The sequence below is a fragment of the Anthonomus grandis genome, chromosome 8 (assembly GCF_022605725.1).
Source record: "Anthonomus grandis grandis chromosome 8, icAntGran1.3, whole genome shotgun sequence".
Taxonomy (NCBI): Eukaryota; Metazoa; Arthropoda; class Insecta; order Coleoptera; family Curculionidae; genus Anthonomus; species Anthonomus grandis.
In genome coordinates this window covers 20,885,551-21,029,729 of record NC_065553.1, presented here as the reverse complement: position 1 = coordinate 21,029,729, position 144,179 = coordinate 20,885,551, and the positions used below count along the sequence as shown (strand labels likewise).

General features: G+C 33.5%; 4 protein-coding genes and 1 long non-coding RNA gene across 5 annotated transcripts; 2 read left to right on the top strand and 3 right to left on the bottom strand.

Annotated features, from left to right (window-relative positions):
• Positions 1 to 2,855: 2,855 nt before the first annotated feature.
• LOC126739683 (lysosome-associated membrane glycoprotein 1-like) lies at positions 2,856 to 37,850 on the bottom strand. The gene is made up of 6 exons (XM_050445477.1): positions 37,609 to 37,850; positions 23,833 to 24,203; positions 18,341 to 18,503; positions 18,090 to 18,281; positions 13,321 to 13,459; positions 2,856 to 3,531 (listed from the first exon to the last, which is right to left on the bottom strand). The coding sequence occupies exons 1-6, from the start codon at positions 37,664 to 37,666 to the stop codon at positions 3,468 to 3,470; spliced, it is 987 nt and encodes a 328-aa protein (XP_050301434.1). The 5' UTR covers positions 37,667 to 37,850; the 3' UTR covers positions 2,856 to 3,467.
• On the bottom strand, positions 33,107 to 37,589 carry LOC126739691 (uncharacterized). Its single transcript, XR_007661679.1, has 2 exons — positions 36,421 to 37,589; positions 33,107 to 34,041 (listed from the first exon to the last, which is right to left on the bottom strand). It is a non-coding gene; the product is annotated as an uncharacterized LOC126739691 (long non-coding RNA).
• A 17,500-nt stretch (positions 37,851 to 55,350) lies between the features above and the next one.
• LOC126739690 (LITAF domain-containing protein-like) lies at positions 55,351 to 82,109 on the top strand. Its single transcript, XM_050445485.1, has 3 exons — positions 55,351 to 55,737; positions 72,624 to 72,783; positions 79,610 to 82,109. The coding sequence occupies exons 1-3, from the start codon at positions 55,620 to 55,622 to the stop codon at positions 79,713 to 79,715; spliced, it is 384 nt and encodes a 127-aa protein (XP_050301442.1). The 5' UTR covers positions 55,351 to 55,619; the 3' UTR covers positions 79,716 to 82,109.
• A 3,571-nt stretch (positions 82,110 to 85,680) lies between these two features.
• On the bottom strand, positions 85,681 to 115,775 carry LOC126739669 (ubiquitin carboxyl-terminal hydrolase 38). The gene is made up of 6 exons (XM_050445447.1): positions 115,581 to 115,775; positions 114,798 to 115,165; positions 111,127 to 111,672; positions 110,744 to 111,073; positions 110,413 to 110,667; positions 85,681 to 98,364 (listed from the first exon to the last, which is right to left on the bottom strand). Exons 2-6 carry the CDS (start codon positions 115,156 to 115,158, stop codon positions 97,808 to 97,810), a joined length of 2,049 nt encoding a protein of 682 aa, XP_050301404.1. The 5' UTR covers positions 115,159 to 115,165; positions 115,581 to 115,775; the 3' UTR covers positions 85,681 to 97,807.
• A 225-nt stretch (positions 115,776 to 116,000) lies between these two features.
• Positions 116,001 to 143,895, top strand: LOC126739672 (T-complex protein 1 subunit gamma). The gene is made up of 11 exons (XM_050445452.1): positions 116,001 to 116,179; positions 116,241 to 116,302; positions 116,515 to 116,691; positions 124,050 to 124,247; positions 124,307 to 124,543; positions 124,598 to 124,681; positions 124,743 to 124,878; positions 124,948 to 125,135; positions 131,393 to 131,597; positions 137,898 to 138,056; positions 143,573 to 143,895. The coding sequence occupies exons 1-11, from the start codon at positions 116,143 to 116,145 to the stop codon at positions 143,734 to 143,736; spliced, it is 1,647 nt and encodes a 548-aa protein (XP_050301409.1). The 5' UTR covers positions 116,001 to 116,142; the 3' UTR covers positions 143,737 to 143,895.
• Positions 143,896 to 144,179: the final 284 nt, after the last annotated feature.

Here is a 144,179-nt window from a genome sequence, read left to right as displayed (position 1 = left end):
CTCTCACATCTTTCAATTTAAAGGTTTTATTATTTCTAGCCACAAATCCTTTTACTTGAGCCCAAATTACCTCTATAGGATTAATTCTTAATGGTAAGGTGGCAAACGAAGTACAGTTATATTGTGTTGTTTTGCCATTTCCTCAACAACGTGTCTTTTATATTTTGATTTATTTTCTGTAACTATTGTCAGAAGCTCTGCTTTTACCGCGTCATCTCCAAAAGGTATTTCTTTTTCGGTAAGCCAGTTTTTTATTTCCCCTTTTCGCCAGCAGGATGATGATAATTTTTCTATTAATCTTGAATGGTAGCTGGCATTGTCCATAACAATAATTGAATTTTCGGGAATTGACTTGATCATTTCGGAAAAATAATCTTCAAAAACATCATCGTTCATTTCTTCGTGGTAATCCTTAGTTGACTTCGATTCGAATTCAAACAGACCGCCATTTAAAAATCCTTTATAGCTTCCAATATGTGTAATTATTAATCTGTGGCCCTTACCAAAAGGAGACTTTAAGCCAGTCGATAAACCTTCTAAAAAAGCTTGACGGGAGCTTCCAACATTTTTATCCTGCCAGCACTTGCTCACGGTGTGTCCTTCGTTAAGCCAGGTTTCATAAATGTTTCTTCCTTCCTTTCGATACTCCTTAATTTGTCTTAAATACTTTCTTCTCCAACAGACTATTTCTTCTTTATCTATTAAAATAGATTTTCTATTTTGCTTTTGCCAAGAAAAATGTAATTCGTGTAAAATTTTCCATAATTTTTTTCTTCCCATTTCTGGTACATTTTCGTCTTCTTTTATAAGTGTCAAAATTTTGTTGATAGTTGGGATTTCATTCTTAAAATAAAATGAATGTACCTCCTGATGATATGCTTTACTGTCTCATCAACTGCTATCGGCTTCCTACCGGCAGTTTTCTTTACACTCTTCTTAGGCAAGTTCTCACGGTTTTCACTTTTTCTGTCACTAAGAAGTCTGTAAATGTTTGCTTTACTTATGCCTGTCATATTGGCACATGTAGAAACTAGATTTCTGACAGTACTAAGAGGCATTTGATGCACAAGTGCATCATGTACGTTTAGTACTATAGTCCTTGCTTTAAAATCTAAAACACCTTTACACACTACGGGGCTAAACTTTGACATTCTTACAACAAATGTGCAACAATACTGACAAATAAATTAAGTTGTTAGGATATATCTACATTATATACCATAAAATATAACTACCTGTTTGCATTTAAGATTGCACAATTTAGGTACCTATAATACTTATACCTCCATATTCACCTACCTAGATAATATCTACTTATAAGGGTTAAAAATAACTTGTTCATTAGGTACTTAAGTAATTCAAAGAATTTATGGCTAAAATTGGCCTATTTCTTGCACTATTAAATAAACCCAACAAATGAAAACATTCAGGTATTAATGTACTTGAAAAGTGGGACGCCAATGGACGACCGTTTTATGGCTATCGACCCTTTCGTGTGCTCCTACCTCCTACGGATTTAGAAATGGACTATAGCGATCATAAAACACTATTGCTCCATACTGAAGTGAGATGGTTGTCTCGGGGTATAACTTTGACAAGGCTTTTTGAATTAAGAACAGAATTAGAAGCTTTTCTTACAGATGTTCCTTTTAATTTAAAAGACCGTTTGTCCGATAAAAGCTGGTTATTTAGACTAGCATTTTTAGCAGACATGTTTGGAAAACTTAACGAATTAAAGCTAAGAAAAACAGACAATAGTTTTCAATGCTAACAACCTTAGAACATTGAAAGGCTTTCAATGTTCTAAGCTAACAACAAAACAGCTGCCTTTAAAAGAAAATTAGATTTTTGGATTATTTGTTTTGGTATTTATATATATATTATTTATTTGATTATTTAGAGAAATCGAAAGCTTTTCATTGCTAAGTGAGTTCCTTAATCACCATAGTCTTAGCGATACAGAAATATTTTAAAATTAAATATTTGTTGAATTGGTGCAATATCTCAATGATCTGCAAGGGACTTTTGAATCTTACTTCCCTGAAAAACAGAATACAAAACTGAAAATAAACTCATGGATTCAAAACCCTTTTTCATCTAAATTGCAGAAGCCTGAAAATATCAAATCAGATCTATGAATCATTTCTAGAAATGACATCGGATACAAGCATGGAATCATTGTCAAAACAATTTCACTAAATGATTTTTGGTGCAGGGTTCGTGATGAATATCCACAACTTGCCACAGAAGCTTTGAATGTTCTTTTGTCGTTCCCAACAACGTATTTGTGTGAAACGGGATTTTCAGCATATACAGGTACAAAAACAAAATACCGCAATAGACTGGATGCCGAACCAGACATGAGAATTCAAGTTTCTTCTATCAAGCCTGACATTACCTAGTTGATGAGGAATAAAAAACAATTACATGCCTCGCATTAAATAAACTTAGTATTATCATTTGCTTACTAACTCACTACTTACTGTATCTATCTTTTTTTGTATGATTATTAATAAACAATTCACTTATAACTGCTTTTGCTTTTAGTTTAGAGTTTAGGGTGCCGTTAAAAATTTAGTTTTTTAAAAGAGTTCCGTCACGAAAAAAGTTGGAGTAACACTGGTTTAATACATGAGTTTGTTGTACCTGTAAAGCTTGCTGGGTTAGAGGTAATTTTGGTAACCAACAGCCACTAAAGTTTTTGGAACATAATCGCAACATCAATTTTTTTTTATTGGCTTGTGGATATTTTGGGTCATTACTCATAATTTCTTCACATCACTGTAGAGGAGTTCCTGAGGCTTGATGGATTTAGGCAGTTTATTCACAACTGAAATAAATGAAACCACAAGACCTTTAATAATTATTCGATGTCTTTATTTCAATCTTAACAAGTTAAAAGAGGCACCATATTTAATAACTATTACTAATAATAATATTTCACAAAGCAGCAACATCTCCATAAAATGCACTTTATGTAAATTTAAAAAAAAACTTATAATAATATTGTAATATTATAATAGAATATATATTGTACCTACTTGTTATAACCGACATATCATTTTTGTTCAGTCATTTCCATTAAAGGATCAATATTATAATGGCTATATAAGTCGATCCTATTCGAAAACCTATCTTCCTAATATCACATCATATATATATTTTTAGTATATTCATCAGAAATAATATAATAAGGATATTAGAAGTAAACTTAAATTAATAGGGAAAAAGTCGAATCAATATTCTTTGGCTTAATAATAAGCAGCATTGCAGGCCTAACTAAGGAGATTAAAAAATAATCGATATTGAAGTACATACATTTTGTGTAAGTAGAAAAGTTTCACTATATGCTAAATCCTACTTAATACATCCTTTCGGTAAAGCAGCTGAAGAAAATCTATTACATCTATTGAAATGGGATGGGTGCACGTTAGGAGATAATATAAGTGAAAAAGGGTCAAATATTGTTACTTAAAGCAAGATAAGGTCTTCATTGGTATGTAGTCTCTTTCGCTCCTCTCCTGAGCAAACCTAAAAGACAGTTAACATACAGTTTATTATTAGTTTTAATAATCAAAATATAGCATTGAAATAGAGTTAACTATTGTGGTGATATGATAGATAGATAGTAAGCAACTCAACATGTTTTCAATATAATTTTGTCAAAGAAGATGAACCTGAAAAAAAACAGAATTTTCCAGGTAATCAAAAAAATGGTCTGGACGAGTTGCAAAATTAGTTCAATTTCCTGAAAGTAACTTTAATTTGCAAGAAATTAAAGTAAATTAGGGGAGACTGGGGTCAATTGAACCATTTTGTACAAATATTTTTCTTCTGGCTAGATAAATACTATAATATGATCAAAAAATAGGTAACATATAGCTGGGAACTTGACATACTTGACCTAGTAGTTAAATTTGACTACAGATAAGCGAAAAAAAATATGCAAATAAAAATAAGTGGTGGAGCATAATGTTTCAAACGACCCCGATCAAGGGTCAATTGAAACACATTATGGGGATAGTTGTAACAAAAGCAATATAGATTAAATAAAAAACACATTTCTTTTTATTTTCTTTTATTATTCAAAAAAGACTCAAAATCATATAGAAACTGTAAAAAATGCCTCATAACAACAACAAAAAAATAACAGAAGCTAATATTCTGCTTATGAGGAGGAACATTAAACAGAAACGTAGGAACATAAAATAAAACTTAGGAAAAAGTTTAAAAACAAAAAACAACAACTGGTGGTTCTTATAATATAGATGTGTAACACTTAACTTTCAATTTTTGTTCAGTCACTTCTCAATTATGGCAAACATAATATGTGAGCTCTTGTGGTGTGCATGCTTCATGCGACCACATTTTGCAGTTAGTACATCGAATCCACTGTTCACCTGGCTTACTTTTATTAAATGGTTCAACACACACCCAAACAAAAACATTCACTTTCGTCGTCGGTAGAATTATCAGATGACTTCTTTCTTGTTCTCACGGGCGCTTTTTTGGGATTTTATTTGGACCCTTCTTTTCGGTTTCCAGATTCCGTTTGACCTTTTGTGTTTTCTTATTAGCTTCTCTCTCTATTTCCACCTTTTCCGGTGTATCGGTGTACACGGTTGACTTCCTCTTTTTCTTTCCTCTTGCGTTTATTTTTCTTGGTGAAGCTTTTCCGAAAGGCCTAACAACTTCTGGTGAAAACGTGTTATTTTGGGTGTTTTCGGAAATTTTACAATTTTTTAGGCCCCGAGAAGTTGATGGCGTTGGGTTTTGAAACTCATCTTCTAAGGTTGGTACAGTCAGATTGTTTCCTGGATTTGAACTAGGATGATCATTTGGAGGTTCGGTTGAAGGCAACCTATTGGTAACAGACGTAGATGAGCTAGGATTATCAAATGTATCTTCCAAAGTAGGATCTGTCAGATTCAGATTGTTGCCTGGATCTAAAGCAGGTGAAACTGAAGGTTCGATTGGAGGCAACCTATCTGTGACAAAAGATGGCGAGAAATCTGTCTCCGTAAAAATATCTCTGTTAAAAGGATATATCCCGTACACTTAAATCCGGCTTGGATATTGCTTTGTGTAAGAGGTAAGGGCTATGATGTTGCGACAATTCCGGGTAAATCATATATAGACATCGGTTTACCAGGGTGACTACGAATCCAACCATCACAAGCAGAGTTTATTGCTTTCTTAAGAGGACCGAAAACTGTTCTATCGAAGGGCTGACATTTATGCGAGCAGTGGGGTGGGAAAGAAATCATTACTATTCCATGAGTATATTACAATAGTCTAGAGCTTCTATACTAATATGGGATGAGTGGTTATCTAGCGTGAGTAGAACTTTATGAGCTTGTGAAGAATTTGTGTGCTTTTGAAAGTGTTTTAAGAACAAGACGAACTCTTTTTCTTGCATCCATCCTGACCCGTTTCCAGCCCCAATACACCCTGGTGGACAATGATCCTGAAACCGCAGTCGAGGAAAAATACACATGGGCGGAATCGAATTGCCTAGTGCGTTTATTGCCACCGTAACTGTTACGAGTGTATCACGTTCTTGTGCGGTAATTGCACCCACTTGTTTCATGCCTCTTTTTGCTACAATTCGATTTGGTTTCTGGACTGTTGTCACACCAGTTTCGTCTACGTTGTAAATATCCTTTGCTTCCAATTTGTCTCGATCCAAAACTTTGGCAAGATTATACAAAAATACGGAAACATTTGCACAATTGAAGCTGGTTGCTCTGGCTAAGCTGGTTGCTTGTGGTGCTCTTATTGATAAGTCACGGTGTCTTGACATAAAACCGGAAAACCAGTCTTCTCCTGCCATGCCGTTTTTAATCCAAGTGTCCGGTTTATCTATATCGTATTTAATGGTTAATTCTAACGCAAGTGTCCAAATATCTTTGGTTGACAGACCTTGATAAATGTCTGCAGCTTTTTTTATGTACTTTACTATTTCGGTTTCTTGAAGTGTCTACAGTTTTTTTTCAAAAACTTATTATAAAAAAAATGAATGGTATGAGAGTTTATATTAATTAATAAAATTGTTTGGAATGACAGCTATTTTTTAATTTTCATGCAGTGGGAGAAAACCCATAATCCAGAACAGGTAATATGACTGACACCATAACGACCGCAGCCTCACCACTGCAATTTTAGTCAACATGGATGCAATACAGATAATGCTAATAGCGACATGTATATTTCGATAATACCTTTGCGTTTTATTACAAGCGTGAGATTTATCATCATCATCATTTTATTGACTACGATTTGCAAATAGGTTCAATTGTAGCAAGTCATAAAAGGAAAAGTTTAAAAATATAAATTACACAATTCACAAAATTTCTCAGCACTATATATACGGTCATTTTTTGTTAGTGACTCTTTTGTTAGTATCTTGCTTAAATTTATTATTAGAGAGATTTTTCACATTGACGGGAAGTTTAATGTAAATATCCAGTCTTGGAATTTTTTATAGATTTTTCTAGCCTTTTAAAATTCGGTCTTATTAAATTTGCTGATCTTATGCTATACTTGTGAAAATTTGAGTTTATGTTAAAAGTATTTTTGTTTTTATATATTTCTGCTAGCTGATAGAGTATGTAGAGAGCCGGTAACGTTTATATTTTAAGTTTAATAAAGTACCGTAAAACGGGGCTACTTTGTGTAGGTTTTGAGGCATTTTTGATTCTAAGCGCTGCATTTATAATCGAATCAACTTGAAAAAAATCAAGAGTAACAATACGGGTCATACTTATAACCTGCCTTAAAATAGGGTTTTTACAATAAACCGTTTTCGAAAAAAAATTTAAAAAGATGGGTGCCAAAGTAGCCTCGTGTTTGGGGTTACATTGGCACCCAAACGGAAATGTGAATAAACATAATGTAGGCCCATCCTGGGGTTACTTTGTCACCACATTAGGCTTTTTTTTTAGTTTTTAAATAAAACATTCAATATTTTTAATGAAATTTCTATATTCTTAAACAAAACACTTAAAAACTAACAAAAAATATTTTTCTAATATTTGGCACAGTAAAAGAAAGGAACTAAATCAAAATAACATAAATACTAATCATCTTCACATGCCTCCCAGGTATAATATTTTTCTTTGGATCCCTCGTTACAAATACCACAGATCCATTTAAAACAACCATTGCATAGAATCCAGTCTGGTGCAGTATAACCAGACCAATAAGCAGCACAAATTCGGCATTCGTCTTCATTGTGGGTACTTGAGGATGATGGTAGATTGACATCTTTTAATGTCGATTTTTTAAAAATTTTTGCTTTTCCTTTGCCTTTCCCTTTTCCCGCAATCTTCTTTTTCTCATTATTTTCATTTTCAATTAGTTTTTCCTTGTCTTGCTCCTCTTCGTCCCCGCTTTCGTTTAGGGTTAGTGCTTGATTGTCCACGTGTCTCCTGAAGAAACTCTAATAAACTATCATTCAAAATATCACTCGTAGATGCATCAATTGGAGTTTTTGGCAATTTGGATTAAGGCTGCTGCGGATCATATGGACAAATTCCGGTGGCACGAAATCCGGATTTTAGATTGTCTTCTACTCTTTCCTGTAGAGATCTCCACAAGCGATTCAGAAGATTCGGAAAGTGTTCTTTAGGCAGAGTGCCTTTTACGCGACTGGTCTTTCTCCAATCGTCTAAAATAGCCCTCCATTTCTTTTTCATGGAAGCAAAGAAAGCCACGTCCAAAGGCTGCATAAAGTGAGTTAAATTGGGGGGTAAAGGAGCCATATAAATATTATTTTCTTTAGCAGCCTTTACCACGGTTGGAGAAATATATGAGGCTAGGTTATCACCTAAAAGAACAACTGATTCACCATTACAATTTTCTTTGACGTGGGGCAGCAACAGTTTAAAAAACCATACCTCAAAGAGATTCATATCGAACCATCCACTGCTGCTGTTATCATAAACTGCCCCTAGAGGGCCACCAACAGTCCAATTTTCGTAAATGTTGTTAGCTTTATAGACTACCATTGGTGGTAGTAGGATTCCATTTGCGCTTCCGCAGACCATTACACTTATTGCTGAACGCGAATGTTCTTGAATCCTTTCAACCCTTTTAATACCCCTACGAACTAAAACTTTTTTGGCCCCGGGATCGTCTGTGAAATTAGTCTCATCATAGTTAAATACTTGTTTCGCAGAAATGGTGTCCAGAACAGGTTTAATGTTATCGAAAAACTCCATTATATCGGCGCGCCCAACCGAAGCACTTGCACGCTTAATATTAGATGCCAATCGAATGCTAATATTATTTCTGGTAATAAATTTTTCAATAAAGTCGGGTCCTGGTCTATTGTTGGGCCATCCAGGAATATTTCTGCCTTGTTTTGTAACATATTTTTGCACGATTTCTCTGGCGTCACTAACAGTAACGGGAAAACCCCAATCTGCTACCTGGTTGATGGTCTCTGAAATTAGCCTCTCCTCCTGTTGGGTAAGGATGGTGGGGTGACCTAGACGACCCTCATGTTTCGCAAACAGCTTATTCTGAAGAGTGCCTCTAGGTATTTTCCATGTTTTGGAAGCTCGTACTTGTGACATCCTCCCTTCCCTAACAGCTTGCAATGCATTCGCTAAATTTTGTTCTGTGTAATTTTTATAGGGCCTCGATCCAGGCAACCTACTATAATTTCGCACCATATTTCGCGCCGCGGAACATACCGACCTGTCTGAACAACTCTCGGACACTGAATATTAAAACTAGACAAACAAGCCTAATATAAACAAAGGCGCGCATGCTCTGCCAAAGTAGCCCCGTTTTACTGTAAGGTTTACAGTGGTCCCTGCAGCCAATATTAGAGATAACCCTAATTACTTTTTTCTGTAAACGAAAAATGTCAATTGAATATAGGGGAGTTTCCCCATAACGCAACGCTGTATGAAATATGTGAGTGAAATAGAGAGTAATATGAATCCATTAAGGATTTATCAATAATACATTTTAGTTTACGAATTAGATACACCACTGAAGAAAGTTCTTTTTAGTGTATCTATGTGAGGTGTCCAGCTAAGGTTAATGTCCAGTGTGATACCCAGTAGCTTAAAACTCTTAGATTCAAATTCGGAGTTAAGTTTGCTTGAAAAAATAATGTTTTGCGTTTTTTCACGGTTTAATTTAAGACAGTTTTGAGTAAATTTTTCTGCGTTACCCATGGCTTGGTAGCTTAAATTTTTTAGTAAATTTAACTACACTACATTATACCTAACACACTGTTTTTGCGAGAAAAGATGATTTGACCAACTGAAGAGAAATGCCTCTTATGCCGTATCGATTAAGTATTTCTATAAAGACTATGGGAGACACAGTCGAAGGCCTTAGAGACATCACATAACATTAAGTTTATATGCTCACCCTCCTCAAGGCCCTCGACTTTGTCCTCCACAATCATTCTTACTGCCTGGATTGTAGAACGGCCTTTACGAAAACCAAACTGTGACGTATCCAGTAAATTATTTTGTTCAAAAAAATCGAATATTTAGTTTTCATTAGGATTTCGAAGATTTTACTTAAGTTGGTACTATAGAATAGATATAGGCCTATAGTCCGACTCCGAATTTAGGTCACCTTTTTTAAAAATAGGAACCATCCTGGACAACTTTAAAAAATCTGAAAACTTAGCCTCGTCTACTTACTTATTAAATAAATGTGTAAGGGGGTGTATAATTTCGTGAGCAATATTTTTAAGGATTATGCTATTCATATCGGAGATATCATAGGAGGATAAATTGTTAAGTAAGATAATAGCATTCCAAACTTCTTATTCGTCGATCGGTAAAAACATAAACATTTTTTGATTAAAAGGAATTTTTTCAATAATGTCATTATGCAAACTTTTATCAATGACCAGGTCCCTGCATGATTTTTGGCGTTACTGTTAAAAAATAATTATTAAATTCAGAAGCTGCAATATCTGATAAATTGCCCGATCCACAGTTCTGGTTTTGTTCGTAATTGATTACTTTTCAGGCGCTTTTAGCTTTGTTTTTTGAACTGTTAACATATTTACTAAATGCTGATTTTTTGGAAGCGTTTATGGCTTTTGTATAATTTTGGTTATACAAAAGTTAGTGCTTGATAATATGTTTTATAGTTAGGATCATCTATGCAGGTATCGACTATGCATTTCACGGCTTCAATTTGTAACCTCTACTATTCTTTAAGTGAGTTATTATACCACTTAATCGGTGGTCTATCACCCTTATAATAAGTAGTCGTAAAGGTAAACATTTATGAATTAAATATTGTAAGTTTTTTACTAACTAAAAGTTCTGACTGACATTCAGTGTTTTCAAAGTAGAAGTAATTGGACCAGTTTAAGTTCACAAATTCATTTTTTATATGCTGTATAGACTTATTTGTTATCTTACAACATTGAGAGCTTATTTGACTTGACGGAAAAACCATTTAGATTAAATTTTATATATATACCGTAATGATCTGAAAGATCCGATTTTATTACCCCCGATTTAAATTTATTAATATTTTCAATGCATGTGGCCGACGATTTTGTGACTCTCGTAGGCTCACAGATCGTCGGCCGTAAACCATTGCAATTGAGAAACAACATTAGGTCAGTCAACTTAGCAGATTTACAGCAAAAGTCAATATATTAAAGTCGACAAATATAATTATACGATTATATTTTTTGTGGGCGCTATAGAGAAACTCCTCCAGTATATTAAAAAAATTTTTTGCCAGGCCTGCAGGTGACCTGTAATGTAATTCAAAATTAAAGTTTTACTAATTTCTATAGCACATACCTCAGCAACTAGTTCTCGAGATATAGAATTTACACTGGATATTATTTATTATTTTTGCAAAATAATTATATTATTATTTTTGTAAAAATACAAACACCCCCACGAGTGGAGAATTTCCCTGCAGAAAGCTGATACAAGTCTAAAATATTTTGGGTAAGTTCCGTAACTTAACTAGTTCCTCCGGTTGTGCCGTTTACCGTTCCATAACCTTACAATTTCTGAAATTTGGTTCGATTACGAAACGCGGTTCCAGAAAAATTGGTTGCAAATGTCAACCGAAAGGACCGATCATTTTTTTCGGTACCTTCGGTTATTCCTACGGATATCGTAGATTAAACGTATTTATATTCTGAGTTTAATCTAAGACATCCGGAAATCTAGTGTTTGTAGCTTATGTTATGAAGTTTTGGTTTCATTCAATTCATCGCATTCAATATACTTGACTTTAATTCAAATCCAGGACTTGATCTTGATATAATGGAGGTATGTATTTATATATTTTTTTAAAAAGGTACAAACCTCAATTTTTGAAAAAACACTTACGCACAGGACCCATTTCTTCATCATCGCTACTACTAGAGTTTCCATCACTGCTTAGGAGCAGGAGCTCAAATATACCAACAGCATTTGCATTAATATAGGTATTATCTATATATATAAAAGAGTTTGTCCTGACTGACTCATCATCGCAGAGCCCAAACTACAATAGCTATAAACGTTAAATTTTGCCAACGGGTTCCTTTTATAATGTAGGCACCGAATAAGAACGGATTTTTCGAAATTCCACCGATAAGGGGTAAAAAATGAGAAAATTGTTTCCCGTGACCTCGAGAACTCAGGGGGCGTGGCTTCGGAGTTTGAACGGAGACTGCCCGCACCAACGAGTCGCAGGCATCAACTTAAGAAAAAAAAGTTAACTGCAACAATGTTTTTTTATAATGTAGGCCCCGGATACGAACGAACTTTTTGAAATTCCACCGATAAGGGGTGTTAGCGATATGATAAATATCGCATAGCGGCATAAAACTGATTAATAAATACGATTGAAAAAGTGCCTCTGTATTATTTATATTTTGGTAGACATAACAACAAGGCGGGTCCATGCGAGACTGATACCCGAGAGGTGACTCGACTCAGTCTTACCGCTCGCTCTGCATCTAACGAATCATTTTTAAGATTATTTGTGTCTTGGTTTTATAATAATCATATTATATTAATCGCGCTTCTTGACCTCAAGAAAAACGGCGTGGCAATTGTGGGTTGCATGTACTATCAATGAGGCGAGGCTTCGGATTTTATTTTTGTGTATTGTGGGTTGCATTTACTATTGCATTTAGTATTGGAGGCCTTCTTCGACTTTTCTTTTATTTTCACGCGAGCAACGCCGCGGGCATTCAGCTAGTAAATAATAATAGTATAACTCAAAAATGGAACTTGTAATATCAACAAACGAAAACAAGACCAACCTACCAACAAGAAACCAGAGCGTTCCATTTCAAACCGATATTTTCAGGAACCGTAAAAATACCGCTTCTAACCGACGATTCACCAAGGTTAGGTCACGGAACTTACCCTTTGTGTGCACCAAGGTTCGCTTATACAAAGGATGTCGAACTCTTATATAAAAAGTTCATCAGATTTACTGGTAAGACATTGAATATTTATGTGAAATATTCTGAACTTAAAGGATTTATAAATATCATATTCAGATATTACTTTAACGTTTTATTAGAGGCTAATAAAATGTTAGAAGAGTAATAATTTATAAGAGCCATGTCAATAGGAATGGCCATTATATTCTTCTAATGGCGATTTTACTTACCTGATTTAAAAACTTTAGTTTTATTTTAAGTAGATTATTGGAAAAAGGGCGCAACTATTAATTCGAATAACAAAAAAAGGTGTGCTAAAAAATACCAATAATTTGTGCATAAAACAATAAAAGCATGACAAAAGTTACACCCCTAACCTTTCCAATTATCTACCAATAGGGAGAGGACGTGGAAAAACAAAATAAAAGCACAAATTAAATTTTACGGGACCTTTATTTAGTTTAACTGCAAAATTTCTTTAGCTTTCACAGCCGAATGTTTATATAAAAACCGAAATAACATTTAACTAAAGCTACATAATCGCTATCGCGGACTAAACACCCCTCTATATCACAAGGGGGGTATTTAATAGACGCATACAATACTACTACTGCTAATAATAAACTACAGGCTTAGGCCTACATTTTTTTTTTTTTGGATAAGATAACTACAATACGTTTTAAACAAAAACTTCTTAAATAATAAACGTGATTGATCGAGAACATCACACGAGATTTCACCACTTAATTTAAAAAAAACCCTCTTCCCCGAAGAAACAAAAAAAAATTCCACCAGTTCTCCCTATCAGCATAAATAGGCCCATACTAAACGAAACACCCTAGATAAAATAATTTGAAACCGTATTCGTTTAGGAAGGGTTGTGAGAGGCTTAGGAGTGTACCTTGTGCGTCCGGACGGTTCAGACTCACATAGAGAGGTAGCCCCTGGCTTGGCAGCGGCGTCGTCCGAAGAGGTACGCGATCAAGATGAGAACCACCATTATGGCCAGCACACACCCGACTACCACTGGTACTACGTCTGAGGTGTTTGCTCCCTCGCAGTCCCATACTGAAAAATTAATTTAATTATCAAAAGTCAAATATCGTTTCTTTTTTTTTTAAACACATAAATACATAGTATTATTATGAAAAGGAATTAGATATTCTGTTGTTAATAAATAAATAATGTTAATTTTTTTTACATGTTTAATTTAATATATTTAATTTACACAGTAATTATTATACAGGGCGTTACTTAAGTACGTGGCCAAACTCCGGTAGGTGATTCTATGAGTAATTTCAAGATGAAAAGTTCACATAAACATAGGTCCAGAAATGCTTCATTTTCAAGATACAGGGTGTCAAACTTTTTTAAATAATCGGTTTTTCCTAAATATCTTAATAAGCTTTCAGTCGATTTTGCTCAAATTAAAAAAAAAACGATTGTTAGATCTCCATTAAACTTTTATTTCAATAAAAAAAATTAACGATACATAACACCAGACTTGTAATAGTTGCTGAAAATGCCCTTCTTCAACCTCGATGCAAACATTAGCTTACCTCAACATTGATTGTCGAACTCGTTGAAATATTCCCGGCGTATGTCATATAATTATGATCACATGAATCCCGTATCCGTTCGGTTAACCCTTAAATGAATTTTGTTGCAAAAGTGCTACATACTTATTTTACCTATCTTAAACTGCTAACGAAATATTTTATTTTGAGTGCATATCGTTGCATATTTACAACAGTAGTATTCAGTCAAAAACTGTTATATTTTTGTGCAGATGCAAAAAAAAAAGTTTTGTGGACGTTGCATGTATGCAACATTGTGCATTTAGCGCTTAGTTTATATTTTTGTTTTGTTGCGTATTTCCAACATTACCCAATCTAGTAAATATAGAAAATTTTTATATTTTCAGAGTTTGGCACATAAAATGAGCTGAAATCGATCTCTTAGTGAAGAAGTTGCAATCCATATGGGAAAACTGGTCAGATAGTGAAGATGGAATTGATTTTTTGGAACAGCGAAGCAGCCCCAAATTACATTTTGAGTGATTCAGATGAGGACGATGAGGATCAAGGAGACCTAAGGGTATTTGAGGAGGAATTAGGTGATGAAGTGCAAATAAAGGCAATGATGACGACTGGGTTGGAATTAAAGGGTGTCAGGTCGGGCCATCTAATAAAGTAAAGAATGATTCCTACAGGTACAAAAAAAATCCGTAAAAAGAAACGTAACTTGGAAGCAGCGTAAATATTGTGCTGCTTCCAAGCTTGAACAATCTTCAATTAGCATTTCTTGGCGATGAAGTCCTTTCTCGGGAAGTAATGGCGTTGGAGACTCTATCCAGTTTTTTAAAATATTTTTTAAACGATGAACTAATCGATAAAATCGTCAACGAAACCAATTTGTATTGCGTTTAAAAGAACCCCAAACGATCAAGTTAGCTTTTCTGCCACTGACAAGGAAATTTATTGGAATTTATTATTACAAGTACATAGTAAACTTGCCAAATGTACGATCATACTGGAATACGAATATAGGTTGCGACCCTGTTCGAAATGACATGCCTATAAATAAATTTGAAAAAACAATGTTAAACGTTACATTCATTTAAACGACAATAATAAGCATTTACTTAAAGACGATAATAACCATGATAGACTTCACAAGTTGCGAACATGCACTTATTGAGCACCTAAAAAAATTTTTTTTACCCCAAACAAAAAAGTTATGCATTTAAGGGTTAATTATTCTTCAATGTTGACTGGAGTTTTGTAAACGAGGGCTTTAAATGCGCCCCCCCCCCCCCCCAAGAAAAAAAAATCTAGCGGATTTAAATCCGGTGATCTGGGCGGCCATGACTGTGGATCTGCGCGCCAGATCCAGTTTTCCCAAAAATTTGCATCCAAAAATTGACGAGATACTATGCTGAAATGAGGTGGAACCACATTGCTCCTCTTACTTCCAGCGGTACATTTTCTAATAGTCCAGTTAAAATAAGTTCCAAAAAATTTCGATATTCTTGACCATTTAATCTCGGGGGTAAAAAATGAGGTCCAATGAGATAACCATCTACAATACCAACCCAAACATTCACGGAAAACTGTTGCTGAAAATTAACTTCTGTAACCGCATGGGGATTTTCTTCAGCCCAGATATGATTATTGTGAAAGTTCATAATTGAATTTCGGAAAAAAAATACGTTTCACGCAAATAAAATACGGGATAGAAATCATGGAAACGCTACCTGTTGTTGCACAAGCCAAGTACAGTAAACAACTCGTTGGGGAAAAGCGGCAGGTAATAACGCTTGAACACGCTGTATGTGATAAGGAGTTGATATTCTCTTAAAATCTGCCATACAGTAAAGTGAGAAATATTTAATTGTTCTGCAATTTTGCGTGTACTTATCGGGGCTACGCTCAACTTCATGTAAAACCGCTTCCTCAATCTCCACTGTTCTTATTGTGGCAGGTCTCCCAATTACAGCAGACGACCTTTAAAATGTGCCTAATTGTCACAGCCTTTGATGTTTTCTCACAAATGTTTGTCTATTTGGTATAATACGATGAGGGTATTCTTGATAAATGCGTCTAGCCGCTCGAGAATTGCCTTCAGTCATTCCATAAACAAAATGCATATCGGCCATTTATGTGTTTGTAAATTGAAGCATTTTCCCATATTAGTAATTTTATTAGCTTAATACTCTTCGAAACAATTCAAATAATTGCAATCGTACGCACTGTTTTAAGTAAGTTATGTCAAAGTCAAATTTGTTTGAATAGTATTTGTTTTTCCTTCCATGACACTCTTATTTTTTGTTACTTTTAAAACATTGCTGTTATAAATTAATACGTTATGGGATTATTTTATGTTAATTTGTCTTAAATTAGTTAGAAAGTTTATTAGTTTCTTAAATTAGTTAGAAATTAGTTTTGATCTGTGCGAAAACATTCAAGCGTCGACTTTCGTATAATTTTTATTGCTTAATTAGTTTGGTGGTTCTAAAATTTTATTATGTTATTTTCCAGGGGACAAAGAGAGATATGTAAGAAACTCAAGAGCCAAAAAGTTGTATTTTTAGCTACTTAATTCGAAACAAATAAAAGCACTGAAAGAAAGTTTGTGGCGCATAATTTTTTTGCCAAAAATATTCGTTAGGGTGCCTTACGAACAGACGTCGTAAGACATTACTCGACATTCTTACGTCGGGACGCCACTGGACATAATAATTTTTATCTAATTGGGGCTAAATTATCCTCTTACTGCCCTTAATGCCACTGTTAAATTTGAATAAAATCGATTGAAAGCTTAATAAGATATTTAGGAAAAACCGATTTTTAAAAAAAGTTTGACGCCCTGTATCTTAAAGCATTTCTAGACCTATGTTTATGTGATCTTTTCATCTTGAAATTACTCCCTGTTTATAAAATGTAAAACAAAACACTCACAACTTGATAAAACGGTAAACAAAAAAAATAATACTGAAAAGAAGAAAATTAACAGAACAAAAATAAAAGTAAACCTTTGACCGTTTAACACTCAATAATTACCGAAAAATTATTACCAGCGCCGCCGCCAGAAAAAAATGTAGGGGGGGCCACAGTGGCGGCTCGCGGCTGATAAATGTGGAGGTCTTGCAAAAGCCCGCCGCAGGCGCAACCGGAGTCGGAAATTTTTTTTCAAACCCAACCCAAGTTGAACCCAAAATTCATTAAACCTAACTCTATTTAGATGACAATTTTAAAATTACATTACTTAATTTACTGTATCTCTCATCTAAAAATATGTTTAAAAAATTTACATTTAAAAGTAAACCTTCATACTTAAAGTAAAACATCACACCATAAAGAAATAAAAATAAGAGAGGGTTTAAAAGGATACCCATCTTTGACACAGTAATTTTGATATATTTGACATTTATCATTAGTTGAAGAACTTAGTTTCGAGGGCGCTACCAGGTGACAGTTCACAGATGATTGACTTGACATTAGCAAAAGTGGTGAAGGGAGGGCGAGGGAAATTAAGGAAAAATGGAAAGAACAAAGAAAAATGTAAATTTCAGTGGCGGAGTTTTCTTGCATTTCGCGTTTTAATTCAGATGTGATTTTAAACTTTGTTCAGTGTTCTGTTTAAGATTGTTTTGTTTATTAACTTGTTAGTTATAGAGTAAATTCGTTTTTCTTTAAATTTAAACATTAATTTAATTACCTATTTTTAAAATTAAAAGTTAAATTATTATTTGAAAATTGCATATACGCTAATGGGCATTCAATGAATGTTTTATTTACTACTGCGTTTCCAAACCCATGCCGCGTAGCCAGAGCTCCGTCTGTCATATACAGACTGTAGATAGTTATATACCTACGCCACCTTTTGCCGGTTTTTAGAACAATTTTCGATTTCCGCGGTTTTGAGAGCATTTTTGCATCGCTCGTATTTATATAAGTATATTATATTTTTATAAAATTTCAAAATTTCGTTTAAATTTTTGATAATATTGTTAACACTGTTTTATATTTGAATAGCCGGCGTCCCTGATTATTACTAAGCGGAAATGTTATATTACATTTATGTTTTGTCAAGAGACTCTAGTTGTTTCCCTCACGTTGTTTCAAAAGACTTTGAAATGAATTTGGCAGTTATAAGAAATCTTAAAAATAAACAATTTAAAAAGAAAATTACTTACCAGCGGAATATTCCGGTTCAGTGGTATTCATAAAGGCCTGATACTGCAAATGGCTCAAATGCAATCGGGCAACAGAGGCATTCTTACTGTCAGTTAAGTTCAACGCTTGGTCTTTCACGCACAAATATGACTGCTTGGTGGACACCTGGAATTCCGGTTTTGTATGCCACAGTAGAGTGGACGAGTTGTCACCTAAATACCACCCAAAAAAAATTAACTTGTATACAAATAAATCTTAAGTGATGGCTTACCGGGTAAAACAATGTTCGCGGTGACGTTCTGTATTTCATATGATGTCTTATTCTTTAAAAAGTTAAAAGTGATGTTGTTAGACTCCCACTTTATGGTAAGGGTTTCAAAATCGTTGGCTGGACAGATAATTTCGTTTTGAGGCTGCTTAGGAATGTTCATCACCTAAAAAGAAAATAACCATAGTTTAAATTCAGGGCATAAACATTTGATTTTAAAAGTATAAAATTATTAAATGCAAAACAAAATAAAAACACAAAATCAAAGTTATAGACAAAGAGGTGTATTTGTTAATTTTTTATAGTTTCACAATATATACACCTTAAGATAATTTTACATACAAAGCCTCTCTTAGTTTGTGGCATGACCCCACTCTGTGTGTTCTGTGGTTCTGTAATATTTAGGTTTGTTCAATTGTTCTTACTTTATAGTATTTACATTAATTATATTATTAAAGTATTTCGTTCATCAAAATCAGGTGCTTTATTTTGCCCCATTATACCCATCATTAAAAGTATTAAATTGATTACACATGTTTCGCCCTGTATTAGCATCATTAGATCTCCTAATAAAAATACATTATAAGTAAAACATAATGTAAAGTAATAATAATATAATAATAAAAAATTAATTAAAAAATAAACAAAACAAGAGTTGTCGTTAACGGGGGTTGAACCCAGAATCCTTAGATCCAATATCGTAGCTAAAAATTAAAAGCGTCATTGACACAGGATACCATCAGGCTTTTTTGGCTTTAGTAATTTCCGTTTACTCCAATAAATTAAGCTTAATACACTTGGGGCAGTCACCCAACACTTATGTACATGTATAAAGTAATATAGAGTTAGAGGCAATTTTGTGAACCAAGGTCCAAGAGCCCTCACATTTGATACCCATATTGCAACGCCAGGATTTTTATATTTGGCAGACAAAACTTAGGAATGGTTTCTTTAAATGGATATAGAGGGGTCCCTAAGAATGTATTTGAGGGTAAAAAATTGATTCTGAGTTAAGACTTTTTTTAGTTAGGGTAGTTTTGTTTCAGGCATTTTTTTGACAAGTTTTTAAGAAATAAAGAATAAAAGAAACAGTTTTTTAGATATCGATCGCAAACGTCAAGAATCAAGACTGTTGTTTTAAGCAAAAATATTATATTTATTTTACATATCGAACCTCACTTCTATCCCTTTTACTCTTTGGGCAGAAGCATATAAATGGCAGTTTTCAATCTTGCTTCTTCTGTCTTGATGATTTTGAGGAGGGAAACTACAGCATAGCTCAGTTTTTTGATCTTAGTAAGACTTTTGACTGTGTCTCACATGAAATCTTATTCGAAAAGCTTTTATATTATAAATTCTCTGAGCCGAGCATTGTCCTACTACAATCATGTATGGTAAAACTGCTACAAATAGTCAGAGTAGGTAGTGCATTGTCTGGGGAGAGAGTTTGAAATTATGGAGTCCCCCAGGATTCAATCTTGGGACCAGTTCTGTTTCTGGTATATGTTAATGACCTGCCAACCTGTGATCTATTGCCAAATTTGGCCAATATGCAGATGATACATGTACCAGAAATTGCAGCCGCGGCCTCGATGCAGCCGAGGGGATGGCGTGTTGTGTGCATGTTTAATACTAACAACTTGTCACTCAATGTGGATAAAACCAAAAAAATTACTTTTTCTCTTTAAGCTAATAAATCTTTGTTTTAAACACAAATACTTTTCCTGAAGTTCTTAAAGTGGCAATTGTGGTACCAATTTTTAAAAAGAGTGACCCTTTATTGCCAGAAAATTACAGGCCAATATCACTTTTGTCTATAATATCTAAAATAGTGCATGGCCATTAAAATTGTTGGGTTTTTTGAGACCAATATTGTCTTCTCCCGGTGCCAGTTTGGGTTTACAGAGCATAGGAATTTTTTCCAGTACAATTCAGCATTGCTGTGTGATCTGAGCAAGGCCTTTGACTGTGTCGATTGTGGCATCCTTCTTTAAAAACTTGAATACTATAAATTCCATAATAATACTATAAAACTCGTCGAGTAGATTTCAGGTGGTGGGGGTCGCGGGTGTGACGTCAGCAAAGAGGGTTATGAGCAATGGAGTGCCTCAAAGATCAGTTCTGGGCCCATCCTTTTCTTAATATACAGGGTGTTTCAGAACTATGGGATCAAACTTCTAGGGGTTGTTCAGTGCAACAGTAGAATCCATTTGAGTATAGAAACTCATGTCTGGAAATGTGTCACTACGCCACTAAGACGCGTTTAAATTTAGAAAAAATATTAATTACCTAAATAGGATCTGATGCATTTATGTTTACCTTTTGTATATGATACCATCACAACAATTGTTCAAAATGTCTTCCTCCAACCTCAATACACCGATTTAAACGCCGCACATGATTTCGGCGGACTACACTAAAAATTTGATCCTCGTTTTGAATGATTTCAAATGCTGCTTTTATTCGTCCAATTAAGTCTAGCTCTGATTCTACTGGAGTTTCGTAGACTAAAGACTTTACATGTCCCCACAAGAAAAAATCGAGCAACGTTAAATCGGGTGACCTAGGAGGCCAAGAAACTGCTCCACCTCTGGCAATCCAACGGTGCCCAAACCGCTGAGCCAAATGCTCGCGTACTTGTACAGCAAAGTGAGCCGGCGCTCCATCATACTGAAACCACATTTGCTGTCTAACGTTTAGTAGAACATTTTCAAGGAGTTCTGGGAGAACTTCCTTCAAGAAACGCAGATAAATAGGTCCTGTTAACCATTCCGGTAGAAGGTATGGCCCAATTAAATAATCATCAACAATGCCTGCCCATACGTTGACAGACCAACGATTCTGATGTTTTCTTGGAAAAATTGCATAAAGATTTTCGTCCCAAACATGGCTATTCCTACTATTAAAAATACCGTCTCTTGTGAAAGAGGCTTCATCGGTCCACAAAACATATCGTAAAAAATTTGGTTGTGCAATGATGTGATCCAGAAGCCATCGACAAAATTGAACTCTAGGATGATAATCGGCTGCAGTCATACCTTGAACTTTCTGGAAGTGGTATAAGGATGGAGTTGTTGCTCGTGTAGTACCCGCCAGACAGAAGCGTTACTCGTATTCATATTCTTAGCGACGTCACGTGTGCTATTTGATGGTTCATCGGCAACTCGCTGAAGCACCTCTTCTTCAAATTCGACCGTTCTTACGGTTCGAGCCACACCAGTATCATGCATCTTGGTCTTAAACATGCCTGTCTCAGCGAGCCGCCGATGAACCGCAATAAACTTTTTGTATCCAGGATGCTGTCATTCGGGATAACGTTTATGATACAACCGCGATGCTGCTCGTGCATTGCAGTTTGTTGCTTTTTCATTAGCAATTTTTAAAGTTTTCCATTAGCAATAAATGTTTAAAAATTGTAAAATTTTTAAACATGACATTGAGAATTGACATTAATAAGCGTTGATTTTAAACAATTGTTGTTATGGTATCATGTACAAAAGGTAAAAATAAATGCAGCAGATCCTATTTAGGTAATTAATGTTTTTTAGAAATTTTAACGCGTCTTAGGGCCGTAATGGCGTAGTGACGCATTTCCGGACATGGGTTCCTATACTCAACTTGATTTTCTGTTGCACTGAACAACCCCCAGAAGTTTGATCCCATAGTTCTGAAACACCCTGTATATAAATGACCTTCCTGGAGGAGAAACTCACTCTCTTTGCAAAATTCACTATCTTTGCTGATGACACAACTGCTTCTTATGCTGCAGATTTATATGGAGAATCACTACTTAAATCTCTGGCGGCACAGGCGAGGGTTGAAAATTGGTTTTGCGCAAACAGACTGCTTTTAAACAGTAATAAAGAGACATCGGGTTACATTCTCTATGAGAGATCTGTCAAATGTAAAAAATGCATCAGAGGTTAGTTTTCTGGGAGTCATTTTGGACCCAAAGCTGCAATGGGGTAATTGATGGTCTTGTTCTGAAACTGATCGTGCACAGAAACCTCTGCAATTGTATCTCTGCTGATATGTTAAGAACAGCATACTTTGCCATCTATCATTCCCATCTTTCATATGCAATTCTTGCCTGGGGACATGCAGCAGAGGTAGGCAGGGTTTTTGACTTGCAGAAAATGGCGGTAAAGGTCATATCTTGGTCTCTTGACTGTGCCTTGTTTGTATATGCTAAAGTGTCTGCTGTCAGTGTGAGAGTCAGTTTCAAACTCACAGGGATGTCCATGACTACAACACTCGTGCAAGAAATAATTTGATACCTGCTTATTGGCGTCTGGAGCGGTGTCAGGATGGTCCAATGTACTGGGCTATTAAGTTTTTTAATGTATTCATGTAATGTGCTATGTCAAGTTTCTAGCAGTCCATCTAGACACAAAACTCAAATGGGACATTCATGTTGATTTTATTTGCAAAAGGCTAAGAGGCACAGTATTTCTGTTTCAGGGCATCAATTCTCTTGGCTTAATACCATGCTCTTTTCCATTCAACTATTTCTTATGGCGCTTTGGCTTGGGACAGAGCTAGTTCTGCATCAAGCATATATACAGTACAAAGAAGGGAAATAAGAATTATAGCAGGATTAGATTATAGGGAAAACTGTAGACAAGACTTTTCCGTCCGTTTACATCTGAGTGCCTCACCTATGTCAGGGAAAATTTGGATCTCTTCAAAAGCCACCATGATACCCATAACTAAACAACGCGAAACATGGAAATGATTTGAGGGTGCCCTTCTGTTGCCTCTCTCAATCTCAATCTAGGCCAGACTTCCTAGCAATAAATTTTTTTAATAGGCAACCTGTCAGTATTAGAGTGCTTCCACCAAATTCTTTAAAAAACCAAGTAAAAAAATTTTATTAAACAATGTATTTTATTCTGAGCAAGAGTTTCTTGAGTGTAATCCTATGTGTTTTTTAAATGTATGATTTTTATTTCATTGTTCTATTAAATCCTGTCTTAATTTTTTTTTTTGAGCAATTATGGGCATGTTGTTGTAAAATGCCGTCCTTTTTAATTACTTTAATATGTGTCATTGCAGATCTTAATGTTTTTTTTTTACAATAATTTTATAGTGAAGTAGTATTCTTCTAGTTTTTAAGTTTTATTCATATGTTTCTTTATTGGGTTATGTACAAATTGCATTGTAATTTTGTAATTTTTGAACATTAATAAATTGTCTTAAACTGTGTGAACCAAATACGATTTTTTTGATTTCATGAATATAGAGGATAATCTAAGATAATCCTAAGGATCAATTCAAGAGTAAAAACACATTCCTGGGTTAAAAAGATTTTGATAGTTTGGTAGCGGCATTTCTTTGTCAATTTTGTTAACATATTTTTAAAATACTTGATAATTGGATGTTCTTAAAAGAGTTTTACTAAAATAAAGATAATTTTCATATATAAAAATTTTTTATAACTTAAAAGCCTTACGAGTTATAGACAACTTTTTGAACCACAGTCCAAATTTACTTACCACAGTGTTATTTTTATCCACATTAATCTCCACTTGTATAGCCATTTGGGCCATTAAGCATATGTATGATTTCCCAGTGTAGTTGCCAATAAACTTATTAACTTCCGGCTTGCCCGGCTTTGGTGTTGGAGTGGGTTTAGCAGTGGTGGTGCTTGAAGTGGTCGGTTTAGTTGTAGAGCTGGTAGTACTTGCAGGGGTGGTACTTGTAGTAGTTGTGGTGGCAGAAGTAGTTGATTTCGTAGTGGTACTAGCAGTAGTTGGCTTAGTGGTGGGTGGTGCAGTAGTGGGTTTTGGGGTGGGTTCAGTTGATGGGGTTGGTGGTCCAAAGGTAATACCAGTTGGTTGTATAGGTAGATCCTCTATTTGCGAATCTGCGAAAAAAGATAATAAACAATATATATGTAGATATATTAGTTAAAGGATGTGAGTTATATTATCTTGACCTCGCAAATAATCCTAATTTAAGAACTTAAGGAGTATTTCATGTCAAGCTTGTGATAATTTTTTGAATAATGAATATTCATGGTTTTTTATTTACCAAGACATTTCGACATATAACCTAGAGAAAATATTGTCTTATATTTGAAATAGAAATATAGAGGAGTTCTTAAAGTAGGATTTGAGGGAAAAACATTGTGGATTAAAAATTTAGGTAATAGGGCGTTTTCACTGTTTTCTGAGGAATATTTCTATGTAATATTATTGAAATACATACTGGAACCTTTACATTTGAGAACATGTCCTAGAGTTTCATATAATTTACCTTATATGCAAATTCACTGATAGAGAAAGTATAGTGTTACAAAACCATTACTTGGCAAGTTTCATATAACATTCATTTAGTGATAAGCATAATCAGTAATAAAAAAGTTGGGTTTATAATTTATGTTAATGAATGGATTATTATTTTATAAATTGTGATTATAGTTATAACTATGACCCTGAATATAATTATGACTGATAAATTCTTATATTAGCGAGGCATAGAGACCAACGGACATGTATTTCCAAGGGAGATAAGTAAGAGGTATAGGGAACTATACACCAATATTTATTGTGACAATATTTGGAAAAAAAATTGAGCTAGTATATGAATCTCAGATTAATGGTTACATTGAGAAACATAACTTGAATACTACATACATACTTGAAACATAACTGAAATACCTAGATCACCAGCTATTACAGAGACTACGTTAAGATACCATAAAATATACTTGTAAAATTGTAAATGTTGTCCTAAAATGCATGACAATCATTCTCTGATTGAGTCTGAAGAAAACATTTAAAACTGGCGGCAAATAATAATCCCTTTGCATTTTTAATATTGCAATTCAAACCATTGATAGCAGCCTAAAATTTAAATATGTGGAACCTTTAATTGTTGCATACTGAAACCTACAACCGACTAAATGACTGAAATAACTGACCACTATGACTAAATTAGGCAAGTACAAGTCTGAAAATGATTTTAAAATTGTACAATGTCTCACTCTATCACATGCTTTCTCTTTATCCATATAGATAACATCAACCTGTAATTTTTCATTGCTTCTTGGACATATTAACAGAATGAGCTAGATTTCTAAAAAATTATTTTTTTGGCAAGAACTCATATTGACATGAAGTAATGCGACCAGATATTTTATCAAACAGGAGCTCAAAAATAATGAGTTCAAAGATTTTAGACACAAAGCCAGATTTGTAGATATGAATTATTTGGGTCATTTTCCACCTATCTGGATAAGTTTTCAGAACAATAATAACAAGATATCCTAATGGCTTCAACAAATGATCATGACAACCCTTTCACAAAGGACCAAAACATTTGGGGATTGGTTCATAACCCAGATTCCTTGTCTCTTAGGTAGTTGGTGTAGGCAGTATTGATTTTAGAAATTCTTGTGAAATGGTATCGAGATCTTCAGTAATGCTCAATAAATTTAGTTTATATAGAAAGCCTTAGTGACTATATTAACATCTGTAGATACTTTCAGATTTTCTCATATTCTATGGGAGATATAGAAATCATACATCAGTAAAAAGGCAGCCCTCTTAAAGTTGAATCTGGTATTGAGATACCTTGCAATGTCTAGGACATTCTTTACCTAAACACAAATGATAAGAATAAATGGGAACCAAAGAATCCTCAACTTCATCAACTCTAACATCATAAAAGATGCCATAACAAGATCCAGAAGTACATCATTGTTTCTGATTCAGTTTATCTGGAGTAAATTATTAAAAGAAATAAATGGCACAAGCGTATATAAACATTTGCTACCAAACATAAGGCTTTGATAACTAAGAATATATTAAAGTCACCTATAATAGTAATTCCTGAAATTTGTTTACCTACAAGGTTTGCCTGAATTTTCTTAAAAAAAAACTTTCTTATAAACTACTACCACTGTTAGGGACAAAATAAACTACAATGGCATACAATTAGGAAATAGCACCAAGTGCAATTCTAATAGATAATGCTTCCTGATCACTAACAAATTGTTTAACTTCAGTTCAATTGCTCCTCTCTGAGATTTATATGTTCTTATGTTTTTACTTCTATTTCTTTTTAAAAATAAGTCAGTCGTTGCTAAACTTTGCACTAAACTAATGGAGTCATTTAACCATGTATCCGATAGGGCAACTAAGTCAAAGTCATTAAGCAGTAAATTACATTTAAGTTGGTTTAATTTTGTTGTTATGCCTCTACAATTTTGATAATATATTGAAAAATCATAAACTAGCTGGCGGCTAGTTCCTCATGAAAATTTACACTAAAAGAATTATTTAGATTTTTGCTAATGGAAACTGCAGAAAAAGATAAGTAAAAAACTGTTATTCATTGTCAGTTGGTTTACTAGACTGTCAGTTGGTTAGTTAGAGTGTTGATATTGTATTATGATTTAGTTATGTATTATTAAGGTTCAGCTAAGGTTTTTATTTTGGGGATAATCAATAATTTAGCAGTGACAATAATCTAAGGTTTGACTGATTCTTCTGAAACAAAATTTGAAAAGACCTATTACTCTGTTGAAGAATTGTTTAATGATTGTCGCTTTCTTGACCAAATACAATATGATATCCCCTAATCAGCATGATATCAGTCATCTAAGGGTACACAGGATGCCATGATTTCAGGGTGGTCCCTGAAAATGGCATCCTGTGAAATGGGAGCAGAACTTTAAAACTCTGTTAGGGATTCCATCAAGGCTTTTTCTATTGATCAGATCTATGGAGTTTAATACCTTTTCTACTTCAAGGGCATTTATGTTTATTACATGAAGACTGTCATGCATACTTAATTGATGATTCACATAAGAATCTGGATCGAAATTAGGATGATTGTTGGCTATATCAAAACTCTGTTCAGCCATATCATCTTTAAAATGCATAACCTGTGACACAGTACTACAATTAGATTTAGACCTTACAAAATTCCAAGAGCTTTTAGGATTACTATTTACAGAATTTTCACTTTTATGTGTAAACAGTTCAAAGCAATGTTTTGCTAACTGATGAAATTGTTTTTTCAGTTTGCTAAAGTGGTTATAGTCTGCCTCACTATTGGTCTGTATTTTTTATGTAATATATTTTTTTGATAAATTAAATTCTTGAGTTCCTTGAAAAACCGCTGTATGGCTTTATGAGATGCTTTAAAATTTTTAAAATTATAATAAAGGCATTCATTTGGTTTTAGATTAGGTACTAGAGCTATTGCTATAAAATAATATGTCCAGAGGTGAAAGAAGACTTTGAATGTTTACCAAACCAACACTCTTCACTATGGAGCTAAGATCAAAGTTAGCGAAACAAAGATCTAGAATCTGATTTTTACAGTTAACTATACCATTAAATTGCGTTAAAACCTAAAGATGAAAAAGTGTCAAAGAATAAAGTGTCTTTCACGTAACTAACATTTGTAGGCAAGAATCCCAGAATATTGTCAGAATTGCACCACACAATGGTTGGAAGGTTACAGAGGCGATAGAGAAGTCAGCATGTGGGCTTCATAAACTGCTACATCCATATAAGGGGGAGTATAAACATAACCAATACAGTATATACAATTTCCAATTCTCACAGATACCCATATTTTTTCGACCGGGGAATTACTAAATCCCAAAAGCTTTGATTTAAAAGAGCTATTTACAGCAATTAGTGCATCTCAACTTTGCATATTCAGCAAGTTCATTGCTTCATAATAACAATGGTCATTAGGAACTGGAATGTGAAGTTTATAAAGGCAAAATCATAAAAAATTATTTTGAACTCTTTCCAGTGCCATACAATAATTCATGTAAAGAGACCAAATTATTGATCCATACTCCAACAAAGAGACAACAAGTGATATGTACAACCTTTGCAAGTTTTAACCAACTGGTCTTAACAATTGCGCAGGACAAAACCAAGGCCCTTAGATGCTTTAGTTATAGTAGTATTCACATGGGTATTAAAATTCAATTCCTTTACTACTTCAGTGTACCTAAGATTAACATTATCAATAGTATAGGAGGAAATTACCCATTTGTTTCTTTTGTAGAAACTATATAATGTAACTGCATTTATCCACATTCAAAGCCAAACTATTACCAACACACCATTCACACAATCTTTTCAGATCATCTTGCAAGAGAACCATGTCTTGTTCTGAACTGATCACCCAATAAAACTTTAAATCGTCGGCAAATAACAAAAAATTACTATTTTCAAAGTAAACCAAAATATCATTAATGAAAATATTGAACAACAGGGAAGAACAATGACCCCAGAGGTCACACTGATAAGGTGTGACCTAGCATCACCAATTTGTACCTGCTGAATTCTGTCAGAAAGAAAACTTGCAAACCAGGCCACCAAACAATCTGAAAAGCCAAAAAGTCTAAATTTTTCTAGTAATAAGTTATGGTTGACACTGTCAAATGCCTTGGAAAAGTCTGTATATATTACATCCACTTGTTCACCCCTCTCCAAAGCATTCAACAGAGCACCCTGATACAACAACAAGTTTGTAATAGAGAACTTGCCACAACTAAAGCCATGCTGTTCACTTAACAGAAGTTCTTTGCAATAAAAATGAATTTGGTCATAAATAAGTCCTGAAGTTGGAATGGCAGACTGTACTCCTGTAATTGACATTTCATTAGCAGCACCACATATAAATATAGGCCTAATAAAACTGAGTTTCCACTAGAATGGAAAACCTGTCAAGTCCAATTACCTACTGAATAAAATAAAGAGGGGATAAGAGAGGACACATACACATTTTCTCAAAAAATAATTGGGTATACCATCAGGGACAGCACTAAGTTTAAGAGGTAATTGAAAGATATCAAAAATTAATCCAACAGATAATTTAGGATTTGGAATAGTCATGTTTACACCAGTCTGCCGAGAAGGTAAGACATTATAAGAAAGAAAGAAAGAAAGAAAGAAAGAAAGAAAGAAAGAAAGAAAGAAAGAAAATGTGCTATATTATGTAAGACAACAAAATCTTGTGTACAAGCATCCTAAAAACTAAAAAATTCCAAATTCACTTTAAATTTCAAACAAACATAACTTCTAAAACACTTTACCATAAAATTTACACACATTACCAAAATTAATCATAACAAAACAGATTGAGAAAAAAAAGCATCTTTTTGATAAATTTCATTAAAAAATAAGTAAAGCTGTCAATAAAACAGAATTTAGAAGAAGTAAATTACATTATTTAACAGGAAACAAAACTAAAACACTAAAATGATGTCAGAGCACAGGTTAAAAGGTATCATTAAAAAAATCGTCAAGGCTATAATATGCCCTGGATAATAAAAGTGATTTTAATTCCTTTTTGAATCTCTTAACTTCTAAAATTTGTCTGATACATAGAGGAACATGGTTGTAAATTTTTTTGCTGAGGTATCTTAGTGAGGGAGGATGTAGGGATTGGTAAGGGAAAATTGTTAACCTGGCGAGTCATATGACCAGTGTTAGAGGGAGGTTTAGGACATTTATGAATAAGAGTAGCTGTTTCTAAGATAAAAAGAGAAAAAAGAGTTAGGATTTTTTGAGATATAAAGAGAGGTTTACAAGATTCTCTTAACCCAGCGGAACATAGGTATCTAACTGCCTTTTTTTGAATCCCAAAAATTATGTTTAATAATCCCTTGTTGCTTAAACCCCAAAAAGGCAAGCCATAACGAAGGTGGGACTCAATAAGAGAAAAGTACACTGAACGTGCAACTACCGATACTATAGATCTAGAATTTGATTTTTATAGTTAACTATACCATTATATTGCATTAAACCTAAAAATGAAAGTGTCCAAGAATAAGGTGTCTTTCACATAACTAACATTTGCAGGTATGAATAGCAGAATATTTTCAGAATTGCATCACACAATGGTTGGAAGGTTACAGAGGAGTTAGAGAAGTCAGCATGTGCGCTTCATAAACTGCTACATCCATATAAGGAGGTGTATAAACATAACCAATACAGTATATACAATTTCCAATTCTCACAGATAATCATATTTCTTCTACAGAGGAGTTACTAAATCTCAAAAGCATTGATTTAAAAGATCTATTTACAGCAATTAGTACTCCTCCATCATGGTTTTTAGTACTAGTAGTAGAATTCCTGTCCATTCTATATAAGTCTCAGTTAAGATTATTACAAGATGTGACTCAACTTAAGCAGATTCTAGGGTTCTATTGATTGAGATGTATTGTAGGTCATTGCTGAAAATTTTGTGACATAGGCATGTTATGTCCTACTGGAAAAGGAAGATGTTGTTGAAACTCCTTAACGGCAGTGGCTTCAGGGCACAGTCATTATTCAGGTTCAAGCCAGCATTTTAAAAGAGATTCACTTATGCAGAGGCTATTTTGCACATACTTAACATTGTCTCCTTTCACTGGCACTTAGATTAATAATATTGAGGCCAGTGCCAATAACCAACTGTTCGTCTTGCTTTCTAGCATGGACTGGAGTGGAAACACTTGCAGGTTTATTTGGGATAGATTGATTAACTTGAAAATTCATCCATTTTCCCAAAGATGCTGGTCATATGTTTTTATAAAAGGCAAAAACACAAAATCTACATCATCACCGAAAGATTTAATGAAATGAAGAAGGTTACATGTTTCGTCCGACTATGATTGCCTGAGTGACTTGCAAGCTGTTTATTTTTATTCATATTTGATGTTGATTGATGGACATTGATGCTATGAAGAGAAACTTGTTGCCTGTCCATAGTGGGCAAATTTGATGGAGGTTTAGAGACTAAGCCTCTTAGAGCTTTTATTTCATCTTCTAACTTTTGATTGTATCGATAAGGTTTTTATTTGTTGATCCAAGCTCACCTATTTATTTTTCATGGTTTAGAGTTTCTATAGTAGGATTAGTTGTTTGAGGATTGTCATCCTTCCCTAAAATTGACCTTTTGTTGCCTCACTGTTGATCAATGAAAATTAAGTAGATATATTAAATATTTTTATTAAATTTTTTTAGTTGATCATGTAAGAATGAAATAAATGATGCCAGTAAATCAACCAGTGCCTGCTTCTATATAATAATTTATTTATTTATTTATTTATTTACCAAACATTGTCCAACAGGAAGTTACTAATAATAAGACAACAAATACTTAACAGATGAAAAGTAATTATACAAACCAATAAACTGAAAAAACCAAAAACTAAATACTTTAGGCATCCTAGGTAAACAGCATATAAAACTTAATAGGTAATTTACAAAAATTGATTTGACTCAAAAAAAGTCAAAATTTAAAGCTCTCAACTTCAGAATATACAGGCAAGAGAGAATTAAATGGAGAATTTAAATATATAGAAATATTTTATGGTTATAAGGTCATGATCATTACACCAATTTTGCTTTTGCATGTAGATACTACAGTGCCATTAAACAGGTCAATATCATTATTGCTGTGTAAAATATTAAACCATGAGCAAGCTCGTTATAGAGGTGCAGTTCTTGCTAAGTTAGTAGGTCTATTTTCAAAATAAAAGTGAAGGTATTTTTTAGTAATAATAGGAGCAAAAAAGTTTAAATTAATTAAAAGATGAGGTGCCTTAATTTTATAGCTGCATTGTTTAAATGAAAAAAAGCTGGCTGCTCAGAATGGTGCAGTGCCTCAGAGATAAAAAATTAAATCTTTGTAGAAGTAATTTATGATAATACCCCCTTGGAGGGTATACCTATTCCATCATTTTGAAGCACAGATACTTCAAAAACCTGTGCTGCACATATTCTAGTCTGCCTATATGGACATTAGAGTTGGGGAATCCTACCATTGCTGCATAAAGTAATTCAGAATTAATTAGGCCATTCAAGGAAAAAAACACTTGCAATTTTTAATATCCAGAGGTAATTTATTTATTGTACACCAGTGTGTTAAAGCATCAATGTCTCTATATAGATCACAACCCTCTTTAGATTATATTATGCAAAATATTTTTATAATAATATGTATGTGTGAATCAGCAGCTAGGCTTATTTTAAATAGTAGTTCCTAGTGTAATCTAACCTAAGTAAAGATCTTTACTGATTTTATGGCCCGTTTTCACGCTCATGCAATTTGCGCCAATTGACTTGTGCATGCCCAATTTGCGCAAGTAAACTGTTGCATGAAAACCAAAATCGTTCACTTGCACAAGCCAACAAGCTTGACTTGAGTGAATCTAGCGCGATCAGATATTTTGCATGTGGTTGGCGCAAATGCATGAGCGTATAAACGACACTCCAACTTTTTAAACACAGTTTTCGATCGCGCGCATGCACTTGGACGCCGTTTTCTTGTTTTGACAGGTTTCCGCCGGGTTTAAATTTTCGGTATTGTTTTATTATTTTTGCTCTGTGTTTTCGCTGGGGTTTTCGGATATTTTGGGTAAATTTATGATGTCAACTAAAGAGAGAGAGTTTATGGGGGAGTTTATTGAGCTTTATAAATCGTTTCCATGTCTTTGGAAAGTAAAATCAAAAGAATACAGTGATAGAAATGCAAAATCACAGGCATATGAAATTCTTGTTGAAAAAATGCAAACGGTTGATAGAAAGGCAACCAGGGATACGGTAGTTAAGAAAATGAATTCAATGAGAACCACATATAGAAAAGAACTAAAAAAGGTTCTTGAATCTGAGAGGTCCGGTGCCGGAACAGAAGAAATATATGTTCCACATTTATGGTACTACGAGTTATTGAGCTTCCTACAGGACCAGGAAACTCCAAGAGGCACTTTATCAAATATGGATGAAGAAAATGAAACTCAGGTAAAAACACATTCATTTATTAACTTTTTTAACCGTTTTTTTTAAGAACATTTACAATTTATTGTTAGTTATAGTATACTCGTATAAGTATATAGGGCTGCTGTATTTAGCTATATAATATGTACTTATACCTATACCTAGTTAATTTGCGTTATTATTTTGATTATATATCATTTTATGTTGTCACGATACACTACCATAACTACTATTAAAATAGTTTTTAAAACTTGTCCTCACATCTTTTGCTTCGGCACTGTGATGGCGACTGTGACTGCCCGCGAGATTTAATAAATTCTCAGGTTGTGTCCGCAGTCCAGGGGTAGTGGTACCAGTTGAAATATCTTCAAAGTCAAATACGTCATTAGGTGTATATGAGTTAGCCGAATTTCTCCTTAAAAAATTGTGAAGAGCACAACATGCCAGAACAACTTTGTCGATATTATCCAGTTTCAAATTAATGGATGTATGGAATATTCTAAAACGGTTAGCCAAAATTCCAAAGGTGTTTTCTATAATGCGTCTAGCTCTAGATAAACGGTAGTTGAATATTCTTTTTACATTGTTAAGCTCTGTTTGATTATATGGCTTCAAAAAGTCGGGTCTCATTGCAAAAGCTTCGTCTCCCACAAAAACATAATATAAAGGAGGTTGACCTGGTACAACTACTTCTAAAGCCGGTAAATTTAGTTTACTTCCTCCGTCAGATACTCTGCCGTTTGATCCTATATCGTAGTATATGAATTCTTAGTTAGCATTTGCAATGCCCATCAAAACAATACTAAAAGTTTTTTTATAATTAAAGTAATATGAGCCACTTTCAGGGGGCACTGTAATTTGTACGTGCTTTCCGTCTACAGCACCTAAACAATGTGGAAAATTCCATTTCTCTTGAAAGTCCAACACAATATTCTTCCATTCAGCTGTAGTTTTAGGAAACTACAAAAAAGAGCATAATATAATTTATAATGTTGCGTGCTTCTAACTATAACGTAATGAAACAAGTTACAAACTAGTATAATAATTATTATAATATACATATAGGTAATCTGTACTTTTTTTGGTTTTAGGTTTCTAAAATACATGAAACTCAACAGGACTTTATTGATGATCATCTATCCGAACCACACACGCCCATGCCAGTATCTGAATATTCTGAACCAAGTACACCTCGTCCAGCATCAAAAGCATCATCATCAAGAGCAGCAAAAAGGCACAACCAAAAATATGATGATGTTTTGGATACCATTCAGAAACATTTTGCAGTGCCTTCAAATATTGATGATAAGTTCAATCATATTGGATTGGCATGGGCATCAAAATTAAAAGAACTTTCTCATGAGCAAAGCATTCACGCGGAGAAATTAATTAATGATGTTTTTTATGAGGCTCAGTTAGGAACTCTAAATCGCCACTGTGCCATAAATACACAACTGCAACAACAACCACAGGTGTCAAGACAATATTTTCACCAAATGCAACCTGCATCATCATATCAGCCACCTTCACCAGTGACATGGCATCATCAGCAACAAATTTCTAAAACCCATTTTTAAATCTGGTAGTAGAAATGAAATTTCCAATTATCGGGCTGTGTGTAACCAATCTGAGTTGCCAAAGCTGCTTGACTGCCTGGTCAGTCATAGGATTGCCTGGAGTTTTAAATCTTTATTTAATCCTGAGCAATTTGGATTTATAAAAGGCAGATCTACTGATGCTAATTTGGTGCTGTATGTCAACTACCTCTACCGCTGCTTGGAGAAGGGACTTCAGGTTGACTCAATATATACAGATTTTTCCAAGGCTTTTGATCGAGTTAACCATGGGGTACTCTTGCAGAAGCTTAGGGCTTTAGGTATTGTGGGGCCTCTTCTTCAGTGGATCTCGGGATTCATCAGAGGTAGAACCCAGATTGTTAATCTTGGAGGGACATGTTCCTCTGAAATTTTGGTACCATCTGGGGTGCCACAGGGCTCTCACTCGGGCCCTGTTTTGTTTTGCCTCTTTTTGATTGATTTAGTTTGGAAACTTGAAAATTGTCGTGTGTTAATGTTTGCTGATGATGTGAAGCTATTTAGGCTTATCACATCCCTTTCTGATGCTGTGCTCCTGCAAAAAGACCTCAATTTATTCTTTGATTGGTGCCACTTGAATAGAATGTCCCTTAATATCAATAAGTGCCATAAGATTACTTTTTCTAAGCAAAGAAACCCTATTGCTTTTCTTTATAAAATAAATAATGTAGCAATTGGTGTCAAAACAGAGGTTTCTGACTTAGGAATATTTATTGACTCCAGGTTGTCTTTTAAAAGTCACATCAATCAGGTGACTGGTAGGGCAATGAAAATGCTGGGTTTTATCCAACGGTCTACAACTGATTTGTCTTTGTTTACTTTTAGATTACTTTATTGCTCTCTTGTTAGGCCCATCTTGGAGTATGGCTCAATTGTGTGGTCCCCGTCATATAACTGCTACATTGAGCAGATTGAAAAAACTCAAAATAAATTTTTAAGGGTGGCGGCTTTTAGATGTGGTTACAGGAGACAGGAGTATTACTATCAGTGGGTCAGGGATAACCTGAACTTACCCACATTGGAGTCACGAAGAACATTACTCGACTTATGTTTTATGCATAAGGTTTTAAATGCTACTATAGATTGTCCCGAGTTATTGTCTCTTTTTAAACTTAGGGTGCCTTCCAGATTGAATAGACAATCAGAAATATTTTCAGTCCCATTCCACCATACCAATTATGGTATTAATGAGCCAATTACACGAATGGCTCGAAGTGCTAATAGTCTGTCAGGACAGATAAACTTTTTTGACTCTAGGATAACATCTTTTAGGGGGCAGTTAAAGAATATTATTTCATAGGGGCTTTAATTAATTAACTCATCTACATCTTACACTAATTTATAGATAGTTTTGTATATAATGTTTCTGAATATATATGTTTGTATGGGTATGCTATGTAATACTTTTGTAAATGGATTCCGTTAATAAATAAATAAATAAATAAATAAATAAATAAATAAATTCCACAACCAGTGTTTCATCAGAATCAAACACCTTATTAACTAGAATATCATCAAAATCAAATTTCTCCACACCCACAAACAGGATTTAATTATCGTCAGCAACCTACACAAACAGGATCTAATTGTCAGCAACCTAAAGCTCCAAGAAATTCTGAATTACCTCCTCCTGAACAAGACGAAGACAGTGAATTGCAAACTGCTGCACAATTTTTAGCGAATTTTACTAATTCTAGCATACAGTAGATATAATAATAATATATTAATAATAAGTTTTACATACCTTTAAATATTCTTGTTTTAATACTGTGTAAATGGCATTGCACGTCTCAGGAATTATCTTGCTGAGGGCGGATTCAGAAATACATGTAGAAAACTTGAGATCCTCATAGGTTCTACCAGTTGCCTTAAAACATTAAAGTCGCCGTTAATCTTTCATGTGGCGTGATAGAACTTATCATAACAGTATCAGTTTTTTGTATTATTGGTGTAACTAAATGTAATAAATTTCGATAAGTCGTCTCGTCCATGCGCAGGTAATCACGAAAATCGTCTGGCTGATTAACTAATTCTCGAATTAAATTAATATGAGAGTAAGTTTCTCTCTTTTCAATCCAAGATTTATTTGATCTCCACTTTTTTGGCTCTCTCAACTTCTTGATTATTAAAATGGCAGCTACTGCAAGTACTTCTTCTTCCCGATTCATAGCTTTACTTTATTTTTATGTTTCTATGCTCACAAACTCACACCCTAATCACTGGTCATTACACATCAGAATACAACTGTTGTAACTACTTGTGCAATTTAAAATGAACAAAAGTGACCAAATGAACAAATTTGCACGTGCAAATCTAGTTTGCGCAAGTGGCATGAACGTGCCGAAAACGGACCATTATATGAATAACAATAAAAAAAATAAATCAATTTAAGTTTTTAGACAGCTTTGGCAAAAAAAGTTTGGTTTATAATTTAAGTTAATGCTTCAATTGTTATTTTATAAATTGTGATTATGAAGTTACAACTTTAATGCCCATCAAAAACCATAATCATATAAATAAATTTCCATGTTTGATTCATCAAATTCTAGGCTATGAAAGAATTTAATTTCATTTCCCCTTATCAACATTGGTGAACCCCGCACTTCAAAAGGAATTAAATGAATTTGTTTTATTGAGCAATAAATTATAAACAAAACTTTAGACTATACAGAACAAAGAAACAATATGATATTAGATTAGAAAATTAATGTGTTTGCCACTGAAATTCCAGGAAATGTGGATAAATTCTCAGCATGTTTTTCTAATCAGTTCTATTTTTAAACTACATAAAACAAATAAGAATACAACCCATAGGTAGCAAGAAAATACAATATTTATTGACCATATCCATTTTATTGTGCAACAATACAAGAGAAAAACGCCTCCTAGTGGCTGCATGAAATGCAAAATAAAGACTATTTATATCACTTACCGGTGGCCAGGGTGCTCCCGATGCAAAGCAACAATATTATCCGACAAGCCAAATGCATATTTACGGACCCGTATCGATCAAACGGTGTCAAATTAATGAAAGATCCCGAGAATGGTGAATTTCAAAATAAAACCCACACAACAACAAATACACTATTCGAAATTACAAAAACTGTACGATTGAAGGTCGAATCCAGTTAACGTTGGCTTCGAAAGAGAAACGATTGAATAAAAATGTACACAAAGGAATTATGACATTTTGACGATTGACACTTGGCAATGACAGACACAAAGATAATTAAGGCAGCTTTTGAGTATTTTCATGCAATGAACTAGCGTGTAAGACCAGCATTGCCAATAATCGGACATTTTCTCTGTTCAGTGAAATTTTAGCCAAATGTTCTCTTACTCGTTCACGGTACAAAAATGATATAATTGGTACTACAAGACGCCGTAAATTAAATTCATTCATTTTCAAACCTTAGAACATTGAAACGCTAGAATTAGTAAACAACAACTTTGCTTGAGTTCAACATGTGGACAGGGGCAAGGTGGGTGTTTTGTTTACAAACATATTCATCGAATCCTCTGTTGTCAAGTTTACACGCATTTTTAAAAGAGGAAATTTTCAGCTACATATTAACACATCATAATGTTAGTTAAAAACAAAAAGTAGATATATGTTATTCTAAGCGCAAAAACAACACCTTCAAAGCAAAAACAAAATTATTAACATACTTTTTTTTTTTTTTTTTTTTATTATTTGGAGGGATCAGTACACCCTGACTCCCTGCCACATTTATTTACAGTAATTTTATAAAAAGAAAAATTATGTACGAACAAAAAATATATATATATATATATATATTATTACACTGTATCTATCTTAAATTAACGCCTAGGTGTTCATAACACACCTGTGTGCGCTGTTGTTTCAAAAGAAAGTTGGTTTTATTTTCCGAATTATAATAAACTTGCTTAACTAACCTTAAAACTATTGTGATAAATCCTGCTCTCGATTTTATATTTTTTGTCCTAGTTTTAAATGAAATATTTTTGTCCTTTTAGTCCTAAACACCTACGTCTCTCAACAATTGCATAACACTTGTTATTACATATTATATACAAGTATAAAAACTAACTATCCTACATTAGAAAACAGTGGCAAAATCTTGGTAATGGTTATGAACATACTTATTGCATTCCTTGCTAAATTTTGATTTATTTTTTAATTTTTTTAATGTGCAAGGCAGAAGATTATAGGTTTTTGGTGCTAAGTATACAAAGAATTTTAAATTTATATTTTTTAAACTGCTAGGAATGTATAAATCACCTCTAGCCCTTGATCTTGTATTATGGATATGAATTATATGGTTTCTTATGTGAGTTTTAAAATGAATATATGTACATATTGTTGTAATGTATAATGTCCTTATATTAGTTGCTTGTTCTGTAAAAAGTTGATTTGTAGGGAAAAGCCTTGATTTGTTGAAAATAGTATTCAAGATATATTTATGGACAATAGTTAATTTATATAAAGCATTGTTATATAATCCTCCCCATACTAAAATACCATATCTTAAAATTGACTCAGTGAGTGATTTATAAATTATAATAAGTTCCTTAATATTTAGAAACGTTCTAAGTATATAAAATTTATAAGTCAATTTTTTTAGTTTATTTGCCAGATAATCTGCATGTACATGCCATTTAAGATTCTGATCCACATATATCCCGAGATACTTAGTATGAGCTGTTTCCTTGATCTGATTATATCTATCAATAGAAAACTGAGAAAAATTGGGTCTATTTGCTGCAGTTAGTGAAAAGGCAATGTAGTTGGTTTTGGTGACATTTAGACTTAGCTTAAATGTTTCCAGCCAATTTTTTACTTGATTAAGGCCTTCTATGGCATACTGCTTTGTTTGATCCCAGTCTGTACCATTAAAAAGTAATGCTGTGTCGTCTGCGTATGAAATAATTTCTCCATTATTAAGTTTTGTTTTAAGGAGAGAGTTTAAGTAAATTATAAACAGAACCGGGCCTAACACTGTGCCTTGCGGGACTCCTATCTGTATTACCTCTTCTTTGCTTAAAGTATTATTTACTTTAACAACTTGTCGTCTATTTTTTAAGTAATTCTTCATTAGAGTTATTGCAGTTCCTCTTACCCCATAATGTTCCAAAACTTCAAACAGTTTGTTATGTGGAACAGTATCAAATGCCTTAGCGAGATCTATGAAAACACCAAGGCACTTTCTGCTCTGGTTAAGATGATTAGTGACTGCTGAAGTGAGTTTGTGTAATGCATCGGAAGTACTACAACCTGGTAAAAACCCATATTGATTTTCAGCCAAAATGTTATTAGTGACAAAGAAGCTCAATAATCTGTCTTTCAGACTTTTTTCAAATATTTTTGCGAAGCAAGTTATTAAGCTTATCGGCCGGTAATTACTGACAACATTTTTGGGTCCTGATTTATGAATCGGAGTGACAACTATTAATTTAAAGCTTGAAGGTATATGTCCAGTCTTATAGATTTGATTTATGATGTGAATAAGTGGCTCTAGAATTTCTATGTGTGTTTGTTTAATCAGATTAGCCGATATACCATCAAAACCTGGGGAACTTTTATTTTTAAGGTTGTTAATGTGTTTTATTAGTTCATTATGGGTAATAGGTGTCAAATATATAGATTGTGTAATAGGGTTCTCCAGGCTATGTGGGTTGTGAGGTTGTGGGAGTTTTTCTGCCATCTGAATACCAATATTTGTGTAATATTGATTACAAAAGTCAGCCATTTGATGTTCATCTTGGAAGTTTTCCCCATTTTCATTTTTTATTTTAATGTGAAGTTTTTCTGTCTGTTTTTGATTCGTTGCATCTCTTATTACTTCATACATTTTCTTCATAATAATTTCTTTTTTGAATTGATATAATTTTATTTAAATGGTTTCTATAATTTTTATATTCATTTTCTAGTTCTACATTATAATTTTTTAATTTTTCTGTATTTCTTGTAATATAAAGAGTGGCTTTCGGAGCTTTTTATATGCTTTGTATAGATTTCAAAAAAAGTGCTCATTGCTTGGTCAGGATTGTCTATTTCTTTTATTAACGTCCAGTCTTGTTCATTTAACAGTCTTTTAAGTTTATGTATGTCTATTGATTTTTTATTAGATTCTGTTTTTTGGGTGACAGCTCGGAAACTTTTACCTTTAAAGGCAACATTTATCATTACTGGAAAATGATCTGTTAGACAGCTATCTAAAACACATGATTTAAACTCTGCGGAAGAAATATTTTTACATTTCAAGAAAATGTGATCTAAATTAGTTTTGGTGTCTGGTCGTGTAATTGAATTTATATAAGATAAATAGCCCGATTGTGACATTACAGTTGAATACTTAATAACATTATTATCTTCAAGATTTAATAGATCTATATTAACGTCCCCAGTAAATATTTCTAGTTGTTGATTATTGTTATTTAAACTTAAGAATTCTTCCAAATCCTGAATAAAAAGATCTTTTGAAATAGGAGGTGGCTTATACACGGCTGTAACTCCCACAGTAATATCCTTGATATGACATACTACTCTAGCCAAAGTGACTTGAGATTTCGGCAATATTACTGTGGAGAACACCGGGTCCAATTCAGGTTTTATCAGAATTATGATTCCATCATTGTTATTGTATTTGCCTTCATTATAGAATGTTTCATAACCCCTTATATTAAAGTCATCCTTCGAGGATACTTGAAAAGTTTCACTTAATACAATTATGTCTGTAAAGCCTAAATTAAAATTTTCTAACAATAGAATTAAATTGTCGAAATTTTTTCTTACACTTCTAATATTTACATGTACCAAATTAAAAATACTTGCATTTACATTTACTTCATTATGCAACATACTGCTATCCACCGTCTTAGTTAAGATATTGTCATCCTCATCCATTTTGTTCAGAAGGTCTTCTTGATTAATTACAACCATTATTCTCCATAGTCAATCTTTTTCTTTGTGCTTTCAAGAAAATATTTTGTTGATGGACAATTGCTATCTAGGGCTGTATGTTCAACATTGTGGTTTAAATTATATTTTCTGTTTGCTGAGATGCAGTTATAACATTTGTGTTGAACACTTTTACATGTTTTTGTTTCGTGCTCACCCGCGCAGGTTCCACATGCTTTATTATTATTACAAACATTGCTTTTGTGATTGTATCCTTGGCATTTATAACATCTTGTAAATGGAACATCGTCATACACAGCACAACGATTCCATCCAATACAAGCCATTCCTGAGCCAATAAACTTCCAGTAGGCCTCCGGTTCACACTCCAGAAATTTAATATGAAACTTATAATGCATCAATTAAAAGTTGGTCACTTGAATGTGCGTTCTCTTTCGACGGGCTTCAATGAATTACGAAATATGGTTAGCGGAAATAAATTCGATATTTTTGCAGTGACGGAAACTTGGCTAAATGGAAATATTCCCACTGCAATGGTTTCTTTAGCCAATTATAAATTTTATAGGCTGGATCGTGAGGGAAGGGGTGGTGGTGTGGGTGTATATGTTCGCATGGATTTGCAGGTGAAGGTGGTTCTTAGCGATTATCCCAGAATCAAGGAGGTCGAATTGATTTTTCTGGAATTACAAGTGGGTAGGCTAAAACTTTGTTGTGGTTGTTTTTATAGGGTACCTTCGGGAAACCTGCAGGTATGTGTGGAATACTGGGATAGTCTATTGTCATATGTACTACTCTATATGGTCCAGTAGTTTTTCTTGGCGATAGCAATATTGACCACAATGTAACAAATATTTTTTATGACTATTTTATATCAGAACTTTATTTCAAATTTGGACCAGTTACTTTATACAAACCCCAAAAGTTTTTGGTATAAGTTTAATACGAGGAGAGCAACGAATAGGCTTCCTGATTTGATGACCTATAATGATGGGGAGTTTGCAGGTTGTGAACAAATTGCAGAGGGGTTTGCCAGGTTTTTTTCTACTGTCTATAATGGAGATAATAATGTCTTACCTTCTCGGCAGGCTGGTGTAAACATGACTATTCCAAATCCTAAATTATCTATTGGATTAATTTTTGATAAGATCTTTCGATTACCCCTTAAACTTAGTGCTGGCCCTGATGGTATACCCAATTATTTTTTGAGAAAATGTGTATGTGCCCTCTCTTATCCCCTCTTTATTTTATTCAGTAGGTCTTTAGACTTGACAGTTTTTCCATCCGAGTGGAAACTCAGTTTTATTACGCCTATATTTAAATGTGGTGCTGCTAATGAAATGATCAATTACAGGAGTGTGTGTGTACAGTCTGCCATCCCAAAACTTCTAGACAGTCTTATTTATGACTAAATTAATTTTGATTGCAAAGAACTTCTGTTAAATGAACAGCATGGCTTCAGTCGTGGCAAGTCTGCTATTACAAACTTGTTGCTATATCAGGGTGCTCTGTTAAGTGCTTTGGAGAGGGGTGAACAGGTGGATGTAATATATACAGACTTTTCCAAGGCATTTGACAGTGTCAACCATAGCTTATTATTAGAAAAATTGAGACTTTTTGGTTTTTCAGATTGTTTGGTGGCCTGGTTTGCAAGTTTTCTTTCTGACAGATTTCAGCAGGTACAAATTGGGGATGCTAGGTCGCATCTTATCAGTGTGACCTCTGGGGTTCCACAGGGTGGTCATTGTTCTCCTCTGTTGTTCAATATTTTCATTAATGATATTTTGGTTTGCTTTAAAACAGCGCCGTAGCTACAATGGTTCCACGGGTTCGGTGGAACCAGGCCCGCTACTCTCAAGGGCCCGTAGCCAGCTAATAAACATAATAATAAATAGATAAACAAAGAATTTAAATTACTGAAACTCAATAATATATTGTGAACTTATATAATATAACAAACCACATAAAAATCGAAAACTCAGCTAAAATTCTTACATCGATGTGCCTATCTGCAGCCGAAGCAAATCTTTTCTAGCCTTTAGCACAGATTTAAATGCATCAAAACTTGACAGCATCAAAACTTTTACAAAATGAGCAGCAAGATATACAAAAATCGAGTAAACTCCTAAAAAACGTTACAAATGACATATTTAATCTTCGAAATGAGTTTCTAAATGTAAAAGAAGAAGCTCAAGCCACGGCGAGTAAATGGGGTATAAGTCCAGAGTTTGGCCAAAAACGAATTTCTAAACGTAGACGTTTTTTTGATGAATCTGCAAATGACTTTGTTTTTCAAACTGCGGAAGATATCTTTAGAGTTGAAGTTTTTTATAAAATGCTGGACATTATTATTAGTCAGTTACAATGTAGAACAGTTAGTTTACAACAAATATCTACTAACTTCAATATTTTGGATACAGAAGTTCTATTAAATTCTAGTGACACCGTAATATACCAAATGGCTGAAAATATTCGTGAAATATATCAAGATGATATATCAGATATACTTTCTAATCAATTATTAGCATTTCGAACATGTTTTTCTGAAGAACTTAAAAATATTAGGTCAGTTAAAGATTTGCTTAAATTTATCCTGGTTGACAATTATTCGTCTAGTAGTAGCTTTACTGAAATAATAACATTATGCTTCCTATATCTGACAATTCCTGTAACGGTTGCATCGGCAGAACGATTGTTCTCAAAATTAAAATTAATCAAAACATATCAAAATCTTCTTTGGCAATGCTGTCCATTGAAAATAAAGTTGCTCGCTCTATAGATTTAAAGGAAATTATTAAATCATTTGCGACTGCTAAATCTCGAAAAGTAACTTTTTAATGGGTGTATTTCTTCTATATTAACTTTGTATTTGTATCCTTTTGTAAATGTTTTTTATAATTATGTACATATGTTTTTAATATTTTTATATTTTTCCATTAGTGTTATAATAGTAATAACGTAAATATCCTGTTATTAGTATTTTTGTCTAAATATTATTTTCATAAAAGTTTAGTTAACATGTTTCCTTAAGCCGTCGATTTAGGGAGAGACGAAGGTTAGTATCTCTTTAGTCTAGAACCCAGGCCCGTTATGTTGTTGCTACGGCGCTGCTTTAAAAATAGTAATTTTTTGTTATTTGCCGATGATTTAAAGTTTTATAAGGTGATTAGTTCAGAACAAGACATGGTTCTCTTGCAAGATGATCTGAATAGATTGTGTGAATGGTGTGTTGGTAATAGTGTGGCTCTGAATGTGGGTAAATGCAGTTACATTAGTTTCTACAAAAGAAACAAACGGGTAACTTCCTCCTATACTATTGATAATGTTAATCTTAGGTACACTGAAGTAGTAAAGGACCTTGGTATCTTTTTTGATGAACAATTGAATTTTAATACTCACTGGAGAGGGTTCAAAATAAATTTCTACGATTCTGCCTTTATAAACTTCGCATTCCAGTTTCTAATGACCATTGTTATGATGAAGCAATGAACTTGCTGAATATGCGGAGTTTACTTAAGAGACGCACTGAGAATGATTTGGTGTTTATTTATAAACTTTTGAATGGCCTTGTGATTTGTCCCGAACTACTTAATAGGATTTCATTTAATATTCCATACCGTAATCTGAGGGCAAATCGATTGTTTTCTTTGCCTTATCATCGTACCAACTATGCTATGCACTCGCCTGTCGAAAGGACCTTGAGGCTGGTAAACTCTACTGGAATTGAAGTTTTGGGAATTTCCTTATTGCATTTTAGGAGTCTTATTAAGAGTTTGTAGGATTTTGTTTTTTTAATTAATTTTGCTCCATGATTAATAATTTGAAATACATTTGATCATTGTCATTGATAATCATATATTTTGTTTTTTCTTAGCTAATTTTGCATTGTTAATTGTTCTGATTTTGAGAGAATATTGTTACTACTTGTTAAACGGTTTAATTATCCTTGGTATTAAGATTAAGTCTGATAATTATTGTTAATTAGTAATTAGTGGTTAGGTAGTATAGCTTTTATTTCTTTTTCAGAAATATATATATTTTTTGTAATGGGGTTGATCCCGTGTATAAATAAATAAATAAATATCTTACGATTTTAGACAAACTATCGACAAATCAACAAGAATCACTGCTAACACAGAAAAAATTAAAGACGTGATCTACACAAATAACTTTCATTATGTAATTTCTTCTGGAATACTTTTACCTGACCTAATATCGGATCATATGGCTATCTACACCACGTTTGCCTACGGGCTGCAAAAGCATCCGCCCAGGGTGGTAACTTATCGCGATTTTGGGAAGTTTAATGGTGATCTTTTTTCTGAGGATCTGGGAAGAGTGTGTTGGGATCGGATATTCTATATGCCTGATATTGAACAAAAAATCAATTATTTAAACTATCAAATATTAAAACTATTTGATCGGCACGCTCCCCTTAGGACCTCAAGAATTACAAAAAAGAGTTGTCCTTGGTTAACGGATACAATAAAGGCAGTTATGAAAGATAGAGACAAATTTCTAAAAAAATATAAAAAGGATAAAAATCTAATTGACTTTAACACATACAAACAACTCCGTAATTCATTTGTATCGCTATTAAGGCGTGAAAAAAAGGAATTTTTGGAATATTGCGAGACTAACAAATATATAAAACAGCTTTGGAAAACTCTTAAAAGTATGGATATTCAAATTAAAAATAAAAATGAAATTCCTATCAATTTAAAAAAACCTAATGATATAAATCAATATTTCTCCTCAGTCTTTAGTAACTCTCAAAACTGTACAGAGCATGCCTCGTTTTTTAGGACTAATAAATTAAATGAAAATTGCACTTTTCACTTTCAACTTACGTCGTTTGACGAAATTGTTAAAATAGTCAGCAATCTTAAGAGTATAACGCTGTTGGTTGTAATAACATAAACGCAAAAATGCTTAAATACTGTCTTCCTGCTATATATAAGCATATAACCCATATTATTAACTGCTGTTTGGAAAGTGGTTACTTTCCAGAATTGTGGAAAATCTCGCATATAACTCCTTTACCTAAGATCAATAACCCCGAATCATATTCGGATTTAAGACCCATTAGTATACTTCCTACAATTTCCAAAATACTGGAAAGGGTAGTATACATTCAGCTTTACGAATATGCCTCCAAAAATGTTCTAAGCCCTCTGCAGTCTGGCTTTCGGAAAGGATATAGTACAACGTCCATATTATTAAATGTAATAGACGATATTTATAGGTCTCGCGATGTAAACAAAGCTACAGTCTTAATTCTTTTGGATTTTTCGAAGGCTTTTTACTATGGCCTTGATCCGACTTGCATTAAGTTTTTTATTAATTATTTGAGTGACCGAATCAGCGAGTCGTGATTGGGGATATGGTGTCGGATTTGGTGCGCATTACTTCTGGAGTGCCACAAGGATCCATACTTGGACCGCTATTATTTTTAGTATACACTTCAGACATTTTTGGTTGGATTGTATATTGCAGTATGTATTATTTTGCTGATGATACCCAAATGCGATATTCATTCGACCTTTCATCCATTGCAGAGGCTTTTTATAGAATAAATAAAGATCTTGAACAAATATATCAATATTCAAAGAGAAATAACCTTGTGCTTAATGCAAAAAAATGCTTAGCTTTAACTTTTTGTCATCCAAAGCATCGAGAAATGATAGAGAGCATTACTAATCTAAACATAAATTCTGAAAAACTTCCATATGTGAGCAGTGCTAAAAATCTTGGGCTTATGGTTGATAATAACCTAAATTTTCGCGAACATGTCTCTTTTGTTACTAAAAGATGCTATGCCATTTTAAGACCACTATATAGTAATATTCACACAATTAACCATAAGTTAAGAAAAAAGTTCTGCGAAAGTCTTGTCTTTCCCATCATTGATTACTGCTATTTAGTATATTATGCCTCTTTAGATTTACTTACTAAAAATAGATTGCAGAAAATTGATTGAAGCTTAAAGTTGATAAATTGCATATTTATGGTTATGCCTATTCAATTTTTATATACCGACTAATTCTTTCCACATCACCCCAATGTCTCTATGATAAACTTGAATATCGCTATAATGCCCACAAGGTTGCCTTAAGATACAGTCATACCTTGTTTTCGTCACGCATTTTTTAAGAATAGTTTCTTATACATCGCTCCGTCTATCTATAACTCGCTAAATGACAACTTTAAGAATATGAGCCTATTGAAGTTCAAGAAGTCGATTAAATCCTTTCTTCTATCTAGTGAATAGTTACTACCTGCTATGTATGTTGTATTTCTTCTTATAATTGGTTGTTTTAGATATGTGACCCACGAATATCGGTCACGTTTAGCTAAAAATATTATTTACCTGCTTAATAATATTTTATTTTATAAGTGTTGTTGCATGTTAGATTTAAAATAATTTTAATCTTTCGCTTTTTTTTATCATGTTTCTCTATGCTAGACTTAGTTAATGGTTAAGTAGAGTAGCTATGTAAAGCTGAACTTCGCCTTTTTTTGTCAAACATATATGTTTCTAAGAATAAAGACATTTATTATTATTATTATTATTCCTAAAACCGCTTCTAAAAAATTTGAAATAGCAACACCGCAGGCAAAAGCCGATGTCATCGTGACTTGAACGACTTTTTTTTTACGGCATGCTTACATTCGGCATTTGTGAAGTTCTGTCTTGTTTTTTTAGTTTTTGGTTGAAAAAAGACTCATTTGAGTGTTACAATAGTAAAAACATGTGCTGTTTGTGCCGCACCATGGGAAAAAGGCGATTTAAGTCGATCTTTTCACAAGTAAATACCTTAGAACATTGAATGCCTAGAATAAGCCTAGCTATAAACCATAGGCCAGGTTGTTTGAGTTCATCATCTCTCAGACAATGATGTCAAATCGACTTTCCAATTTTTCATTCAATATATAATTTTCTTAAGCCACTACATATTTTTTTAATGTGTTGTATTTTTTGTAACAGGTAAAAAATGTACTTTTTAAAAATTTCGTTTATTTGCTGACTAATAATATATACTTTAAGAGTAATAACAATTACTCGAAACGGAAGACCTACTTCTTAACAAAAATTTGCAAACTAAACTTCTTACTACAAAATAAAAATGTTACTACTACAAAAATAAACAAGTAAAATTAGGAAAAGGCCTAAGTGCCATAACTCATTTTGAGTATAGAAATATTCATAAAATACATTTTACTTCTTTTTTTGTTCTAAACCATTGTCTTCAATCTGAATTAGCTGTTTATAAAAACGTTAGTGTTCTGGATTTTGAAGATAAGGAATCATGCTTCGAAGAGATACCTTTTTATTTGCCGACACCTTGCTTTCTGATGGCAGCTTTATTATATTAGTTATATAGCCTGTCTGAGTCCAGCTATAAAGTTTTCCCTTTCTTTAAAACATTAACTTGCATCCCTTCTTCAAAATCAGAAAATAAAGTTTTTATCTTAATAAGCGTAGGATTCGTAGCTTCGATCGTTATTACTGTAGCTTTACTGATATTTAACTTGGTAGTGTTAATATACTCATCCGCCGCTTGTTTTAGGTCCCAAAAGCCGCGTGGAGTCATGTCAATTTTAGAGCTAGATATTTTTTATTTTTACATAAGTTAATTGTGCATAAAAAATAAAGTCTAATTTTCTCATACGTTTTGGGCAAAATTACGTTGGAAAATACTAAATTGTATTTACTTAAAAATATAAAAAAATATTATTAATTAAATGTTAATTCCAATTCCACTTTTTTCCATTGTCACGGTAAATGATTTTCTTCCATAAAATATTTGGCGTATGTGCGTCTTACTTCCTCTGCGGAATTTTTGTAATTATTACTTCCCAAATGACCAACCGATGAAAGATTATCCACGTGGTTTCTCCATTGCCCAAAAGTAATATTTCCCGTGTTCAAATCCTCTCTATCCACAGCATTTTCAGGAACATAAGTATCAGGGCTGCTTTTTCTCAGCCAGTTGTGGATACTACATGCTGCCAAAATAACATCGTCAATTGTTGCTTCTTTTAATTGAATTGGCCTTGAAAAGATTCTGAAGCGCCACATAAGAATACCAAATGCATTTTCTGATACTCGTCTTGCTCGAGAGAGTCGGTAGTTGAATATTCTTTCAGTATTATTAAGCTGTGACTTACTGTACGGCTTCATTAAGTTGGTTCTTAATGGAAAGGCATCGTCCCCCACAATGACCGAATTTTTAGACATATTAAGAGTGTTATTTTCCATAGCGATGTTTAAAGTACTATCTCTAAATATTGCACTCGCTCACTAGCTCGGCCGTTTGCTCCAATATCAATGTAAGCAAAGCAATAATCTGCGTGCACCATTGCAAATAACACTATACTATAGGTTTTTTTGTAATTAAAGTACACTGACCCAGACCTGGGAGGTTTTTTAATCAGAACGTGCTTGCCATCAATCGCTCCACAACATCTCGGAAAATTCCAACGAAGAAGAAAATTGCTTTGTATTTTTTTCATTCATTGCCTGTTGTAGGCATCTGGAAGAAAAATATTAAATATTTTAGAAAATTTGTTTACTTCCTAAATCAAACAAAAGGTAAACACATTTTTTATAGATTTGTTCTAATTTTTTTCAGACTCTACCCAGCACACAGAATATATCTGAGGAAGTCTCAAACTCTCAAATTGAACAGCCTGATGATGAAGAACCCGATACACCGCCCAAGGAACAAAATGTAAAACTCTTACAGGCGATGACTGAAAAAAGGGTGAAAAAACAAGCAGATCCAGAAATTACTGATGCAGTCGGTCAGTTAAATAGAATTGCTGAAAATGTATCACAGGTAAAACTGTACGACGAATTTGGGAAGTATGTAGCTGCAGAGCTACGTCAATTGCCGCAACGTCAGGCTATTTTATTGCAGCAAGAAATCCAGAATTCTATTACACGTGTAAAGCTAATCTGTTTAGAAAACAATAACCAAATAAATATTTACTACGGGGAACCCCTTCAACTGCAAACTTCTCCACCGTTATCCTCCCCAAGTGATCCCAGCCCTGCCTCAACCACATATGAAACACATACCCAAATCCAAAATAACGAAGATAATGGATATGGTCACGATGTTCTTCATCAAGCACTTAAAAAATACATTTTCGGCACAATTTTAATTCTTAATGAATAAATAATATTTTTTTTATAAATAAGTAACTTGTTTCATAAACAGTGTGTGAAAAATAAATCGATTATTAAGTTATGCCTACCTTTATATATGGCTTTAGAACCTGACAAATTGCTGCAAGTACTTCGTGTACAAACAGTGACATTGTACATTCAGGCACTCGGAATAAATATTCTAGTGATTTAAACGAATCACCAGTTGCAAAAAGTGCAGGGTTATTTCTAGTTTTGTAGCAGTTGGTATCGCCATCCTCATTTTTGCGGATTGTTTCGTCAACCATTTGCAATAAATTATTAACTGTTCATTGCTCATTCTCAAAACATTCCTGTACGCCACAGGATCCTCATCCTTTAATTGTTTCAATAAAATATTAGAAGCCCCATATGTGTCCCGTTTTGAAATCCAATTCCTGACCCGCAGCCGTCTTGCTTTTCCTTTATTTCTGGTTTAACTTTTCTTGATGTTTTTTTCCGAATTAAAAGGCTCACAACAATAATTCCTGCACGCACTATATCCGCCATTTTATCCAACTAGTACTAGTCCTGTTTTAAATTACACATAACGTTTTCACTCGCCAGAGAGAGAAATCGCGAGCGAGTAGCGAGAAAATTAAGCGAGGTTCTCACGAGGCGAGTTAGTTGATCAAATTTTAATTGATCAAGAAAAAACGCAAGCGATTTACGTTCTCATGGTTGAAACCGAAATCGCTTCATACGGCAGTTGTTTTAAAATGGCGCCGAGGAAAATTGTGCAATCGTGTATTCGTGAAATTAAAAAAGTTTTACTTGACGAATTGAGAATTATTTTGAAGAAAGAAATATTCAAAAAAAGACGTAAATGTTGGGTGAGAGAGCTTGGATCTTAAGAAGAGAGCAATTAGGAGCATCGCAGTCACTTCTGAAAGAGCTAGCAATCGAGGACAAGGCTGAGTACAGGAACCATCTCCGTATGAACGAGGCTATGTTTAATGAATTTCTTGCTAGAATCCGGCCATACATTTCAAAACAGGATACCAACATGCGAGAAGTCAATCCAGCAGAACTTAAATTACAAATCACTCTAAGATATTTAGCAACAGGAGATTCGTATTCCAGCCTTGCCTACCTCTACTCTACAGAGTTCCAAAAAATACAATTTCTAATTTTATGAAAAATGTTTTAGATAAAAAATATACAGGGCCTTGGAAGAGTTTATCAAGGTAAGCAATAAAAAAAAATTTATTTACCATATTATTTATAATACATATACCTACATACATAATGTGTTGTATTCAAATATTTGCAAAAGCCTTTCGAATCATATCAGAGGGATTAATGTTATCTTCATTATCTACATTACTCGGTACCATAGGTTCAAACGTCCTTCCGCTGTATACTGGCTCAGATATCAATGATGGTGGAGAGTTTATTATTGATTCCTCTGATGGAGATAGTATCCATAAATATTAAAAAGATGACGAACTCGCCGAAGGATTTCTAATAATTTAAATGCGTTGCTTTCTAATAACATCTTCTATTTTTTCCTCGCACAATAAATCGTCCAGTTCTAGCATTTTTCTTAGTTGGGCGGCAACTAATTTTCCAAAGTGATGAAATTCATCCTCCGTTGGAACATTACCTGATCCTACAGCATTTAGCCTGTCAATAGTTTCATTGATATCAGCCAATTTACGTTTACGGGAAATTTGTGACGATTGTTTCGAAATCACTTGAGGTGGACGCGAGGGTGGACGGTTTTCTGGAGTCGAAACTGACGGAGCTGATGGAACTAAAAACTGGGTATTCGTCGCTGCGGGTGTTCCTTCATTTTCCACAGATGTAACATTTGTGTGTCCGCTCAATTCATTGTCGCCATACTCATCTCCATCTTCAGCCGTTGCTGTACTCTGAAAAATTTTTTTTGTTTCAGATACCACAAACAGACGGAGAATGGAAGAAGATACAAGAAGATTTTAACTGCCGTTGGAATTTTCCTAATTGCTGCGGTGCTCTTGACGGTAAACACGTTGTTATTAAAAAAGTTCCAAATTCCGGATCCGACTTTTTTAATTATAAAGGAACGTTTAGTGTTATATTGTTCGCGAGTGTCGATGCAAATTATTGTTTTCGCTATATTGATGTCGGAACTAATAAACGAGCAAATGATGCAGCTGTTTTTGCCAAGTCATCTTTGAATGATTCGTTGCAGAGAAACATGTTACATTTTCCAGAAAATGGGGTATTTGTAGCAGACGATGCGTTTCCTTTAACAACAAAAATTGTCAAACCATTTGCAAGAAACGCACAACTGACAAAAAACAAAAAAATTTTAATTACCGGTTGTCAAGAGCACGTCGCATTATAGAAAATGCTTTCGGAATTTTGGTGACAAGGTTTAGGGTATTTGATAAACCTTTAGCGTTAAACATTGACAAGATCAATGATATCATTAAAGCTTGCTGTGCACTCCAGATACAAGTTCATATACTGTTATACCCGGTACGTGGCGAAACAAATCAAAAAAAGCATTAAAAAACATAGGGCGAATTGGAAGTAATAATTTTTGTGTGAAAATTATGCTGATTATTTCTGTGGTGATGGAGCTGTATCTTGGCAGAAAAATATGATTCATTGACAAATATAAGTTTATTAACCACAATACTTCTTTTATTTTTTAATTTCTTCAAAAAATGTAGTTTGTATTATAAAATTAACAATTTTTAAAATGTTTTCAATTTCCTCAAATAACAAAAGAAAAAGAGATAAATATATGCTTATAAATAATTAATAATTAATAATTAATAACTGCTCGTCAAAATAGGGGAGACACCTACGTTTTTGGATCAGATTCAGATGCATGTAACTTAAAAAAAATATATTTTTTTTTAAATTTGGTTTTCAACACTTAATAGGTATATTTATCCTTAATTTACGCCACAAAAAAATTTGTGATCATTTGCCACCTTCAAAAACTTAAGGCATTTTTTCTTTACTTGATTTAACCCCCTGTATAATTTAGAATAACGAAGATTTTTAAAATTTTAATAAGTTTTTAAGTTAATGGCATCTGAATTTGACCCAAAAACGTAGTTGTCCTCCCTATTTTGACGAGCAGTTTATATACTTACTAAGTTGGAAGTGCTGTCTCTAGTAGTGGACACACTTCTCAGAAAAGCATCTGCTCTTTCGAACCAAACTAGTTTGGGTTTATAAATGTCGCTTGTCCCAGCTTCACTCTTTACTGATTTCAGCACCAAGTTCAGTTCTTTTTTGTACATAGTGCGTACAGATTTTATTTTATTTTTTATGTCTTCACATGTTAACTGGGAACATTCCATATCCACAGTTATTGCTTGGATAGCGGTCTCTCTAGCATCCTTGTTTTTATATACATTAAGGGTTTGGTTCCACAGACATTGTTGCTATTGATACAAGTCCAAAAATTTAAAATTTAACGCGTCATTCCATCTAAAACACTTTGACGTCATCTTCATTGGCCGTACACGATCTATACCACAAAACAAACAATAAATCGCTTTCGACTTAAAATTAATCTGTTCCCACGTTCAACAAGTTTCAACTCGCTTGCAATTTTCGTCGACTCGGCTCAAAAAGTTGACGGACAGGCAACTTTTTGTGATTCAATAAAAAATGAACGATTTTTATTGAAAACATGTTCTCATGGAACGATTGTCATTTCAACTCGAGAGCGATTTTAAATTGACTGACAAAAATCGCCTCGTGAGAACCTCGCTTTAGGCCAGTGTTTAACTTTACTCGCTGGGAAAAAGCGAGCCGCGAGTTTACTAGCAGCCGCGATTACATCTGGCGACTTTTATAGCAGCAAGTAAATTCGCCAGCGACTGGCTAGTAATCTCGCCCTGTGTAATAGATGGTTAAGCGATAGCCTTAACCGTGACGTCACTTGACATTTTTGACAGTAACCGTTGGTTCTTATCAGACTAACGCTTGGACAGGCTACTAGTAAAACTACAAATCATCAAAACTACAATCATAGGTGATGGACCATAATTCATATAGTCAATCAAGCCTAGACCCATCAAGGTTTGTCACAGTTTTGCAGATAAAACAACTGACAAAAAAGTCTTCCTTTTCAAATAATACAAAATATTATAATATAATTAACTTAATATAGGAAAAATTTAAATAATTGACAACTATGGTACAACTCGATTTTCTAGCTTCTCATCATGTTATTTACCTTAAACAAGTCAAGCTGAAAAACCGTAAGCAGCCATTTTTTGGTGACAAACGTTGGTGTGCGTACACAAAGTAAATTTTTTTTAAACACTAATCTTTACTTTAATTTCAGGGATTATACTCAAATTCTTGATAATCTTGTATTGCAATTATATAACATTCTGGATAGTCCATATGGTGAAAAATAATTTTTTCAAATAAACAAACACAAACACTTTAATACCCGTGGCAATTTATAATTCGTTTATTAATAGAACGCTTAGTCACCGCTCCTCAAGAAAAGTAAAAGGCCATAGTAGCTAGCTAGCAGCCAGTGGTCGGCGCCCATAAAACACATTTGACGACAAGACTGTTGTTGTTTTGTTTTCTCTCCTCATCATCGTTCGATCGGGCTCGACGGCACGGAAAAACGTGACCTCGGTCGGACCAGATTTAGAACGTGAGCGTGAAAACGGGGGCCCCGCGATCCGCGATCGCGAGATCATTAAAATATGACCATTAGTTCGAAATAGCGAGCGCCGCGACGGCATTGTAAACTTCCCGCGTCCACCCGTCACTAGTTTATTTTTACCGCGAAAAAAAATATAAAAAAGGACGTGCGTCGTTTCGCAACCGTCTTTTTTTAATCTAGAACGACCAAAAAAATTTTCCGTGAGTAGATATGAGCAAAGGTAGTGAAATGCCTCCCCCTTACGGACCTCCACCCGCCGCACCACCCAGTTATGCCCAAGCTGTCGGAGGAGTACCGCCTTCAGCACCATATATTCCCACTTACCACAGTAAGTTTTCAATGGTTATTTACATTCTATACAGTACTATACATGTACTATACTATACATGAAAGGAACATCATTAAAAATTAAGTTATTTTTTCTTCCTTTATTATTCGGACACGTTAATTAGCATTGTCTTTTGCGCGTTTTTCGCAATATGGCGTCAACGTTAATTTGTTTAAAATAGAACACCCTTTATATCATGACATTTTATAATTCTATGATATATTCTGAATACTTTTGGTATAGCATACCATACGCCTAAATTCAAATTTGACATAATAGACATACAACAATTCAAATCAAAACAATTCAATAATGAAACATACAACATTAAAAAATATTTTTTTTTAATATTACAATAAAATTACATATTGCAACTCACGGTCAATTTGTTCTTCATTTACTTCAATGCATTTTTAAAGTCGATAAATAACTTCCAACGTTGATTGAAAGAGTTCAAACTCTTTCAGTCAACGCTTCCAATTACACTTTTTCAATCACTTGCGGATCGATAAGTCTAATTTCTTGTCGAATTTTTTGCTTTAAATCATCAATATTATTTGGTCTATTCACATGAACTTTAGACTCCAAATCCTCTATTGAGCCTCTTGGGGATCAGGAAAAATGTTATAAAAAAAGCCTTATTGTGTCTAATAAAATATAATAATACTACAATTAAAAAAGTGTAGGGAAAGGTGTCCTAAAATGAGAAAGGTGTCCTAGAATGTAGAAATTTTGCATGTGCTGTTTTGAAAGTCTGTTTTTATTACGAAATTGTGCTGATTTTAAAGTAAAACCAAGGTTAGTATTTAAATGTAAGTGTATACTTCAGATTCACGTGCGCGGAAATGTCGTTTAATATGAAATAAGATTATTCTGCATTAACAAAGGACTATCTATTACTGCGGGTAAAACGACACAGATAGGCATGAAGGTAAAATGGCATACTATGTCATTTAACAAACATCAAATTAATTTAAATTTAAGGAATATTGTATTTTTTGTTTATTTTTAGCTACATTATGGTGGGAAAACGTGAAAGAACATCAACTAGACAATCGTGGGATGAACAAGCAATGCTAAGTGCAATTAACGCTGTAAAAGGTGGCCAAATGGGGTGGCTGAAAGCATCGAAATTGTTCAATGTCCCCCAAGCCACATTAAGGCGAAGAGCAAATGATACTAACAAAAGAGCTAAGGGCTGTCAGAAAGTTTTGGGTCGGTTTCCAACCACATTTAATGAAGACGAAGAGAGTTAGTTGAGTTGAGAATATACTATTACTTGAGTCTAGATTGTTCGGAATAACAACAACAGATATAAAGAAACTTGCGTATGAGTTTGCCACTAAAAATGGCATTCCAAATAGATTTAAAGATCGTAGCGCTGGACGAGAGTGGCTGAGAGGATTTCGTATGCGACATCCTGAAATATCTCTAAGGCAGCCTGAAGCCGTGTCTGCGGCTAGAGCCATGGCATTTAATAGGCCACAAGTGCAAAATTTTTTTAATAGGTTGGAAAATACCCTAAAAAAATTAAAAATTGACGTGCATCGGATTTACAATATGGACGAAAGTGGTTTGTCCACAGCAAAGGCCTTCAAAAATTTTTGCCAAAACTGGAAGAAAACAAGTAGGATCATTAACCAGTGCTGAAAGAGGTCAGCATGTAACATCTGTTTGCTGCATGAATAGTGTAGGTAATTTTGTGCCATCTGCTTTGATTTTCCCTAGGAAAAATAGAAAGGAGGAACTTTTAGATGCTTTACCTCCAGGTTCTTCGGGATTATTTAACGAGACTGGATGGATGACATCTGATTCCTTTGCTTTGTGGTTAAAGCATTTTCAGACTTTTGTTAAAGCTTCTCCCGACTCAAAAGTTTTATTACTTCTGAATGGGCACACTAGCCACAAATCATTAAATGCCTTGACGTTTGCCAGAAGAAATGGAATAATCCCTTTATGCTTTCCTGCCCACTGTACCCATCGTATGCAGCCCCTGGATGTCATCTTCTATGGTCCACTAAAGACATTTTATAACCAGGAATGTGCACTTTGATTAAAAACCATCAAGGGAGAGTAATAACACTACATCAAATTGGTGAACTGTTTACGTCCGCTTACGGGAAAGCAGCTACAACTAAAAATGCCAAAATCGCATTTTTAAATACGGAAATTTATCCATTTAATCCACATATTTTCCCAGACGAGTTTTTTGAGCCGGCTGAAACAACAAATAGATTATTCGAACCGACCATAGAAGAGGGAGCATCCCATCGCCCAGAACAACCATCAACAAGCAATGAAATGACAGTAATTGGTGTTACAGAAGAAGCAATGCGACAAAAACAAGGCAAAAGTGTCGATAAAGAAAATGAACCGAGAGGTGATCAGACAGAAAAAATATAAAACAAAATCAACCATTAAGAAAAAGGTTTTCTCTACAGGAAATTTCGCCAGTGCCTGTAGCAAGAGGAACCAAAAAAAGGAAGACCAGACAAACTATAACCGGAGTCTTAACAACTACTCCCAATTTAGAAGAGTTAAGGCTAAAGGAAGAAAAGAAATTGCGAAAAAGTGTGCGTCAATTTCCTTTCAGGTGAGACAAGTTTGCAGCCGAGGATTATGAGGATGAAGTGGCATGCCTGTATTGCAACGATCTATTCAAAAATTCTTGATCCAGGGAGTCTTGGATTAGTTGTATGAAGTGCCATAATTGGGCACATTGCGAATGTCCTGGAGTTTCTCCAAAAGTCAAAAAGTTTATTTGCGAGATTTGCCAAGACTAATTTCTTATTAGCTTACTTTCTTTAACTATATTTTATAAGTTCTATTTGTGTTATCACTTGTTTTAAGTATATGTCATTTTATACCCCACGACTGTGTTATTTTACAATATACATGTTTGTAAAACGACATAGTGTAACGTTTTTTAAAATGCATTTTCTTACAAGTTTTAAATAGAGTTGAAATATTTTTGTTTATGTTTGTTAATAAAGTTTATTTAAAGCCACGTAGTATATTATTTTGAGTTAATTATCTTAAATGGTTTTTGCATAAACAAGATTTAAATAAAAAGTTTTAGGACACCTTCCCCTACAGAAGTCGCATAACATTAAATATGCACATATATGGTATATACCTAATTAACCTAATGCTATTCTTTTTAACATTAGCATCTCTCCACTAGTTAGCTATATACATTATGAGTGTCATTGAAATATACAAGCACGGAATAGTAAGCCCGAGTACATAAGAATTTTTTTAATAGTAATTTAAATTGTTTAGAAGATTTTGCCTCCCTAATGCTTCTCCGTAGATGGTTAAAAAATTTTATACCTACATAAAAAACTGATCTCTTGACTAACGCAGTATAGGAAGACGTAAATTACCATGTTGGTAAATAACATATCTCGGATTTTGGGTGACAAACTTGTGTTGATTTAGGAAAATCAGGCATGCTACTTCCTGTATGTAGAAACAGTATAGTAGGAATACTCTATTTGATAAAGCATGGCCGACAAGACTCTCTTGGTTTGTCTGCTGGTACTCACAAGGGCATGAGAATTTAGTAATGTTACTACCATTGATGGACAGTTTATTTTATTAATATTCCAGAATTTCATCACATTACTTTGTGACCTCATAGCTAACCTATGATGGCGAACTTTGAGACTCTCTATATTTACAGTTTTAGGTCGCTCTTCATATGTCAATGTTGGGTTAACAATATTTAATTTATACAATTTATGCATCAGGAAGTTTATAAATTGTTGAATTCTTTCAAGCCCTTTTATATGAACTTAATAATAAAGTGTTTACATTCTAACCCAAACAGCATCATACGTCCTAGGTACGTAATTTTTATGTCATATTTATGTCCATACGTCCATTGTTATAAAAATAACGTATTTAGTACATACTTTTGGATACGTAGTTTGTATATTCTTATATATACAAATATATATATTCTACGTATATTAGTTGCGTCTCGCGGACGTACATACAGGGTGTCCGAAAAGTCAACGATAATACTAAATGGGCTGATGGAGCAACTCATAAGCACCCAGAAAAACATAAAATGACCTTAGTAAAAAATCGATGGTTTTCGAGATATTGGCACTTTAGTGGAAGTCACCAAAATCCTACTCTTGGATCAGATTTTCGATTGTCACGCCTTAAAAATAGATATTTTTTAGAATCTCTTTTTAGCTTTGCAACACTGAATAGCCATTTTACTGATCAAAGACAAACATTAAACTAAACGGCCAAAAAATTTAATAAGAAATCTATTCTAAAATAAAGTATTACTTATTTTTATTTTTTAAACTTTGAATTTGACCGCTCATACTGGACCAAAAAAATTGTACGGCAACCTGGCTAATACCTTAAAAACTTTGCTCATTTAATCTACTTTTTAAAATTACCTAAATGTTTTTTTAACAGTTTACTATTATTGTGTTATAGTAAAAAATAACCCTAATTCACCTTATGATATCATTGTAAAAAAATTAAACAAATTTTTAAGTTATGTTTAAAATGTTTTTATTTAACTTAAAAATTAAAAAAATCAAGAGCGAAGGTAATTCTTATCACCATAGCAATAAACAACAAACATTTTTGAAATTTAGTTTGTTTACAGTATTCCGTGAACTAACTACTTTTTTGCTTGTATCCTAACGTTTATATCTAACCTTTTGCTTTGGATTTGTTTTTGAGTTCATTTTCCTGTGGACTGTGTTCTTTGAGCTGTTTGTTTTATTGGTTAATCATTTATTATGCCCTTGCCGTATACCGCTGAAGAATATGCAAACATGCATCTCATTTATGGTGAATGCAGAGGAAATGCTCTAGCAGCATCTAATCTTTATCAAGAAAGATATCCGAATTCGGCCCGATATCCTGACTATCGGGTATTTATTAATGTTCACCGCTCATATTCCGAAGGCAGAATGCCTCATGCTCCTGTTCGAGAGGGAAGACCTCGTATTGATTATGTTGATCAAGTTTTAGAAGAAATTGAAAATGATCCGACTACTTCGGCACGAGCAATCGAAAGAAGAACAGGGATACCGAAATCGGTAGTAAACGACATCATTAGGCGATTTCAATATCACCCTTAGCATGTTCAACGAGTGCAAAGCCTACTGCCTCGAGACTACGAACCACGCCTACAATTTTGCCGCAGAATGTTGCAAAAAAATCAAGAGGATCCGAATTTTTTAAATAATATCAGAGAAAAACAAACCACCGGTGGTTTGTTTTTCTCTGATAATATACTGTGGTCGGATGAGAGTACATTTAAAAAGGATGGCTTTATGAACATGCACAATTTGCACACTTATGCGTTGGAAAATCCCCGTTCTATTCGAGAAGAAAGGTCACAGTACCGATTTAAAGTAAACTTGTGGACCGGTATCTTGAACGACGTGTAATTGGCCCATTCGAATTACCAGAAAATTTGAACTGGCAGGCTTATTTAGATTTTTGTCAAAACAATCTACCAATTCTTTTAGAAGATGTTCCTTTGGCCACTCGCCGAATAATGTGGTTCCAAAATGATGGTTGCCCGGCACATTATGCCCATGAAGTTCGTCGGTATTTAAACCAAACATACCCCAACAGATGGATCGGCCGACTTGGTCCAATTTTATGGTCTCCCAGGTCTCCAGACCTAAACCCCCTCGATTTTTTTTACTGGGGTTGCATAAAAGAAAAGGTTTATGCAAGACCAATAAATAATATTGCTGAATTACGGCAGCGAATAAATGATGCAGCCCAAGATCTTAACGCTGCCAGGAATGCAAGATGGATCAATAGGTCATTTATTAAAAGATGCCACGCCTGCATTCGCGTTGGTTGAAGACAGTTCGAATATATTATTTGATTTTTAAATTTTTTTTAAGTTAAATAAAAATATTTTTTAAACATAACATAATTATAAATTTGTTTTATTTTTTTCATAAGGTAAATTAGATTTATCTTTCACTCTATCACAATAATAGTAAAGCTTTTTTTAAAATATATTGGGTAATTTTAAAATGAAATTAAATGAGCAAACTTTTTAAGGTATTAGCCAGGTTGCCGTACAATTTTTCGGTCCAGTATGAGCGGTCAAATTCAAAGTTTGAAAAATAAAAATAAGTAATACTTTATTTTAGAATAGATTTCTTATTAAATTTTTTGGCCGTTTAGTTTAATGTTTGTCTTTGAGCAGTAAAATGGTTATTCAGTGTTGCATAGCTAAAAAGAGATTCTAAAAAATATCTATTTTTAAGGCGTGACAATCGAAAATCTGATCCAAGAGTAGGATTTTGGTGACTTCCACTAAAGTGCCAATATCTCGAAAACCATCGATTTTTTACTAAGGTCATTTTATGTGTTTCTGGGTGCTTATGAGTTGCTACATCAGCCCCTTTAGTATTATCGTTGACTTTCCGGACACCCTGTATATGTACATATAAGTAATATTTAGAAAATGTTTTAGCTTATATTATGGATTATATAAGAATTAAAAAATAAATAAAATTGTTGTTAATACACAAAACTGTATGCCGGGAAAGATTTTTTTTTCAAATATACGTAGTTTTAAATACTTCTAAGTCTTATTTTGAATATTTATGAATTCAGTAGGGTAAACAGAAAAAAAAGTATTTGCATGCTACTTTGCTTTGTTAGAAAAAGTCAACGAATTCGGTATTAAAGAGACAACTGTCAAATCAAGATTCCCTCTTTACAAAAGACTAATATATATACCCTATAAATTTAATTAATTTGCATGTTGATCTGGTCGAAAAGTAATTAGCTATATGATTTTTAAATTATCTAGAAACTATCGATAATGGAGTATTTGTCATAATAATATATCAAAATTATCAAGATCGGTCACAACGCAGTGTTTTTGGTTGCCTCCATTGACTGTCAAATAAATAATTGGCAACATGAGGGAGTTGATACTGTTGACAGTTCAAACTATGGGACAGTTTTACCACTAACCAAAACTCTTTATTTTTACTCTCGACGCGTGTTTCGCTAACGATGTTAGCATCTTCGAGAGAAGATTAAAACAAAGAATTTTGGTTAGTGGTAAAACTGTCTCATAATTTAAGCTTCACAACAAAGATTCCAACCATAGGAATGACTATTGACAGTGTTTAAGACTACCGACAGATGCGAGAACGAACGCCCTTCTTTCAGTTTTCAGTCGGCTTGGCGTCATGGCGTGGGTTGTCCCTTTGTAATAAAAGTTTACACTCCTGTGAATTTATAATCACTATAGTTTCAGTTTTTATAAATGAGTTATTTTTTCTCCCAAATACATTTTACCACGCAAAAAAAGTATATACATCCATAGTACGTAATACATCTTTTACATCATGTCGTGGAGTACGTACAAAATACGTATTTCCATATTGAAACCTATATTGTGAAAATCTACTGATCTTAATTTGTTAACATATATTGATTATCTGTCGGAGATTTTGGATTGTTCCGGTGAGGTCCACGCAGTATATACCGACTTCTCAGTTCTCTAGGGCATTCGATAGGATCAATCATACTATTTTAATTCAGAAATTGGAAGCTGCTGGTAATGGCGATAGTATGTTAATGTGGAGAGTTACCTTAAAGTTTACACTCAAATAGTGTTTTTTTTTTTACATTTCTAAGTGTCTCCTTAGAAATGTCATTAATAAAGAAAAACTCAAGAGCTCTTTGTTTTGCTGATGACCTTGAAACATCAAGTGCTTTATCTCTGTGTCATCCCTTCATGACTGCCGCTGACTGCAGGCTGATTAAGAAAGGCTCGAGCTGTGGTGTCAATGTAATGGCATGAAATTGAATACACCTACAAGTGCCTTTTTCTCTGTTTCTCAAAGAAGGAGAACAATTCGATTTTTCAGTATAAACTCCTCATTGAGTGGAGTGCCCTCTATTGTAGACTTGGGAGTTACATTATTGATCCCTCACTATCTTTAAGAGCACATTGAAGAAATGATATCCGGCTCTAAAGTCTCTAAGGATGTTACGATTTGAGAAACGTTGTACTCTTGATTTTATGAATCCTTTATCTGTGAGACAAATATATTGTTCCTTAAGTAGACATAGATAATAATATAACAATAATCTTACAATATTACTTAATTGCCAAAGAAGGCGAAGATTAGCTTAGAGCTACTCTTTAACTCTTAGTGTTCCTAACAATCATAGTTTAAATGGAGAAAACGAAAAAAGTAAGAAGTATATATAAAGTATTTATCTTCTAGAAAACTAGACTATACTCTGGATTGAAGGTGATATCCCGCATATATATCTCACAGTACGTTTCTGAAGAACAAAAAAAAATCTGCAGAAGGTAGTTACTAGCGCTCCCCCAAAAGCAAATGCCATAACTGAGATGGGGTTCAACCAGGGAGAAGTATACTGTCCTTCCAATTTCCCCTCCAAGCTCTTGACAAGCCACTTTAACAGCAAAATAACCTGCAGAACCTCGATTGTTGAGGGACAGTAAATGTTCCCCAAACTTAAGATCCTTGTCAATAACTAGACCCAGAAATTTAAAGACAGATCGGACGGATCAAAGACAGGACAGTTGGCAACAAGAATGTTATCAAGGCTATGGTTATTTGTAGAACATGGTCTTTTGTGGAATTAAAGATAGTAAATTTGCCCTAAACCACTGAAATATAAGTTTAAGATTAGTCATTATGGCTCTCCGTAGGAAGTCGATATCAAAACCATGCCAGAGAATGGAAGTGTCATCCGCAAATAATGTAAATTTTCCCTGGATACAGAGTTGAGTAAGGTCATTTATATATAAGAGAAAGAGTATTGGTCCCAATACAGACCCCTCAGGACCCCCAGTCGACGTTTTTATATTTAGAAAACTTGGACCCCACACACACTCGTTGACAGCGACCTTTTAGATATGAAGAATACCAGGTTTCCACAACGCCCCTGAAGCCATGGTGGAAGAGCTTCCGCAGCAGAATCTCGTGACTGACGCAGTCGAAAGCTTTCGACAAGTCACAAAACGCGGCAGCAGAAACTCCTCCACTATTGATCGGACAGTAAAGATCGTTCAAAAGATTGTACATTGAATCTTGAGTGCTTTTATTCTCCCGAAAGCCAAACTGAGAGGCACTAAGAATATTCTTGGATTCTAAAAAAGACATCGCACGACTCCTGACCTTCTTCTCAATGATTTTTGAAAGTGTGGACAAGAGGGATATGGGTCTAAAGTTTGATGGTTCATTAAGACTGCCCGTCTTATGAACTGGGATAACCTTAGCGGATTTTAAGCAACGCGGAAAAGTTCCCACAACCCATGGTGCATTAATAGCTTCAACACGGACATTCAAAGTTATATCTGGTATGTTAAGAAATATTTTAGCGGATAGCCCGTCCTCTCCAGCTGAGTTTTTATTTTTCATAGTAAAAGTAATATTTCTTTAAACTCAGCCAGATTTGTAGGTCTAAAGAAAAATGAACCCTGAACTCCATTATCAGGTAAAAAATAACTAATGGGATCTGCTGATGGCGGACCCAGACCTTTTTTGTGGATTTTCTCAGCAATTTCGGCAAAAAAATTATAAATAATGTCATGAGCAGGGATGTTAGGCACAGCTTTAGAATGATTGCTGTGTGCTCGCTGATGTCGTTGACAATCCGCCAACTTTCTCTCGACTTGTTTGTAGCCTTAAATAGAAGATTTGAATAGAAGGATCGTTTAGAACCTTTTATTAACCGGCGATACAAGGTTCTATACGAATTAAAATACTGATGAAAAACTAGAGAATCTGTGAATTTTCTTAATGTATGAAGAGAACGGAGATTCCTACATGAAGTCTTAAGCCCCTTAGTAAACCAGGACTTTGTTCTTTTTTGGTTTGATTTTCACTATTGGAAAAGAGGCATTAAAGAGTTGTACCAATTTCTGGTGGAAGCATAAGATTGGACCAGGCGAATCCATCACGCCGTCCCATCCAGTAGCCACACATGCATAATGAAATGTCGATCATAAGAAAATGGAGCAGTCTTGGAGCATATCTCCTCTTCACGAATTTCACAGATAACTGCTTCATGGTCCGAAATGTCAGAATTCACAACGGTGCAATTTACCGCATGTTCAAGATAGTTAGTGCAGATATAGTCAATAGTGCTGGATGTCTGGATGAGAACTGAGTAACGCGAGTCAAAGATTCAACATGCGTTTTAAGGTTAAATGAACTTAGTACTTACGTCACTTCAATAGAGCTCTCCTCATTGTAATTTACATTTAAATCACCTGCCAGTAGAACAGTGGAGGAGCAAGGGATTTCAAGCAATAGACTCTCCAAACATACTCAGAACTATCAGTTAGTGGTGAACGGTAAATACAAATAATGTATAGGTTTTTCTGTTTACAAAAAGTTATGGTAAATTCAAACACAGACTCTTTAAGAAGCTGGTTAAATTTATCAATTCTTTGAAAAGAGCTTACGGTTAAAAACGTTTTGTTAGCTAATATCATACTTCCTCCATGAGATAATTCAGTCCTACAAAAGCTAGAAATAACTACATAATTATGAAAGTTCATCAATTCGTTCGTTTTAACCCAATGTTCAGTAAGGAGTAAAATATTAGGATCATTAATTACATGTAAAAGTAAAGAAAGTTCATTCGTTTATTTCGAACAGATTGAACATTCAACAACACTAAAGAAAACTTGGAACTGCTGACCGTTATCGTCTTAACTCCAGTGGGGTCCGACGGGCAAATAAAAAATGTTCCTCATCAGAATCGTGCAGTGACTCCCTCGGTGACTCATCAAGTGGCATACTGTTTGGAGGCAGCTTTCGAATTTCGGGGTCCAGAATTACTTAGTGACTTTAGGTGCACCATCATTTAGAGCATAGCAATTCACAAGGTATTCAGCCACTTGCTGCTTGGGGATAATCCAAGGTGAGAGGAAAGGTATGAACATCGCTGAATCCGCGCCTTGAATACATCGGTGAAGTACCAAGTTTTGAGATGCAATTGTGTTGTTAAGTAACATAGCGCCTATTAGTGTAAGATTCGTACGATTAAAGAGTGTTATTTTCTGTTCAATATCCCGTCCGTATAGCTTTTTATAGTTTATAGAATCCTTGGTAAACCGGCGACAATAAGGTAAACAGCTATCTAACAAGTCCATAACTGTAATATTCGCAGTATTTTGGCTATTAATATCATACTTATTCCTGTTAAGCCATTTGATTGTTGAGAGATAACCTCGAATATTTGAACCCATAATAAGTATCTTCTTTCTTTCAATAGGCTTTGCAATTCTTTTGTTAGTTGCTTTATTGGTTAATAAGTTGAGGTTTGAAGATTTTGATGCATCTTCTAATTCAGAAACTTCATTGCAACTTTTAACATTAGAATCATTGTCCATCTCTAAAACCTCAATGGTGGCAACCATGTTTTTATTTAGTTCAGTCAGTTCTTTTATCGAATGTTGCAGTTTTTTTCTAACACCCTAATAAGTTTTTCCTTTAATTGGGAACTTCTTAGAGTTTTACTTAAAATAGAGGTTTGAGTTAAGGTAGTATTATTCTTTATTGACGTTTGGGTTTTACAATCCGCATATGTTTTATCTTCGTATTTCTTGATAATGACATCCAGCTCTTCCAATTGGTGTTGTAATTCCAAAATTTTAGTTTTAAGGGACTCAAAGTCATTACGAAATTCAGACTCCATTTCGGTAGACTAGTAGTACCGGAAATTATTTTGACATTGCATTAGTGTCATGGCAATGAACATTAATATGACCTGCTGAGGAATTAATATGAAATGCTGAGGAAACTATATCATATCTTAATATACCTGAGCTTAGTAAAAGTAGAGAATACTATGCTGTCTATGGGTTTAGAAAAAGCCCTGAGTGTTTGTCTTTATTTGGTCTTTATGTTCCACTCCGACAGACTCGTAATCAGCTTCTTTTTGATATACTCAACTATCGGACTTGGTACTTCGTCGTCGATACTAATACCTCGTAAACCACAAAAAATCAAATTTTTGTTTTTGGTGGCGTTGGTTAGCGTAAACCGAATTCTACAACTCTGTTAATACATTGTATACAACAAAAATTTTACTTGGTGAATATTTAGGATTTTTTATACCTCTTACAGTAAATGGCCATATTTTTGTAGGCAATATCTCTTAACCCACAGTCAGGAATATTTCGAATATATCGTATCCCACAAATGACTGTTACAAAATGATTAAGTTAATACATACATTCGCTTTAAAATAGAGTAATTAAGAAAGTATTTAAGAAAGAGTACGTTAGGGTGGGTTTAGGTCCTTTTGTGATTTGTCTTATATTATGGAGTAATTATTTTATTCTACTTATGCCGAATTTATACATTTTGCATAATCACAATCATAAGTAAAACTCAACAAAAAAACGACTTAAAACTTTAGGACTTTTGATTGTGATTTGTGATTATGCAAAATGTTGTACAAACTCTGCATAAAGGCAAAATTAGTCCTTATTTTTTATTAACGTAAAATTTTAAAGTAGCTACGGGTATAATCGACTTTACCCCAATAAAAAGTTAAATTTAAATATTAGTTAGTTAGTTTTGTAACATTTTTTTTTTTAATTTAAGATAAAATTTAAATTTAGCTTTTTGTTATAGTTATGTCGAGTATAATCTAATAGTATAATATTTTGAATAGATGACTTCAATCAAAATTTACATAAGCCCGAACTTATCACGCCTGTTAATGCTTTGGACCAAGAGAGAATAATAGAAAGTTTAACTCCTTTTGATATCAATTCTCTTCCCATTATATTTGATGAAGATGATATTGACCCTACTTGCTATACCGAGACATGCTGTACCTTTGTTCCATCTGGTGCCACCAACGAATTACTGGAAAATCGTAATGAAGAAAGTGACCTTGAAAATCCCGATAGGATTTCCGAGATAAATATTTATTCAAGCAATAAAATCGATTTAGAAAACCTATTAGATCTTGACGAAAGGCATAATATGAACTATGAAGGTGTTACGTTACAAACTATGGAGATAGATCAAGATGAGACACTTCAAAATGAAAATTCAATGGAACCGGACTATGATAATACTGGTGGCAATACTGACGGTAAAGATCATGATTACATTTCAGAAGTAGACAACTGTTCTGATAGCTCAAATAGCGAAATTGAACCACATAACCTGAGAGACCCTGGCCAAAATCACGTAGACGACGAAGCTTCTACATCGCAGACTATAGAGACAGATCATGATGATTTGAATCATTAAGCGTCAAGAGGATAGGCGGGGAAAAAATAAAACAAAGCGACAAAGAATGGAAGGACAACCATACATGGGTTACAGTAGAAAAGACGGCAAAGTTAGTAATAATATTCCCAAAGAGGCTCGAAAACTAGGACCGCCATGCAAATCAAAGGAATGTATTAAGAGTCAAAAATAAGCACTGTGCAAAAATATCTGAAGAAGAACGCCTTAGAATATTTAAAAGTTTCTGGAATGAAATAAATTGAAAATTTTTTGTTATAAACCATGTAAAAAAGAGCAATCCAAAAAGAACCTATACGAAAACAGAAGACAGTAGGCGAAAAGAAACCTTGCAATATTTTTTAACCATTAATAATGAGAAACTACAAGTTTGCAAAAAAAAATTTCTACAAACATTGTGCTTGGGCGAATTTTCGGTTCAGGATTGGATAAAAAAATGAGATCTTGGTATGACTACTTCAACAGAAGTTAACAAACAAAAGAAAAAACCTTCTTTAAGAGCAGATAAAGATGCTGAAGAAATACCTTAAAGAATTTTTTGACAAGTTGCCTAAATTACCATCATATTATGCCTGTTCCAGTTCTACAAAATTGTATTTAGAAACCACTGTTGAAAGCTTAGCTCACCTCTTTAATTTGTATAAGGAAACCGGTAATAAAGATAACAGATCAGTCCTATCTAGAACGGTCTTCAATAGTATGTTCCATTCTAAAAATTTGTCATTATATCCCATAAAAAAGGACAAGTGTGACTTATGCACTAAACATGAAGTAGGGCACTTTCAGATGAAGAATGGAGTGTTCATAGACGCAAAAAGGATAGGGCTCGGGATGAGAAGAACAAAGACAAAGAGGAAGCAAACACTAATAAAACAGGACGCGTTTTAACAGTTGATTTGCAAGCAGTTAAAGTATGTCCATTCGTTCAAGCCAGTGCCATTTTTTTAAGCTTAAACTATGCTGTCATAATTTTACTGTTTATGATACAGTTTTTCATCAGGCAACTTGCTTTTGGTTCACAGAAACTGATGCGTATATGACAGCATCAACATTTGTGACCTGTTTGCTGAAATATTTGGATATAAAATGTCAAAATGAATCTGGTCCAATTATAAACTACAGCGATGGATGCACATACCAAAATCGGAACAGCATTATGTCAAATGCCTTACTCAATTATGCTGTGATTAATAATGTGGAGATTGTTCAGAAATTTTTAGAAGTTGGGCCTACACAGATGGAATGCGACTCAGTCCACAGCTGTATTGAAAGAAAAATAAAAGAAAAAGACATACACTTACCCAGTGATTATTTGCACATTTCAAAAGAAGCAAGATCTAAGCCAGCCCCTTATGATGTTGTGTGTATGGAGTATACAGATTTTAAAGACTTTACTCCAAAAAGATTTCATCGATATAATTCTATCAGACCAAGAAAAGTAAGTTGTTTCTTAACTATATTAATATCATTAAGTTTATTTATTAAAATTATGTTTTTTGTAAGGTTGTAAATGATCCCGTAGTAACAGACATCAAAGGACTCAGATATTTGCCTGAAAAAATTTATTACAAACTTTTTTTTGATGCCAACTGGAAAGAGCTTCCACAGAGACCAAAAAAGGTGTTAGATGTTGTGGAGTGGCCAGAGACTGTCACAGTTTTTATGACAATTTAGCATACAGTGAAGTTTAATATTTTCATACCATTGTAAATTAGGCCTAGTTATTAATAAAAAATACGTGTACTTGTTCCTAACAAAGTGTTTTCTCTACAAAGGGTAAACTGTGTATCCCACTCCAAAAACAAGATATTCATTACAATACCTCGTATGCCGCGAAAAATGTTTATATAATTAAAATTATAAATATATAATTAAAATTATAAATTATAGTAAAAAACTTTAATTTCGAATAATGTTGAATGTGAAAATTGATTATCTAAAAAAATACTCAATATCTCAGTTAAATACCTACTTTAAATAAAAATAGTTTTTTTCATCACCTAAAAAATGTCATAATTTGTGGGTTTACGAGGTATTAGTACTTCAACGACGATTTGTTTTTTAGCCGGGTTACTAAAATATCACTAAATTTTAATAGATATTGTGAGCACTTTGATATATTTAACATTCGAAAAAATAGATTTAAAACTTTAATTCATAAGAAAATCTAGAATAAGTACTTTGGGTAATCTTTAAAATGTTACAAACGTTAAAAATATATAAATAGAGTGAGAGGGCACGCAATATCTTATACGTTGTTTAAGCCACGGCGGCCATATTTACCTTGGAAATGGCTTGAAATAAAATGGTGTTTAACCGACTTAAAGAGACTGGCTAAATCCATACAAAGGAAGGCCAAAAGCTAATAAATACTGAGAAAGAACTGGCACAGGATCATTACAATTTAATTTAGTACACTTTGACAAAAAATATGTTTAATTCGCCATACAGGTCATTGCTCATAAAATAAACTTATGCAACAAACCTGTTTTTCTTATTAATTAAATCCGGGTCTAATCTTTATTATGGGCGTTTACGAGGCAGAAGGTTTGAAAGATTCCTTTAGCCGCACTTCCACCCAATAAACATCGGGAGAGGCCAATAAATCTAAAAACAGATGATAGATGACTTGTATATAGGACGATGGATGATTTTATTTTTTAATTATTAAAGGTGCAGCCGTACGGTCGTTTAACCGACCTCATTAAACTGTCTCGAAGGTTAACGTGGTTTCCTCCTAGTTTTTACCTCAATAATAATTGAAACCCCATTAAAAAAATAATTAATCATAGGAATTATTATTAATGATCATTAGGTACTGCTGCTATATATATAAAACCTGTTAGAACTAACGTAGGAATAAATTAAAATATATATTGCTTCGGTTTCAACGAATTCCATCAGTCCGAAATTATTACAGGAAAAAAACCGAATTTGTTTTTTGAAATCTTCTTTTTCGCGCGTTATTCAAAAAATTATTTACACGATCATTGTCACTTTGGGCCCTAAGCAACATGATTTTATTAAATTTCAAAATACAACGTTTCAGCTTTGGGTTGCCATCATAAATTACTTTATACAATTCTCAGGAAAAAATAGAGAACCTACCTTACCTACCCCTTTTTGTCTTACCTGTTATTTTTGACAGAAGACTATCTTTCTCTGATATTTGATATTATGAAAAGGACTAATAGTCGACCATTTTTTTAAAAATATTTATTATAAATTTCCAGCAATAATATTATATATTATATAGAAAATAAATAATAAACATAATTACAACCATTTAAAAAAGGTAAATAATATTATTACAATAATCGAGCAATGAAGCAAATGAATTCTTCAAATATTATACAGGATATAAGGCATAATAATTATAATTTCTTGAATATAATTCCTTAAAGAAGAACTTTCCCTGCTACCCACTCTCGAATGTTAATCTTATTAGGTAACTATAGAAAGTAAATAAATGCATTGCGCTTATGAAGTAGGAAATATCGCAACTATAACTTAATAAAAAAAAACCTATGCACAATTCTTCATCCACTTTATTATTATTATTTAAACACATCAAAATATAAAACGCCTTTAATTTCCTTTTAGTAAGAAAAGAACCGGAAATTTTGACCACAATAGTTCCGGTAGTGGGGCCCAATTCAACCCACATGGTTTGCCCCCATTGTGGTGCAGAAATTGACACCAGCACAAAACAAAAGCCTGGACGAAAAGCTTACATTGCCAGTGCCATATTGTGTTGTATTGGGTAAGTGTTATACTGACTTACATATTAATATGTAAATTAAATTCTAAAGAATTTTGGAGTGACCTGAAAGATTCAGTCCCTATGTGGCTTATTATCCTAATTTTACTTACAATCATTTCAGCAGTTTATTTGTAAAAGTACAAAACGTTCCAAAATAAACTAACCTAATTTTTTTTTGATTATTAAATTGTCATTGATTATTAAATGTGACGTAGAGTAAATTAAATTCTAAAAAATTTTGAAGCTTGGAGTAACCTGAAATATTCAATTCCTAGGGTTACTAGACCAGTAAATGAACAAATAAGAAAAGTTTTGAGTTAGAGGACCTGTAAATCAGTTATACATTTACTTAAGTACTATAACATTTTTAAAGACAAAAGTCTCGACAATTTTCTCTTATTATGAACAACAAGAGATACGTTACCCTTTATATTTTTTAAAATTTTGCGAATTTTTATAACAAATGCCCAAAATCCCAGTAAATGAACGAACTCCTCCAATAAATGAAAACTATAAGACTAGTAAATGAACATAAGGTTTATTTTTAATAAGGTTTTTTTTATTATCAAATATTTAAATTATATATACTGCCTTTGGATGATATTGGCTCTGAAATTTTTTCTAAAACAAATTTTCTCTTATATTAAATTTGGTCCACATTTTTGGGCCATCTCCAAAAATTTGGTTTTATCTTTTCCATAACACTGATCTCATATTCTTGGGCACCCTGATCTATATTTCTTATTAAACCTGGATACCTCTTAGAAGTCTATCGAAGTCTCCAATATTAAAAGCTGCAAATGTGAATACATTATATGATTAAAATATATTTTTCATGTATCTATATGATATAAGACCAGACACATTATTTATTTACTTACTTTTACTGCTTGTTTTGTCAGGCTTCTTCGTTTCCACGTCTATTTCTTTTTTAACAACTTAAAGCACATAAATATCAACATTATAATTTCTTTAACCCATTTTTTTATAATTACTAAACTCAGCTTTATTTTCTCGAACTCCATCAATAAACTTTTCTGATTCCCCTTCTTTAACAGCCAATTTTAACTTCTTGTTCTGTTTTCCGGCTAACTTTTTATTTTCATCATCAACATCCTGGATCTTGGTCGCTTCCACATTATTTTGTTTTTCTTTAACTAAAAGCATAATACATTAAATTTCATTTTATTCTAAATTCTTATATTTCTTATTAGGTATAGTTAAAATTATCTTGATTTTTTTGAACTCCGTTTATCATCAACTTTTTTGAATCTTCTGTTTTTTCTGGTCCCCCTTCTTTAACAACCCTTTTAAGCTCCTTAGCTAATTTCTTAGTTTCAGCTGACATTTTATTGAAAGCCGTTTCTAGTTTTCTTTTCTTTATTATATTCTCTTTATTTATTCTTTTTTTTTCTTGTTCAGAATGATGTTTCACCCACTTATCGAATGTATTGCGTAGGGCATTTGAACACGTTGGCTTCTCTTTTTTGATACACCCTCTTGCTTTGGCCAGTGAAGATGATTTTCCCAAACTTTATCTAAACTTTTTATGACAATATTGGATAATATTTTAATCTTCGATTCTCTGCAAGGGAGAGTTTTGGCTGGAATAGCCATACACTCAGATTGGAATTCTCTGTCTTCTATAATAATAAATGCATTGTCGATAATCGTGTCAAGAATTTCTAAACAGTATGATTTTATTTGGGAATTCAAATGCACACCAGGTAATAAAATAGGTGTAATTACATCAATTTTTGGTACTGGTGATGTCTGATGGCGCGTCCACATTATGCCGAAAGAGGCCGATCGGCCTGTGCCGCTCAGCACGTTCGGTTCGGCATAATCGAGCCGGCATTGCGTCTATATTGCTTTGTAGTGTGGACGTCCCGATCGGTGCCGGCTGCCGAATCATCATTAGTGCACTGCGTTTGGAACGTAGTAGTGTCGCTTTCCCATCTGCGTATGTTAAAAGTGTTTTAAAATCATTAGTGATGACGAAGACGTTGTTTTAGCTGCTGCTGCAGCAATCATAATTGGAGTAGTCGCTAGTGACCGTCGTTGCTTTCGCCCTCAGAGATTTTGAATTCGCACAAAGTATAGAGCTAGTGAATTTATGAAAGATTTACTACTTGATGAGGTAGATGAGTTAAATTTTGAGTACAGAAACGACGTGGGGTTCAGCAACTTTTTCAGAATGATAATTTCTGATTTTGAGGTTTTATTGAATATGATTGGACCAAAAATCTTTAAAAAAACTACATCCTTCAGGGAAGCTATTCCTGCAAGTGAACGCCTTGCAGCCACACTGTGTTTCATTGCGACTGGAGATTCGTACCATTCATTGATGTACACTATGAAGATATCCAAGCAAGCTATTTCTCGTTTCGTGCCAGAAGTTTGTGACGCCCTTGTCGAAGCTCTTCAAAATTACGTCAAGGTAAGAAAAGTAAAAAAATAGAATAAAAAACTTTTGATTTATTTATGACACTGGAGAAAAAGGCATCAAAATAAGACTACATTATGTATTATTAAACAAACACTGTCCGGCATCAGACCTTTAAATCTAAAAACAATGTGGTTAGAGATTTCTTCTTTAAAAATTGTCTTAAGAAACCATACGTGTTAGTAGAAAAAGAGTACTGAAAAATAGTTTTACAAATTCAAAAAGAAAAGTAAATAATTCAAAATTAGAAAAAGAAAAATGATGTTCGAAAAGATAATCCAAAATGGTAGAGATCTTCATGTGCCAGAAAGAAGCGTTAAGTGTGTAGAGTCATCCTCATGGCTGGATCGTTCTTGAGAGTGCTGCTGGGAGTAGTTGTCCATAAAGCCATCAGAGAAAATAGATCCAGGTGACGGCGCTTGAGAACATGCAGGCGACGGTGACTGGAAATATGCAGATGATGGAGACTGGGAACATGCAGGTGATTCCATCATTGTATGAGTCTGATTGAGCACCATGCTAGATGATAAGTGGTACGTCATGGGGAAAAATGACTTGGAATGTTTGAGGTAGAAAGTGCCATGTTACTGTATGCAGCCCTAGTTGGTGCACTGTATTGTTCATACATCCCTATTTCTGCGTCAAACAGTATGGCATTTTGCACCAAAAATCTGGTTCGCGGTGTAGCAAGTGTGCGTATCTTCATCACTACCTGTTCACCAAACAATGAATATTCATCTTTGTTGTCCACTCTTTTTGACTGAATGGATCTCATGAGATTCACCGCTTCATCAAAGATAGGTGCCCTAGCAGAATTACTTAATGAAAGTTTTGCGGATTTGCTTTTGGGGGTTTTCGGAGATGTAAAAACTTTGGGTTTGAGTATTTTTGTAGGAGTCTCCGCTGCTGCCTGTTTCTCTTGGGAAGTTGATGGTTGAGTTGAAACTTGGCCTTGAACTTCTCCTCCATTTCCAGTGTCTTTCTCTTGTAAATCTTTAAAGTCCATAGTTTTGAAGAAAAAAATTCGTGAAAAAAAATATATTTTTTTGTTTCGGCTGTTTAAATTGATATCACAGAGTTATTTTAGGTTGACCTACTAACGGACAAACTTAAATTTTCAAATCGACAAATTTAAAAAATAAAAATATGAACTTACCTCAACATTATCTACTGTTTTTCGTGGTTTATTCTTGTCGGTTAAGAACAACATAGTTTGCGTACCAAGCTATGTTGTTTTTGCTTACCATTGAGCCATGAACCATTTGCTTACGTACGCTTCGTCAGTAACACTTCTAGTTTTTTTGCTTTCGAGTTCTTTTTTTCTTTCCCTCGAAAAATGGCTTTATAAATTTATGATTTTTCGCTCAACCTCCTGCTTCTCTATACCAAATGAAACAGCAATTTCCGTGAGAGCGTCATGTCTTCGGTTTTTATTTTTGTAATCGGAATTTTAACTGTTCCATAATAAAGAACGAACACGATACATATCAATAAAGGCCAACGTTTCTTCGTCAGTCCACGTCATAATTCTGAACTAAAAGCAAAAACTCCGAACTCAATGCAAAAAATAACGCACTCTCACCAACTCTAAACATTTAAAAAACAAATAAAATAAATTTGCACGCATGCGACTTTCCTTCGACTGAGACTAAAGCCGCCCGGCATGTACACACTTGTGGATTTTGATTTCATTCGATTCGGTTTTCTTTGAAGGAGACCGACTTTAGTCGGGTTGAATTCGGCATGATTCGGGCCGGCTTTCGGCAAGGCCGACCGGTACGTCTACACTAATTCGGTTTTGTCGATCGGCATAAGCATCATTCGGCTTATGCCGATTGACATAGTGTGGACGCGCCTTGATAAGTGGAGGCTCATATAAAACTCCGTCAATTTCAAGGGGCAAGTCGTTTAAAAAGGAATCTGTAAATATATCGCTCTGTATATTCACTGACATGTCATTTATTTCAGACTCGCTAAATAACTGGTCAACATTATCGCTACTGTCATTAAAACTTGTTGAGTCACCTGCGTTTTTTTCGCAAATTTTTTTAAAAGATCTACACTGTTGGACAAATTTGTGATATTATTGACCTTTAATTAATGGTCTAATACTTTCAAGGAACATTTATAGTCTTCTATTGATAATTCGGTACTGGGTCTTTTCTGAAAGATTTCATTACGCCGGTCCGAAATACACTTTGAATAATCAACTGAGTCAGGGCTTAATGGATAAAGGCCACAAATTCTGAATCCATTTATAATGGTTTCTGGTTTAGAAGCCTTATCAAAAGCTTCTTTAAAGAGGATGCTAAAGTTGTGCCGAGTAATTGATGTACAACTCTTTTGTTTATGAAGTCGGCACACAGATTTCCATTCAACTTTTAGGGGTCTAAATATACTGACATCACAAGGTTGTAGTATGTGTGTATCGAGTTCGGGTATAAACAATAAAGGATGTGTCTGTGTTCCACACAGAATTCATACAGGTCCAAATTATAGTGGGACTTATGTCCATCTATGAAAAGAATTACTGGAAATATAACGCTATTTTCCAAAAGCCAGGGATAAAATATATTCGCAATTTATTCAAAAAACGGTCATCCACCCAGAATCGGACCTTCCAATGGCCCAACCTTTTGGCACCGAAAGAGCTAGCTCTTTAGGAATTCTTTTGTATGGGAAAACAATCATTGGTGGGACTGCCACACCATTAGCAGCATAGTTGCACAGCACTGTAATTGACTCTTTTTCGTTTTCGCCTGCAATCTCGTAAAGGTTTTTAAACTTTTTGGAGGGCCCAAGAACCAAACCTGCCTTCATACACGTTCTTATACCGGTTTCATCCGCATTGAAAATGCGGGCTGGATCAGATATCATGTCTAATACATTTTTGTCAGTTAAGTACTGGATAAGTTCTAAAAACCATTGCCTTATACCATCCTCAGTAACCGCAGCACGAGTTTTGGAAATAATCTCTGTATTTCTTTTTGAAATTTGTGGGTGCCTCTGAAGAAAAAGCTTTAACCATTTATCTCCTGGTCTATCATCAGTAAAATTATTTGGTCGTTGAGAATCTTTAAGGACTTTTTGTACTGAGTCCTTAACCTCATTGGGATGCATCGGAAATCCCAATTTGGCTTTTGACAAAATCCAATTAACTAATCTAGTTTCCTCATGAGCGCTCAAGACTGTAGAGGGGCCCATTTTTCGAATATGTGGCACCTTTCCCGTTAATTTGTTATGTAAAGTGGACTTTGGTATGCCATATTTAGAAGAAGCTTTATTTAATGAAATAGTTGCAGCTTGAATTTCACTAATTGCTGCATCCAAAGCTTCCTCCGTGTATTTAAAACGTGAATATTTTGGAGCCATCTGAAAAATAATTGTCGTCCAATAAATTAACACCAGTAAATGAACGTTTTCTATTAACGTTCATTTACTGGTTTTGGACTGCATTTGGGTATAAATGCTATTATTCAAGTTAGTTCAGTTCTATGTAAGAAGATATGTTTAAGGTTGAAATTCGCATAAAAAATTATTTTAAGTAAAATCCAGTAAATGAACACACTGTTCATTTACTATATTTAAAAAAAAAAATTAAACCAGTAATTGAACATGCAGGAATTATTCAATAATAGAAAAGTATTAGGTATAAACTTATTTTAAAGAAAACAATTATGCGTGTATTAACCTATAATGTGCATTTCTTATACTTATTTCATAAAATATAATAGCTATGAAGCCTAGAAAAAAACATGTGCTTACCTTAATATTATAAAATAAAGACACAAAATGGTCATGCGGTGACACAGTCACACTTCAGTCGCTTGTTTTAAACTGTTTTGCCAATGCCTAATGGCGGCTAGTGAACGAACGCTATAATGAAGATGTGTGCGCAACGTGTTAGAAAGAGACAATAGAGCTTTTCCATCGAATATTCTTATTTTTCAAGAAATTAAACTCACTGTTCATTTATTGGGTGCTGTTCATTCACTGGTTAAGCGACCCTATGTAAATTATTATCCTAATTTTACTTCCAACCATTTTATTTTCAAAAGTACAAAACGGTCCAAAATAGACTAACCTAAAATGTTTTTGATTAAATTGTCATAATATCTGTCATGTCAATGTCAACTGTCATTTTGCCGCCAAGTTTGAATCGCTTTAATGCCTAGCAAGCCCTAAGAGAGATAGTGACAGAGGGAAGGACGCTTTAATAATTGTATTTTGATTTAGAACAAAAATTAATAAAGAAAACTATAAATAATAATTAATTCAATAAATGAAAAGAAGAGAGTGTTTGCAAATTACCACTTTGTACACATAACATCTGTCAAAATTAAATTATTATTCTTTATTTTTAAAATTTGTTTTTTTTAGGTGTTTTTGTTTTTGCTGTTTGATACCTTTCTGTATGGAACAATGTATGGACGTGAGCCACACCTGCCCCAACTGTGACGCGTACCTCGGAACGTATAAGAAATAATTGTTTTCCCAACATTTAATAAAAATTTTGCATTTTCTTTGTTTACACGACATTGCTAAACGTAGGTATTAATAACCTTTAAGCCGGCCATCAAATTATATACTTTTATGCAATATTTTATTAGACGACAAAAACTGGTTTGCACGTCCGTATATGTTTGGTAATATTTTGTACTGAAAGTGAAAAATGGATTACATTATAGACGTGCCACACATGTTTATAAAATAACGTAATTTTACACTTAAATTGAGAACTGGAATGACGTTATGCTAAAAGAATTTCTATTATTTTTATAAATATTTGCGAATCTAGAATTTTGCTTTAAAATCTTCATTATAAAGGTTATATAATTGTTATAAATATTAACATATTATGGTGTTAAAGTTGTGCTAAATGCCTTAGGCCTATAGGATATTATAGTGATAGAAACCACACCAAAATGAGCTTAAATGTCACTTGTAACAAAATTCTAAATTTGTATTTTTAATAAGACTTGTGTATTCGTATTTTTGTGTATATAATGTATAATGATTGTTAATACTCTTTGATATATACAGTAGGATGGAGCGAAAACTGGACCAAAATAACTAATTTTCGAAAACGAATATGCCTGGGTGTGCAAAATATGCCTTTCGGGGTTCTTATTTACCCAAAAAAATCCGAATGACTTATGACGATTCCATCGGCTGCCGAAATGACCTTGAAAATTTTAAAATTAAAAAAATTTTTAAAACTGCAAAAAAAGCCAAACATGCAGCTCTCAGCTAGTTTTTCATGAAAAACTACCCAGAACTCACCACGTGGATGAATGGTGCAACGTGGAGGTGGCTGCATCTCGAGTTCCAACCTACCCTCCCACCCTTAGAATAATTTTTTTAAATTTTTTCTGCTCTAGAACTGCTAAGAATTGTTTTTTAATATCAAATTGCGGCAATATTTGTCTTGATTCAATACGAGCTCTAATAAATCCGTCTCGTGCCTCAGGGCCATAAACCGCCATAGAGGCTTCAGTAACTAACTTAACTGCTCGTTCAACTGCCTGTGAATGACAAGGGAATTTTAATAACCCTATTTCATCAGGAACCAAAGAAATCATGTTAGTTAGTTCTTTGTTCGAAATTTCCATTGTTAATGGGGGCTCGCTTATAACAACATTTTGCCAGTCAATTAAGTCGACATAATCTTGACAATCAAAATTCAATTTATTCACGCGAAATATTCTAACATCCTCGGTTTTTGCGGTTGATCTGCATTTTAAAATCCTTCTTAAAGCTGACTCTCGAATATGTTTTCTATCATCTCCTAACATGGCTAATAAAATATTTTCTGGGTGCGCAAAAAATCCATTTCTCTCAATTACGGGATCAATACCTTTTTTTATTTCTTCAGGGAGGTAACGAGATTTATTTATAATGCTAAACAAGTGCCTAGCACCATCCTTACAAGACCAATGGCATTTAATTTGAAACCAGCATACGGCATACAGTTTTACTATTACCTCTGTTAACATTTTAAGGTTTTGAGAGGGCTCATTGGTAGCAACGTATAACCTTAGAACTCTATTGGCCGTGGTAAGCCATCTAGAGTGTGACATTTTCCCTGGCGCTTTTAGAGCCCAATCGTCTTTTAAAACTCCAGTAGAGATTCCTTGACACATCTCGTATAAATAATTTGCATCGGTACTTACGGTTTCTAGATCAACTAATGGTAAAATTGTTTCAATTTTCTCAATCGTACGACTGGTAAATTTCACACGATTCAAGGGTCTTCCCAATGGCTCCCTCTGATAATTAAAGATAGATGGGATTCTATCTTTAATTATCGAAATTTTCAGCAGCTGAAATGAAAATTTCTGGCAGCCGAAGATATTGTTTTTGGACGTTTAGTTTTTTTTGGCTCACTTGAGAGTACAATAGGCACCTTTTAAACATACAGGGTGGTTAAATTTTAAGAAATAAAAAATTCGCTAAATTAATAAAAAACATAATAATTTCCGAAATTTTAAGGCACATTCGGCAGCCGAAGAAGTTGTTTTCTGATGTTCAGTTTTTTTGGCTTACTAACGACTACAATAGGCACCTATTAAGCATACAGGGTAATTAAAATTCCAGAAATCGAAAATTCGCTCCACCCTAAATACAGGTTGTAATACATGCTCTACAAAAGTCCTTTTATCTGTGTCTAATACATAATTATAAGTCAGTTTGAGTCTGCCTTTCCCTGACACATTATCGTAACCAGGCATATATGTAAATTTGTAACACTCTGTATATGAAACATAGAGGTAATATCCAAAGCTTTTATAACATTTTTATTAAATACATTGTTAATTATTTTAGGTTATATTTTACTGTTACTAATTTTGTTATTAATAAATTACTGATGAATGTTCCATTTTGAAACACTTTATAAATTTAATATCCCCTCTCTTATATTACGTTTTGGTCCCATTTCCTTCAAGTTTTTTCCAAGATGGCATCCGTCCGCCATTTTAACCGTTATAAAGCTGTCGAAAGTTAAAGGTTATGTTATAAATATAAAATGACAGTTGAAAGGTGGCAGCAACGCAATAAGTAATTAGTATACTAATTACTTATTGCCTTGGAGGATTTGTAGACAGCAGGCTGAACCGCGGTGTAAACATAGTAACAAATATTTGCTAAAATCAACGTTGCTAAGTTTATAGCGTTTTACGTTAAAAAATATTCAATACTTGCTATAATGCAATCGGATAACATTAAAAACGTTGCCAAGTTTACCATTCTTCTAATAATACCCCCTCCTCTGTTTTTAAGTCTTGGCCCCTATAGCAATATATTTTATTTTCCAATATAGCATTATTAGCATTGGTCTGCTGAAACTGTCATTATTATCTCAATATGAAAGTTTATGTTAAAAAACAAAGAGCCAAAAGGTGGCAACGCCGTTATAGGTAGGAATGTTTAGTCGCTGGAAACTGGTAGGGAAGGAAACTTATAGAAAGCACATTGAATGTTTTTTTTTTATGGTAAACACAAGCACAAGAGGAAAGTCCTATGTCACTCTTGGAGTGGTGCTTGCGCGAAGATATTTGTGGGCATTTATCTTGAATCGCTGTAGGTTGTATGCGTCGGGAAATATGTGAGGTGGAAGCCCGTTCCACAAAGAAGATGTTCTCCAGATGAATGAGTCCCGATACAGCGACGTCCTTGGGGTAGGCAGGTGGACTCGATGTTGATGAGCCGCAACTGCTAGACGCGTCCTTCTTGCCGGAACAGCCCTGGGTGGAATCAGGCCTGCCAGCTCCGAGGAGCACTTACCGTGATAATAACGGTAGAATAAACAGAGATCAGCCACCTTTCTCCTGTGCTCCAGACTATCCAGACTCTTTGTCAGTTCTGGTTTCTCGATAAGACGAATAGCTCTCTTCTGTATAGAATCCAGCAGGTTTAAACTATGCTTGGGTGCAGAGCTTCAGACATGCGAGCAATACTCGAGGGAAGGGCGTATTTGAGCCTTATAAAGAGTCAGCAGCTGTTCTGCTGTATACATTTTTTTCGTTTTGAAAAGCACTCCGAGTTTTTTGGAAGCCGCCCTGGCTACCTCGGCAACGTGGTCATGCCAGGACACACTGTTGCTGACCTCGACTCCTAGAAGATGTAAAGATGATTTCATTGGCAATGTTTTCCCTGCCATAACCAGCTCCGGGCCACCAAGGTTAGTCTTCATCGTAAATACTGCAGCCTGCGTTTTTTTAGCGCTAAAATTGACCAAATTGTTATCGCTCTACTCCAAGATTGCTCTAATATCGTTGTTGGTTGAAGCTACTTGTTGCTGCTTAAGATTCTGAGAACTTGCGGTTGTCGTTGGTTTGGCGGACTTAAATGTGGAATAAGTGTGCTATCGTCCGCAAAGCTGTAGATTGGATTGACAGTGGTTCCTAGCAAATCGTTGATATATACCAAGAAAAGGGTGTGGGATAGAATGCATCCTTGAGGGACTCCAGCGTTAATGTTAAATTTGTCGGAGAGGTATCCATCGACGGCTACTTGGATTGTTCGTTGTTCAAGAAAACTTTTGATCCAATTCAATAATGAGTTTTGTATGCCGATTGAGGAGAGCTTGGTTAGTAGTCCCTCATGCCACACTCTGTCAAATGCTTTGGAAATGTCAAGAGCGACTGAGCGGGACTCGCCGTGCTTCTCCATGGCATCCGTCCACAAGTGTGTGACGTAGGCCAGAAGATCTCCGGTGGATCTAAGCTTTCGGAAGCCGTATTGATGATCGCTGATTAGTCCAGATGATTCCAGATATCTTAGTAGTTGTTGGTTGACTGCTTTCTCCATAATCTCCATAATATTACTGGAACTAGTGCAATCGGGCGGTAATTCGTCTTCTTACCCTTTTTGGGTACAGCATGCACTCGAACAGTTTTCCAGCTTGTTGGAAATTGGCCCTGCTTATACAATGCCGTGAACAGTCTACATAAGGGAGGAGTCAATTCGTCTGCACAACGTTTTAGTATTAGGGCTGGAATTCCATCGGGTCCAGTAGCTTTGTTGGTGTCTACGCTTTTAAGAATTTTATTTATAATTCGTTGGGGAAACGAAATTTCTCCCATCGATGAATTCACCCTTGGCAAATATGGCGGTGTTTTGCCTTGCGAGTGCAGATTAGAATTGGACGCGAAGAGTTTACCCAGTAAGTTGGCTTTTTCCCTTGCTGTTACCGCGATAGAACCATCATCTGCTGTTAGGGGTGGCAAGGCCGACTTAGCAAATCCTTGACTAACGGCTTTCGATACCGACCAGAAAGATTTTGTTCTATTTGGGCAGTTTAGTAGTTTGTTTTTGATCCTGTTGTGTCTCTCCTTGCATTCATCAATAATTCGCTTGCAGCTATTTCTGGAGGCTAAAAAGTTCCTCCGATTTTCGATGGAAGGATGTTGACGCCATTTGCGATATGCTGCGATTTTAGTGTTTACTGCCTTTTTGCAATTCAGGTTGAACCATTGCTTGTTGTTTGATCCGCATTTAGTAGAAAAAGGGATATAAGCTTCCATTCCTGCCAAGATCGTCTCTGTAATTTGGTTTGCACATTCTAAGATGTTATTGGTTCTAAAGCAGACTTCTTTCCAAGGGAATGAGCGATAAAGTCCAACATGACCGCGGTGTTGCACTTTAAATACCTTCGATCTACGATCCTACTATCCTTCGATACCTACGATCGAAGTTTTGGTCGTCTTTCATTGTAGGTTGCTATACGTTAAGGTTATATTATAAATTCGATAAAACACCAGTTAAAAAGTATCGTAACACTACACTCGTAGGACACTTTCAGGTTATGTTATAATTTCAATAAGATGACAGTTTAAAAGTGTAGGAACGATTGGTCTTTTGAAACTAGGAGAGGAGAATTTGTAGATAGCACATTAAACCGCAGTAAGTTTTGGTGGCATTTTACTCAAAAATTTGTACCAAGCTGATGACGTCTTTGTTCTTTGTCTTCTCGTGTTTGTTTGTTCTATTTGTTCTTTTTGTCCGCCATTTTCACCGTCTTTTGTCAAATGTCATTTATATCAATATGAAAGTTTAAGGTTATGTTTCAAATTCGATAAAATGATAGTTGAAAAGTATAGGAACCAGCAGGAGGCTTGTAGACAGCACACTGCACCGCTGTATTGTCAAATGTTGCATCCTAAGGTTTTAATGATCATGAGCGGCGGGATTAGTTTATATACCAGTGGTCCAAATTGAAACATTGAAATAATCCGTTCTTTCAATTAATAATTTTAAAAAAATCGCTATAAGCAATGCTGCCAAGTTTACCATTTTTCTGATCATAGATAATTTTTTTGCCCCTGTATGTTCTGCACTCCCCGTCTTCCAAATAATTTGCTTGAAGTGACGTTGCCAAGAGTACGGATTTTTTAATACTTCGGGTAAGAAATAAGCTCTTTTACAAAGAAATAATAAACAAAATCGCATATCTAGAATATTTTTATTTAAAGTGAATTTTTTTAATTCAACTTACATTATTAATTAAAACTTAAAAGCTAACTACACAGTATTATATTTTGATCGTTTTATTTATTTTTCGATATGAATATTTACACTGGACCTATTTCATAGTAAAGTATATATTTACAAAAATCTTGTTTCAAACTATCACATTTTAATGCCAATACCGTCTATATAAAATGATCTTTCAATTCCAACTTTTTTAACAACCAAATATTCTTAATAATAAACCATCACACATAACAATGGTAAAAAAAACAATAATTAAGTAGTATCTGCTTGGGGAAACCATACAAGGTGATTCAAGCTGGAGGGTGCCAAGAATAGCGACTATAACATATCCTTTCTTTTTAAGCAAAATCAAATGAAATTTTATGTGTAGGTATACATTAATGCTATATTTTTTGACCTATTGAATTGTCTGTCACTCTCCCAGATTATATTCGAAAAACAACGATATACATGAGTAATTTTTTTGACTCATATATCCTAAATTCGATAGTGACTTAAAACTTGCGAATTGTGATGCTTATTAAAATCCATTAAAAAAATTGTCCAATATTTCCGAATATATTCGAAAAAAAACTTAATGACGCATTCAGATACCATCATTAACTAATATTGTTTTTTTTTAAATAGGACCCTGGACTTTTTAATTTATCCGTTGTCACCTTTGGGTTCACTAAATGCCATTAGGTATGATGCTCATTAGCACAAGATACTTTTATATAAGAATACAAAAAAAAAATCATCTCTGTATCATACAGTGATGTCAGAAGTCTTTTCTATATAATGCCACAATGTTATGGAATAATCTCTCAATAAATACTAAAAATATGTAAAAAAAAATTTTTTTTTAAATTTTCCTTATATAAAAGAGTTTTTGCTAGAATCACAATAGAACCTCTGAAGTTCCTGAAGGCTCTCTCGGATCTCGCGGATCAGTCCTCCTTTGTCTGTTGGGGTACCACCGAGCCACTTTCGACCTTTTGCGCACCATAAATGTGACTTTTTATTTTGTTTCTTTCTCTTTATAAATACAATTTTTTTTACCAGATATTTTTTCAGCCTTTCGTTCTGTTAAGTTTCTTAAATGTTAAATATTAGTAGTAGTAGTAGAGTTGTATCACTTGTTTGGCACTTGTTGGCATACATACAGTCAACGGTTTTAAAAATCGCGATACCATCCTTTTGTCTAAAGAAAACCGTGTGATTCTGCTGCAATTAGCTTTTAGTTAGAATTGTTTTTCTTTTTTTAGGCAAATAAAGTATTTTGAATTTGAAGTGTTTGAAGACGACTTAAAAAAAGTGGAAATCAGCCATTTAAAATTAATTTAGCTCAAAAATTGCATCCTGGTGATACTGAAAGACGTGCGTTTTTCTTTGTAACTGGTGCAAAAAATTACTGATTACCCCAATTTTCTTGAGAATGTGATATGAACCGATGAAAGTTCATTTACAAACTGGGATATTTTTAATAGAAATTATAAACACATTGGTAGTCAAAATAATCCCCCACAATTTCAATGAATTGCCTTTCAAAAAATTTGCCTTTTAATTTTAAGGTTCTAACACATATTATCCTAGCGTTAGATATATGTAACCGTTGATTGAAGAGGCGATTCCCTTTTCAATCAACGATGTAACGCTTTTAACCACGTTTTCTAAGTACGCTGTTTGGTTACTTTTGCTATTCTTTCATAGATAGCGCTAGTTATCAGTAGGAATAATATATTTCTTTATGTATTTCACTTACGTCGGTCATATTAATTTGTTTTGTCGCTTTGTGTGCATGTTTCCGTAACCGTGTTTTCAAAAATCGCCGAAAAATGGACGTTCGACTAGTATAAGTATTATAATTATTCCTGTAACTTGATAATATTAGCGCAATCATGTTTTTTTATAAAATAAATAATAATTTTTAATTAAATAATGTTGATTAGTATAGAATAATAGAGTATAAATTCGATATTTTCCTAAATTTGGATTGGACAGGTGTTTATTTCTCATCGTTACATATATGTAACGCTAGGATAATACACTACTGAGAAAATAAATATTTACTTTTTTTTTCAAGTGATATGTTTGCTTATTATATCATGGTTTTATTAAATAATTTTAATATAAATTTTGTTTTAGTGGTGGATTAACTCTTAAACAAGCCTTACAAATCGCATACGAAGATGATATTGATGCTATTTATACAGAACCTCCTGAGGTAAATGTGCTTACGGATGAAGAATCGGGTAACGAGGACGAGGAGGGAGATTTAGACCACTTGTCTGGTAGACAGCTACGCACTGAAGTTGAAGTTCTTCTGAAAAACCATTCAAGCCATCCTGAAAAAGAAGATAACCCGGCGACTGTGACAACAGAAGAAGAACAAGTGCTAAATTGTGATGCAGAAGAAAATGAAAGATTGTCGTGCGAAGACTTTTTCCCTGAAAGAACCTATTCTTGGTTGAAGGGCGATCTTATTGCTAGTGAAAATACGTTTCCACCTTACGATTTTTCAACTTTTGAAAATATGACCCCTACTGAAGTATTTGAAATATTTTGGGATGAGACCTTCTTAGTCTATATACTAGAAGAAACACGCAAGTATGCAATGTTTAAAAACTGCCCAGATCCTAATATCACTATGGATGAATTGAAATGCTTTATCGGTATAATGATTTTAAGTGGATATGATCCTAAGCCGGGAAAACGCTATTTCTGGGATTCTCAGCCAGATATGGCAAATCCAGTCGTGAAAAACGGAATGAGACGAAATCGATTTGAACAAATCATGCAGTTCTTACATTTTGCCGACAACAATAAGCTGAATGAAAAAGATAAGGCGTGGAAAATCCGTCTACTTGTGGATCAACTACAGTCCAGATTTTTAAAATATTTTGTGCCTGAAGAAGATCTAGATTATGATGAATCTATGGTGAAATACTTTGGCAAGCACGGATGCAAGCAGTTTATACCTGGAAAACCCATTCGATTCGGTTTTAAAATGTGGTCCTTGAACACCAATCGGGGGGGACCAAATGTCAATTTTGACATTTATCAAGGCAAAAATCCTAAGACTACTGAGCGCGATGAAAAATTATATGGTAAGTGCACGGCTCCGCTGCTTCATATGTTACGACAGTTTCTACCAGAAAAAAAAACTTGCCTTACAAACTATACACTGATAATTTATTTACAATAATCTCCTGGAACATATGCGAGAAAAAAATGTTTGGTGTACGGGAACCATAAGAGACAACCGGCTATCTAAAGATATACCGTTATCTACAAAAGCGAATTTTCATAAAAACGCTAATCGGGGTGATTCTGAATCGGTTCTTGATCGCAATAGTGGAGTTATGTTTATTCGTTGGTCGGATAACAATGTTGTGACAATGGCGTCCACAAGTTTTGGAATGGAACCCATTACTCACGTAAAGCGGTTTTCCAGAAATGACAAAAAGAGTGTTCAGTTGTTGTCCATTGGTTGCTAAATACAGCAAATCGATGGGTGGAACAGACTTGATGGATCAGAATGTTTCCAGATACTGCATTGGCATAAGGTCTAAAAAAATGGTGGTGGTCATTATTCACATGGATGCTTGATGTTTCCATAGAAAATGCTTGGTATCTATACAAGAAAGCTGGAAAAAATTGTGTACAGCTCGATTTTCGCAGAGATATTGCTACGACCTATATTAGAAAATACGGTACCGAATCAAAGAGAGCGGGTCGACCCAAATCTAGTTTTTAAGTTTCTAAGTACAACATCAAACAGAGTGTCTGATCAACTTAGACATGATCGTCTGGATCACTAGCTGGTTTATATTCCTAACAATAAACGAAGACGCTGTGCTCTTCAAGTGTGAGAATCATGTGCTCAAAATGTGAATTGGGTTTATGTATAGATTGTAATATGAAATTCCATACAACGTAAGCTTTATGTTTTTCTTTTATTTTTAACAGAGTTTATAAACTTTTTCGTTCCAAATAAATATTTTAAGTCAATTAAAGGTAATTTTTTTGTACCCATATTGTCCTAGCGTTACATATATGTAACTCCCTATAAATAAAAAATGGCGGATTTTTTGGGTTAAATAATTACACAAATATATTCACAAAATCCATTTAAACAAAATAATACCAAAAAAAAACATTTTTAATCAAAAAAAGGAAATTCAGGATAATAAGGGTTAAAGTAAGTTATTCTTTTCAGTTTTTAATATCAGAATTTTTAAAATAAATTTTAACTTTTTTCTGGATTTTCCGACTCTTACATTACACTTTACTTATATTATTTCAGGCATTTGAAATAATTTTTTATTTAATTTTAGGCTTTCAGGGTAAATTATTGGCGTTTTTAATTCGAGAAATTTCCATGTTTTTAGACTTTTTTGATAAGCTTTCCAGGTTTAACAAGTAATTTTTTAATTATTCTAGGCATTTAAAATAAAGTTTTGTTTTATTTCAGGGTTTTAGGGTCAGTTTTTCTATTTTCCAGATGCTTGGAGTGATTTTTTATGACCTCTAGACATTTCTATATTAACATTTCTATTTTATTTCAGACATTTGGCGATGGACATTTTTATGCCTTCCAGAGAATTCAATAATTTTTTTATATTTTTTAGTAATTTTGAGTAATTTTCTGTATTCCAGGCATTTAACGTAATTTTCAAAAATAAAATAAAATATGAATTTGATGTTATTATAAAGAAATCTTAAAAAACAAAAAATTACTACAAATGCCTGTAAATTATGAAAATTGATTCCGAAAACTCAACCTTCAACAAAATTTCAAATTCACGGAAAATTAATAAAAATGACTAAAAGGATAAATAAAATTCAGATACAAGTGCGATTTAGCCTAAATGTTTGGGCAACTATTTATAAAAATTGAATTTTGGATTAATGGATCTTTTAAAGGAGATTCTTATTACCAGTTTTTAAGATCGGATTTTAAAGACTATTTGGATAACATGATTCCTTTAGAAAATTACTATAAAGTTTGGTTTCATCATGATGGTCTCCCACACAATACACGACAAATTTTAAATTATCTTACAAAAAGGTTTGGCAGGTCGATTGAAAATAGTGCTCGGCAAGGATAACACTAAAAAATCATCAAGTTGTTTTTTGAGTAAATAGATTAATTTAGTTTTTTCTTTTAATATTTACAGGTGTTTCGAAAATACTAATGGTGTAACCCTGAAGTAATGTGTGTACCTAATTACGGAATTGCATTGCTAGTATTTCTTTCTATCTTGTATTTATAACTTGTAACATTTATTGACAGTTTAAACTTGTCTTGTCATTTTATGCACATCCTATTGCAACAAATTTATTTTTTTTTCAAAAATTCAGGTTTTTAAAAGTAAAAATTAACAAGGAAATTTTGCAAGGATTTTAAAAATGCAAAAATTAAATATTGCGCCTATAAGGAAAAACAAAGTTGATGATGGTTGGCAAAAGAGAAAACGCCATTTTTCAAAATTTCGTATTTTTTCGAATATCTTCGGAACGATTCGGAATTTTATTTTTTTTAAACGGCATATTATTAAGCTTAAAAATTCTCACCTTTGCCCTAATTTAATCAATTATCTTCGTATCTCTTATATATGCCGAGATCCTCATGTTGAGGGTCGAATTTAAAACAGCATGTATGTACCAAACCTAAATTATGATTCCCCTGTATAAAGAAATATTGTTAATATGAATTGTTGAGCCATGCAAAAATAAATAAATAAAATACGAACCTTTCTAGCAGTCTTTTCACAGATACAGATGTTTTTGTTAAAATAAATTCTAGAAGTATAATCCATTTTTGTTCAAATTTATAAAAAATGGTTACTTATTACTGGTAAGACTTATACTGTAAAATGACTCGGCAAGAACAGAGCGATAAACTAGTAATTTTCAACTTGTTTTAAAACTGTAGAGTGCGGTTCTTTACATTTAGACAGAGCGTAGCTCGGTTATTATACGGAATGGAAATAAGCTTTAACTATAAAAGTTGTACCTTAAGTAACTTTGCGATACCCCTAGTAATAATAAAAAATACAAAGTTTGTATTTTTTAAAGAAAATATCTTGTATATTTGTGTATTAAATGAAAGATTTTTTTTTCAAAAATATATGACATGTTAACGTTTGGTTTAGCTGTTCTCCAAATATTTACATTTTAGAAAAAAAATAATAAAAAATATTTTTTTAACTAAATCCACGTTACTATGGCGTTAATCGTTAATAATAAAATAAATAGGGGAGGCGGGCCTAAAATGACATACTAGGGTAAAACAACATAGGTACAAAATCTCCAACTTGGCAAAAGTATTTTTCGGAATAACTTTATGTCAACAGTGTCTCGGCATGTCTTTATATTACGCGTATTAAAAATATCGAGATTAGTTTGGCGTTAACGTTCATAGGGCGTGCTTTGTATTTTTTCAAGTCTACAAAATGTTTGTGTTTTAAAACAGAAGATTTAACTAAAGTATTTAAAGTTTAATTTTTTACGCTCTAACCTAATTACAGGTATGTATTAATCTTCTTTATTGGTAAAATAACAACATTTTAAAATTTTTTTTGATAAATAACATTTTTATAAATGAACATGTGTTTGTGGTGCAAGTTGGGTAAAATGACATAGGACCTATATAGCTAAAATGACATAGTATGTCATTTTGCCCTTATTTTTTTACAGTTTCTCAAAATGAATTGTTTCTTCTTATTTTTTTTAGAATGGTTGGAAATTACTCAAGAAAAACCACGCGTCAGTCTTGGGATCCGTTACAGATGCAAAGAGCTATTGCGGCAGTACAAAATGGATAAATGGGCTGGTTCAAAGCTTTAAAAACATTTGGCGTACCCCAGGCTACGCTAAGAAGACGAGCATCGGACAAAAATAAAAGAGTCAAAGCTACTGATAAGGGTCTAGGCCGATACGAAACCACGTTTTCCGTAGAGTTGGAGAGGGACCTAGTTCAACATATTAAATTATTGGAATCTTGTTTATTTGGTTTATCATGCGATGAAGTTCGTTCCTTGGCGTATCAACTGGCAGAAAGAAATGGAATTGCACACAGGTTCAACTCAATTACTAAAATGGCTGGTTGGGATTGGCTACATGGATTTAGGTCCAGAAACCCCGATATATCTCTTAGAAAGCCTGAAGCTACTTCGGACGCTAGAGCACAATCCTTCAATAAACTGCAAATTGCTAATTTTTTTAGAACTTTTTAAGAGACAATTGAAAAAGAGCATATCAACCCCACGCGCATTTGGAATGTAGACGAATCTGGCCTGTTTACTGTCCAAAAACCTAGCCGAATACTTGCTACCAAAGGTCGAAAACAAGTTGGCTTAATTTCAAGTGCTGAAAGGGGGCAGCATATTACAGCTGTGGTTTGCATGAGCGCAGCAGGAGCCTATATTCCCTCATCATTAATTTTTCCCAGAAAAAACTAGAAAAAGGAACTGACCGACGAGGCTCCCTTAGGTACATTGGGACTAGCTCAGGAGACAGGCTGGATGACGGGCGAGATTTTTCTAAAATGGATGTAACATTTTAGAGAATATTCTAATCCTTCAAAGGCAAATAAAGTGTTACTTCTGGTTGATGGTCATGCTAGCCATAAAACTCTAGATGTTACAAGATTTGCTAAAGAAAATGGAATAGAAATGATATGTTTCCCACCTCATTGCACCCACCGGCTGCAACCTTTAGATGTGTGCTTTTTTGGGCCATTAAAAATATTTTATGATCAAGAAGTTACAAAATGGCTAAAATGTCATCCAGGCAGCAGGAACTGTTTCTTCATATCAGATTGGCGGGTTATTTGCTGCAGCATATGGAAAAGCAGCTACAAATCAAAATGCTGTTAGTGGGTTTATGAAAACAGGAATATGGCCGCTAAACCCAGATATATTTCCTGATTATCTGTTTAACCCTGCAATGGTCACAGATAGATATTAAGATGGTGATACTCAAGTGCCTAACCATTCATTGAATATAAACAATATTTCAGTTATTCGCCCACAAGACATTTCCCCTCTTCCAAGTTCATCTGGGATACAAGCAAACCCAAAAAAGCGGAAGGCAGAAGGAACCAAAGTGCTTACGAGTACCCCAATATTAGAGGAACTTAAAGCTAGCGAAGCGGAAAAACAAGCTGCTGAATTTCGAAAAGCCGCGAAACGAACCAAAAAAAAATTAACTCATTTAGTTGAAAGCCCTGAAAGTTTAAAAGAAGTTATTCAAATCAAAGAAGTTGCCAAAGAAAGTAAAAACCGCATAACACGTAAGGCTGCCATAGTAGCATCCAAACACTTTGTCCCAATAGACGAAAACTCTGATAATGAAGAGCTGTTTCAAGATGAAGACGACGAAGATGATCCACCCTGCCTATATTGTAACAGTTTGTACTGTTACAATATAGTCCAAGGAAACATGGGCTAGATGTCAATCGTGCTCGAAATGGGCACATTGTGAGTGTGCTGGTATTTCTAAAAGAAGCAAACAATAGGTATGTAAACTATGTTAGTTTTAACTTGTAATGACCTTATGTACCTATGTAAGTTTCTTATGTCATTTTACCCAAGTATGCTGATGGGAATGTTACCACAATTCTGGGAATATTATTGGCAATCTTGCCCACATTTTATTTGTGCATTCGCGTGGTGTGAGCGTGAATCGTGATTATATCGGCCCAATCGACAGGAATCGTGTCGCGGATCGCGGACGTGCGCCGTCGGCGACGACTCGTTGCACTCAATCGCCGTCGTCATCCCCGAAATAGATTGGTTTCGGATCGGGATTCGCTCTAGTGCGGTAAATTTGTGTAGAAAAATATAATAAGGGTTAATTATGAAGCCAAAAAGTGATATTTAGAAGTTTTTTTTAAAAAAAAAGGTGCAAGAATAAGACTGTGTACGAATGTAAATATTGTGGCAAGATTTATACAAATAAAAATGCCGACAAATTTACAACGCATATTAAGAAATGCATTAAGTGCCCTATTATGCTGAAGAATAAACTGTCTGAGAAATCGAACTCAAACTCGGTGGGAATGGTGGGATTGGCCAAATTGAATTATTCTTCAGCTGGTGCAAGTGTTAATGTTGAATGTTCAGAACAAGAACCAGAAAGCATCGACCTTGATATGCCTATGATTGAAGTAAATGAGGAAGGTAACAGTTTAAGTTGCGCCAGTTCCGCTTCAATAGCAATGCTTGAGTCTAAGTCTGCGAAGATGTCCATGTCTGTTTCAAAATTCTTTGACACCATGAATACTAAAGAACAGGTATTTTTATAATATATATATTTATATATATAAATATATATATATATATATATATATATATATATATATATATATATATACAGGTTGTCCCGAAACGGTTTTATGTCTGATATGATTTATAGATTTAAAATATCTAATGTTTAATATTTTGGTCTCTTATTGTTTCAGGCACAAACTGACACACTATTGGCAAGGGCCCTCTATGCAACAGGTGTATCTTTCTCACTTTTTGAACATCCATTATGGGAGGAACTATTTCATAAATTACGACCTGCATATAAGCTACCAACCAGAAAAGTTTTGTCGACAACTCTTTTAGAGAAAGAATTTTTGTTAGTTAAAGAACAAGTCGAGAAAAACATAGTCATCCGTTAATCTGAATTTAGCATTGGATGGATGGTCTAACGTTAGGAATGAAGGGATCTTAAATTTTATTGTTAAAATATATACACATATAAATTTTATACACCCAATCCATATTTTTATTCTTTTGTTGAAACTAAGAGGAACAGACATACTTCTGAATATTTACTGTCCGAAATAGTTGAGATTATAGAAAAACTAGGGCCTGAAAAATTTCTAGTGCTTATTTCAGACAATACTTCCAATATGTTAAAATGTGGAAGACTTCTCAATGAAAAGTACTCTCACATAATATGGATAGGTTGTATGGCTCACACTCTCCACTTGATAATTAACGACATTTTACAATGTAAAACGGCTAAAAAATTGTTTAATTGTTGGGTGGAAATCAAAGAAATTCATAGTTGTTAACAGCGGAATTTAAACAACTAAACATTGAAAAAAGTATACAATCCTCTTTACATTTGCCAGTGAAAACGCGCTGGGGAAGTTACTTGGAGTGTCTAAATAGTTTAGTCGTTACAAATGTATATTACAAACAATGGCAATAAACGAAGATGCCATAAAGACTTTCACAAATCATAAACAAACTTTACTAGATGATCAGTTTTGGTCAGATTTAGAAAACTTTCGCAGTCTTTTGAAACCAATTGTACATTGGATTACGTATTTAGAAGGTGACTACAACACCATTCACGTAGTCCATTTGGCATTTTTAGAAATAGAAAAAAACTTGGAACAGTTTTAACCTCTGATATTCCGTACCACTGAAGCTGGTTTAATTACGCAAAAATTCAAAGATAGAAGACTACGCGCTTTAAAACCTATTCATTTAGCAGCTTGCCTGTTGGATCCCAGAAGCCAAGGATTAATAATGTCAGCACAAGAACAAATTGAGGGTTGCGAAGCCATATATCGAATAGGTCAAAATATGAACACCATCGATGATCAAAATGTTATGGTAGAACTTGATATGAGATATTGACTTGACTTGATACAGATCCCGAGAGGGACTTTGGGGAAAAGAGTTTGTTTGAAAAACTGTTGAAAATAAAAAGCTCAGTGCTTTGTTATGGTGGAAAACCTTTTATCAAAATACTGAGTTGGGAAACCCAGTATTTTGATAAAAAAATACCTATTTGAAGTCCTATTTTAAAAATAATTAGCGAACTGCATCCTCCTGTAAGTAAAACTATTTTTTATTAGATTTTTTATGGGCACATCACAATGCTAAAAAATATAATTTTAATTTATCTAAATTTTTTTAAACGAATCTCGGAGCAATGAAATTCAAATATATGCATTCTTAGTTGGTATATTAACTAAATCAAACGCATTTATAATATCGCTAGCTATACCTACTAAAAATCTAGGGCTATTTAAACTCTAGTACAAATAAATATTAATAATTTCAACAAGTGTGCCGCCTCCACTGTCTTCAGACCTCGACATAGTCATCTGACCCGATCGATAAAATAACGAGATGCGCGGATTTTGCCGCTTGTTGATGTCACCGGTTCTTTATAAACTTTTCTAACTTTACTATTGGGAATCTGTAAGTTTCCTTAAACAGAAACCAGCAAAGTAAAAAAGATGTAGATGTCTTGTTACAGAAACATTTTGGTCAAGATTGGAAAAATATAAAAGAGCTTCATTTATCTTTTTATAAAAAAAAGCTATTGACAATATCATTGAATGTTCTGATGAAGTAGAAGATGAAGAGATTGTATATATGGAGGAAGAGGATGATCTTAGAATTTTAGTTTTATAAACCTGTATCTATAAGAAAATAAAATTACTTTCTTACTTGTTTTTATTTTTAATTTTTTTTCTTTTAATTAAGCACCCACATGATGTAACATAAGTCTCTAGTTCCATAGTCCGGAAACAAAACTTATCAAATCCGTATTATTTTTTCAAATAACTATTTTAGTATTACTTGAATTTATTTTTTGATAACAAATATTTAGTTAGTAAAATAACAAAGTATAAATTAATAACTTTTAACCACTTTTCTTTTTTAATAAAAAGTATACCGAGGTTTTTTGCTTCTGGTGTAAAATTTGTATGCATGGATTGAAAGAGTTTTGGAATTGGGCGGCTCAAATATACAAGGTGTTCAATTTAGAAATACAAACTTTGTATTTTTTATTAACTTTGCGATACCCCTGGTTTATATTTTAGAACATGGGATTTAAGATAAACTTTACAAAATTTATTTTAAATTTTTTTTCCACCTCGTATAACAACTAAGATAGACTTTGTCTAAGTATAAGGAACAACCCTGTACATTCTCAGAGTTTCACCCATTAAAATAAAAATACTTCCAGCAAGTTAGAATTATAATTTACAAACCTACTTGCTACCAAACAAAGTTAAAAAAAAAAACAAAACAAATCAACTATACTCAACTCTTCAGTGCCTGTTTATTCCGCTTAGCAAACAAACATATTCCCGGACGGTGTATTAAAGCCGCCTCCCCCGCACCCGGGGGGCGGCGGATCGTCATCGTTCCTTCTCTGTCTATTCCGGTCGCGAGTTACGACCGGCTGCGGTACCGCCCCCAGATCACTTTCTGCATGATCCTGAGACACGACGCGTCTCAATGCCATCGACAGACCCTCGCACGGCAAATTCGGCTCATCTGCCAAATCCTCGCGGGCGTAGAATAAGATATAGGGAGTTTCCGGCGGTTTCAGCAGATGTAGACTCTCCTCGCCGCATTTCGTTACCGCACTGTCGTTGAACTTGTACCAACCGACGGTCGGGTCTTTGGCGAAAGTGTAGTAATGGCCCGAGTCCACGCTGGTACCGTAATGCACTACGGCCGCGTATAAGTCGTAGTAATTACCGGCGAGGCACACGCGCCCGTCCAGGTTCACCCTTTGTAACAGTTTGGTACGCACGTGGGACGTCGGATCGTACCTGAAGTGTTTTAAGGTTAACACTAGGTGGGTCGGGGATTTTACTATTTTTGTTATTCGCTCACCGTCTATAAGAAAAAGAATAAAATGAACATTTATAATCCATTTCCTATTGCAGGTATAGGCGCACCAGAATTGGTCGATAGCCATAAAGTAACAAAATTGGCGTTACATTTTTCGGTAAAGATCTGAATGGTTTCATTTGTCGCGTTTATTTATTAGTGCAAAAAATGAATACGTATATGAGTGAGTAATTATTACATTATTAAGAGTCGATTTTACATTGTGGTATATACAACGTGGCCAAGATAGGGAGGGCCAGTACAGGGATCTCCGTAACCATGATAGATAGAAAGTTGGTTAAATTGAAAGAATTTAGCGGCTTTGGGTACTCAATAATATTTCGCTTTAAAATCTAAAAAATTCCGAGTGGTTCCCGAAAAAAACAGATTTTTCGAAAAAAAAAAAGTAATATTTTCTGTTGAGTTTATTACAAAAGATTTTTGAAAACAAATGACACTTTCTCATAGCCACTTTTTTCCTCTTGAAGATGGCTGTATTAGATTTTAATATTATTGAGCACGCAAAGCCGCTAAATTCTTACCACTTAACCAACTTTCTATCTCTCATGGTTACGGAGATCTCTGTACTGGCCGTCCTTATCTTGGGCACATTGTATTTTACTTTTTAGATACTTCTAAAGGTATTCAATAATAAACAATAACAGTTTTGACAACTAGGCGGTCGCAAAGTATTCCAGTCTAGATAGCTATAAATGTAGATAGGTATCTGAATTTTACAATCCTTAACATTTTTAGGTAATTATATTTTGGTATACAGAGTGATACACCGAAAACTTTCCGCCCCGAGATTTTGTAAAACATCAAAAAACGCTAGCACCCATCGATTTTTGATTCTAGGGGGACAAAATAATCTCGCATTTATAAACCTTTACCATCAACCTACGCGAGGGTGATAGCAACCATTAAAATTTTAAATTTTAAAGCCTTTTCATGTGATTAAAAATGGAGTGAATAAAAATATAACTTTTAAAAAAGGATTTTGTTTGTATTTATTAATTTAAAGCCGTTTCGAGCTAGGGTATAATAAATGATTTACAAAAGACCTTTCAAATAAATTATTAGTTCAACATTTATAAAGGCCAGGCATTCTACTGTACAAAAATTAGAAAACTGACCTTTTTTTTTTAATTATTAAATTATGAAAGTCAAATATTTTTTAATCCTGAATTTATTACAGTTTAAAAAAAGTAACATAATATACATACAGAATAGGAAGAAAAATTGTGTATTTCGTTTTCATTCAGTGAATGACTAAATAAAAAGTGTCAGATATTAAAAAACAAATAAAAATGTTCTATAGCATAAAATACCTATAGTATATTTAATTTATTTCTAATAAATTAAATGTTGAAAATTCCCTCCTCTAACTTTCATACAAAAGTAGAGACAATGTTTGAAATGCTCGGGCACATTACATTTCAGGTGTAATTTTTTGGCACTCATGCACTATTATCGCAAATCTAAAGAACTGGGATGTATATAGCAAAAATTATGGATTTTAAATGTCCCCACAAAAAAGTCAAGGAGTAACAAATCAGGAGATCTGTCAGGCTATTTAGTTGGACTTCTCCGTCCAACCCATCTTCCATGAAAATGTTTATCCAAAAATTGGCTTACAGGTAACGCATAATGCAGAGGTGCTCCGTCTTGCTGAAAAATTAAATTTTCTGGCCAATGGCGCTCATCTTCCTCAATGGTAGTAACTAAAGCTGGCTCAACAGCAGTTTCCAGTAATTCAAGGTACTTTTCCCCTGTTAAATTTCCAGGTAAAAACTATGGCCCAATAATGCGGTTGCCGAAAATTCCAGCCAATATATTTAACTTTTCGGGATATTGGGTATGTACTTCCTTAAATAATCTAGGGTTGAAATCCGACCAATATCTGCAATCATGTCTGTTCACAATACCATTAAGGAAAAAGTTAAAAATTCATAAAAAAAACAAACATTCGTTCACTCATAGTTTCGTAAAACTGTAAACGGCGGTTATTATCATCCTCATTAAGTTCCTGCACTAGTTTAATTTTGTACGGATGAAACACCTGATATTTCACTCACTTTCTTTATACTGAGTGTGGGATCAATTGCCATATTATGACTCAAAACTGCAACTTCTACAGCTTCATTTAGGACTGGATTTATGACATTTCTAGGTTTGTTTGCAACTAATCCTTCACGAAATTTTGCCACTAAATTTATGACGTACGTATGGGGATAAGTGTGCATCTGGGTATAATTAATTGTAGGCTTAAGCCTTCGATTTTACATGTAAAATCAGTGGCTTAAGCATAAAGCGGAGCTTAAAGACAACGGTGCATATGGCCATAAATCACTCTATTTTAGGATAGTTATTGCCTGTAATGTTACACATGTTTTATTATTTAGCTAATATTTTATATACTTTTTTTAGTAGTTTTGTTATAACATATTGAACTTAAATTTGAATAGGTACCCTGTATAGATAAAAACTAGTTATATTCAGTAAAAGTAAGCAATGTATGGATAATGAAATTCAAATGATTTATACGAGCATTTATAAACTTATTATATTTATTACTATTCATTATACTTAGTAATTAAAATATTTATAAAAAAACTCAAAAATCACTGTCTGAATCTTCGGAATTGGAGTCCAAACTTGGATTTATAATAATGGGGCTAACATGAGGTAAAATACCATACTCATTCTCGTTTTCAATAACACTCCGAACACAATTCCTCCATATTTCTGTTTTATTAATTTCTTCTACAACTGCCCTTATAGTTTCTAATACGAAAGTATCGTTAGTTAGAGATTGATTATATTTTCTAATTCGGTACTTTAAAGTAGCCCAAATCATCTCTATGGGATTAAAAATACAGTAGTACGGCGGTAGACGTAATACGGTGTGGCCATTTGCCTCGCAGAGTTTATCGATAACGTATTCTTTTTTAAAATGTTCATTTTTATGGATTCTAATAAAATTTTCTTTGTGGCTTTTTGTGGAATGCTCATATTTTTGCTTTCCATAAATTTAAGAATTTCATCCTTTTTTGTGGAATTATTTGGGATTTTTTTATGTAAACGCGAATGGTACGACGCGTTGTCCATCACAATCACCGAGTTTTCAGGTAAATTGGGAATCAATTGCTTTGCAAACCATTTTTCAAATAGATTGGCTGCCATGTCCTCATGGTAATCAGCCGACGAATCCTTTATATTATTGGCCGACAACAACGCATTGGAGATGAAGCCGTTATCAACTGCCTGTAATATTATAACACGTTTACCGCGAGAACTTGGTCCACTTAGTGAGCACTTTTTAGTGTCGTCCACCCAACCATACTTAACGACATCATACCAAGTTTCATCTAGGTAAACTATGTTCCTGTTTAATTGACGGTATTCCTTTATTTTTTCTAAATATTCCTGTCGCCATGTTACAATTCGAGGAGATTCCATAATAACCATCCTTTTATCTAACTTTTTATATTTAAATCCACATTCTACTAATACACAACGTAATGTAGCAAGACTTTTATATTTGTAGTCGGGATAATCCGTTAGTAGCTTTCTTTGAATGTCTTCTAATGATGGAACTTTGTTTTCACTATAAAATTGATAAATAGATCGACGAATAACATTTTTGTCGCTATCATCAATTTTTCTAAGTTTTTTATCACATTTTTTTCGTTTTACAGAATGATCAATGACATTTCCTGCTTTTATCACACTGTAAACATTTGTACGAGCCAGCTTAGTAAGCTCACAAATTCTTTTTAAAATTTAATTTTGTGAGGCTTCAGGCATTTCACTTTTCAAGCAATTAAAAATATTTAATATTAGCCGCTGTGATTGAACATGTAGGTCTTTATTTAAAAATTCGTTATGTTCCGGCCTTTCAGCTTCGTTATCCGACACATCAAAGGGTCTCCACAATGCCATCTTGGTCGTATAATTTACGAAAATTAACGACAAAAAAACGTATTTAGCAACAAAAACAGCAACACAGCAACAACAACAAAAACAGCAACACTGCAGCAACAACAACCACAACAACAAAAACAGAACAAAAAACAGCTTATAAAAAGAACTGCCAAAAACTACAAAATAAAGCGATAAAGAAACGACAATAAGGGAGCACACTTTTAAGTACCTGCCAAACAGATATTTAAATATAAAATAATAGAAATTAGATAAATATCATCCCCAGGCGCCCTCACATGTAAAACCACGGCCCGTCCAACAATCAAACCCTCGAGCTCGACTTCGCAGTCTTATTCCTCGTCTGTTACACGACATTGCGCTCTCATGGCCACTTTTTAAGCTCTATAAAACAGCGTTGAGAGATTTTCTGTACGACGTTTCGTTTCGGAGAAACCATCATCAACTTTATTTTTCTATATGGCGCGCAAAAAAAAGTATACCCTATATTGAATAGCATATTTTATTACGAATTCAACGATGTATGACACAATACGATTCTGCAATATTGAAATTGGAAAAAAATTGATTTTTATTAAATTCCGAATGATTTGGTGTAGTAGGCAGTGAAATGATGGCGCTAAGTATGGAGTGGTACGCTATTATTACTCTTGTTTCAAAAGTTTAGGTTATTAACGAGTTAAAATCTTTATCCATATCCGTAAATATGTCATATGCTAGTTAATTAAGTAACTTAGTTAAGTTTTACTTACTAGAAACCCAAAAAAACTAATTTAGATTATAGATAATGTTCAAACAAATACCACTATTCTCCAAACACAAATAACGACATCTAAGTGTCGAATTTAAAACACTTCACTTTTGAACGCTTCAAAAACTATTCTCCTCAGCTGATCCTCAGATTCAAAAACACGGTAGTAAACTTTTTTTTTCTCTGATACACTGGCGTTACAATCTCAGTGTTTTAGTTACAAAAGAATTACACTTATATCCTAAATTAGACACTCACCAATGACCATGCCATAGCTGGGATTCGGCGGTTGTAAACATAATTTTTGCAATACCCCCAGAGAAAAAATCGAGCGGAATTATGTCCGGCGAACAAGGGAGCCATGGAACTGTTGAATGGAATTGTGCACGGGAGCATTATCCTGCTAAAATCAATAGTTTCTAACCTTGGCAAGCGGTAGGTTATCCAAGGATTCTTCCAAATCGCGTGCCAATAGGGTGCGATAATGCTTCGGAAAAGGATATTGTAAAAAAGGGGCCCTATTAAATCTATTTTAGTGCTAGCGGTACAAGCCAAATAACAAGAAAAAGGCGCACTTTGTAATACAAGCAAGCCACTTTGCACAGGTGTAATATGAACCTACTAGATTGATTTGACCCGTAGTTCTTAAGTTTTCAACCCTTAGGATTTTGGTTTGGGGGGAAGGGGGTATATTTTATAAGTAAAATATTGAAATGCGTAAATACATCTAGAAAGGCGTGTTTAAAATGGTTATCGCTTCATTTGTACCTTCGTAGGTAAGGCAATGCTAATGTCTGAATACACAAACATTCACCGGCAGACGAATTACAGCACCATTTTTCAAAATGGCGGCGAAAAAAGTAACATTTGTCAACATCTCCAAATATTAATATGTTTGGTATCATTTCATAGGTTTTTGAGGTCGCTGAATACGTTTTTAATGGTAAAAATACGATTATATACGACCTAAGTATGTAGTAAAATCTATGAAAAAAACAAGGTGTATGGAGCCCTTTAGAGTACCTATCTATGCGCGCAACTTTCCGCCAATTCGATTTGCAGGTTGCCGCTTGCATAGTACAACATTCTGAGGCGCAAATGAGATCGTTGCTTAGTTTTGTTTGTTTTAGAATTATATGCGGAGTGTTTTTAGTTTAGTTTGTTAAACTTATACTTATTATGTGTTATTTTCTACATATTAATTAAGATTTAGAAGTAACGATAGATCTGTTTACCTATACAAGGTAAGTGGTGCGTTTTTTTTTACGATTTACGTAAAAATGGGATTTATAGTTTTATTAAAACAATTATGTACTAATAACTAATAAACAGTCAATAAACAAAGATAATGTATTACACAAGTGACACCTATAAATATAACATACAACAATAAAACCGGATTTAAAACTCATCCACGACTTTTTTGTTTTTGTTTATTTTTATTTAAATATTTAAGGTGGCTAGTTTTCAAAAAGCACTGTATTTATTTTTTATTTATAAGACATGCATGTTTTAGGTTATGGCGGATGGAAAGTTAGTGGTGGCGGGCTCTGTTCCCCTTGATGTTGTTTCCGCTTCTCCCTTTAATTGGACTTTATGTTGCATATGCCAGATCGGTGGTGGTGTTGTAACTTGTCCATTGAATAATCTGGTAGTGGCAAGAAGAAGTTTGGCACTGTCGTTAAACGGCAATATAAGAAATGGAGATAAAGCCCAACTGGTGCACCTACTTGAGAAGCTTGTATCTCAAACAACAGCTGCTGCTCTACATAATTGTGATTTCTTGGTACTCGATGGCGCTGTACTGGCTCATACTATTAAGCCACGGTCTAGCATCAAGAGCTTCAAGGAATATACAGTGCAGTTACTACACTATATTAAAAGTATTGCTCTAAATTTAAAAGAAAAACGTAATGCATGCATGGGACATGTACTCAAAAACAAGCCTTAAGAGCGCTGTGCGCAACAGTAGAGGTTCTGGTGTTCGCCGTCAAGATCTTCCAGCGAAAGGTATGTTTTACATCTGCATATTCTTATCACCTCTTTTCCTGTTCAAATTTATAATATGTAAATTTATTTTTTAGGTACTTCACCAAGTAATTGGGATGATTATCTTCGTAATGATATGAAAATTGGAATTGTTCCGATACTTAGCCCAAGCAATTTTAAACAACTTCAACGATGATGTTCACATTGTGACGAATGTGGGCGATAAAATATTATCGTCGAAACCTTGTTTCAGCAGCTTACATGGAAGCATAATATGTACCCATATGGAGAAAGCAGATGGCCGCCTCATGTTACACACCAAGGATATTGTGTCGTATGGTGCTAAACATGTGGTGATTCAAAGCAATGACACTGATGTTCTAGTGCTGGCAGTTTCATTTTTTTTTCGAACTGAAAAAGAATGGACTCGAGGAATTGTATTTACTTTTCGGGTCTGGGGTTCATCGTCGATTTATCAGCATTCATGCCATTGCAGAAAATCTAGGAGAAGCAAAGTCAGTTGCTTTAAGGGGCTTCCATGCATATACTGGTTGCGACACGGTGTCTTATTTTGCAACCAAGGCAAAGCGTTCAGCCTGGGCTGCGTGGCAGGACGATTCAGCTACGAACGCATTTAAAAGACTGGCCTGGCCTTTGGACAATTAACCAGATGAAGAGCTTGTGGAAGCTTTGGAAAAATATACAGTAATATTGTACGGTATGCGAGATGGAACATGTACAGGTGTGGATCAAGCTAGAAAGCATTTATTTGCAATCGAGCATAACCACTTAAATGCCATCCCTCCAACACATGGTGTACTTATTCAACACATCAAACGATCTGCCTACCAGGCAGGTCACATCTGGGGCAGGTCTATTAAGGTTAAACCAGACTGTTCTCCTTCACCAACACTGTGGGGTTGGACCAAAGGTAAGGGACAATTTAAATCGTTTTGGACACTTCTTCCAGAGGTTTGGGGTGTGTGTAGGGCCCTTGACAATTGTGGTTGCACTAAAGGATGTGAAAGTCAGCGGTGCAGCTGCCGTCAATACCAGCTGCTCTGCACTTTGGCATGTAAGAAGTGCAAAGGACAATGCCAAAACCAGAGGTTTCTAAGCCCTTTTGATAGTTTTTTAATATTATTTATAATTATTATTCTTTTACTCGTCTTTTACTATTCTTTAACAGTCCTGACGCAGAAACCGATCCCAACCAAGATGTCGACCTTTCGATTTTAATTCAAAAAAAAAACACATTGACGTATTGTAGCGTTTTATTTTTCTATTTCTTATGTTCACTAACGCTCCATTGATATTTCATTAATTTCAATAATTATATTAATAATTTCAGTCAACTTCTTTTATCGATATTTCTTTAAATTCACACTGTCAATGACACATTACTACTGTAACGCATCACTCTCCTGGTTTTATTATTCATGCTTTCTGTTGACGGTCCGTCACTCTTCTGGTTGGTCTCAATTAATGTTTTCTCTGATTGGAATGACATTGACAGCTCAGGCGAGAGGTGGGGTCGTAACTTATTTAGTCGGTACTGCATCCATTTTTCGAGGACTTGTTCCCATGTTGCAGGTAGAAGCACACGTAAAAGGCCAGTTTTTTTTATTTCCGAAGTTTGTGAAGCAGGAAGTGGCCAATATGGTTTATAATTTATAGTCCTTAATCTTGTTCCTTTAGGGAACTGTTTATTTCATAATTCTGGTGCAGGATCCCCGAGATTTTGATGGATAGATAATGAAACTTAGCAAGGTGAGTGTGTTACATTTTGAACGCCCTTCATTTTTATCGACAGTGAATACAATGTCAATCGTTGTTTTAGGGTTTTACTTTTCTGTTTTCCTCTTTGTTCTTCTTCAATTGTTGATGGCTGCAGGATTTTGATTTCCCCGGGAAATTGCTGAAAGCGGTGGAGCTGGAGCCAGAACTAGAGCTAGTATTAGATATTCCCAGTCCGGATAGCTAAGCTACAAATGGCTTACATTCACAGCCTCGATTTTGAAGGTTAACCGTTCATTTCTTGGAGGAATATACAGGCCAGTTTATTCCATTCATTTAAATATTACTAACCATAGATTTGTCTCACTTATTTTTATTTTATACTTTTAATTCAAACTTTTTTAGTCTCACAAATTTTTATTAATATACTTTTAATTTCAATTTATTGCTACAAATATTTAATCAATATCATAATTTAATACGTCGATTTCTTAAATATAATTTTAGTTATTTTTTGTTCAGTATTTTTCAGTAGCTTTTTTTGGTAGTTAAGTAGATATAACTCGGTTAAGGCTGATATGCCTTAGGTAAAAAGGTTCATGAACTTTCCCCTGCGTAATACAAATATTTACTAAAAACTTTAATAATTGCAATTTATTTTTCAAGTGCTGAAATCTACCTAGTAGCTTAATCATAATTTAAATGTTACTTTTGACAAACTTATTTTATTTAATCATATCAACATATTTTAATTCATAATAAATTATTAACTTTTAGCAGATTAGAACATGAGGTGTGTATATATCTTTGATGTAAATATAATTTGGTTGTATTGTTAAGATATATTTTTTTTGCCTCTTTAAATCTACTTTATCCAGGGTCATTTAATTGTTAATTGAAACCTATATAGTGTTTTTCTTAGTTTTCTTTCATTTATAAAAAAAAAACTAAGTGGCGCCCTCTTAATAGTTATAATCAAGTTTTGATTCTTTAATAGCCAGTCATAAGTGACCCTTAGAACAATCCCAAGCCTCCAATAATTATGAGCTACCGTCTGCAAACTCTTGGCAAAATAGTAACACTGTAAAGTTAACGCCACAGTATATGGAAAATTATATTATAAAAATGAATGTATACTTAATACTTATTATACTTATTACCTTCATATTATTTTTTTGAAATATACCCTCTGTTTTTCTTGCAAACATAGTTTTAATGGTTGCCAAAAATATAATAATTGTATTTACTACTACAATAACTTCCATACTAGTTACTATATGGCTCAAAGGCATATTTAATCGCATTTTTATGCTCAAAAACGTATTCAGCGACCTCAAAACCCTATGAAATGATACCAAACACATTAACATTTGGAGATGTTGATAAAACTTTTTTCGTCTGCCGGTGAATGTTTGTGTATTCAGACATTAGCATTGCCTTACGAAGGTAAAAATAAAGCGATAACCATTTTAAACACGCCTTTCTAGATGTATTTACGCATTTCAATATTTTACTTTTAACTATACCCCCTCCACCCCCAAACCAAAATCCTAAGGGATGAAAACTTAAGAATTACGGGTCAAATCAATCCATTAGGTTCATATTACACCTGTGCCAAGTGGCTTGCTTGTATCACAAAGTGCAGTTTTTCTTCTTGTACCGCTAGCACTATTTCAAAAATCTTAACCCAAACCCACATATTAAAACCAAAACGGTGCTATGTCTAGCCATTCGGCTTATTTAGGGATTCTCCCTTGACCAATAATGGTTATTTCTCCAGTTAAAAATTCCATTATTTGTAACCATACTCTCGTCCGACCAGATAATACTATGGGGAAATCTTTAATTTTTCTTACTTGGTGTACCATTTATAAAATGTTCCTCTCATCACCTGGCTAAGGCCTTTACAGATTCTGAATTTAAACTGGTGGAATTTCTGTTTTCTCAAAATGAAATGGACAGAAGATTTCGGTATTCCAGTGATATTGTCAATTACAATTGCGGTTACAGCTAATACTAAATTTTTTTTTCAATGCAGGGCTTTTTTTTTCTTGAGAATACTAGTTTTTTGAATGCACAATACTGTTTAAGATTCGAAGCTAATCGTCCCAAAATGTTTGTATTGGGTTGTTTTCTGTTTAGATAGTTATTTAAATACATACGAACGGGCTTCAATGGCGCTGTAACATAGGATATAACAGTTTAAAAAAAATATTTTGACATTTTCTTAGCACCATCATTCACCGCCTACTACACCAAATTAAATAAAACCCCATTTTTCCAATTTAAATATTGCAGAATCATGGTCTCTTCAGAAGAAACCAGGACGCCCTGTATTCGATCTAGTTCACCGGCCCATAGGTAATTAACCCCATGACCGAGATTCACCTATTGGCGTAACATTTTATGGTTATTTGCGAGCACTGCAAATTTTGATTACATCAATTGTTTTGTTTAGATCCATATGTTAATATTAACCTCAAGTGCAAATGTATATTATATTTTTACCCAATAAGCGTATATTGATTAATTTATAAGGGTATATTATTAATTAATTAATTAATTAATAATATTATTGTAAAGTTAGTAAGAGAGCTTTAGGGTTATATATATGATATTTTTTAATAACTTCTGAACCAGTTTTGGTGGCGGGGTGTTTAAGTCGCCGACTGGGCAATGTTTAGACGGACCGGAATAATGCGGTATCCCTTGGATTAACCGGGATGCTGCTGTTCCTAGTATAACCGGGGCGTAAGTGTCAGGGACCGGGATACCCCACATTTATATTTATTGCGTACTTATATGGTACTCTTACTGACTAAATATTTGTTGTTGAATTAGGTTTATATATTATTATTATATGTATTTTTATTAATTTTTGGAGAAATTTTTTGTTTTTGTATGTAGCTATTTATGCTAAATAAAGATTATTATTATTATTATTATTATCATATTGTGTCATACATCGTTGTATTCGTAATAAAATATGCTATTCAATACGGGGTACACTTACGCGCCATATGAAAAAATAAAGTTAATGATCGTTTCTACGAAACGAAATATCGTACGGCAAAAAATAAAATAAAAACGAAATCAGCAAATTTTGTTTTTTTAGGCATATCTCTGGAACTACTCGGAATTTTAAAACTTTCTAAACGGCATATTGGTAGGCTTGAAAATGCGCAACTTTTTTCTAATTTAACTATCTTCGTATCTCTCTTATTTTCCAAGATCCTTATGATAGACATCGTTATCTTGGACATCGAATTGTATATCGATTAAGTTACCATTGTTAATATCTGTACAACAAATTATTAAAATTCCTTGGGAATTTCAGGAGATAAGGGCATTATATCAATTAAATAACAGCGGGCGCGGACTATAAAATACCATCAGACGCTAGCTTCACACACATTATTTTTGCGGCGTTTACTGGGTCGCACTACTGCACATTTTCATAATATTAGAACCTATAAGGATGACAGCTAACTCGCATGTGAAAGGAGTGATTTGAATTTCCTTTTTCCTAATATATGTGACTCTCTTCAGACTTTTTTGAAAAGGGTATAGCTTTCAAAATTCCAATGACAAAAACCCAAGCCTATACATTTAAAAAAAGAAAACAAACTTACCAGTCAATTTGTCGCACACATCACACCGGTACTGATTATCGCCACAAAGCTTCTCGGACTGCAAGTAAAAGTCCAACAGATGCTGTACACTCTGGCCGTCCAAGTTCGCGGGAAATGATAACTGTAGATCCCGAAAATTGTCTGTTCTTTCGCTTTTGGTGCCGCACTCCTCGCAATGCGATACGGTCACGGTGGTACCTCCGAACGACACCTCTACCACCGTACTTTTTACTGCCTGTGATCCTGAGGCCTCATCTATATGATGAAGACCACAAGTTAATTCCTCAAGACGATCGTGATGAACACATTTTTTAACGGTGAGTTTACTTACCATTAAACTGTGTGACTACTCCTGCAGCAACACTTTTCTCTTGTTCATGCAGTGTATCCAACAAATACCCCAAAAACTCTGAGCTATCATGCTGGTGTCCCATAACAAACCCCGGAGGCCGTAACAACATTAAAATATCACTCGGGGACAAACAAACCTTCTTTGAATGTTGTAACAGGGCGAAAAGCACTTGTAGTTTTGTATAAAGTGGAGGCAACACTTGACAACTGTGTGTTAACAAGTTATTTCTAAAGGTTTTTGTCATATAGAGAGCCTGTAGGACGCTATTCATGTAGCAAGTGTTCCCTAGGTTATACAAGCCCACTTTACCTGAAATAAAAATTTTATACATTCAACAAAATTAAGGCAAATAAATAATTTACCTAAATGAGATCTCAAGGGTAGTGGCACACTAACATTATACCTCCAACTTTGACAATTCAGTGGCTTTTTATAGCTGACTGTAAGGCAGTAGGGGTTTAAAGCGACCCTAATAGGCTCGTAAAGCTCATCATATCCAGGAAAATGGTCCAGCAGAGCCAAAAATAAGTTCACCAATTGTAAAAGGTACGGTTTACTAGCCTCATCTTTTGCTAATATATTTATCACATTACAAGCGTGTGGCAACACCTTATGGAAGGCTTGTGGACTATGCTGTAGCCTGGTGAGCATATGATGAACTACAGGAAACACCGCTCGCCGGCTGGCTGGCAACACAATTAGCCTAAAGAGGGGTTCAATGGTGTTTAGCGTGACTTCCACAAGGATTTCATGGAATTGCTCTTGTTCTAGGCCTTTCATCACAGCTAGAACCAAAGGACCAAGATTTTCGGTCCACGTCCATTTTGTTAACCATGTGCAAAGGGTATGTAGGGCACGTTCTAGGCCTTGGTCTGGGTAGCCTGAGCTCAGGATGAATTTTACTGCTTCTATAATGAAATTAAAAAGAAAAATATGTAAATTCAAGACTATTGTGTTAAGGACAAATTGGTACGATTTTTATAAGAAAACTTTATTCTATCAGAAACCCAATTTAGCTTCTTAAATAATGTAAGTACTTCAAATGCCCTATATCATCTAACAAAACTTATAACAAAAAAGCTAGATAACAAATGTATATTACTGGTTTTAGATTTAGCAGAAGCATTTGGTACGGTTTTGATTTTTTGAAAAAAATGGCATTAAAGGAGTAATATTACATGTCTTTAGAAGCTATTCGGATAGAAGAATTTAATTTGTAAGGATAGAAAATACATTAAGGAATTATTCATTAATTTAAGTGTACCACAACGCACATTTCTAGGCTCAATACCTTTTTTATTATATATCAATACCCTAACCAAATTGAAACTTAATAATGTGGCAATCGTTTCTTATGCAGATGAAATGGCTGTAGTATTTTCAGCAGTCTTGAAAAGAATATGTGATTGATGGAGTTGAGCTTGTACAAAATTGGCTTAATACTTCCAAAAATGACTTTGAATGCCAATAAAGCAATTCCACGGCTTTTCCGATAACCTCATTCAACCCCCCTGAATTTGACTCAAAAGCTCAAACAGCATTATTAAGGAAGTATCCAAAACAAAATTTTTAGGTACATTATAGATAAACATTTAAAATGAGACCAACATGTATAAAAATTAACAGTTAGTATAATTAGGAAGTTAGTCTACAATATTTATATTTTAAGAAATATTGAATTGATCCTTGCTAATATATGTGTACAAATATAGTAGTAGTATAGTATAATGTATGTATTATAGAGTCATTGTTAAGGTACATGATTATTGTATGGGAAGGAAGGAACAATGTTCCTAAGATAATATATAAAAAAGGGGGGATGTACCTTACCCATTTATGGTATTTGTAAGAAATTTCTGATATACGATCTTTATATGTATTAGAAGTAAGTATATTTGTTTATAACAATAATGACCTAAAAAAATATGTAAGTCATAGCTGCGAAATTAAAAATAGAATTAATAATTTTATAAAATTTATTATGGAGCAAAAATATAGACAGTCAACAGTAGGGGTAGGTCAGATTAACAAGGGAACATGAGGAGTTTTTTTTTCATTTATTCCTCATGTAAAATCACCTTAAACAGGTGCTTTTTAATTTCTGTAAGGGAGGTATTAAAAATATCAAAACCTCTGCTAACATTATTATGTGCAGTGTACATGATATACATAGAGGAAAACCACAGTTTATTTCTTTGAGCTCCTCATAAAGAGAATAATACATTTTCATGTGATGATTTGAGAGGTATTAGAAATTTAATGTCTACACGACTAATAGCTCAAGACAGTCAAGTTAATTGTTCAGTAACTTAAATAAAAATACTTGTGAGAAATATTTTTCCCAGTCTTCCTTTGGGTAACCTAGAGGAGGATAAGCACTATTAGTTATAAAGTAGAACAGCTTTAAGAACCTCCTCTGAACCATACCAAGGTCCTTAGTGTGTTGATTATATTCAGGTGACCAGCCTATTGAGGCTAATAAAGAAAAAGAAAAAACTTTTAAGAATGGCTACATTATTAAATTCACAGCTAACCCTGGAGATAAAGGCAAATGTCTTGGTTGACTTCATTATTATAGATTCGTAGAGATTGGTGAAGGATAGTCTACTGTCAAATATCACTCCAAGATCCCAAAAAGAGTAATCTCAAATTATTTTTTTTAGAGTACTTATATAGTATGGGATTTGCTTTTAATGAGAATGATATAACTCGACACTTTCAATACTCACAGATAATCTGTTATTGTCGCACCAGGTAATTAGAGTATGAAAATCTTTTTGGAGTTTTGAACAGTCATATATTGAGTTTATTTCAAAGAGTAGTTTAACCCAAAGCTTCAGTGGACACATAATGGTGATGCACTCTCAGGTAAATTTAATAGGGGCCTATAGATAAGAGATTATCTTTCTGTTAATGTCTTATTATTAAACTGCATATTACTTATTCCTGTGCCATTCTGGTATAGGGCCATATAGCCCAGATACCCAGGGTATTTGGAATACAGAGGAATGCTGTGAGGATAATGAGAGGTTTAGGTTTTAGAGATGATTGCAAGAATATGTATGTTAGTATGGATTTCTTGTGTGTATATTTTGGAATGTTTGCTTTATATCAGACAGAATATGGAGAAGTATCATCCTCATGGGGATATCCATTCCTATCACACCCACAGTGGGTATGGATAGGTATCCTTCATACTCGCATCAAGAGAGAGGTGTCGAGATGGCCCGTCCTCATTACTAGGTTTAAACAGTTTATAAAGCAATATCAAAACTTTGAGCAATGCTTAACTTGATGATTTTCATATAAATATGAATGAATTATTTGCATTTAGAAGTGCTAACCCTTGAGGTACTCCTAATGTAGGTATTCACTTATGATCAATGCCACTGGTGGAAACAATCTGTAATTGTTCTGATAGCTATAAAGTCAACAACAATCCATCAGATAGACCAAATAACTTAAGCTTATGCAACAAAATAAGTGGATCTAATTAGTCAAATCCTTTTGACAGATCTGTATAGATAATATCAAGTTCTGATGAGTTATCCAGATTTTCAGCTATAGCCTGTGTGGTAATTACTAAGTTCACATATAGGTGTTTGATCATTTAGGTGCATCATTGCTTGTAAGTGGAGTTTCCTGGGTAGTTACTAATTGCTGAATATATATTATGTTAATGATTCTGTATGTATAACTATTTTTTTTATAGCTGAATGAATATATATAGCTAAATGAATGAATTTTGTTATAAGTAAAAATAAAGAAAATTAATAAATGAGGTAGGTAGAGGGGTACATATGTACCTACCAACAATATAATATAAGTATAGTATTAAATATATGTATTTATTTGGTCATAAATTTACATGGTGACATTTTTGGAGTTACTGAGTAATTTTTTAATGGATTAAAGTAATTTGAATATTTTGAAAATTAATGTAACAATTTCATTGATTTTTAATTTCCGTTATTACAGAATTGATAAATATAATAATCATAAATTCCTTAAAGCATAATGCATATTTACTTACTTGGCAATAAGTCTGGATTAATAACTTGTAAGACAATAGACATGACTGGACTAGGATTCTTATTTGGATTAGAAATTTCATTGTACAGTGCCTTCAGAGTGACAGAAATCACCTCTTTATTATCATTAGATTTCATCAATATATTTTGGACACTTTTAATGTCTTCGATGAACTTCATGTACATTGCCGGATCACTTGGTACTCCAACAGTACCCAGACCCATAACAATTTGACTGTAGATGTTAATACTGGATCCATCTCTTTCCTGGATATCTTGCAGCACCCTTAGAATAATCGGAAGCCTTAGTTCTGGAGATGGAGGCGCTACTGGCCCTACTACATTTTTCTGTTTGACTGCCATGTTTTATCTAAAATTGGTCTTATTATTATTTTCTTGGTATATTAATGTGTTTCAGAATATGTGGAACAAAGAGTGCACATTATGTTGGTTGTGACAAAGATTTTGCAAGCTTTGTGAATACTGTGAGTTACTCTATTAATCTTGAAGTATGGATTAAAGAAAAAATTGTCTGAAAGCTTTTAAATATGAATAAATTAAACAGGAATCTGAACCCAAGTTCCATAATAAACCTGAAAACTATTTTGTTGCGATTGGGCTAAATCACTGTAACAATTTAAAGTAAATAAAGGTGTTAAAAATAAGAGTGTGACTCACTTATTTGCAAACCTGGTAAAATGCATTATGAGAGCCAAAAATATAATTTACAGTTGCATTTATATTAATAAAATGAGATTGTAAATTATTGTTTTGGTCTTGCTTACCTTCTTATAACCTTTTACGTCAAACCAAAGTCATATAAAAAGAGATTCTGGCTAACCAATTTAATTAATTGGCTAAATTCAATTCACTATACTTGCCTCACGGTTTAAGGCACAATAATTTTGAAAAACAATCTATTTTGCTGTATTTTTTGTAAAGTGAAATATGTAGTTTTTTTGGAAAGTTTCATCCAGTCAGTGCCTTGTTGACACTTGAGTGTTGACAGTGAACTGACAGCTATGACACTAATAACCTTGAACTTTAGGTAAGTGAACCTAATGAACTTTGAAAAGAAACTCGAGCATACTGCTCATGAACTTCGACTAACGGTTGGTTTTACTATTTTAATACTTTAAGTTATAATTTTATGCAGTTAAAAATAAATTTATCCAGTTTTTTACTCGAAATCTGTTAGCATTCAAACTTATAAGTCATTTGTCACCTAATTGTCAAAAGTGTCATAACTGTCACAGCTGTCGCAACTGTCAAATCAACCCTCATTGCTAAAGAACGAGTTTTTGGTGTTTCTCGTTAGTTCTCGAAAAATTTACAACAAATTTTAAAATGTTTGGTGGTGGACGAGGTCCCATTTTAGTTTTAAGTAAGTAGATCGATTATTTCATTCTTTTTCTATGTTATTCTGCATATACGACGTTTTTTAGGCCAAAACACCAAAAGGGAATCCGGCCGAAAAGTTCAGCTGGAAAACATAAATGCCGGAAAGGTGAGTTTTTCACGTGCTTTTACATTTTATTAGTTTAAATAGAGTTTTTATTATAAGTTATCCCAGTAAATAGCTCATTTTCATGAATAAAGAAACCACTTTTATCCAGTTACCGGAATCTTTAAATTAATTAACAAGAAAAAATCCAGTTAACCTAACCTATTTAATTTCACCTTTATATTATCTCTTATAGTTTTAACATTCCTTTACAGCAAATAGCAGATGTAATTAGAACATGTCTTGGTCCACAAGCCATGCTAAAAATGCTTATGGACCCCATGGGTGGCATAGTTATGACTAATGATGGTAATGCTATCTTAAGGGAGATCACTGTACAGCATCCTGCCGCAAAGAGTATGATTGAAATTGCTAGAACCCAAGATGAAGAGGTAATATACAAAATTAATATTTTTTTAAATTAGTTAGTTAAGTATGTGATCAAACTTGGGCTGAAAGTATTTTAAGATATGGGGGTGGATATCTCGAAATATTATCTGGTCCCTAACTTTTAAACATGATTGTGTAAAAAGTAAGAGCTTTTTTCTTTTTTACAAATCTACAATTAGCAAAAATAACAGGAAAAATACCTGCATAGACAATATTTTTAAAACTTAAAAAATGGGTATACCACAGAAGTAACTGCTAATTTTCTTTTTGATCATAATATTCTTGTCAGCATATATAACATTGGATTACATGTTTTACAAAAGTAGCACTGTTTCCACCATTTGATGATTCTTTAAATATTGATGTATGATAGTGTTTTATAAATTTATTGAAAAGTGAAGTCCTTTTCCTTTTAAAACACACATTAATAGATATGCAAAGACAAATATTGAATCATTTAAACCAGAGTTAAAATGGTTGAGGGAGAACATTAATTTCATTAGATCATAATTTTACTAGATCCATATTGCAAATTGGTTTACACAGTATTTTCGTGATGTTTTTTCAATTGACATAATGTGCAAATTGGTTTGCACAGTATTTTCATGATGTTTTTTCAATTGACATACCTCTGTGTCAGGATGAAGTATGTTCTAATGTTGTGGTAATTTCTTCCTAAAGCCTCTTTTGCACATTTTTAACAGCTGTTCAATCTCTCCTAAGGTTTGGTGGAATGAAGTGATAAATCAATGACCTGTTACTATTTTGAACTCTGTGGCTAAAGTATTTGAAATGGTTTTAGGTGATTGGTTATAGTGAAGTATAGTATATTCAAAATCTCAACATAGTTTTTGCTGACTAAATCAATACTAATCAACTTCATAATCATTTAGATTGAAAAGCTTATTAAGTTTAAAGGAAAACTTAGGTATCACGTAAGAACTAATGAGGATAGAGATATCAAATACACAAGAATTTACAGAGTCATATGATTCTCTTTCAATTATTGTTTAAGGGTTTACAACAGGCTACTTTTAGAAATTGGGTCACTCAGTTTAAAACAGTTTGCATGCAAAATCTATGTATTTTGCTACACATTTTAATTTTCCATTGTCTCATTAGGTATACCTTACATTACTTAAATATTCATGAAAAATATTAAAATCTATACTGAAAATTACTAAGAAAGAATGCTAACTCAGAAACATCTCATATTAAGGAAAAAGTCCATTCTCAAGTGGAGTCAATATAATATTGTCTTTTCTCCACAAATAAAATGCTAATCCTCATGCAATTTTACACACTTACTTAATACACACACACAAATTCTAAACAGTAACAATTAATACTTGAATGGTACATTCATGTATACCATTCAACTTTTCAATATCAGAAGCATCTTTTTTTGTCAAATGCACAGATTATGGTTGCATCCTGGACTTATCTGGACTAAGGCTACATTTTCCCTCTATTTTTACCAAATTGTAGTAAAACAACTAAAGGTTAGATTTTGACAAAAAAACAAGATTTAAGTTTAATATGATCCTATATTTCTTATATAGATTATTAGTAATTTTGTGAGACCTTTAGGTAGACAGGCATTTATGATGATTATCTTATTATTCTCAGTTTACCTTATTGAATAAAATTAAAAAAAAAAAAGATACAGAAGCTTACATAAGCTTTATCGAATTTTCTCATATATTATATGAAATCTAAAGACTAAGAACCAAACAAAAAAAATCAAACAAGTATAAAATATCATGTATCTTTACTTACTACCATGCACAAAATTATACATGAGGACTATCAGAATAATATGACTGTAGTAATTATGTTTAAAAAATTTAGGAATTGTAAAGCCTGTTAAAATTGTATTAATTAATTTAATGTATCCTCCAGGAATTCTTGTACAGAGTAATATGCCTTTTCTATTAGCAGGGCCTTTATTATATTTTTGAATTTTCTGATGCTTAAATTTTTATAGCTGTTTGGTAAATTAGTTAACAGTTTTGAAGTTTTTGAAAGATGGTAGATTGATGACTAGGATATAAAATTAAATTCTGTCTTTGCCTGGTGGAGGAGTTTGCAAACTGGTCTGGCATAAGACAAATCACATCAGATGTTCCAGTTTATTTAATAAAGTAATATTTTTGAATGCTATCTGCCAGTCATTTGAGATATCCTAGAACAAAATAAATTATATGCTATATTTAAGGTAAGATTCAAAATATGTATAGTGTACATGTATAGTATATTATTTTTCCAGTTTACCTGATTGTTCAAAATGTACCCTTACAGTCTTATATTATTTTTTACTTCTATACTGGACTCTAATAGTAAATTTTCTGAGAAAAATTGTCATCTACAAACATATTATGTTTGTAGTACCTTTGTAGCTGTTATGCATAAAGGTAAATAGTTTATATACAGGAGAAATTGAGTTGGTCCTAGAACTGACCCTTGTGGTCCCCTCCCATTCTGAAAAAGTAGATTCATCATTCTCATTGCACAACTTTATTATCTGCCTCCGATTTCTTAAGTAAGTTGTAAGCCAGGTAAGTGTGACACCCCTTATCTTATATTTAAGAGTTTTCTGAAGTAGTATCTCAAGATTAATACTATAGAAAGCTTTTCTCAAAATCACATGATAGTCCATAGGTGAACTTGTTTTGTAGGTGATTTTATTTGATTGAGTGATATTACTTTTTGAACTGCAATAGATTTAGAGTTATTTTTTATAAAGCTGAACTGACTTTTACTTAAAATGTTGTTGTTTTCCATAAATTTTTAAGACAAAGTTTCTCCATTTTTAAGACACTTTTAAGACAAAGTTTCTCCATTAGTTTTTACATTACTGGAATTACTGAGATAGGTCTGTAATTATTTATTTCTTGTTTGTCTTGTCCTTTATGCAGAAGTACTACATCGGCAAATAATCTGGGAAAATGCCTTTTTGAAAAGATTCATTTATTAAAATCTCCAGTATCGGGACCATTGATTTCATAATTTTTTTGAAAATTACTGGTGGTAAGTTGTCATAAATTATCTGCTTGAGAGTTTGTTTTTGTAGGTTTGACTTACACTTATACTTTCAGCTTCATCTACAGGAGTTATAAACAAAGAGTTTTTTATAAAACATGATTGTCAAAATGTGTCTATACAAACTGAAACCGCAATTGATACCACAACCTATGATGCCAAAAAAATCTTGTAAATATGATCGGCACAAAAAGTGATCAAACTATTCTAATATAAGGAGATCAACAGGGCTTTAATTTAGTGAATGTTTTTAGTTCCAAGTTTAACCATTGTAAAATTTAATCAATTATTAAGCCTATGCAGAGATACACTTAAAGACTATGTTATAATTTATGCAGGTGTGAATAATTTTAAAAATTAAAAATATCCTTTATTTGAGAACATAAAAATGCAGTCCTAAAATGTTTTGGTTCATACAAATGTTATAGTTTTGTATATATTCTTTAAAATGTCTAATGAAACAAATATCAGGATATCTAAATTTAACAGCAAACTTAATTTATACATTTAAAGGCTTAATCAAATTTTTCAGGGTGAATTTTGTTTCATAGATACTAAAGCGGAATTCCTCTAAGGACTATTAATATTTGCAATAATATTCAGCAACATATGAATTTTCGATGTAGTACTAATCTTGTATTTAAAAATGTGAGTGTGTCTGAGTCAGTTGATTTAACTTCACCTATTATCAAAAGACCAACAAATGAAAAAATACAAGATAGTATTTTTTTAGATAATGCCCTTTCTATAGAAGGGGTGCCAAATGTCAATTTTTTTAATTTTAACTCCGATTTAGTTTAAAACTCTACTAATACAAATAAAGATATATTGTCAACATTTCTGCTAAACATTTAGTTCTTGCATAACAAATGTGATGAGTTGTATATTTACTTAGAAAGCATTAATTTTCCTGACCTGTTGCTTCCAGAAGAATGCTTTTTAGTGGAAGGATATAAGATTGTATCATAATTCTCCAGATCCAATTCAGTTTATGGAGGCACACTTGTTTTAATTAAAGATAGAACTTGCTTAGGTGAATTTGCTACTGGAGACAGATACAATTATTTGTGTGAAGAATCTGTATTTGAGTTTTCTCTTGCTTGTTGCAAGCAGAGTAATTTTTATGTAATTTGTTAATATCGATCACCAACAGCTTCTCTAGATGTATTTATACAAAAATTGGACACATTATTATTTCAACTACCGGTAAACAGTAAAATTATTATTCTTGGTGGTGATTTGAATGTAAACTACCTAACTAGATCTTCAGGATCAGTTTTTTTTTTTAAATCTTTTGTCTTCCTACTCCCTGGCTATGTGTGTTTATAATCCTACACGTTTTGTGAATGGTTTTGGTGCTCTACTTGATTGTCTGTTCAAATATGTCCTGTTTGTGACTGTGTTGATATAATGAGCGCTGGTCTCTCTGATCATGAGGTGGTGATAGCCAAATTTCCACTTTCCATTGAAAAATTGTGTTGTCTCAAAAAGAAATCAGACGTATTTTTTGCACGAAAATTTTTCAAAAAATTTGTTAACTGGCTGGGCATAACTCAGTTTTCCGATCAGCTTTCCATATTACACGTCATTCTTATAGATGTTTTCAATATAGCGTTTGCATTAAGATAGATAAAGGAAAAACTGAGAAAAAAAACTCTGGCTCCCACCTGTTCTTCGACGATCTGGAGCTAACCAATGTTGTCTTAATTATCTACGAAAATACTGATGATGAGCGGTTTACTGCATACTGCAATAACTGTAGATCTGTCTACTGAAAGCTTATTAAGCAGAGAAAGAGCACTTATTATGGACAACGAATACATTAGCTTCAAATAAGTCAAAAGAAAGTTGGATCATAATAAATGAATTGAGAAACAAAACAAGATAATTTCTAACACATTTAAGGTTAAGTCTCACTCCCTTAACCAATTCTTTTGTTCTGTAGCACATCTTCTTCATGAGAATTGTTATCTTTTAACCCAAACATAATTGTCTTTAGTTCGTGGATATCTGTTTGCAAAAACATAAAAGAATTAGGAACAGAAACATTCCTTAAAAAACGGAGACGATCGATACTTGGCATAATGTTCTGAGTCAAAGTACTCGGTACAATGTACTGATATCCACGACTTAAAGACAATTATGTTTGACTTAAAAAATAAAAATTCTCATGGAGAACCTGAAATTTCGTCTCAAGTATTGTTGAAACTACCAACCAGTGCTTTGGAGATCCTAGTATTTACCATAAACTTCAGCTGGCAAGGAGGCATTTTCCCGTCTTGTCTAAAGTTAGCTATGGTGATACCTTTCTATAAGGAGGGTGATCGCAAAGAACCATCAAATTACCGACCAATTTCCTTACTTTCTACTTTGTCTAAGATTGTAAGTTAAGACTCGAATTCTAAACTACCTCCGTAGTATTGACGCCATCACACCAGCCCAGTTTGGCTTCCAACAGAATAAAGGGACTCATGATGTCATTAAACACTTTCTAGAACACATCTATGTGAGTATTAATCAGCATCAGGCTGTGACAGCGGTGTTCTGCGATCTATCCAAGACCTTTGACTGTGTGGATCATCAAATACTGCTGGCCAAGCTAGAATGCTGTGGGTTTCATGGCAGAACCCTGTCTTGGTTGTCCTTTTATCTGAGAGGGCGTACTCAGGTTCTGTGTCGAATGGCATAGGGTCACAAGTTTTAAAGGTTCAGTCGGGCGTACCTCAGACATCGGTTCTTGGCCGTATTTTATTTTTAATTGAAATTACATTAACCCTCGCCGTACCGAATATGGGTCTTCGATGACCCGAAACTTAAAAATCCTGAAATATCTTTTGCTTTCCTGATTTTTTTTCAGTGAGCGTCCATGAATTCTCAAATTTTATCATAACAATGCATTATTTGGTAAAAATTTAAGAAAAAACTAATTTTTTCTTCAAAAAATGATGGATGGGTCACCGACGACCCGGTTTTGGGATAAATAGGTATATGCTAAAACTCCCTTTTTTACAGATCTAAACAAGATAAGTTGCGTATTTTTCCAATTTATTGCTTTGTTGTTCAGTTTACTGTCGAACGTTACTGTGAAAGGGTTTTGGGTATATGTATTTAGAATAAAAAGTTTTAGTTGTTTATTTTTGTAATAAACGTAAAGCAAAATATAGAAATATATTTTATTATGATTCCCATATTTTTTCAAATAAAAATTTTACAAAAAAAAGGGTCAATTTTGACCCGGTTCTGGGATCCTACAAAAAAATATTATTATTTGGGGACGGCTAGGGTTAATAACCTAACTAGAATCAAGATTGCTGGGAATTTTACCTTATTTGGTGACGATAGCTCAATCTCATGGCAAATAATATCACCAAAAATCTTAGCACTATAATTGCAGGTGATCTGAATATTGTAAAAAACTGGTGCGATGCCAATAGACTGGTTTTTAATGCTGAGAAGACAAGGGCTGTAGAATATAACTGTGACTTAGGCAACCTGTATTTGAATGATGGTATTATACAGCCATCAGAGGTTGCTAGGTTTCTAGCGATTTTAGTTGACGAGCAGCTTCGTTTTGAAGATCATTTGTTGGAGTTAAGTAAAAAACTGTTTTCTGCATGTTTTGCGGTGAGAGTGGTGCCGTGCCGCAGGAGCTTGGCCAACAGTTGGCCAGAGTGGTCTACTACTCACTCATTGAATCTCTTCTTAACCTGCCATCCCTTTAAATCCTGGAAACTGCATCATTGATCTTTAAGAAAAAATCTAGTTTGATTTCGACAAATTAATGATCACCCATACCAACAAGAGAATCGATTAGGAGATCTGTTATAATATATGGTGGTATAAAGATATTTTAATCATCTTCCGAATTCAATAAAATCAGTATCAACATTAAAGCAGTTTAGAAATAGCCTAAAAAAACTTAAACTTGGCAAAATATACTACAGCCTAAATGAATTTTTTGGGGATTATCTTTAGCACTTAGAGTGTTATTGTATTTGTCTGTCTCTTATACATTACATGTTTTGCTTTTCTTTTTTTACTTTATTTGGTTTTTAGGGTTAAATTGAAAGAAGTTGTCTATTTTCTGAAAGAGATCTATATTTAATAATCTAAAGGGAGCTACACAAAGTCTCGGTATCATATTAAAGTTGTATAGCTGTTCTGAGACAATATTTACAATGAATTCATTTAAAGAGCTTGCAACCTGATCTTTATCATTATTTATGTTGCTCTTAGGGGAATGTAATACTACTTTTTCATGTTTTTTAGTGATTGAGCTTTTTAATAAGTATTAATAAATAAATTAATAAAATAATAGGTTGGTGATGGTACTACCTCCGTAATTGTTCTTGCCGGTGAAATGTTGGCAGCAGCAGAACAATTTTTACAACAACAAATGCATCCTACAGTAATTATCAGGAACTACAGACAAGCCCTTGAGGATATGGTCACTTTACTTGAAGGCCCCCTCAGTGTTCCCATTGATAAGAATGATAAGGCTGCTTTAAGTAATGTTGTAAGTAACAAGTTTTAAGTATCAAAAGGGGTATTTTTGTTGATTGTTCAATTTTACAGGTAAGGGGTTGTATTGGAACAAAATTCATAAGCAAATGGTCAGATTTGGCGGTGAAAATTGCCCTGGATGCGGTTCACACTGTCATGCTAGAAGAAAATGGTAGAACAGAAGTGGATATTAAGAGATATGCCAAAGTTGAAAAGATCCCTGGAGGATCCATTGAAGACTCTGAGGTTTTGAATGGGGTGATGTTAAATAAGGATGTCACCCATCCAAAAATGAAAAGATACATAGAGGTAAGCCATGTAATGTGATTATAAAGGAGAAGGAGTATTTTTATTATTTTTTAGAATCCCCGCATCATATTGTTGGATTGCTCACTGGAATATAAAAAAGGTGAATCTCAAACCAATGTGGAAATTGTTTCTGAAGGAGTAAGTGGTTTTGACTAATAAAAAAAGCTAATTTGCAATTAATTGTGTTTTTTTACTCAAGGATTTTACGAAAATGTTAGAGTTAGAAGAGGAACATGTTAGAAGGCAGTGTGATGACATCATAGCCCTAAAACCTGACTTGGTTTTTACTGAAAAGGGAATTTCTGATTTGGCACAACATTTCTTACTTAAAGCAGGTATGATCTTCAGAACCCATCAAAGTTTCAAACCTTCCAGATATCTTTATTAAAACTTAATGCTTTTAGATATCACTGCCATTCGTAGAGTAAGAAAAAGCGACAATAATAGAATAGCGAGAGCGTGCGGCGCGACCATCGTAAACCGGACAGAGGAACTGCAAGAATCCGACATAGGAACCGGAGCCGGCCTGTTTGAAGTTAAAAAACTTGGAGACGAATACTTTTGCTACATTACCAAATGTAAAAATCCTAAGGTAAAGATTACTTCAGTAGTATAGATGGTATCCTAAATTGGAGTGTCTAAACCCTTAACAGCGCATTCTGTGTTCAGTGTAAGCCTTAATTTCATTTATTTAGTTTCTTTCATCAACGTTTACAACATTCACAGAATACAAAGGCACATACAGGGTATCATTTTGAAAACTTTCAATGCAAATATCTCTCTGAAACTAAAAAAGTTAGAAAAGCGCACTGTGGCACAATATACATACAACCACCATATTTTGGTTATTATAGGGTGTCACCCCTTGGGCCTGATGCACCCCAATCGCAACATTTTAAATGGCACCACTCCTTTTGTTATATCTTGAATTAAAGGTCTTTTGGAGTAGTATTAACCTGCATAAGAATTTTTCCTAAATTTTATACAGGCTCAAAAAAAAGTATAAGCTAAATAAAATAAACAAGTGCTATTTTATTTAATTAAATGCTCAAAATGCTTTCCATTTTGGGCTAAACAAAAATAATAATATTTCCTAAACCCATTTCTAATATTCTGACAGCCTTCCCTTGGAATAGATGCACACTTTGTAATAAATCTGTTGTTTAGACTATAATTTATTTAATCGCCGCGCCAGCCGCATGATATAAATTTAATATTTTATTACAGGCGGCATATTAAGTTTTATAAACAGTCTTAGCTTTATAAACAGAGTTATTACATTTAAATTTCTTAAAACCGCTTATTCAATTTCCTTACTAAAGCCGACAAATAGTACAAAGATCCTCCTATAATCAAAAATGCAACGTTTCATTATATAAGCATTTTACACAGCCACATTCTCCACTCCATCCATATTTTTATATACATTCACACTTTTAACTTCAGGCCAACAGGTCATTAAACAGTTCATAACACAAGATTCGGTTAGAATCAGAATTTTACTTTGTAAAATTTTTATTACCCGAAAATTATTTTACCGAAAAATTGGTGTTTTATTGAATAAAAAAATCACAACCCAGAATACCGTGTGTGGAAAAGCCCATACACAAAATATCTGTTGTCAAAGATAATCAAGTATTTGATGCTGAACTGTTTTTTCTTGTTTGTTACTAATCAATATCCAATTTCAGTCAATTGTGTTAGCTTGTACTTCACAGTCAAAAAAGTGATAATACATTTTTTAATCCGATAAAAAAGTTGGTTTACTAAGTTGGAATGCAGGTTTTAGGTTTTTGAGTGTGTGAACTTAATTTCAAAAAATATTTTACATTGTACATCGTCTTGTGACCTTTCACCGTCTCACACAATAGTTTACAGTATGACTGAAAGAATTGCAATAATTTATATTTATGGTTCTCAAAATCGTTCCTGAAAAAAGAAATCTTGGAAAAAATGTAAGTCATACTTTTACGAGGCGACTAATTCTCAAATTTGAAGAAACCGGAATCGGTGGAAAACTTAGAACTTTGAAAGGCTAGAATTAGCATTGCCATGGAACTATGGGCAGTTTGTTTGCTTGCAACATTTCTGATGCAATGATGTCAAATGCTTGTATAGAAATGGCAAAAGAAAACACTTTATAATATCACAAAAATTTATCACTATTTTGATAGGCGCAAAACAGTACTATTCCTGTTTAATAAAATAAGAAGCATTTTTCTTCGTAAAGAAATGATAAGACACTCTATAAAGCAGTCAACATTCAAAGTTAAATGAATGTAGCTAACGTACATATATTAGAGAAAAATGCAACAACATCGCAACATAAATAATCTTTACCAGTGACGTCGTCAAAAAATATTTACATGATAAATATTTATTATTAATAGATTATGCTTTAAATTATAAAAAAATATTACCGTTTATAACCTCTTTATGCGTTTTTTTACATACTTCCTTAGAGTAAAAGTACCTATCTAATAAAAAGCATTTTTATGAAAATTAAGTATTTTATATTTATCATAGATAAGTTTTTATTATTCTACGTTTATGACGACAGTTGTCCCTTGATATGATACTATGTCAATATCGGTATTTACTTGTGAAAAGATCGGCTTAAATCGCCTTTTTTTCCATAGTGCGGCACAAACGGCACAAGTTTTTACTATCGTTACAATTCACAAACTCTGGAATGACTCAACCTTTTTCTTTTTTCAACCAAGAAAGAGCACAGAACTTCACAAATGCCGAATGTAAACACAAAGCCGTTTGTCAAGATGACATCAGCTTTTGCCTGCGATGTTGCCATTTCAAATTTTCAAGTGGTTTTAGGAATAAGAATGTTAATAATTTTTGTTTTGCTTTGAAGATGTTATTTCTGCGCTTAGAATAACATACAGTATAATCCATTTATAATGAACTCGCTTATAATGAACGAATTTTGAAGTCCCGGCTTAAACACATGTAAAATCCTCGGACAAGATGTACTCGTTTATAATGGAACCTTGCTTATAGTGGACTAAAAATTAGTATACTGTGTCTTATCATAAGCGAGGTTTTCTGGGAATTCCCCGAAGCGATATTTTCTGATGCAATAGTAAATAAGCTTTTATTCGTGCTCGCGCTTGCAGTTGTTTTGTGGGTGTTATTCGAGGTGCCGTATTTGTCTCGAGACTTTTAAAAAAGATAGAGAAAAAGGTAAAACGAGGTTTTACGCTACATGAAAAATTAGCAATAATAAGTGATATTGAAAAAGGAACTTCTCAGGCGAATGTGTGTTTATAAATGGGGTTAAGAAAATCCACTGTATCGAATATTTGGAAGAATCGCGAAAAGTCAAAGTCAAAATATACTTTATTTGCTAAGTTTACAATCTTGTGCTAAAAGCTTCCTAATCCTAGAATTTATAATACTAGTATTTATTTGGTTATACAGGATGCAGGATAAAAAACAATACAGAATCGATTTTGATTGTACATAGAAGCATATTTTATATAATCAAAGAAAAAACCAAAAAAGAAGAAAAGAAAAGGCAAGAACCAACATAAAACAAGAATAATAAAGTCTTTCAGTTCCAAAAAGAGGTTTACAAGAGACTCTTAGACCAACACCACACAGATACCTTAAAGCTTTTTTCTGAATAGTAAAAATTGTGTTAAGGAGTCCCTTGGAGCACAAACCCCAAAATGGCAACACATAACGAATATGAGAGTTCATTAAGGCGAAATAAGCTGAACGAGCAAACAACCCCCCAACTCATGCCTGGCAACCCTGACTGCAAAACAACCAGAAGAAAGCTTAGCAGCGAGGCCCAAAACGTGGTTGTCAAACCTTAAACTCTCATCAATGAAGAGGCCAAGAAATCGACAATAATCCCCACCCATGTAGTGCGCTCTGCTCATCAAACAAAAAACCCTCTACATTACACTTAAAGCCCAGAACAAAAGTCTTATCAACATTGAATACAAGCTGATTGCAGATGCACCACTCTTTAATTTTGTGAATGTCCTCTACTATGGGAGAAAGAAAAAGAAATTTAAAATGATTAGGAACTTAACTACCGAAAGAAGAAAAAAATGCGTTTGTCTTCACATCCTCAGGTCGACGAAATGTTATTCAAGTGGTCTCAGCAAAAAAGGGCAAACAATTTTCCAGTAAGTGGGCCAATGTTACAAGTCAAGGCAAAAGATTTTTAGAAGAAAATTAATCGGCGAGGAGTTCACATGCAGCTCTGGATGGATTGACCTCTTTAAAAAAAGGCATAACATTGTGTTTGGAAAAATATGCGGTGAGTCGGCTTCAGTAGATAGAAATATTACAGATGACTGGTTGGCTCATGTTTGGCCTCTGATAAGTAATGACTATACAGAGAATGACATATTTAATGCCGACGAAACTGAGATTTTTTATAAAATGTTGCCCGATAAAACTCACAAGTTAAAAGGTGAAACATGTAGTGGGGGAAAGATGTCAAAAAAACGTATCACAGCAATGGTTTGCGCTAATGTTTCTGGAACCGAGAAACGAAAATTACTCATTATAGGTAAGTTTAAGAGTTCATAAATGTAATTTGAAACTTTAAATTCGATTAAAATTTTTAGATTTGTTTTGTTGTTTAATACATACTGTGGTTTAAGTGTTCAATACATTCTTTGTCGTTTCAGGAAAATTTCAAAATCCCCGGTGTGTTAAAAACGTTTAGACTCTTCCTGTGCACTATTCTTGGAATAAAAAAGCTTGGATGACCTCATTGATTTTTGAAGATTATTTAAAAAAGTAGGAAAGAGAGCTCTTCAAAGAAAATCGAAAAATTTTATTGCTAGTGGATAATTGCCCGACTCATCCGGAAATTAGACTCCATTGTATTAAGTTACTTTTTTACCACCTAATGTAACAACAGTTGTACAGCCCATGGACCAGGGTGTCATTTGGAGTTTGAAACAAGTTTATAGGAAACAAATGCTGATGAAAATAATGAAGACTATGGAAAAAACTACCAATATTCACAAAAGTATTACTATTTTGGAAGCTGTAAATTTGTTAAGTCTTGCATGGAATACGGTTTCTACGCAAACGATCCATAATTGTTTTCGTCATGCCGGGATAGTAAAAGCAACAGCTACTACTAATATGGAATCCAATCCTGAAGTTGAAGATATTGAAGATGATAGAGCAGAAGAAACCGAGGTAACCACAGAAGAGGCTCTTAGCTGTGTACAAATATTACAACGTTATTTTCTACAGGAAGAGAACAGCACTGAAGTGTTTTCAAAATTAAATAAACTTAAACTTATATTTTGCAAAACAATTATATAAAAAAGCACTCGATTCAAAGTAAAATAACCAACTTTTTTGAGAAGTAATGTTTTTTTAAATATGTATGATTGTGTATGTACATATTCCTACATATGTATGTATGGATGTACCTGTTTACTAATAAAATACAGTTTTTAATTAAATTGTGCATACATAATTTGTTTCATCCCATAAGATGGACACTCGGGTATAATGAACTATATCTCTTGGTCCCCTCAAGTCCATTATATGCGGATTACACTGTATATCTATTCCTACTTTTTCTTTTTAGTTCAAAATCTAACTTGAATAAGTTAAATTAATATTATATGTGTTGATATATAGCTGAAAATTTCGTCTTTTGAAAGTGCTTGTAAATTTGACAACAGTGAACTGATGATTATGTTTGTAAACAACCCCCCCCTTTACCATAAAGTTGTTAGAATTACGAAACGGAAAAAATACGTATTACTCTTGAGTTGAAATGTATATATTTAATAAACCTTCTAAAAAAATGTTTATTAAATATATAATTAAATAAAATAACACTTCACAAAAACAGAGTTTATTTTATTAAACTTATACTTTTCTTTGACTCTATAAAATTTAAGACAAATTCTTGTGTAGGAAAATACTACTCCAAAAGACCTTTAATTTAAGGTATCACAAAAGGCGTGGTGCCTTTTAAAATTTTGGTGTTGGGTGCATCGGGCCGAAGGGGTGACTCACCCTATAACCAAAATATGGTGGTTGCAGTTCCCCCTACCTGAATAACATTTGTACCAAATTGCGCTTTTCTAACTTTTTTAGTTTCAGAGATATTTGCATTAAAAGTTTTCAAAGTAACACCCTGTATATACATTTATCACTTAAGAAACTAAACCTTAAAACTAACTTAAGATTAATCTAATTGCTGATTTTTCTGAATACTTGTTGACTGTTGTAAAAATTCTGTTGACTGGATTCTGTAAACAATAATATGTTGTGATGATACAAGTGTGTATATAAAATATAAAAATCCCATCATGTAGCACGAAAAAAGTGGCAGTGCAGAAGTGCAAATTATTTTAAAATCGGATAAGAAATAAGCTCAGAAAAAAATAAAATTGATTGATTTTTCAAAAATTTCGTATTTTTTCGAACATCTTCGGAATCATTCGGAATTTTTAATTTTTTTAACGGTTTAATTAAAAGTCGTTAAATCATATATACTTGAAATCGGAAAATTCCTCTCTTTATAAGTTTTTTCTTATGGAACACCCTGTATATGTTCCATAAGAAAAAACTGATCATCTGTAGTAAGTAAAACCCCAAAAGTTTTGTATAATTTTTTTTTTACTTTTTGCCTAACCCCTGTAGAGGGGTGGTCAATATATGGTGAAAGACCCCATACATCTTACATCCTTTACTGTACATATTCGGGACAGAAATACATGCTTTCTTTTCCCTTTTTTGTAAATTATAGTCTATAAAAATAAGTAATACGTAAGAAAACAAGACTTTATTTTTTATTACTTTATTTCATTACCTTGTTTTAAAATTATAACGTTTTAGGCTTGTACCATTGTCCTCCGGGGTGCCAGCAAAGACATTCTCAACGAAACCGAGCGTAACTTACAGGACGCTTTACAGGTGGCCAGGAATATTGTTTTATCGCCTCGTCTGGTACCGGGTGGTGGGGCCGTAGAAATGGCCGTGGCTCAACAGCTGCTACAAAAAGCTACTCATGGCCCTTATAGGGCTTTGGCGCATGCTTTAGGTAAGCTTAGTGTCCTCATATTTTCAAGGGAAAGGTGCACTGGTTACGTGCTTTGTCAATAATATTTCAGGGGTATAAAGCCCATTGGTTACATGTTAAGTCAAATTTTAAATTACCAAGAATAAAAATAGACAAACAGTATACAGTAAATCAACTCAATTACATATGCTTAAAAGCTAATAAAAATTAAAATGGATAAAATAGGTTGTTGGCGCAATTTTGGACAACTGGATATGTATTTATAGAATCAACAACTGATACTTAATTTGTTTATTCAATTTCTATATTTGTCCTTTTAAAACTTGAATTTTGAATTTAACTCCCTTTCCTAAAGACATTCTTCTGATTGTTTTGATGTGAATTTAGCGAATAAGTCCACTTTAAATGAAACCCCACTAAGAAGGAAGTTTAACGAATAAACTTCCATAACTACCAAATCGTTGAAACATAACCTCTTAAAAGAACAAAAGAAGATTCAATATCAGGAGGATCTTTAGGCACCAAGCCCCTTTGTACAGAGCGATTACGGCATGACCTCCCCTCCACAAGTACTAAAACTCTTGAGTTCTCTTTGGTCCACCAGGATATGATGAATATGCCGGTTCACCCTTAGGTTCGGTAAATTCATGGATCGTGTGGTGAACACTTGGATGTCATGCCACAAAAGAAAGATTGACAATTATTTTTTTAATTAAATGTCAATTTAGCGAATAAATTCACCAAGTACAAGCTTCTATGGTTTTACCCCTTTGAAATAATATTTAAATCTTGAAAACTAATGAAAAGTTTTCAACCTCTTGTAAAGCGTGAATTTAGCGAATAAATTCATTAAGTATAAGCCTGTAACCTTTCATCCCTTTAAAGTAATATTTAAATATTCGAAAGTAATCAAAATTTGGAACTCCTTTTAAGTGTGAATCTAACAAATAAATCCACTATGAAATGTAGCACTTCACCCCTTAAATTTAATTTTATTTGAATGAACCCATAAAATAAAGCAACCCTTAATGCAAAATAGAAAAATATAAATTTTATTAATCAAAAATTTAAAGATAATGTATATCCAATCGTCAGACGAAAACGTCTCTGCAGTAATAATTATAATGCAAAATGACAAAAAAATAAAAAAGCATGCTCTTAAAATAAATAAAACAGTACATACCTCCAAGTAATACAACAAAATTCGACTCTCTCGGACACTCAGTACTTTCACTTTTACATCTTCGGGTTTGTTCGTTTATCTACGCCATTTCGATACACGTCACTCGAATGACGTGTACATACAACGTAAAATTATCCTTTTTATTTTGGTTAAACCCTTGGCTTAACCGTTATATTTTTTTTTATAAGATAAGATGTTTATTGGTATTAATACGACATAACAAAGTTTACACAAGCCTTAAATGATCAATATTACCTATTTATTTACAAGATCCATAAAACTATACCTTAGATATTCATTAATACTAAAAAACATTTAGATACAAGGTACTGTTTGAATTTTCTTCTAAACTCGTTAAGAGGCAACCTTTTCATGTGAAGTGGCAATTTATTGTATAACAATGGCCCATAAAAAGAAGGACCAGTTTTAATGCTGTATATTCTATGAAATGCAGTGTGTATATGATTGTTATTTCTCGTGAAATGCTCATGTATGTCTTCAAAAGTTTCATAGTTATTAATGTTCGTTTTAACATGCAAGAGACAATGAAATATATATATAGGCTAGGAACAGTCAATATATTAGGCTTAGAGAAATATGCTCAACAGTCTGCCCTAAAATTTTTTGAAAGAATTTGTATTGCCTTTCTTTGAATGGAGAAAATGCGACTTGCATCGGTTGCATGATCCTAGACAAGAATTTCATATGATATTCTTGAATGAACACATGCAAATTATTCTTTAGTAGATACACTATGCACTACACAAGTTTTGTATAGCAAAGACACCAGAAGTTACCTTCTGACATAACTAATCAACATTTGCATCCCAGATAAGTTTCGAATCAATTTTAATGCCCAGAAAAGTAACTGGTTGATTTGCAAAATCCTGGAAATTCAAATTGCGAGTAGTCACAAACGTTTTTTGATTTTTATTAGGATTCATGCTTAATTTATTAGCCTAAAACGAATCAGTAACCCTCAACTGCGTCTCCTCCAGACTTATCTGCAGATCAGCAAGTGCACCAGCCTTCTTCTCCAATATAGTGTCATCCGCGAATAGAATAAAATCAGTACCTAAATCACTACTCTCAAGATCATTCAGATACAGGATTTCCGAAGAGTCAACGATAATACTAAAGGGGCTGATGGAGCAACTCATAAGCACCCAGAAAAACATAAAATGACTTTAGTAAAAAATCGATGGTTTTCGTGACTTTCACTAAAGTGTTGGCACTTTAGTGGAACTTACCAAAATCCCACTCTTGTATCAGATTTTCGATTGTCACGCCTTAAAAATAGATATTTTTTTTCAGCTTTGCAACACTGAATAGCCATTTTACCGATTAAAGACAAACATTACACCAAACAGTCAAAACATTTAATAGGACATCTATTCTAAAATGAAGTATTTTTAGTTTTAATATCTCAACTTTGACACCCTATACTGGACCTAAAAAATTGTACGGCAACCTGGCTAATACCTTAAAAAGTTGGCTCATTTAATCTACTTTTAAAATTACCCAATATGTTTTAAAAAACGGTTTAATGTTATTGTGATAAAGTGATAAACCTAAATAAATTTTTAAATTATGTTTAAAATGTTTTTATTTAACTTGAAAATTAAAAAATCACGAGCGAAGGTAATTCTTATCACCATAGCTATTTTGACAAACATTTTTGGAATGGAGTTTGTTTACAGTATTTTGTGAATTACGTACTTTTTTACTTGTATCCTAAAGTTTCTGTTACCCTTTGTTTTTGAGTTCATTTTTCTGTGGACTGTGTTTTTGGAGCTGTTTGTGTTATTTTACGTATACCGCCCAAGAGTATGCAAACATGCATCTTATTTATGGTGAATGCAGAAGAAATGCTCTAGCAGCATCTAATCTCTATCGAGAAAGATATCTAAATTTGGCCCGTTATCCTGACTATCGTGTATTCATTAAGGTTCATCGCTCATATTCCGAAGGCAGGATGTCTTATGCGCTCCTATTCGAGAGCAAATAGCTCGTATTGATTAGGTTGACCATGTTTTAGAAGAAATTGAAAATGATCCGACTACTTTGGCACGAGCAATCGAAAGAAGAACAGGGATACCGAAATCGGTAGTAAACGACAATACTAGGCGATTTCAATATAAATATTCAAAATATCACTTATATCATGTTCAACGGGTGCAAAACCTTCTGCCTCGAGACTACGAACCACGCCTACAATTTTGCCGCAAAATTTGGCAAAAAAATCAAGGGGATCCGAATTTTTTAGATAATATACTGTGGTCGGATGAGAGTACATTTGAAAAGGATGGCTTTATGAACATGCACAATTTGCACACTTATGAGTTGGAAAATCTCCACTCTAATCGAGAAGAAAGGTCGCAGTACCGATTTAAACTTGAGGACCGGTAACTCGAATGGACGTTTAATTGGACCATTCGGATTACCAGAAAATTTAAACTGGCAGGCTTTTTTAGGTTTTTGTCAAAACGATCTACCAATTCTTTTAGATGTTCCTTTGGCCAGTCGCCGAATAATGTAATTCCAAAATGATGGTTGCCCGGCACATTATGTCCATGAAGTTCGTCGATATTTAAACCAATCTTACCCCAACAGATGGATCCTTGGTCCAATTTTATGCCCTTTCAGGTCCAGACCTAAACCCCCTCGATTTTTTTTACTGGGGTTTTTGCATAAAAGAAAAGATTTATGCAAGACCAATAAATAATATTGCTGAATTACGACAGCGAATAAATTACGCAGCTCAAGATCTTAACGGGGTAACATAATTGAGTAACTTTAAAAGTAAATTAAATGAGCCAACTATATAAGGTATTAGCCAGGTTGCCGTAAACATTTTTGGTCCAGTATGAGAGGTCAAAGTTGAGGTATTAAAAATAGAAATAAGTAATACCTCATTTTAGAAAAGATGTCTTATTAACTGTCTTAAAAGGCTGTTTAATTTAATGTTTGTCTTTGATCAGTAAAATGGCTATTCAGTGTTCCAAAGCTAAAAAATATCTATTTTAAGGCGTGACTATCGAAAATCTGATCCATGAGTAGGATTTTGATGACTTCCACTAAAGTGCCAATATCTAGAAAACCATCGATTTTTTACTAAAGGTAATTTTATGTTTTTCTGGGGTGTTGCTCCATCAGCGCCTTCAGTATTCTCGTTGACTTTCCGGACACCCTGCAAATCAGAAAGAGCAATGGTCCCTGCACTGTTTCCTGAGAGACCCCATAATCCAAGTGATTGAAACCTGATTGTAGAGCATTGCAACTCACTACTTAAGATCTAAAAAAAAATATGATTACCATTAGCGCTAGAGTCTAAAACTTTATAGTACTTTAGTTTTATCGGAACAGTTCTGAAGGAGACACAGTCGAAAGATTTGGTTAAATCACAAAAAGTGACCCCAGTGAACTCACCCATGTTTTATGTCATCCTTTATTAGATCTATCAATGATTGATTGCCACTGTAGTAGATTTTGCATTTCTAAACCCAAACTGCTTAGCACTAAAAAGATTGTACATTCAAAATAATCTGTTATTCTAGAATAAATTGGCACAATTCTCCACCTTTCTTGTATATAGGCAAGTCTGGAGATTTTGAGCACACTGGGGAAAATTGATTTTTTAATACACATGTTAAGAAGTTTGACTAAAAGATACACACTAAGACTCACAGTATGTTTAATTAGTGGGGCATTCATACCATAAAAGTTCATACATTCATACCGACTATTTTTGTTCTTTAAATATAAAATGTGAATCAGTCAGATTTAAGTTAGATATATGTTGAATGCAGTTCTCTAAGAGGGGGGTAAGCTATTTTTAATATTTGTTTAGACTTGGGTATGAGTGACTTAGTTGTGTTTTCAGTTCCTTTATCAGATCACAGTTATTTTGATTTGCTATCTCTGATACAAGGTTTAAAACCTCCATTTGGTTTCTTAGTTCAGCATTAAACCTTTGAAACTCTTCAGATTGGTTTTTCTTACTATAAAAGCCTAAATGTTAGTGTAGCTATAGATCCCTTATTAAACATCAGCAATTATGTTAAGGGGTTTTCTAAAAAAAATCATGTTTTTGTTATCTATTTACAAAAGTGGATGAAACTTTTACAGATAATTAAGGAAAATATTAATCTAGAGCATTATCATTTTATTATTTTTATAAATTTCTATAATATATACTAGATCTCTAAATTCTAAGTTGATTCAAAGAAGTCGTGAAAATCAGTTTAGTGGTAGCTTCTATATATCCATAAATATTTTTTACTAAAATTAAAATCCTTTGAAATAATAAAAAAACAATACCTGCGCTACCTCCTTCGTTATTTTGATTGTCCATATTAAATTGGGAAGTAAATGAGCACTTATATTAATTAAATCCTGCACAACAAAACAAATGCACTCCACTCAGATTGGCTATATTGGTAATAATAATACGATGTATTTGAGAAAAAAACATTTGGCCAACCCCCGACCTGGTCGTTAACAACTGCAACTATTATATTTAAAACATGTAATTAATTATGAATTGTTCTGGTATTAGATTCCGGGATCTTTGAGAATAAAATAATTTTAGTGATTCATTTTTTTTCTTTGATTAAACTGTACAATGCCGGGATTTTCACACACTTAATTTTGTCCAGATCCGGAGATATTCTGGATCGCCATTCAGGCATCGCAATCCTTATTATGATTTCAAGAACTGTAACTATGCTTTATTAATTGGGATGAATATTTGGACGGTAGAAACGCTAATTCCTCTGTAAATTATTTTAGAGATTTAAAAATTGAAATTTTCCAATGCATTTAACTCTTCAGTTGAGAAAATTGATTATTAAAAAAAAATATTGCTAATGAAAATCACAGCTTTAGAGATGAATGCAATATTCTTGAAAATAGGGCCACAAGATAGTTTGCTACAAATCCACAACATTTTTGGTAGAAGCATGTTCCAATACCGGTAAGACTTTCGAGATTCTATTGGGGAAGCAATGCTTAAATGCCAAAGTGGTGATGAAATTGCTAATTTATTTTCTGATTATTTTTCCATGGTTTATTCTAATTATGATGGTCCAGATTATTATTCCACGTTTTCTGATACTGACAATGTATTTTTTTTTTAGAAATTATCCCGAAAACTTTGGCCCAAAATTGCGGAGCAAACACTATCAAGACCTTGACCGCTTTAAGGGCGAAACATGCCAACCATACCGACCCAAACACACCGTGCACTTGGGGCATCGATGGCGAAAGTGGTGAACTGGTTGAGCAGAAGGAAAAAGGTAAAAAAAAATTGTAGAATATTGTCTCAGTATAAATTTAATTGCATACTCAATAATATTGAAAATAAGAGTTCTTAATACATAATCATTTGACTTTTTTCAATCCTGGTGGCTTCACAATTATTTGATATAAAGAGAGTAAATATCTTAACCTTATGAATTACCAATAAACATAGAAGAAGAGAAACACACTAGTTTAACCTAAAAATAATCTGTACAGGGAGTTTGAAAAAAATGCATCATTTAGGTTTGTGTGTGTGATGTGTTTTGTTTTTGATTGGTAAGCTATTGGTTGAATTTTCCATTTTCTACGTCACAACTATGTACAGTTGTAGGTCTGATGATGCTCTAGTTAGGCAAAACATGTAATTTACGTTCTGCATGTTATCCTATGGCACTGTGGATTTTGCGTTTTTATTTAGATTGCAATAATTGTTGATCGGTATTAAAAAATCGTTGATTTTTTCAATGTTTTGAATTTGACGATTTTTTGATCACTTTGGTTCTGAAATGTTATTGCTAATTTCTCGCTGAGTTAAAAAAACTACTGCTATCTGTTTGCGAAGTATAGTAATAGGGACTTGGTTCACTGTCACGGAAAAGATTAAATCCATTTTTTTCCAACTGTGGATCTGCTTTAGCTGAATGTTTCAAATTTCAAAAACTGTACAGATACACAATGTTGGACATAAAAAAAAAATTTATAATTACATCTCAAGGGATACCTTATCAGAAATATTTGTATTTTTTTATATTAAATAAATATACCTTCGATTTCTTTTATTTATTTGCACTTGATAGGTTATATTACATTGGGTAACTATATAATCCTATAACAAATTAAAATCCTAAATTTTAATTATTCTACTCAACTATGAACTAATTACATTGTTTTTAAAATTCTTTTTGGTTCGGGTAAAGTAATATTAAATAAGTTTATTTTATCCTGTATTTTATTATAGAGATTACACATACTAAAAGGAGGAAGTTTATATAAATATAGTGGATCATCAATAGTAATTAAAAAAGATACACTACAGCAAAATTTGATCTAATTATCTCAAGTGACTATGTTGTAAATATTACATAACTCAATTGAAGAGGCGTTATTGTTGTAATATTTGTTTTCTCTAAAACTCATGTAACATGTTATTTTATTTTGAATATGCTGTAAGTCATATTTGTAATATTCATACGATGGGTTCCAAATCATGCTGGATTATTAACCCTTTACTGCATGAATTTTTTGTTTTCTTCGAAAAAATTCCCAGGGATGGAGGAATACGCTTTATTTATGTAAAACATACCAAAAAAATTTTTGTTTAATATTTGCTTTATTTATTTATAAAAAAATGGAAAGTGACATATATGGAACATTATGCAACAACATTATCATTTATTCAGTGTGGAACCTCAAAAAACAATTTCGGTCTTTATTAAAACACAAGAAAACTTTACATTTCGTACAAGACACAAAAGATTTATATTCACACAATGGAAACTTGCATCTTGATCTTTGTTGTTCACTCCATTCTGGTAAATGGTCAATACTATCAAGACGCACCTCTTGTTGAGGAATTTCTTTGGTAGGTCCACGCTTCTTTTTTATAGCATATAATGTCTGAACCTCTGCTGAAGGTCCTACTCTTCTTTTATATTCTTTATTAGCATTGCATAAAGAATCAGCGATGGCCAGCTTGAAGTCCTTAAGGGGTAGGTCAAATTCTTTATTGCTGCGTCTCCACAATAACCAAGCATTTACTACAACACAAATTCAACATGTGAAAAAATATGCGTAAATACCATTTCTTTGATCGAATTTTAATCCTATAAAATCCCAACATGGCATCCAGAAGGTCGACGCCTCCCATAGAATTATTGTAAACAAAAACACTTCTAGGGCATTCAATCATTTTATGAGCGTTTTCTTTTTTGAAAAATCTTTTTTTCTCACCACGAGGTTCAGAACCAACATAGGTAGAAAGGGTGGTCATGACTTTATTATCATACCATGACAGTGTTGCAATATCCACATTATCTATGCGAGATATTTTTTCTTTTATTGTGCCACAACCAGTTTTCTTCACATCTTTTTCAGATGGTAATGGTATACAATTGGCTCTCACTGTCCCTAAAGGCAATATCCCTTCTTTATGTAAGAAAATCATCAAAGGTATGCTAGTAAACCAATTGTCAAAAAATATTTTATAGTTGTTATTCCTTGGAATACTCTCGGATAACCTTATTACAACATTACTACTCATTCCTAAATTGGGGCGCCCGTTAGGAACTTGCTTGCTTTGAGATCCTGCAAAAAGGTCGAAATCGTAGCTGAACCCGGAAATTCCGCTAAGAACGAAGTTCTTATAACCCCACTTGTGAGGTTTCTTAGGGTTATATTGCTTTAGTTGACTTCTGGCTTTGGTAGGAATGATTTGCTCGTCTATAGCAAGATGTTCCTCACGTGGTACCAATAGTAGTCTTTCTCTTATTTGGGTAAGAAAAGTTGATTCCGATGAACTGTTCAATCTCATGACTTTTTGTATGGACAGGCTTGTGTGGTTGACACTGGATATTATACAAATTACTTTGCTCTGTAATGTAACTTATGAGCTCTTTTGGGAAAAGGAATTTGAAGTATTCTACTGGAGTTGCAAGCGTACGAATCGAATCCGGAAGATCCTGACAACCTCTAAATTGAATTTCGTTATCGTTTTTCAATAGATTACCTTCGTCCCATTCAATATTCTTCGATATTCGTTTTCGAATTTCTGATAGGGGCAAATCGTCATCGGATGAATAGTCGGATTCTGAATCTGGATCGTTTTGGTTGGTTTGTATTTTTGAATTTGCACAACTTTCAGCTTCGTCGCCAGATAAATCTGGATCATCACTTTCATCGGAGTCTATATTAGCTATGTTGTAGAGTACCATAAAATTTCTTTGTGTCCACAACTGAAAATATATATATATATATATTATAATTTTAAGAAACAAAAAACTTGCAAACAAAACGTATCAATCAGCTGTTGGCGTGAAATAGCGCGCGGCAGTCTCTGACGCGAAATAACTGTCGTATGATTGAACAATACTATCGATGTGTACATTGTGCTGTGTAAGCGGGTACGTTCCAAATATGATACAGTATGCAGTAAAGGAATATAACTTAATTTTAGACAATATTTTTATATTTTTGTAGTTTGGGTCATATATGGCACATGATGCGGTAAAGGGTTAAACTCTTTAGTATGTCTTACTATAGCTACGTTTACAACGGGGGTACCAAATATTTAATACTTGGATCAAATGAGGTCACAAGGACTATTTCTTCGTTTTTTTTTTTTTTAGTTTTTTTTTCGGTGTAAACGGCAGCACACTAAAACTTGATACGCGAATTTGGTGATACGCGATTCCCAAACAGGGTAGATTAAATTTAGTTTTTTTAGTGTAAACAGCTAGGACCTATTTTGAAGTACCAAAATGACAAGTTTGACGTTTTATTGGATGTTAGCTTACGACTTCTTTAAACAATAACACTTTCAAAGATTTAGAAGTTATGTCCTATAATTCTTCGTCTAAACTCACTTCAACTGACAGTTTGATCCTAGAGATAGTCCTGCACTAATTTAACCCTCAAAATCAATCCTTGTAAACAGGGCTGTACTAAATAAAAATAGTCTATCGTTTGATCTATGTACCTAATAGATCCGCGCGTTGTAAACGTAGCTTATGAACCCATATATTTGAGATGCTTTGTAATAAAATATATTGATGTATTATTTTTTTTATCAAAAACTAGTCGCTAAGTCAGTAACTTCATTGGAATAGAAGGCTGTGATTTATATGTTTTAATTTTCAATGAATGATCCCTTTCATAAAGATATCCTTTAACTATATATTTTTATGAAATGCAAATCCATATTTTAATTTATCTAATAATATCCCAAAAGATACTTTGAAAAAGGGTAAAAAATAGAGGGTCGAAAAAAAGTACAATTTAAATCAAATATGCTATATTAAATAAAAGAATATTTATTTATGTAACAAGTGTGTAAAATGATCCTTTTTTATGAATGGAAAAATTGTCACATTTTTGAGACCATTCCCATGAATAAAAAAACATGTGTAAAACACGTGTAATATACAGAAATTTTTCTACTACCGAAGAAAACGTTAAAAAAATACCAAATTACTTTAGGCACTAAACGACTAGTGCGTAAAAAGATTTTTTAGGCACTAGTACGTAAAAAGTGAAACGTTACGAACCATGGGAAGTGTGTAAAGTGAGTACTTTACGCACGGCAGTAGAAAAACATTTTTATTGTTAAATATTATTCTAAACCATTTAATGCTCAAATTCCATCCCTTTTAGGTGCTAAGAACATGTTTTGCTCCAAATACTTTGAGTATAATTTAACGTTACTCTAAACGGAGTTTAAGGTTTTTTTTTGTTTGAATAATTTTGTATGTTCGGCGTGGTAATGAATTTTATTAGTAAATATGATTCTGCCAATACCGTGATTATGAAATATAGAGAAATACAAATTTACGGGGAGGGAATAAATTTCATTATATTGTTATTAATAATACAACATAATAAAATTTATAGGGTACGGTGGGATTGTCAGTCAGGTAAAAACAAACTAAGCCAAAATAACATAGTTGAATTATAAAATAACAAAGTACAGCGAATTAAAAATCTGTATTACCACAGACAATATGAAAAACAGCTACGGTTAGAATAAAACTTAAAAATATCGGAACCCGGAAGATCAAATTTAAATGGGTTATAAAATAAAATGAAATAAAAGTAAAATAGTGTAGAATCCAGAAATAGTTAGAAATTAATAGAATGACGTATGGGGGAGGGGGAAGGACATTTAGTATAAAAGTTAAAGGAAGTTTTAATTAGTTTATGGGGTTCTTACTACGACGATTGTACGTGATCAAGTTTAATCAGTCTGAGTTAATTTTTATTTCTTTTTCAATTTCAAATTCATCTAAATAATCTAGCTCTTTAAAGTTCTTATGTCTTAATGGGTGTATAATTTTGCTGTTCTGCGAATTGGAAAAATTGTAATTAAATGTTTTTAAAGGTAATTGAAAATCTGATTTATTTAGTCTAGAAATGTGTTCTTTAATTCTTGTCTCGAGTTTTTTAGTGGTTTTACGGACGTAAGTGGCACACAGTCTTGATAATTTAGTTTATATACCCCACGTTTATCAGTATGAACGCTTTTTCGTTTATTATTAACAAAGTGAATGAAATTTTTATGTTGGGGCGTTATCTCTCGCTTTTTTTCTCTGGGGTCACTTGACATGTTGCGTTTAAAACACAACCAGATTCAATACTTTTTCCCCCTACCTATAAAACATTTGTACCAAATTTATTTTTTCTAATTTTTTTAATTGAGCCGAATTTAATTAGAGAGAGCATTGAAATTGAGTTTTCAAATTGACACCATGCAAGGATGTATTTACTGGTATTTATTACAATTTTTATTGTGAACTTCCAGGTCTTTGGGAACCTCTGGCGGTCAAACTCCAAACTTACAAAACGGCAATCGAAACCGCCATTTTGTTGCTCCGCATCGACGATATCGTCTCGGGATCGAAGAAAAAGGATAAAGAACCGGCCACACCCGGCCAAATGGCGGACCCATCCGCCATGCAAGACTAGTTTTATTTTAAAGCTGTTTTTTTTTCATTAGCTTTTTCTTTTCGCGGCATTTTCACACATATTTTAACGTTTAGTATTAACCATGTATTTTTTGAAACGCTAATTTTTGTACTACCACCAGTTTTGCTAATAATATAATATTATTAATTAGAGTTGTTATGCCCGTAGTTTTATTTTAATTTTTTTGAGAGTACATTTTAAATAAAAAATAAGTGTTTTATTAGCTCCAATTGTTGTAATACGTACAGTAATTCTGTCAAATTTGTGACGTAAAACTGCCTCTAAGCATTTTTTTCCGGAAATTGTTAGAAGATCATTAAAAAACCATAACTCGAAAAATGTGTGGTCGAAGCGTACCGATTTTTTTTAAAAACTCACTTATCTCGGGAATGGTAAGTTTTTCGAAAAATTTGGACAAAAATTATCGGCAATATCCTTTTCTA

Bases quoted from the DNA above. Each gene is read 5' to 3' on its own strand.
- LOC126739683 (XM_050445477.1), bottom strand. From the start codon at position 37,666: ATGCATTTGGCTTGTCGGATAATATTGTTGCTTTGCATCGGGAGCACC. The intron at 18,504-23,832 runs GTAAGTAAATTT...TTTTCTTTTTAG, and splicing joins TGGATAAAAATAACACTGTG to GTGATGAACATTCCTAAGCA. The intron at 18,282-18,340 runs GTAAGCCATCAC...GGTGGTATTTAG, and splicing joins CGCGAACATTGTTTTACCCG to GTGACAACTCGTCCACTCTA.
- LOC126739690 (XM_050445485.1), top strand. From the start codon at position 55,620: ATGAGCAAAGGTAGTGAAATGCCTCCCCCTTACGGACCTCCACCCGCC. The intron at 55,738-72,623 runs GTAAGTTTTCAA...ATTTCCTTTTAG, and splicing joins ATATATTCCCACTTACCACA to TAAGAAAAGAACCGGAAATT. The intron at 72,784-79,609 runs GTAAGTGTTATA...TGTTTTTTTTAG, and splicing joins GCCATATTGTGTTGTATTGG to GTGTTTTTGTTTTTGCTGTT.
- LOC126739669 (XM_050445447.1), bottom strand. From the start codon at position 115,158: ATGGCAGTCAAACAGAAAAATGTAGTAGGGCCAGTAGCGCCTCCATCT. The intron at 111,673-114,797 runs GTAAGTAAATAT...ATTTCATTATAG, and splicing joins TAATCCAGACTTATTGCCAA to AAGCAGTAAAATTCATCCTG. The intron at 111,074-111,126 runs GTAAATTATTTA...TTTTTATTTCAG, and splicing joins ACCCTTGAGATCTCATTTAG to GTAAAGTGGGCTTGTATAAC.
- LOC126739672 (XM_050445452.1), top strand. From the start codon at position 116,143: ATGTTTGGTGGTGGACGAGGTCCCATTTTAGTTTTAA. The intron at 125,136-131,392 runs GTAAAGATTACT...ATAACGTTTTAG, and splicing joins CCAAATGTAAAAATCCTAAG to GCTTGTACCATTGTCCTCCG. The intron at 138,057-143,572 runs GTAAAAAAAAAT...GTGAACTTCCAG, and splicing joins GGTTGAGCAGAAGGAAAAAG to GTCTTTGGGAACCTCTGGCG.